The 144,179-nt window shown below is 43.6% G+C and overlaps 2 protein-coding genes across 2 annotated transcripts in view; both read right to left on the bottom strand.

The window, feature by feature from the left end:
• Positions 1-65,336: 65,336 nt before the first annotated feature.
• On the bottom strand, positions 65,337-108,499 carry LOC306785380 (zinc finger matrin-type protein 4). The gene is made up of 7 exons (XM_079279738.1): positions 108,050-108,499; positions 95,297-95,413; positions 92,674-92,766; positions 87,512-87,689; positions 83,801-84,022; positions 77,651-77,747; positions 65,337-67,757 (listed from the first exon to the last, which is right to left on the bottom strand). Exons 1-7 carry the CDS (start codon positions 108,083-108,085, stop codon positions 67,736-67,738), a joined length of 765 nt encoding a protein of 254 aa, XP_079135864.1. The 5' UTR covers positions 108,086-108,499; the 3' UTR covers positions 65,337-67,735.
• Positions 108,500-136,086: 27,587 nt separating this feature from the next.
• sfrp5 (secreted frizzled-related protein 5) overlaps positions 136,087-144,179 on the bottom strand; it is a 12,559-nt gene continuing 4,466 nt past the window's right edge. The window contains exons 2-3 of the mRNA XM_079279782.1: positions 141,045-141,122; positions 136,087-137,655 (exon numbers count right to left, since the gene is read on the bottom strand). Coding sequence (XP_079135908.1) covers positions 137,327-137,655; positions 141,045-141,122 — 407 coding nt within the window. The 3' untranslated portion in view covers positions 136,087-137,326. The remainder of the gene's footprint in view (positions 137,656-141,044; positions 141,123-144,179) is intronic.

A 144,179-nucleotide genomic window follows, 5' to 3' on the forward strand; every position in this document is an offset into this window, starting at 1 on the left:
GTTTCCGAAAGAGACAGCCTACTCAATGCTGTACTCTTCCAGAAAAAGGGGGGTGAGAGACAGGTACTGATGTATCACACATCAAAACTTGACACTGTGGAAAATCTCATATTGTCATGGGCCATCCACTGGAAGCCAACATCCGCCCTGAGCTCACAATCGAGCACATCAAAGAACATCAAAAGAAAGCAGGACCTTAGGAATGGTCCGAATGGACACGAAAAGGAGCCTCAAAAGACAAAGAAGGTCTGTGGAGAGCCCACGACGGCAGAGTGGTTGCCTCAGCAGAACTGTGTGCAGCACTCCTACCAGGGGCCCACGGACCTACACACGAGGGAAAGAAACGGACATTGGACAATTTAAAACAACTATGGTGGCATCCGCACATGGAAGCGATATCTTTCCTCTTCTGCGATGAATGTCAAATTTGTGGAAATCACAACCCAAGAAAACCATTCAAGACACCGATGGGATCTTATCCCGTGCCCTCTGCCTGTTTCCAAGACATCAGCATAGATTATACAGATATGGGACTAGAGAACAGAGTGCAGGGAAAGAGGTACATCTTGGTAATGGTAGACAGATTTTCAAGATGGGTGGAAGCAATTCCCACCAAGAGAGAAGACGCGCAGACAGTTGTAAGGTGGCTGCAGACAGAACTGATTCCCCGTTACGGAGTGCCGAGATGCATCCGCTCTGATAACGGATCACACTTTAGCAACACCATGCTCGCACAGGTAGAGCAGTCTCTGGGAATCACACACCGATTCGGGTCAGTCTATCACCCGCAATCTCAGGGCCTGGTGGAACGAGCGAATCAGACCCTTAAGGCCAAAATTGCCAAAGTTTGCGCGGGCTCCAAATTAACATGGGTTGAGGCCCTGCCCATGGCCCTTATGGCCATGAGGTCCGGAAAAGGGGGAGAAACACATCTCTCCCCACACGAGATCATGACTGGCCGGCCGATGCCAGGTCCACCCAGAGATGGAGGTCATATGCCACCTCTGGATGTACAGCAGATTGAAATGTCTGACTATATGAGTGCCCTAACTTCTCTTGCTGAAGCTCTCTCCAAGCAGATCGAGAGGACTCGAGCAGTACCTGAAGCAGCGGCAGCTGGAAAGCAGATACAAGTAGATGATTGGGTCAGGGTCAAGGTTCACAAGCGCAAGTGGACTGACCCCAGGTGGACTGGGCCGTACGAGGTGAAGGAGGTTACTTCACACTCGGTCCAGGTCAAGGGCAAATCAGGCGCCCCTTGGCACCACCTGACACATTGTGTCCCAGCACCGGTACCAACCAGAACACTAGGAGAAATTCGCACTAATTTGGAAAATGCATCAGGAACTTAGACGCTGTCTAGGGGACCCTTATGCAAACCCCGCCGACCGAGGTCGGCAGCGCTTCACCTGGGAAGGGGTGGGATGTGGGAAGAAAACTATAATGGGGGTGGGAATGGGCATACTAGTTGCCTTACTGATCTGGGGATTAGAAACCAAGTATCAGACACACCAGCACCCATCTAATTCAACTGCCCCTCTTCCCTCTCCATCCCCGAATCAGACACACACCCGAACTAGACATAGCACCCCACCAGTTTCCGATCCAGACGATTCAGATGATAGGGACCTAAACCTTGAGTTACAGCCATTGAATGAGTAGTTCCAAAACATAGAAGTTCACACCTAGCAGGTGTGAAAAGGGGGATTTGTAAATAAAAATATACATTCATTCAATGTTAAACACAGCTTATACGCGGATATGTGAGTTCTAGTACAAGAAGGTCAAAAACGCCAGGTGGGGCACTCCCGCACTCGCCTGAACAACGTGGAAATTACTAGAACTCTGAAGGATAGCTTTTGACCCAGTTAAATGTCACATAGTCTTACAGAGAACCAGTCTCAACTGCCTGCTCCATCTTAGAGATAGAAAGAGGCGCCCTTGCATATCTAGCGCCTAGCTTATCTAGTTGGCCGAACATAACAATATGCGGCTGAATCAACATCTCACACACACTGACGTTCCAGAGAAGGCGGATCCCGGACGTGAGCCAGTGTGGGCGGAGATGCTCAGTGCTCCATCAGGCCATTTGAATGCTAGAAACAAATCCGCCTCCTACTATTGCTTTGACCAATAGGCTCCAAAAGGAGGACCTAATATATGAACGCATGCGCACTCTGTCTAAGCGCCTTTTAGCTTTTCATTCACTCCTACAGAGTGAACTTTTTAGGTCCGTGCACGTTTAACTGCTGGACATAATACTTCTGTCACAAATAAACCTTATTGCTTGAATTGAGCTAAACGCCTCGACCTAAGTCTGTTCACCTGAGTTTTCTCCTCAACATGAGATTTATTCTCAACATTAAGCAGGGCCGAATCAGCAGGTTGAAGTTTAAATCAAAAGGAACTTAATATACTAACAAAAGAAAATGCAGTTACAAACTGAATTACACTATCAGCAGTAATATTTCATGAAATAGAGGCCCCATCCACACCACACGACAGACTGGTGTGTCCACCTCATGGTCCAGATGAGGTCTGATTATCTCCGGGGATTCACAGTTTCTTTGTCCCTCCAAAGTCTCTGAAATGTCTCATATTACACATTCCTTAGCCCATAGATCAGCTCAGTGATTGGCTGAACCCGTCGGACTTCAGTCGGCCACTTCCTTCACCAATTCACCCCCCTTCTTGAAGGCTGTGCTCAGAAACTCTTCAGCAACATCCCCCTCTCTCTGACTTCATGGCGGTGTCATAAATTCTCTGGTTTCTCTCACAGTGCTCAACAAATTCAGTAACTCTCCCTTTAATTTAAACCTTCTACAAGTAAACATATTGTAACACATTATATCCATCGCTAGGAGCGCTTTAAAACTTAAATTCCTCACAATATGTATACATTTAATGCCTGTAAATACAGCAAGCATATTTCTACAGTAGCGAGAACCATCGCCTATACAAAATGAAGTGATTCGTTTTCATTTAACCCTGTTACTGTATGGCTTAATATTAACTTCCACTGTTACTGTAAAGCCGTTAGAATTGTTGCCTATCTTCTATTTACAATTAATATGCATTCAATCCGGTTCGATGATTGAAATCATGAAGGTTCAGGCTCCTTAACGCTCTCTCTCATTACTTCAGGGCCTTTGGGAGCAACTGCACGTGGGACAGTTGGGACCGGAAGTACACTGGCTGTGGTCATTACAGTGAACAGTGTGATGAGAGGGCACGTGAGCCCTTGTTGCTGTACTTCGTCTCATTGGAGCAGAGGCTGCAGTTAGCATACCCTGCCTTATCAATGCATTTAAAACACTGACAGCGGGAAGCTGTACTGCTCTCTCTTCACGTCTGTTTAGACCTCCACCTTTATCCAGGCCCAGCTCCACTCACATCTCAGCCCTGCGTCAAGCTGCGCTACACACACAACATCCTCTTCCTGAAGCTCTCTGACCTCATCATCTCATCAGTATCTGGGCCTCATGTTTCAAGTTATTATCACCACGAAATCGCCTCATTCTACTTTGAGTTAAACAAAAAAAACTGCAACCAGAACCGCCGTTGTTCCGGTTTAACGTTAACGAGTGACCGCGTGGACTGAACAGGAAGACGGAGGGTGATTCATGTTTCATCACGTTACGCTTTTTCCTCCTAAATCTTGATAATGATGAGCGTTAGCCGTTGACAAAGTTCCGCATGCAGTGGACGTTAACTTAACCCAACAAGTCTGAACGGTAACGGAACTTAAACTTTAACGGAGGGAAATGAAGACGGTGTAGACATCTTAACGCTGATTGGCCAGGACTCGACACGTGTCGCATCAAATATGTCTTATTGCGAAGATCACGACATCACATGTTCTCCTTGTCTCACTCAAATCTGAGAAACGCTGGCTGGCCAGTTGACCACCCCCCCCTCCAAATAAAAACTCTACGGATCTAACGTTACACTCACGTGGATGATATATTTTGAGTCAAAACTGCTTATTTCGCCGAAAAGCGACACGTTTGCAGGTATTCAATCAGGAGAAGAAGAAAACGACGAATTGCAACAGTGTCTCACTCCAAACTACATTACAAGTTATCAGCCGGAGCATGAACAGTGTTAAATAAAGTGAACCTACGTGCTCTTTGTATCCGGATTTCCGGGTTGAGAACAGCGTCCAGAAGTTCCCGTTGTCGCTTATTCGCCTCTTTTGAACGAGAGAGTTCCTCCTCGTACTCTGCTATCGTTCTTTCAAACAGACCAAATATCTCTTCATCAGCCGCAGTTAGTCGCTGGTTGATTAAAGATCTCAACATTTCTACTTTAGACATTTTCACTAAACCACAGAAAGTTGTCCTCCAGACGAACTCCGTTAAAAACACCGTTTACTCTCATTAAACTCTGACTAGCGCTGTGTTGGTCACTTCCGTCCCCGTCCGTCTGTTTCCAGGTAGCATGCTAAGCTAACTTCAATAGCTTTATAGGCTACCAGGAGATTAGTCCTCGTCCTCTTCTTCTTCCTCTCCTCCTTCTTCTTCTTCTTCTTCTCATTCTTCTTCTTTCACTTTAATGGCGGACTACAAACCAATGTTTAAGGCGCCACCTACTGGACCGGAGTGTGTAACATCATGCCTTTATGACAGTTATCATTTAAACACAATAATAATGTTATTTATAAATATAATGAAACAATTAGAAATAAACTTCATATTGCAGACATATTCTGGCCTTTTAACCCGTTCCATTCAAAATATTAAATAAAGCCCTTTTAAGCTGAACTTGTTTGTCCCCTGTCTCTAACAGTCCTTTGATGCTCCACTCCCTTCCTGTATCTACCACTCTGTTCTTCAGTCTTTCTCTTTCCACCCTGAACTTCCTCCACTCTATCAGCTCATGTTCTACAGTTTCTTTACAGTTGCATATCTCACATTTATCCCACTCTGTCTTTTTCATGATGTGTATAATGTGTCATTGAGTCCTGTATGTCCGAACCTGAATCTGAAAGTAACATCTTCTTTTCTACTATTACTTCCATCACTTCTCACTCTGACTGATGTCTGAATTGTGTTGTAATTTCTACCCTTATTGTCATTATTCCAAATTTCCTGCCAAGATGTCCCATCCAAAGCTTTTACCAGAGAATGTCGAGTACTCCCAACCATTGTACAGGACAGTCGATGCTGTGTTTCCGTTAAGTCCACCCTGAATTCTAATCCAGTGTGATAGTGCTGACTCAGTTCTCCTCACATGTAATGGCAGTTGCCTGGATTTCACCAGCAATGCATTAATGGGTGTGGTTTTGACTCTGGAGATGAGTCAGAGGAGAACCATCCAGAAGAAAAGGTGAACAGATAAAAGTCCATTCAGACAGGTTCTACGAGGAACATCCAGTTCCGCTGCAACTTGGTGGGTAACAAAAGCCCCTTAAACTAATAAAATAGTATATCATTACTCCTATCTTCAGTGACCTTCCATCTGGTACATATGTAACAGTTGTGGGTCATGGAACGAGACGACTCAAGTGATTGTTTTCCAACATTTATTTATTGAAGACAAAATATCACCAATGAATTGCCTTCAGACCGTTTTCTGCCTCTCTGCTCCCTCAGCAACGTGTGATTTAATTCATTTTCTTCAAATACACACTGACCAATCAGAGCTCGGTACGTGGACCGTTAATGAATATTACATCATCACAGTTTAAACTGACAAATGCAAAAAAAGACAGCTGGCAATAAATCTCAGACTGTGTGAATTAGTAAATTAACAGATTTATGACATCACTGCTTCATTTAGAGCACGATAGATCTGACTATAAGTACATGTGTGTATTATGGTAAATTAATGTGTTGCAGATGTGTTTTCATGGCGTGTATGACAATATTTTAGCCTTATTCTTTCAGCTGTAGCCTTAGTGGTGCCAAACAGACTTGGGAGTAAATAGAAAATAAATGTGTAAATATTCTCTCATCACACATTCACTGACGTGTGTCGGCTTCTTGAGTCGTGTCTTACAGTCTCCGGCTACTTTAATGTTTGGTGTGGGTGATTTTAAGTTATGGAAGGAAACTTCCTTACTGCTTCGAATTATATTTATATATATTTTGATTGATTTGCCCAAAAGTCAGTTTCACATCGCTGGGGTCTCGGCTGAAAGAATAAGAATACATCAAAGTAAAACATTAACGTGAATACACGTGTTATTATCGTCAGATCTATCGCGTTATAGATGAAGCAGTGATATTATAAATCGGTTAATTTACAGAATGACAGTTAGTGATTTCTTGCCAGCTGTCCTTCCTGCATTTGTCAGTTTAAACTGCGTTACTTTCAGCATGAATTATGTTCATGTTCTATGTTGGTCTCAGAGTGCACCAGACTGATGCATTTAACTTTAAAATGTACAACATTTTCTTCCAGGTGAGCGTGTCCCCGGCCCCCTCTAGAAAACCAACACGAACTAGAAAATAAAAACTCAATTAGTGGATCAAGCTAAAGACAGTACCAAATCTGAGCATGGACTCAATGAGCCATGCTCTCAAATTGAAAGAACACGCTCTTGGATAAAGATAGGATGAAAGCTCCATCGTTCCTCCCCTGTGTGATGGTTCATGTGGTGTGTCAAATGTATTTTATACATTTTGTATAAAACCGTAATCACAAACAGAACCACTTTGTCTCTTATATGATTAACAGTGCCATTGATGAATAAATAATTCCTTCATCTGATGAGTGTACTTCCAATAATAAATTAATCCAGGTATTCAGCTGTTTTCACTGTAACCTGTAACCAAGACTGTGATGGCGTCTGTGCAAATTTACAAAATGTGATTTCATATTTGACAAAGAGTCTCTCCATCGTCATACAAACAGTTCACATTCTTTTCAAAAGACCTTCTGAGCATGTGGGCCCCTGAGTCAGAGTATCCCAGTTCTTCAACAGACACTAATCCACGTCGTGCACCTGCGCCTGGAGATCCTTGGAGATGTACCCGAGAAGGGTCGCCGTCAGATGCTGCTTCAGGGTGGCGTTGCCCATCACTAGAGCAGTTAGCTGAGCCAAATCTGTCCACTGAATGACTCCCAGCACGGCCAGAAGATACCATCAAGCTTCTGCTGCTGCTGAGGACTGAGCTCCATTATGATCTGAGGCAGCGGTTTGAACTGTCCACTGGTCAGCCAGCAGCCCAGAAGGCCTCCGACAGCACCGCCTACAGGGGAAAAGGGTTTCAAACATGTGGAATTATGATTGCACACACAAACACACACAGCATGACAAGGATAGAGTGATTAACCCCCGCTGGATCATCGTCCTCGGTGTGTGCACCCATCTGGGTTGTGTGCCCATCGCCAACGCCGGAGACTTCGGAGGCTACTACTGTCCGTGCCATGGCTCCCACTACGATGCTTCAGGAAGGATAAGAAAGGGACCTGCTCCTCTAAAGCTGGAGGTTCCCTTCTATGAGTTCACTGAGGAGGACGTAGTCATAGTGGGATAAATACTGGAGCTCTGTCTCAGTTCCTCCCTGTAATATGTATTTTTAGATGGCTCCGTGTGAGAGTGACATAAAACGTGTGTATTTACTGTTAAAGACATATTTCCAACTCTATGATTGAGCTATTGTCTTTTCCCTCGTAAAAAAGTGAGTTGTTTTTCTTTGATTGATCTGCATCACTTAGCTTGATGTCTTTTGATTCACTGACATTTTATTTATTGTTTTAATCTCTAGAGTTCTTTCATTCCGCACTATTTTTAGCATTTAGTATTTTCCAAACAGTATTATGGAACACAACGTATGAGGGCCGGGTGTGATCAGGTCCAACCCCTTTGCTGCCGCACCAATCCTGATATATTGTGTTGGAGCTGTGTGATAAAGTCAAAGCTGGGGCCTGTTTCATGGTTACCTAAAGTTGAGCTGGTAAAAGTGCTCATACACATGAACAAGAGGCCTGGGGAGCACAATGATTAGGATAAGATGATGGTACGATCAAGAAAAGCCACCGGCAATCTAAAAAAGTATCGACAAGTTGTGAACACATTCAGGAATGTGTCGGCCTGTTGATCAACTGGAAGGAACTATAGATCCAGATAAGGATGTTGTTGGTTTGTGACTCCAAAGAATGTGTAGATTGCTTTATCTCAGGACCTTTTTCATCCTTTTTGAGTTTGTGTCAGACAAGATGACAATTTTATACCAGTAATGGCAGCAGCAAAGAGTGCAAACTGCCAAGTAAGATAAAGAACTATTGAGTCACACTCCAGTCACTGATGGATTTAATCCTGACGAACAAATGGATGTGGCACATCCCTACCTAGAACATTTTCTACCAGCCACCACTATAACCATCTGATACTAGCCCAGAGTTCAGCATATTCATCCAGCAAACTAAACCTACCTTGGAGTGTTACAATAGCGAGTATTATTTTCTTCAATGTGTCCATCAGCCAAATTGGTGGATCCAAATGTTGTAAAAAAAAAACATGTATGATATAATTTCTTTGTAATCATCCAAAATAATGTTCAGTGTATGGGTATTTTTCCAAGTAGGCCACTGACTGGTCGATACGTGCGATGCATTGAGTGGGCAACGCGCCGTGTATTGAGTGGGCAACGCGTACGGGCCGGTCTGACAGTCCCGGGCCACTTTTTCCCCCCAGTCCGCCCCTGCGCGGAGACAGCACAATAAGTAGAACACTCTCCTTTCTGAAGCATTTTATGACCCAGTAGAGACATTTGGAGTCCAGTACCGCCATTATAAGGACAGTCATTAGTGCGCTACTTAATTAACTCTTTTTATCGACCTGGGTACATGTTCGTGGTTTCTGCCATTTTAATGCACCTTTCCTAAACCTTTGTTTTATCGATTGAGTTTCATAATTTTTTTAAATGGCTGTCTTTTATTTTAGCTTTGGACCATTGTTTAAAAAAAAAAAAAAAATGTAATTACTTTTAATAAATTATTTAAAGTCCTCCTGTGGTGCTTCATTTTCTTAACAGTTGAATTACCTTTTACTGCTGGTATAAAACAAGAACCTCACACTCTTGTGTGACATCATTTAAAGGGCACAGATTATTGCGATGCACTGTGCGTGTTGGTGCTTCCTTACCCTCTGGCTGTAGCCCATAAACAAAGGGCTCTGGGGTCCATCTCGGGGTCAACTGTCCTTTGGCCCTCCTGCAGAAGATACGAATGAGCACCCGCTCGCCTGGAAGCAGTGGTGCCAACTCGTCGGTTGTAACGGGCCTGATCCCGCTCTTGTCTGTGCGTGACTCAACGCTTTCTGGTGCTGCTTTACCCAGACTTATAGAGTGTGAGATATGCAGATGATTCAACACTCTATACATCTACACCAATAGTAAAGGAAATCACTGCAACCCTGAATAAAGAGCTCAAAACAGAATGATTCACGAATAACAGACTTGTCTCGAACACTAAGATCAAAAGCATTGTATTTGAACAAATCACACCTCAAGCCCCAGATGTCGGCTGAATCTGTTCCTTTACAATGTTGCTGTTGAGCAAGTAGAGGAAATAAGCCTTCTTGGTGTAACTTAAGATAGTAAACTGTCATGGTCAAGACACATTGACTCACTGGTGGTAAAGACGGTGAGAGACATATCTGTTGTGAAGAGATGCTCTGCTTTTTTGACACCACATCTGACCAAACAAGTCCTGTAAACCTTAGTGTGCACACCAAGAGCCAATATAAGTGACATGCCTGACATGGCTGAAAGTTATATATTTAGTAAGAAACATTAATGTATTGAAAAACCCAGACTGTTTGTATAGTAAGCTCAAACATAGCTCCGGCACACACTCATCCCACCTGACATGCCACCAGTGGTCACAACACACTTTCAAAAACCAGAACAGGTGTTTGAGCGGCACCGTTGTCCGCTGGAATACCTTTCCTATTGCGTCCATTTTTTAACATGTCGGGCAGCTTGGGCTCCACATGAATCATGTGACTCAGTTAGCATCATCTCCAGTCTTAATTAGGCACACCTTTGGCTCTAGGACTCCTTTGCCACAGAGCCCGATGCTGCTGAGGTCACGGAGAATACCTCCCAAGCCACTTTCTTTTGCATTTGAGCTGATCAGCCTCCCCAGCTTGTACACTTTCAAGATTAGAGCTTCATTTTCACAAAGCACAGACAGTCGAAAAATGTATTGCACACCCGTAGTAGCACTGTTTATATTTGTAATCATTATATATATTATTGAAATAAATCCTTCTATTACAAAAGTAACAGATGAAATTATATAACAGGAGCACAAAAAAGGCAGGGTTTTAATATATATGATTCATGGATGGGACGGCTCAAGCTGGCTCATGGCAGAACAAACCCTCAATCACAATCCCACAACCACTGAGCCTGAGCACCTTTAGCTCAAGCTAGATTTAAAAAGAGGCACTCGGTCAGCTTGTCAGTGTGCATACAGTACTTGACTTTTTTTTAAACAGAAGAGAATTGGTCATAGTAAAATAACAGAGTGCATGATCCCTGTGTTATTTTAGTTTCATGCACACTACATTTCATGGTGTTTGTTTTTGTGGTAATTTCAAACACGGAGGAGTGAATAGTTAACGTACTTAACTGCGAGCCGGCACTAATAGTTTCTCACCACATCAGCAGAAAACTGCCTCGTATCCCATCAACTCACCCAACTTGCGATGATGCGACCTTGATTTATTCAGAGATCTGGTTGCAGGGGCTGGTTTATTGTGATATGCAACAACAGCATGTGCACATAAAGATCAGCAGGGTAAAGTGGGACTAATTTCACATTAACATGTACCACTGGGTTGGAACTAAGAGGGAAAGCACATCTGAATAATTCAAAACAGACCTCAGAGCTAGTGACACAGTATACACACAGAGTAACCTGGAGTTAATGAAGAAAGTGGCATGCAGGCTCGGTGCCTTTGCTAGCACGCATGCAGTAACATGCGTGGGTGCACAGATTTAAAATCATGCAGCTCACACCCTTGTGCTATATAAGACAGTTCAGCCTTCCTTCAGCCTTGTTTTCTCCTGCGGAGAGGGATGATACCTGTTAAACATGTGACAGAGCACCGCATAACACAGGACGGCAGTTTGCTCAGTGACCTTTTTGAGTTTCACAGAGTCTGTCGCAGCAACAAATCCTCAGCGATGGGGACACTTTGCAACACACACACAGTGCGGGGATGCTTGCATGCACCAAGTGACACAAATTCATCCAAACATAAACATGAACTCGTGTGAGTACAAAATAGCTCTGCAGTGGTTCAGTTGGTATGATGATTTAGGTATTTAGGGGAAAGTGGAGCTGAATAGTTGAAACTGAAAGTGCGAACTGGCAGACTCAAGTGAGAGGGGTGGCTCATTTTCATTGCTTCTTTTTTCCTTTTATGCGATATATTTTTATGGTAAAATAATAAAGTAGCTACCATATAAAGCAGTTTCTCTGAGAATTTTGTTTTTCATTTATCTCCCTTCTCCTCTCACAGTATTTCTGTACACCATCAGACAGAGCACGGGACCAATGCATCAGATATTTCTTTTGTCTAGCCCACATTTTTTAAACATCCCCCACCCTGGTATTTACATCAAAGTCACTGACGCATTAGACAGAGACAAACATTAAAGAAAGAACAAATAGAAAAAGAACAAAGAAAAAACATTAACGGCATCATTGTCATCTTATAATCTCATATACTCCAGAGATACAGCTCTTAGATGTGCCACTGAAATAACATATTTACATGGGCAAAACTAACACGTTGGCAAGTCTGGACGTTTAAACATGTAGTGGGAGTACAGCCACATGCAGCTGCTAATAGCTCTCACGATTGTTGTGTCCTAAGAAGTAAATTCAATCCATGCAGGTAGCTACCTAACAGTGAACCTTCTGCTTGTCATGTTCAGACTTCTTACTAATTACAGAAATAAGAACAAGAGCAAATATTTGAGTGCGAGTGTGTTTTCTATGACAAGCTAAGCCAGCACGTAGAGGCCCAAGAATAAGAACCCAGTTAAGACGGTTTCCACCAGCAGCTTTGAAGTCGGCCTGTAGCTCCTAAGGAGGACGTCATGGAGGGCTAAAACGAATGAGAGCCTTAATGGAAAAAGACCCCTGAAGGCCGGCAACCCTCCGCGATCCGATGTGAGGCCACATAGAACATGTGTGGCAGATGAAAGCCTGCACCTTTGCCAACTTCTCCCTCGCCATCACTTTGCATTCACATTGCTCTCTTCAAAGGGGCTAATTCAAATGCTCCAAATGCAAATATGTCTGAGCACGGTTCCCTGCAGGTATTGTCACTTTGAGAGAGAGAGAACTTATTTGAGATGCAGTGTAGAAGACAAGTGGGTGTTTGGTGCTAAAAATGGCTTTTAAACAACAGTAAATGGCCCAGGTTGGCAGAACGTCACATGCGATACATATACTTGTTTGTGAGCGGTCTGATCTGTTCAGAAGAGAAAAAAGTGTCCAGTGTAATAAATGACTGACAGACAAGGGCTGGAACTGAAGTCCGCAGCATTGTTAGAAAGTCTGCTGTTGTTTGTTTTTTTTATCAGTAATTTAGAGAATCATTTGGAACGAGAGAAGGCCATATTCAAGTGTGATACTTAAAGATGACTCTAATGTATCCTCGCATTAAGTATGACAACTACTTTATTATTCTGTAGCTCTTAGTGAGCTGCATCAATCATTATTAGAGTCAGATATCATATCGGCCTATAGGACATTAGCAGGAGATGTTCAGGGAGATGAGGACTGACGGGATTGGAAGAGGCTGTCATTTCAAGGGATTTTCACCATAAGCAGTTATCAGCTTCTCTACACAAGGAGGTTTGCAGCGTTTATTTGGCTTTATTATGAAAATATCTTTTTATTGTGTTCAGACCAACTCAAGTAATAACTACGGCCTCATTTCAAACAGCGCTTGAATTACTTTGTCTTCTGAAACGTAATCACATTACCCAATCGCAGAGACGTGCAAAAAAAATTCAATTACATTTAATTCAGCCTGTCAACACAGACAAAGAGACTATTTTGTGATGGTTATTGAATGGTTTTGAATTGCCCTGAAACACAATAGTGTGCGAATGCTGGCAGTAACAAGTAGGCGGCTGATGAGCAGAGCACAGTTACAGAAATGTTGCATCGATTCGTCAAAACGGGAAGTTTACTCAGGACTTCAGAATTGTTGATTTTCACACATTGCTTCACAAAAAAAGAAAGAAAATGGAATGAAGTGAGAGGAGTTTGTGCTCTTTAACAATAATATAACGTGACAATGAACTATAATTCAGTGCCAGTCAACAGTTTAGCTGAAGAAGTGTCCTTGAGCATGAGCATCAGGGAACATGCTCACTCAGCGATGGTAGGTCTTCAAATTAGGAAAATTAAAAACACATAAGATTTGTATGCTCTGTGAATAAATCATTTAAAGCGGCGCTGTTTTTGTCAGGTGCGTACCCACAGTGCTGTCAGACGAGTTCAAGTCGCCCTTTATAGAAACAAGCCATCATGTGACGGATGTGTTCATTTGAACAGCTAATATCATAATGTTGTTTTCTTTGTGTGGACTTGGTCTCTTTTTTTCCAGTACATTTTCTTCAGTTTAAATTTGTACTGACTGTCACTCAAAAGTCCTCAGTCCCTCCTCTTCCCCAGCCGCCTGCATGGCCATTCTCTGTCAGTCCACCAGATGCCCTCAGACTTTCTCACCTGTCCCAGTCCTCTGTCACTTCACATCCACTCCCTCCTGCCCTGCAGAAACCCCTTTTCCGCATTTTTAATCACCTGAATTTCCACCAAAATACACACCTGCTGCTTATTTCCCTAATCAGCCTGAACTAGTCCACACTTTGACAGATTGTCAATGATGCTTACAACTTTTGTTTCCGACCTCCTGAACCCAAACATACACATATTCAGTTTTCTTTTTTTTTAATTAATATTTTATTGAATTTATAAAGAAACATTATATTAATAATAAGTTCCCACATGAATCTACACCACTAACTCCGTTTTCATCAACATCTGTCCACATTAACACTGTAATTGAAGGACTTCCCATTGTCTCAGTTCTGTCCTTCGAGCTAGAAGTTATTTCATCTGGATTCCTCCAGTTTCTCATTATAATTTGCCATCCGACCATTATACTGGTCTGAATAAAGTCTGTGGCTGATTCTGTTCCTTCTTATATTTCTGCGTAGGAACACAGAAGTGTGACCTATTTAAAGACGTTTTACAATGTCACAAACTGAGAAACATACACACACACACACACACACACACACACACACACACACGCACACGTGTCATAAGCTTTACACTTTGGCAGTAACTCTGTCTGACTGACTTCACATTCTCAGATGCAAAGTCAAAGTATCAAATGACGGTGTCAATGCTCCCACTTCTCTCTCTCTCTCTCTCTCTCGCTCTCTCTCTCTCTCTCTCTGTCCATATGTCCCTCTTAAATTTCTGTCATGACACCTTTCCATTACTGTGGCATTTCACACCAGATCTGCTCCAAATATACTGAAAGTGTATGTGTGTGAATGATTTCATTATCTGACTGTGGTTCATTACACTCTATGAATCTTTAGAAGAAACATGCTGAACCTCAGTGCTTTTAAAATGTGCTTTCCACACATCTTTTCACGCTGTTTGCGGATTAGACTCAGGGGGCTACCCTTTGATCATGGGGTATAAACAGAGGGGAGGAGAGAGAGGGGCGGAAGGAGGGGAACAAAAATATCAGCAAATGGGTGGTAAGATGTTTGCCCCCTCTCTACATGCTGTCCCTTCTTCTTTCCTCACAATTTTCTTTTAATCCCTCTCTCATAATCACGGCTTTCTGAAGTCCACACCTGTTTTGGTGGGATCTCCGGCTGTATGTCCTTGACCTGTGAATGTAACTTTAGCAGGAGAGCTAACGTGGCGTATTATATAAATTCGGATCACCTGTACCATCATACATTGAAGCACACAGCCCTCTCCCTCCCCGAGCGTACAGCGATGCGATGAGACAGTAAATATGGATGAGTTTGTTGCTTTCACTCACCGTTTCTGGAGATATCTGTTGAGCATCGGGCCCCCGGAGCGCGCTCTGGCAGCCAATCTTTTCATGAATCTTCTGCTCACTGTTCAATTATTCAGTCTGGTTCCGCAGTGGAGACGGAAACCACAGGCCGAGAGGGCAGAGCGATGGATGCAGGGGAGCACCCTGAGGATGTGAATCACATGTGATGGATATTTTACTTTCTCATGGTGGTGAGAAAAGCGCGGGTAAAGGTCAGGTGACAAGAACTGGGGAGACCTTTGCATTTGGTTCTCTTGCTGCTTGTCCTCATAGTTAATGCAGTGGGAAGAACAAAGCCGCTGACACTTAAATGCATATTGATGTTGTGACTAAACCCTTGCGCTCAGATGACAGGTGCTATTTATGTTTAGCAAGGACTAATAACTTCCTCCCATGTTTAGCTTCTCTCCTGTTCTGAGCACTCAAAGTCCTCCTTTTCTTGAATTGGATGCAGGTTTCTGCCTGAGAAGTGTGTTTAAGTGACTGCTCATGACACTCATGGCTCATAATTCACAGCCTCGGTGATGTGAAGCCACCGGTTTGCTCATGCGTGATTGTGCGCAGGCTGGTTCTTTTTTTACACCAACGTGCACAGCGTGTCAACCTCACTCTGCGGGAAGTTTTTCCACGAGAGGTTTCATTTCAGAGATGGAGAGAGGTGATGCTGCAGCGAGAAAGAGAGATGGGGAAATGGCACAAACCAGCAGGTGGGAAATGAAGATTAACTAGAAAATGCATTTCCTGATGAAAATGCGTTGGAATGCTGAAAGCTGAAATTAATTGTGAAAAAATTGCTGAAAATTAAGAAACGGGAGACTATCTGTCTGAAGCCCAAAAGCATTTAAACTGCACTGCTGAAAAACCTTCTCGTTGAAATGTCTAACTATGGTGTCTGTAGCTGAAAGTATGAGGAAGAAGAAGGCTTTGAAAGTTGAAGAAGTATAACAGGATTTGAAGATTTTCTCCATAGAGATCCCATTCAAAAGAAAATTGCAAATTCAAAAAGGTTAAAGATTACAAATACGAAAAGTCAAAGCACCCCTCTCCTGAAAGAGCTGAACATTTTGATATTTGAACAATTTCTGTAGCTTAAACAAATTTCAGAATTAGTGACATTTGTAGTAATAGGAGTAGAAGTTGTCGTTGAAGTAGAAGTATTATTAGTCGTAGAAGTATTAGTAGCATTAGAATAAGTAGTAGTAGTAGCAGCAGTGATATTTGTAATAGTAGTAGTAGAAGTCGTAGTTATAGTAGAAGTATCATTAGTAGTAAAAGTATTAGTATTTAGAAGAAGTATTAGTATTTAGAAGAAGTAGTAGCCGCGTATCAGTAGTAGTAGTAATAGCTGTAGTGGTGGTCGTAGTATTTAATATAACAGTAGTAGTAGTAGTAGTAAAAGTAATGGCAGTATTTGAAGTAGCAGTAGTACTAGTACTAGTAGCAGTCGTACTAATAGCTGTAGTAGTATTAGTACTGGTAGTAGCATGAATAGTAGTAGTAGCAGTTGTAGTATAAGTAATAGTAGTAGTGGTAGTAATAGCAGTAGTGGTAGTAATAATATTGATGGTAGCAGTAATAGCACTAGTAATAGTAGCAACAGCAAAAGTTGTAGTAGAAGTAGTAGCAGCAGTAGTAGTAGTAATACTCGAAATATTAGCAGCAGTAGTAGTTGTCGCAGTATTAGTAAGAGCATTCATTATTTCAACAAAAAAGCCTCATTTTGAGCTTAATGTTTACATACAGTTAATCCATGACGCTTTTATTTTGAAAGGGTGGGGCTGGGTGGGGGAGGGAGGGGGAGAGGAGACATAATCATCATGTTTGACACATAAACAGAGGTTATTAAATGACAGGCTTCATCACAAGCAGTTCAGTTAGAATTCACTCTCTGGGGCTTTTATTTTGAAATGGGGTGTGGGGTGTGGGGGAGAAGGGGAGAGGAGACAGAATCATGATGTTCGATAAACACAAACCGGTTATTAAATGACAGGCTCATCACAAGCATTTCAGTTAGGATTCTTTCTGTGGGGCTTTTATTTTAAAATGGCATGTGTGTGTGTGTGTGTGGGGGGGGGGGAGGAGGGGGAAATACCTCTAAAGATCCCTAAGACCTGAATGACTGTATGAGACACACAGAGAGATAGAGGGAGAGGAGTGTATGTGCGCTTGTGTCTGTGAGTCTGTGTGTTTAGCAACATCACTAATTGGCTCAATTGCAAACACCTGTGTGCCTGAAGCCATTTCATGGAGATAAAACAGGGAAACACCTCTCAAACAAATCATCAAAACTCCCATAACCGTAGCTCCCATTGCTCCAATATTAATAATTGAGAGGAAGGATGACTTGAGAAACAGATCTTGTAAAAAATGTGGCTTAACTGGCGATCTAGAAATTGGGTACCGTGTTCTGTGGAAAATGTTTTTGAAGCAAAATTTAACATTGGTCTCTATGGAGCAGCTCTGTAGTGGCCACGATATCGTCAAATGATGGACGAGGGCACGCATCACCACGGGTCTTCAAACTAACATGAATACTCAACTTTCTTTCATCATTAGCTCCCTGGCAGGAGCTGGAGCCATTTATTCACAACTTTAATCACAGAGAGGGTTGCAGCCAGCAGCAATCAAGAGGACACAACAAACACAACAAGTTTGAGGGCAGAATAGGAACAGTTGAGATGTGAAGGACATTTATAAAACAAAGTTTAGGGACAATGCATTTGCAGCTCATGTCAGTTCGTGTTTATACTATCAGAGTGATCTTGAGTCTGATCAATGACACCAGCAGGGCAGAGCGGGTGGTTTCTTTTCACCAGCATGCGATTGCGTTGCAGCAGGGGCCATTGCCTCATTTCAGACCTTCACATTCTGTTACTTTCCACTGTACATATCTGAATAGTAGACACAACAACTGATGCTCTCTGCGATCCTCCTCCATTTTGCGTCTTTGATCAGTCTCTCCATCTTTTCATCTCTCCCTCTGACTCCAACTCAATCTCGTTTTCTCTCTGCCAGAGGTGTGATTGACAGCTGTGAGATTTCACATAATTGCATCATAATTCCCCAGCTTTGCACTTTTGACAGTTGAGCCGAATAGATACTAGATATATACATGTATCTCTCCACTGATTTATTTTAACCTGAAATTAAAAACGGATACCAAATCACATGCTCTGGGAAGAGGGAGAAGGAGTATAGTTCTTTGAATTCTTCAGCGGAAAAACCCATTCGACCAGTTAATTTTCAAAGCAGAATTTCGTTGGATGTATGGAGGCGATCTGTATGTGAAAGTACAAAAATATTATCATATTTGGTTTAGGAGGAGCGAATTGTAACTACTTCATATTCTTCATCGTGTTTAAGAGACTGCAACATCTGCAAAGTAATTATTTCTATGGAAGTATGAAGTAAAATCAAAAGGAAGTACTCAAGCAAAGTACCAGCACCTCAAAGCGTGCTTCAGTACATTACTTGAGTAACTGTACTTAGTTACTTTCCACCACTGCTCACAACAGCTTTATTTTGTACGACTTTGGTCTCTTTCACCTTGTGTGCAGAGGTCCATACCTTGTCCTAGTGGACAGAGTGTGTATTCTGCTGGACTCATCCCTCCATCGTCATCAGCAGAACAGAGGGGGCTATTAAATGTGACGGCCCCGCTGTTTCCTCTTTTACTCAGTGCCGTCACATCCAATGTGACATGCACAGTGCTGCCACGCAGATCCGAACTGGCTTCTCACTTCACACCAATCTGCACGGCCTCGTCACAGGGCAAACGCTGCTGTCTCCTCCAGCGCTGGCATGACACACACAATCACACGTAAATACACAAACAACATACTCAACACACAGCACGCATGGAGCTAAATGGCCAATTCATTCTCGGCGCAAAGATGATTCATCTTTGGGTCTGTCAATTTCCCCTGTGGACCCATCCCATGTCTCTCCGTCTCCTCTCCCGCCTTTGACACTCTGTCTGCCCGACTCTCTCTGGCGACTGATTTTAAATTGAGAAAGTGGAATTCAACAGAGAGCCTCCAAATCTGTCAGAAGTTGAATGAATACTAATAATGTGTTTGTGTTATTCCTGGGATGGAGATTGGAGTTTTTTCTTTCTTTATAAACGAGCTGAGGTTACTATTGATGAGCCCAGGAGGGGTTATACATTACATTTAAATTGAAATTGGAATTTGTGTTCACAAACTGAATATATTATTTTAACATTAACATGTGATTCAGATTGTCCAGACTGGAACACCTTTTCCTTTCAAACTTCATGCATGTGCCCTACTTTATGTTTATTTGATTATGATTGCTTGCACCTGATTCTGCTCACTAGTTTAACGAGGTTGGACTGTAAAAAATAATTCAGCCTGCTCATAGAGGAAGGCCTCAGTTTTTGTACTTATTACTTATTATTACTTACTTATATTACTCATATTCATTATTCTGCATTGTTGATGAACAAAAACAAAAACAAAAACAGTTGAGAGCAAATCAGTTTGCTTCCACAGAACAGCCACCCCCGGTAACCTCAAGCTATCTGAATGACAAGACATCCAGCAGAGGGTCAATAATATTAAGGGGCAACGTTTATTTTGAAAGGCAATTATAACGATAGAAGCACCTCCTGAAAAATGAGAGTGATTTCTGTAAGCACTGGTAAAGATTAATTGCCATGCGTTTTGGATGGCTTCATAATGACCTTCAAATGTATTAGCATTAATGTCGGCCTATTGGCTGAGTGAACGATGCAGTGAGGGGGGGGGGGGGGGGGGGGGGGGGTTGAAAACACTTTTGTTTCAGTTTTATTGTGGTAGTTTTACCTATTTAGTGGTAGTTTACATAGTTTAACTTGTTCATTTCGAATTCTTTTACTGTTTAGACTTTTTTTCACAGCAGACATTTTCACTTGTCATAGCAAGGAAAGCACAGGTGTTGGGCAACTATAATGACAATAATCCATTACATTTAAGTGCCTGCGTAAAAGCCCAGAAATCATGTAACTCACTAATTACACCTGAGGTTGCTATGATAGTCACGTGCATTAAGATGTCTGCTGGTAAAAAGGTTTAGACAGGTGCTGTGTTACAAATAACAATTGACTGCCTAATGTAGTATATGCTTCATTATAACTCACAAGCTGCTGCACATCCCAGAATGCATATTCTGGCAGATAATAAAGCACAAAATACATGCTGTGTCTGTTCAAACCTCTCTTAGCTTGTTTCACAGCAGACTCTTTGACTGACATAGTAGGAAAAGCACAGGTGTTCCACATTAACGAACAGCAACTCTGTTCTATAAAAATGTCCCAGTTCTGTAACTTACAAGCTGTAAGCCATTTAACCAACGCAGCTAAATGGAAATCAGCCATTATTAATTTGATTGTTAACGCCTGCGTAACCTAGTATGTTACTCTGACCACCAGGGTGCACACACAGATTAACGAGCACGTAAATTGTCCTGGTTGATTTCAGATTTCAGGTCAACCAAATCAAAGTTGGTGGAAACACGCCAGCTACAGAACTGAAAGAAGTAAACGAGGAAACAACCAAGAACAGCTGAGGAGGATGGTGACGGCGAGGCAACCCGCCACTGTCGAGCTGATGATGACGCTTGCGAACGTTAACAGTAGCACTGTGAATGACGTCAACCCGTGACGACAGTTTCAACTGAACCAAGGTGAGCCAGCTCAATTTGTTACAGCGTGTCAATGTGTGTTGCTAGTTTTCATGAGCTTTGCAAAAGTTTGTTTGTCTCTGTGATTAATGCTGAATGCTAATTGGCTGCCTGTGCACACTGTCAGTGTAATTCAGGTTTGAGGTGTCTCCAACAGATGCACGGTGACTGACTCACTGGTGTGCATAGATGAAGTTTCATTTGATGGTCCGCTGCTGCTGAATTAATTCTTCAAATGAAAACCTTAATCAAAGCATCGCTAGTGTTTGCACTGTCTGGTAGTGTGGCGGTAAACAGCATGGATTTCATAACGTTATCAGTGTCGGGTAAACGTTACACGTGTGTGTGTGTGTGTGTGTGTGTGTGTGTGTGTGTGTGTGTGTGTGTGTGTGTGTGTGTGTGTGTGTGTGTGTGTGTGGGCTTTATGTTTTTGATCTGTGGTTGGCAACCTCATCCCCTATATTTAGGTCTGAAACATGGACCCTGCAGAGATGAAGTGGACATCAGGGCAGCTCTAGTTTTATGTTTCTGTGGGTGTGTGTATTTTGTTGTAGTTTCAAGGATAGCTAATGGATACTTATGGTGTGTGGGCACTTTCAGTAATTTCATTGTATTGCAATATCTTTCTCAGGGATGGCCTCATGAGATTAAATATGCTTTCATCTTGTTGCGTTTGAGTATTTAGTTGGATAATTTGAGTGTTCATTTGAGAGCTACTTTGCATAAACTAGTAATCAATATAATATCAGAAAAGCTCTGTGTGAACAGCGTGCGACGAAAGATTGTGGATTAGTTTGTCGTTTTAATCATGCAATAAAAAGTAAAGCAGTGAGAAAGTGCAAGTCATTTTCTGTTCATGTGGGAATAGGTGTTTTGAACGTTGGAATCGATGTTAATTGAATGACGTATTGATGCTTTGCAACTGATAAGGATATTACGACATGTTACCTCCAGAAGGTAAATGTATTTGATGTAAAGTGTGCGGTAGATCTATTATGTGCGTCTCCTGTGGGTGGATTAAGGAGTGTGCTCTGAATAAAACTGTCTCCTATGCGTTGTGGCCATATGTATTCCTGCAGTAATGATTTACCTAAATGGCAACATTAGCTTTCAGAGCAGGAAGTAGGGTGGCATTCATCAATTAATGTGAGAGATAGGAGCTGTGGATAAGCTTTTGCCTTTGGTATCCTGGTTTGTCACTGTGCCTCTTACTAGACGTGAACGTAGATATTTGTATTCTTTAACCGTGATGACAATCCTTCATTCACCTAAACCAGTGTAGTGTTCAGTGGACATGATATGTTGAGGAAATGCATCTAGACAGCATTGACTTTCTCCATAATCATATTTTGCAATTCTCTACAAGTTAAGGTTGTTGCATAATGTGTCTCCGTTCTTTTTCTTGCTTTGTACAAAGCACAAATTCCGTTAATACTGTAAACTCCACCCAGTAACTATCGTGCAGAATCTTTTTTTGTATTGTGAGCAAATGTTAAATGAGTCCAGGAAATAATTTATTTCTCTGCAAGTGGGTCACTAAGCAGCAGCGGAAGGTGAAATATTGAGATGCATTAAATCATTCGTAGCTTAAAGGTTGGCTGATGTGAGCTTAAAGGAAGTGTGTGAGTACGTCGGCCTGGCTGTGTGTGTTTGTGCGTGTGCTAGATGTGTGCGTGTGGGTGTTACATACTCTGGGTCTTTAATAAGTTAGGGCCACTGGAGCCCAGGCTTTAATTAAGAGTAAGAGACAGATTTCGGCCTCAGCAGCACCATGCTGGTTTACTCCTTCCACACACACACACACACACACACACACACACACACACACACACTTGGGGGGGGGGATGTTTTAATAAGATGAGCGCTTTGCAAGAAAACTGTACAGGGAAAAGAGGCCGATCCTAGAGATAAAAGGACGAAGAGCAAATTTAAAAAGGACATCATTTAGAGGGAAAAAATATCTTACATGATCGTGAATAGTAGAAATATTGGGAACAATTTAACAATGAATTGCATTGGGGTCAAATGCTAATGTGAAATCCCATCAGCAATCTCCTACATTCAAAGATTTGTACATAGCGGCCTGTTCAGTTTGTGAAGGTATGACTTTGACCAAGAGAAGCAGGTTGCTACCGAGTTGTAAGTGCATTGATGTAAGAAAGGATTTACTTAATATTAACGCCACATTCATCTTGACACGTGATTGATGCACTGCGGACTCCGCACAAAAGTTAGTTTTTTGAAGTTAAATCTCTCCCTGAATGTTAGTGAAGCGAAAAGAGATAGCTCGGCGTCCTTGTGCATGACACAGACGGGGCACGATCCCAATCAAAGCCGAGACTGTTGAAACTAGCCTTGGAGATTTACGACGTGTGAGTTTTCATCTGAAACTCCCCATCCCTCCTGGGCAGGGGAAGGCTTTCACTCAGGGCAACCTTTACAATAAAGTGAGATCAATGCTGCAAAGTTGTTCAATCAGTGGTACAGAGCGCAAATTTGATTCCAGTGATGAGGCTCCCCTGCCTTCTCTCCCCTACTCCATTCCTCATGCGCATTCCTCATCACATCCATTTACTTCACGAGATTCTTTCTTTTCACAAAAAAGGGAAGAGCTTCTCGTTAGTATGCAGAGCAGCGGAAGCACAAACGGCACACTTCTCTTTTGCAGAAGTATGAAAATGAAATATTCATGACTATAAAGAGCTTTCTTTGAGCGAGCGAGAGGGAGATGGAGGGGGGGGGGAGGGAGGGAGCGATGAGAATGGAGAAGAGAACAGTTGTCATTTTGACACAAGCCTCCATTTCCTCGGTGTCCGTACCCGTCTTCTGGGACAGCCGCACTGTTGCACCTGTTGGCCATTCGAAGCAAGAGAACAGACAGTGAGAAATCCCGTCACCTCTTTCCAAAGTGTCTGTCTTTTACCACATCTCTCCTCTTCCTCCTCCTCCTCCCCTCTTCATCTCTTTCCATTGTTTCCCCGGCGGCTGTCACTTACGCACTATTGGCGATATCACTATGGCAGTGGCTAAAAAAGACTTTGCACCATCCCAGCTGACAAACTGAAGGTGAATGAAATGCAAAAACACTTGAAAGTCATGGAGCTGCTGCACTATGAGGAGATACACGAAGGACTAGAAGTGCTTTTTCAGGGGTTCAACCATGTGGATCAGTTGTGTGCAGTTTCATGGGCGCTTAACACTGGAAAAAACATCCAAACACCAAGAGGGGAATATTAATTCTCCACAGTGACAGTTTTTTTTTTGTGTGTGTGTGTGTATGTATATATATATATATGTATGTGTATATGTGTATATATATATATATATATATATCACTGTGATTTAAAAACCCCAATTTAGATATAAAATATTTGTCGACTATGGAGGGGGAAATTCTTAAATATGTTTTTCTGTTGTCATAGTAGTTGTTAAAAACAATTGTGGTGAATATAAGTGAAGGTCAGCTCTGGTTCAAATAGTACATGCATTTTAATGATTTAACACAAACTCGACGCTTCATTTGCCGTCATTTAAACAACCATTTTTAAAAAAAACTAGAAATAATCGAGAAATATAAAAAAACCGACCAACCACAACTATATTTAGAACAAAGCTGGATCACTTCTACGTCTTTTTAATAATTCTTGACATGTTTACACCTTGTGGTTTATTTTGGTGTTAGTTTGTATATCCTGCCTGTGGCAATTGTCAGTCAAACAGACCTTTTCCACAGAAGACACAATGTCAAAGTAGAAAAAGCACAGGTGTTACTAATAAAAATGAATAATGGCTGAATTCCATTCAGCTGCTTCAGTTTCAGGTTCCTGGTAATGTACGAGCCTGTTGATGGCCCCATTCGGGACCATCAGGTTGAGCCCTTACATGTGTTGGAAGAGGGCACTTCATTAAAGGGGCATACTTGCTTTATTATGTGTAGTTCCCCATCCCAAATAAGTTTACTATTAAAAGGTACCGTTTGTATTTGAAACTTTGTGAAATTCCCAAGCTTAACTTGGAAAATGTCCCTTTGCAACCCAGGTTTCAGTAATTATGATTTTGTGATGTGCAGTTGAAAACGTGTCTTGGTTAAAACTGAGTATTAATTTTTAGACTTTTACATTTAACAAGCTCAACAATATGCAAAGACTGCATTTCATCATGTAGTACTTAACCATATAGTTGTTGTAGTGTTGTAGTCATGTAGTATTTAAACATGATAGTAACAGCTGTTGTACACATTGGGACTATATGCATCCTCTGTTAAAGAAACACTTCTAAACTATGTTTGTTCGTTGATTATTCATTATGTCTTTATATTCTTATATACAGAGACTACGACAGTAAAGTTTCTGTTTTGACAACCTGACAGCTACCTTATCAATGAGTGCCTAACCCTATTTTCCGGCAATCCACACGGCTTGATTTCAAATGAAAATGATTCAATGAAAATGATTCCCAGTGAGAAACTACCTCCATACACTCTGTGTAACATCATGGATAAGGTCTTGCTTTATCTTGGGGGGACTTTGACATGATAGAAACAGTTGTCTCCGATTTTGGCAGTCTGCATTTCTCCAACGACTGTGAAACGTCTTTATATGCAAGCATGCATAGATGGGATGTGTATTTATCTTGGATGATTGTAGCCTCAGTATACTCTTCACAGAGGGTAGATGACTTATTGATTAAAAGGACTCATTTATTCAAATGAGGCATCTGGAGAGGCCTGGGGGCTTGTTTTAGTCATGAAACCCCCCCCCCCCCCCCCCCCCCCGGTGTGACATTTGCTGTAGCTCATAAACTGGATAAAACAGACGCTCTGCTAATTCTACTTTACTTTGTCGTTTGCTTCTTTGAGATTCTGTATAATGTCGCAGTTTGACAGCCTCATAACCTCGATTTCAATATTTTGTGTAATGTGACCGTTCTGTTTATTACCCTCAGCATGCAAAATGAATAGCACTTTTGGGTTTTTACAAATAATAAACGAGTTTTCCTCTCACATCTCTGATTGTCTGTTGGCTTTTAATTTCCTACGGCAATAAGTGTAAAAATAAATCTCTGCATCTACGCTTTTGATCCATAAGAAGGTTCCCTTCAGTTACATTATGGTGCGTTCAGGTTCTGTTCAGTGAAAATGAGTATTGGGCGACGGTAACTTAAAACGTTATCATGATGTCTTCACATGTGATCTCGTAAAATGTAGTTTTGGTTCGAAACTTGAATAAATTCAGTTGTTTGAAGATGTTTTCACATTAATATAAAATAGATATTTGAGATGAATTATAACCTGTTTACAAAACCAGCAGCTCATAATACATCATTAAAACTACTGATGACAAGATTTGTTTTGATCCATAAAAATACAATATTTTACTTCCTTATCATTTGAATTGTGTGTTTTTATGAAGAAAAAAAGACACAATACGTTTCAATTGTTTTTGTTTGACTTCAGAGCAGTTGAAATGATTTTTTGGGACGGTTGTAATAAATAAATAGTCTGACAACTGCTGGATCTGCCCATAGGGATCATCAATGATCGGCAGTTAGTAGCGGGAAAAATACAACAAAGCACACTAGTCCCCGTCACTATTGCTTGTTGAGATGCCAGACCATGATTCACCCACACAACCAAATGTTGTGCTAGGCCCGTTCTGATCAAGACCGTGTGCCAGCTGGGTTGTGAATGCTTCAGATTTACTGTGCCTTTCCAACAAGGAGCCAACGTAACCTGCCACTAATCTGCCTGATTTACCCCGTGCTTACACAGGGTTCTGCACACACAACCTCCTGAGGTCAGTTAATGAGACGTGGACTAGTGGAAGTAAAAGTGTCGATACTTATTCATGAAGTGAGAGTGCCCTGGAGGTTTTAAAGAAGTGAAAGTGATGCCACAGGTTCAAAGGGTCAGCTACTTTTGACATCTGGGCGGTGGCCCCAAGATGTGAATCCATGTCATCTCCTCTGTACAAAGCCTTTAATCTTAGGCCCATGTCTTTTGGTATATTGCTTGAGCCAGTATGCTGTGGCCTTCATGCACCTCCTCTGTGTGTGTGTGTGTGTGTGTGTGTGTGAGAGAGGGACATAAGTGGAGGTTTTCTCAAGTGCATGTGAAATGTCCTGTTTTGACAGGTGCTTGAATCAGGGATTAGAGTAGGGATGAAAGTTGCATTAATCAGAGGAGTCCTCCTCTGTTGCTTCTCTCATCCCTCTGCCTAAAATGTACTGCATCGAGCTCTGCCAGCCGGGGAGGGATGGAGAGAGACTGCGATGGTGTAAATGTGGTTCCTGAGCTGTCAAATAGAGGCGTGTTAATGGAGGGCTGGACATGCTTTCACGGGTCTCTCTCAACGTGAGTGAGTGTGTGTGTGTGTGTGTGTGTGTGTGTGTGTGTGTTCATGCATGCGCTAGTGTGTGGGGCTCAGTTGAGAGAGATGAGTTTTTTTTATTTTTTTTTTATCTTCAAGTACTGCTCTCTTGAAACCAGTCTGCAGTTGCTAATGCACTAATGCAAGAGGCAGATGGCTCTCTCAGTCTCTTTCTCTTTTCATGTTGTCATCCATCCCTTCGACTCAGGTCACCTCTATTTCCCACACCATACTACTCTGTGTGTGTGTGTGTGTGTGTGTACGGGTATGCGTGTGAGGTGCTGAGTTCCTCTCACGGTCTAATTGAGATGACATTTCTGTTCTCCAAATGAAATTATTCAGCTCCTCTATTCATTTGTTCTCTGGCTTCTTTTGTACAAAGGTACACCACCTACCTCTCTTTCTCCCCAGGGCAAAAACCTGCTCTCATAATAGCACTGACCCCCCCCCCCCTCAGTGAAATAGAGAAACCTTAACTTGTGACTTTATTTGTGGGCTCTGTGAGGTGGCTGGAACTGATTCTGAGCAGTGTGACCTTCAATGAAAGTCAGGGATTAATGGCAGACGTATTTTGCTGGAAGGTATCCTCCAATTCCATCAGGAGAGACGCGTTTGATGAAGAAAAGATAATTGTTTATTATTGACAGAAGATATGCGATGATACAGTCTTGACTCTGGGAGATTTGTAACAGAGGGGCGACTGCCCCGAGCAGGAGCGAGATGAATCCCCCGGGGAGTCCAGACACTGGTGGTGGCTGATGATGAAGCTGATAGAATGATGAGTTGATGAAGATGATGGAGATGGGGAGGGGGAGGGGCGCGTAACAGCAGCATGAACGTACTGAAGGTAGAGAGACAATCCCATTTAAAAGAGACGGCAGCAAGATGATAGGCTAGCGATGTCATTGTTTCGTTTGGATAGAGGAGACCAGCTGATCTAAACGGCTGATATCATGATTGACAACCTCCAGCGACGACCGCAAGGAAATAAGGAGTGAGCATGCGTGAGGGTTGAACGGCAGATGTACCAGAAATAAACTAGGGGCCTAAGCATGCAAGAGTATGGTCTCCCTGACTGAACTTCTGCTAGAGCTTCATTTGTGACCAGCTAGTTGTAAACAGTTTGGCAAGCTTCGTTCACTACAATACTATCTTTTATAAAAGTGCTGAATCAAAGGCACGGGACAACCTTAACAAAGAAAGTGCACAGGTTGTTGTCCTGCTCTCTAATCAAATATTATGCTTGTGTGTCTCATGCAAAACGAGGCTTCCTCACCTTTTTATATTGTGCTTGTGCTGTTCTTCAAAAAACTACCAAATCTATCATCAAGCTGCAGTTACATTGAACTTTAGGATGAAGCAAAACTGTATTTGTACTGCGTGATTCTAACATTGGCATAAGTCGCAGAAAGAGGTTAAGCTATCCATCATAGAAAAAGCGTTGCATCTGTTTTTCTTCTTGGAGCTTTGCTCTCATCCCTATCATCCCATGCGTCTGTTCTTCTTGGCTCGCCTTTGATGCAGAAAGGTGTTGGACAAGAAGCCAGCATGCCACTCTGAGTTCAAGGAAACTTTGGTTACACCCTGCTTGCATCACATACGCGCTCTCATGCGCACGTTTAACTTGCTCACACAGTGAACGGGCCCGAGCCCTTGGTGCGTACCTTTTCCCTCAGTTGAGTTCCTATTTGTGCTCACAAACATAATGCGTACATCCTTCATCCTTTAATGTTGGCCCAAAAGAACAACTGATTGGATTTCTGCTGACATGGTTACCGCTCTCGTACCCGTTACTATCATGCTGCGTGTGTTTGGGGGGAAAAGTTTGACATCAGAGAATTTTTAGTCTGCCGCCGAGGAGCGTTTCAGTGTAATTTGTATTTGAATACGTGGGCTGAGTGTTCAACATGTGGGCGTTGATATTTGCATGTGTGAGGAGTACAATGAAGATGAGACTCGGATCCTATAGGACTGTGGTACTGCACCAACTGGACCAGCATTTTGCACATATTTTATGTAAATACACTCAATTATTCTTAATTTGTGAGTCAGGTCAGATGGCAGCTGAAGGATATATCTGTGAAAACAATCCACCTCTTTAGACGATGCAAGACTGATTTTCATTTTCATTTGTTTTACACGGCACAACAATGCCTCGCAGAGGAAGCATTGTCCCGAAATGGCAGCAGTGAAGAAAGTACAACTCTCTTTTACTCTTGTGTATTTCTAAATGAAATGAATCTGTTAGTAATAGCTAATATAAGGAAGGATTTTACAAACGGCGATGTTTCTCCACGAGGTAGAATAGAGGCTCAGTCTGTTTGGATTCTGAGGTGAAGGAGCTGCTGCATTGCCAAATTGTGTGTGTATGTATATATATATATACACATACATACATACATACATACATACATACATACATACATACATACATACATACATACATACATATGTGTCACAGACAGGAGTTTGTGCGTGTCTGACTGACAAATCTCCTGCGCTGTGAAGTGATTGCAGTAAACAAACATCGCACAGGGAAGGCATGCAGCAGCCTTGCAGTGAATCTGTTGGAAGCCTCTGAAATTGGTTTCTGATTATTGAAATGAAAACAATTACCTCTGATCAAATCAGCGACGGCACAGTTGACTGATGCTGTCTACTTGGCCAAAAGAAAATAATGAACAAGAAGAGATGGAATTTTGAATTATGCAAATAAATAAGTTGAACTAATAAAGTAACCAATAACACAAGTGTTTAAATGCTTGAGCAGTTTCACGTGGAGCCTGGTACACATTGATTAGATGGTATTTATTGGAATTCTGTATCAGTTGATGTCACTGCATACTTTTTTTAGTATTCCATTCAAGTACAGACTTCAAACCTAATGGAACCAGCTTCCCTCTGGAACCACTTTTGCAGCAGCTTGTCTTATCAACAGAGCAGTGTGTGGCTTTGACATCTGAAGTTCAAGACTCTGATGCGACACACACAAAACCAGCCTGCATGTTGTTGATGCGGATTGTTGTCTTTCTTATTCTTTCATAGTTGGTGAAGCTGCATACTGACAACATCAAAGATCAAATGTTGCAGTGAAAGCTCAATAAAACGGCTCCCACGGCTGTGGAATAACAAGTAAGGCTGCAACTGACGATTAGTCCAAGTTAGTGGCAATCTTGAAGATTTTCATTTTCATAAATGTCTGTTAAGTTACTATCTATCGCCGGAGAAGGCAACACAGTGGCGAATGAGCCTATGGCTCACTGATGAAAGTATTGCAGTGTTAAGAAATAGGTGTCTGAGGCGACATTGCCGGAAAAAAGGCTGTTTTACAGTTTTTCTTCATTTTATACACACAAAAAAATTTAACTATGCACACTATTCTGAAAAATAACACATTATTATGGAATGTCGGACGCAACCCAACTCTCCAGACTCCTAAACTCTGAGCATGTTTCCTTTGTAGAAATTAAAATCAGCCAGGACTGAAATCTCAAGGATTGCCACTTTTAGTTCAGGCAATAAGATGTAAAAGAGTCTTCAACCTTTATATCATTATGTCCGTTACAATAATATAGAATGGAGAAAAACAGCAACTCCTTTATATTTTAACAACTTGAACTAGAAATGTTGCCATCTTTTCTTGATAAACAATTATCAAAATGGTTGTTGTCATTGATTTCGTTTTAAATGTGAAAATGTAACGCTACAGCTGATTGTTTTAGTATTGAATAATTTGCTGATTATTCTCTCGATGAATCAATTAGTTGATCTAAAAAAAGTCAGAAAATGGTGATTAAGGCCCATCATTTCATAACCATGTTTAATCAGACAATAATCCATCATCAATAGTAATAAATAGTTACAGATTGTTTTCTTCAGAAAACAATGATTTCAAGAAAGCAAATTTAGATACAATTTCACCCACTTTATCTCCAAGATGATGCAGAAAGTAATTACTGAAAAATCTTTCCGATATCTACCTGTCCTCCCCCCAACAAAAATCCAATCCTGGTGCTTTTATCTCTCGTAGTGGCAGTTGTATGTGCTTCTGTGCTTGGTGCTGAGTGGGTCATTTCAGGGGTCAGCGTTCTTTAATTGGATAATCCAGTCCCGAGCCAGTTGAGATTAGCAGCTACTCAGACCCAGGGAATTGGTGTGATAGTGTTTGACCTGTGACCATACTGGGTTAAGCTTCCTCATGCAGGAGCACACAGCGCTGCCTCAGGGAAGCACAGAATCAGCTGATAGGAGAAACGTTGCTCAATGGCCCTCGAATTTCAAAAATGGAGATACAAAATTTCCGCAGGACACCAATGCAAATCACATCGCTACGCTGGAGAAGTGTCAACCGCATGTCTCGGCCTTCAAAGCGTCCCACTCTGTGTATTAAACTGTCTTTGTCTTCACTTCTGATCCTGTGGTGGAGCCTTCAACAAGAATTGTTGAATGTGCTCATCATTTTTGCAGCCGTGTGCCTGTGTGTGTCTGTCTGTGTGTGAGTGTGTGTGTGTGTGCCTGTGTGTGTGTGTGTGTCTGTCTGTGTGTGAGTGGGAGACTGTGCATGTGTTGGAGCTGTCCTCTTAATCCTTGCAGCAAATAAAGGGAGGCTTACTCAGTCTGGTGCACACACACACACACACACACACACACACACACACACACACACACACACACACACACACACACACACTAGAGCAGGCAAGCAAGCACAGATGCACACACTTCACATGCACTGGCACGTGCATGTATGGCACATGCTCTCTCTTCCTGTTCATATCTTTCTTTCTTCTTTCTCCCATCCATCTGGTGGATGGCTCATCCTCTCATTATTCCACCGCTCTCTCTCTCTCTCTCGCTCTCTCTCTCTCCTCGCTCTCTTTATTCTGCAGCCCATGTTTCATCTTTTTTCCTTCCCTGTGTCTCTTCCTCCCCGTCTTCTCCTTCACGCCTTTTCTTACAGACTTACAGACTCGCTCTACACTCGGGGCTTAAATATGCTCTCTTTGTATTAGTCTTTGTATTCCTGTGAAGTCTGTCATCAACCACATTCATTTCCATGACACCCCTCAGGATTTGACAGGTTTTTTTTTCACATTGTCCCATTGTCATTGTTTGATGTGTTTGGAGACTGATCACAATGCACATGACAGAGTAGACGTGAGTAGTTCTTTATTTTTTTAGAGTTAGAAAGCATTCCAATGTCTGCACTGGAAAGCCTTTCACGTTCCTCCCAAAGTCCAAAAACGTGCAAATTGGGTAAACTTAGATCAAAATTGTAAGCGTGTGAATGCATCATCATGTGTCTGTTACCCCTACCATATACTGGTGATCTGCTCAGGGTGTACTCTGTTGCCTGTCCCCCAGCTGCATGCTGGGATTGATCCAGCCCCCGAAACCCTGATCATCAATTTAAAGAATAGATGCTTTCAAGTCAGCTTTGAAAATAGTTTAAATTGGTAGTTTTAGGAAGGATAAAACAGCCATCACTAATCAGCACAGTGTACTTTGTATGTGCTTGCCCTCTTGCAAAAGCTGTCATCCGTCATTGGTTTCCATAAAACATGACGCTGATCTGATCCTTCTGAACTTAAACAAGTGTTAAAATCTATTCAACAGGCAGGGAATCAGAACAAAGTCATGTAAATGCACAAACAAATGACCTATTTCCTTGTTAAGGTATTAAGACTTGTTAAAATAAAGGAGTAATACATGCATGACACTGTCTGGCTGGGTGTTATTTTCCACATAACCAAAAAATTGGCTAAATATAGTTAACTGAATTTGATTTTCAAACTGTCCTGCTTGCCATTTTTTGAGCTGACTTTGCACTTGAAATGATGGCTCTGCAAAAACTTGCAGAAACTTGTGCTAACTTGCGTCAGGTTAAAAGGAGAAAGTGGTGAGGTGTGCTATGAAATGACATTGTGCTCGCAAAATATCCTAATTTCCTTTCGTGTATTCAGAGTTTTATGAATTTAGATTTTATGTTTGAAGGCACACGAGTCTGCGACGGTCATGAACCACCGTCCCAACACTCAGAGATCTTAATAACCCTCGACATAACAAGCCAACCTTAATGAACCTCTAAACCAGTGGTTCTCAACTGGTCTGGCTGCGGGACCCACCATCACCCCTTAATGACAAGCCGGGACCCACGACCCAAATTATATATATAATTTGGGTATATCTATATTCAAGAAGTCTAGTAGTAGTAACGTCTCTGTGTAATAAACAACTGCAAATCAAATAAAGAAAGTACGGTACACATCAATTATATTTTAACAAATATTATTCTCATTTTTCTAATTTAACTGGATGGATTATAAATAATACATAGAAATACATGAATAAATGTTCTTCTCATTTCAAGTTAAATAATGGCTGGATTAAAAAATAAATTACTTAACGAAATTCATTTTAGCAAAAATAATTTTCACTGAATTGCCCTTCAGCTTCAGATTCAGTTCATTCAGGGTGAAGTGAAAAAGCCATAATATTATATTTTTCTCATCTTCTAAAAAGAGAAATTAGTGTTTGACTGGACAGACTCATGTAGGTGAATTCTTCAGTCTAATGACTCTGGTCTCTCTCGCATTGGTCGGTGTTTTTCCTGCACCGCTGAACAAGTGCCGTAAAAGATGGAATAATTCTGCTGCATAAAAAATGCCCTTCAAAATAAAATATTTTTTAAATTCTTTTATTTCTTTTTTGGTCAGGCAAAGGCCCGCGACCCACTGAAAACTGGTCCGCGACCCACTTTTGGGTCGCGACCCACCAGTTCAGAATCACTGCTCTAAACCACAAACCTTACCCTAAATCTTCTACACCACCTAAAGGTGAGAGCACTGGGCTCAACGTCCTTGAGATTAGACGCACGCTTCATGCACACAGAGGAAGCGAGGGGTTAAAGTGTGTGTATGATGTGTGTGTGTGTGTGTGTGTGTGTGTGTGTGTGGTAAGGTGCCTGCAGTTAATGAAGCATAAGGCATCGACATGTCGAAAAGTCGTGTGAGTCAGTGCTCCGGACTTGTCCCTCTAATTTGAGTCTGTCACATTTTTGAGAAGCACGATTAAGCTGTCAGAAGGTTGCTGCTGATGTCTTTGCCTGCAGGGATATGCACACAAAGTAAGAGAGTGTGTCCATGTGAGAAAAGGAGGACAAAGTGAGTGTGTAGCCACTCTTTCCTCTCAGCACGCTGGTGAATACACCGATAACGAAACAATACATCTCTCTCACTCAATTCTATAGCTGCATTGTGTTTGAAACAGTGTGATTTGTTCTTGTTAGTGGGTGTGTGAATTCCCTCTGAATGCTAATGCGTTATGTCTTGACAATCACACCGCTTCAGAATGTGTTGTATTTGAGCACCTGCCTTCAGCATTTGTGTGTGCAGCAGTGTGTGTGTGTGTGTGTGTGTGTTTTTTCTGCCACAATAGGAGTGTTTGAGTAATGCCACTTGAATGAACAAAACCTGGAAGATGAAGTTGTACTTGACAGTAATCTTCAGCCTTGCTATCCCACAGAACCTCTTCTCCAGAGTCAGGTGGCATGATATCCGTCTGTCTTCTCATGTCTCATGTAGTTTCTCCCTTTTAATTAAATATCTGAGTCATCATGCTTAGTTGACTACATAGACAGTACCAAACACCTCAGCAGATTACCACTGCTTTTTACCTCTGAGTCCAGGCTCCCATGTACAATATGCAAAGAGAGAATTTCAAAAAGAAATGAACATGAAAAATACAAATCTTCTTAGTCTCTCACTATCTATCCACTATCTATTCTTAACTTTGAATGTATGAGACAAACAAACAAATAAAATAAAAGATTGAACCCCTGAACTGGAACTAGTTCCATCACAAGAGGGGCCTTCTGATGCTGCTCCACTAAAGGCCAAATAACTGTTATCACACGAGCGCTGTTCAGTCTGATTGAATCAGACTCTGGTGTGTTTTCCACTTTTCTCTTTTGGGCAGATCTGAACAGAATACAATATAGATTCTGAGCGGTTTATTTGTGGTAAGAGTGTGATCGTATACTGTTCTAACCCAACTACAAGGCGTACTCTTCAGGCTTGCGCTAAATGACTTCCATATCCAGGTGGGCTTTCTATACTGGGATGCAGATGAGCGAAATCAACAGTTGCCAGCAGCTAACCAGAGACTGAATCCTTGTTTGAGCTGGACAAGCAATGAAGTACATTGCCTTCTTGATATTTGGGCAGATCCAATGATATTTGGGCATTTAACATTCTCACATGGCTGTCATGTATTTTGGCTTGATGTCATCAAGTAAATTAATGACTGGGGCCAGAGCGAATGAACTACAGGTTTGAAACGCCCTCAGACTGCATTAAAAGTCAGTAGAAGACCTCAAAAGCCTCTTGATATTCATCCATTTCAATCCCTGAGTCCAGGTCCTGGTGGTAGCAGGCTATGGGTAGGGTAGCCCAGACTTCCCTCTCACCAGCCCACAACTCTTTCTGGAGGATCCGGAGGTGTTCCCATAGCTAAATGACATTTGAAATCCCTCCAATGGTTCCTTGTTGTCCACTCCAGTGTGAGGAAACCTCCGGATGAAGCCATCTGGTACCTTATCAGATTCCCAAACGACCTCAACTGGCACCTTTCAGTGCAAAGGAGCAGCTTTTGTACTCTCTAGTTCCTTTTAGGCCACCCTTGCCCTGTCCATATAAGTGGGATATCTGAAGAAGACTTTTACATGCACAAACCTAAACTCCAGACTTCAAAATGTCCCTCTCACATTCTACAGTAGGTCACTTTCCATGTTCTCTACCTTCTCAGGTGTCATTTTAGCCTTTTTTTAATGATAAAAAACGGTTCATTACTTTTCTTTAAACATCTCATATTCTGTAACTTAAACAAATCTAATTATTTCTGCTGTTTCCTCATTGTTTCATTAGTTTGCGACACTGTGATCGAATGAATTGGTTCAAGCACTTTATTTCGCGTTGAGCAGATGACTGCATTTTATTTTTAGAGGATGCTGTGTGTACACAGCATCTGCGCTCTGGGTTACTGTCACAACATATTCAAATGAAAGTGAAAGCTTTCTCCTCTACGTCTTTCCTAATTTTGCTCCCTGTTTATTTTGTCCTTGTGCTCAGCTGCCTTGCTGCCCCATTCGATTATGTGTAAAAGGAACATGCATGGCCCCTGAAAGTAAATGCATATTCATTGTAATTACATCAAGAACAACGTTGTTGTGTTGCTCCCATTTTCAGCACTAGAGTGAAAACTGCACACGCTGCATAGTAAAGAGCAGTTTCTAAGTGTAAGAAAAAAAGAAATGCTCATTATTTTTTTCCAAAAGTCGTAAGTGACACATCTCAGTGTGGTCATTGCTCTGAAGCACAGAAGGAGCAAAGATCAAGTCTGAAATGCAACGCTCTGTTTCTTTGTATCTAAATCCCAGCTTGACATTTTACATCTACAGACTGAAAGCGTTGATCAGACTTTGGTCATCTGTCTGGAACACTGAAAGATCAAGAGGCTTTAAAGAGGCCGCAGCTTCACAACGATTCGGCGATCTGTGCTTCTCCAAATGCTCACATCTATTCTCTATCACCAGCCTCAAGGCTTACTGCTTTTCTAATACATAGTTAGCTTTTTATTTTGAGTCTCGATGTTTCATTTAGATGAATGCTTTTTAGCCAAGGCTTTTTTAATGTGTGCACATTTTTCACATGTATTTATTGAAGACCTTGGGTACTTTGCCTCCTCAATTTGTGTGGTCGGCCCTGAGTTTTTCTGTCTCTTTTGCTGAAACATTTCGTTTTGTTTTAGTAATTGATTTGATTGGATAAAAAAAAGCACAATGGAGCATGAACATTGAATCTGCTACACTGTCGAACCATAAATGTTTTGGCTTTGCCCACATGAGTTTGAAATGATGCTGTTGATTCAGCTGCTTTAGTTTCAGAGTCGTGGTGTTGTGCATGCTGCCTCACTGTTGCACTGCTGAGGCTCACTGAACAGATGGGAGCTCCTCTCAAGTTATCAGTACCGCTTGTGTCAAAATGTCTGCTGTTCATGAAACATAGATCACAATACTAGAACCCTGATTCAAAATCAAATTAAGGCAACGTAATGACAGTGGATGATATTCCAAATATTAAGAAACTTGTGTTGCATATTTTTTTATTTGTTTTTTTAATCTTTGTTTGTTATTTGGTTTTGTGACCCCAATTATCCATAACTGTCTGTATTAACGAATGCTGTGCTAACTTCTGTAGATACATACAATCCTAAGTGAGTGAGAACCAGCCCTTAAAGTAACTCTTAAGTTAAAAAAGCTTTAAATTCAAACGAGTAAATAAAGAAATAGTACGGATGCACCGATTTTTCAGACCAAGTGCAAGTAAATACATTTGAGTACTTTCCAATACCGAGGAACATTAGAAGTACTTAATAATACCACTACAGTTCTACGAATAACTTTGAAATCATGTTTTATTTTCATCAGATGTTGCTCACTTTCTGACTGTTGAACTGATCAAAAATCGGAGGAGCGGCTTGCCACTTAAAGGAGAATAGCTGGTCCACCTTAAGGTTCAGCCCACCTTAAGTGTGCCTGAGCCGGGCTGCTGACTTAATACCTTCATACTCATCTTCATACTCATCTTCACTCACACGCGCTCTCTCTTTCAACAGATTTGATTCAAATGGAAATAAAATGAAAAGAATAAGAAAAACACAAGAGAACATTACTCATAGAATTCATGGCACATTGACATTCATTATTGGACCCAATTGTGGTTTTAGCCACATTCGATGCTAGCCAGCTAACATAAAGGTTTATTGTGGTAAGGTACAATAGTGTCCATCCCTCACAAATGTTCTGGTTGATTTTTTTTTTGCTTTTTCTCACCAACTTCATTTTTAACAGAGTTGTTTTATATATTGATTTTCCACTGGTTATTAATGATTCACATGATAATCTGTTCCATGAGTTTACTGACTGGAATTTCCCCTCAGTATGAATGAGGTTTTATCTTATCTGAAATGAATCTAGGTGAAAATCAGAATCTCTGTATTTTCATGTGAATCCAGACACAACTTAATTTACATTTAGAGAGCACATTTTACGGAATACAATGTATCTCAACTTTCTCTGAAACGCCAATGCATGGAGCTTGATTCAAAGTTTGTCTGACTCACTCTCTCATTCCAAATCTTTCAGATTAATCTTGGTCCGTTTGAGCAGTGTAGCATCATTGACGATAGGTATTATGAGAGCGGCTCAGAGATGAATGTGGGTGTTATCCTTGGCTATTACTGCCTCTGTTAGAGCGAAGCAGTACCAGTACCTCACAGCTCATCTAGATCAGTCTAAATTTGCCTCGGGCAGGCAGGACCAAGGTCACTGAAGCCTTGCTATCACTTTCGCATACCGCTTACTATATATAAGAGCGAAGGCCATATATGGCATATATGTTATGGTTTTGGGCTGCTGTATAAACATGACTTTGTGGGAGAATAAAATTCATCCTCCACTAATGTGTCAATAACGGAGTAATCTGTTTGTTTTTGCATGCATGTGTGATGAGCAAAGACTTGTCCATGTATTTAGGAGTTGCTCAGTGTCTCTGACATCTGAGCCTGGTGTCGGTGCCTATTTATTGATCTTCTCCTGGTCCCTTCTCTCTCTCACGACACATTTCCCTCAGGAGGTTTACTGCTCCTTCCCCGACCTTCATAGAGTTCCCCAGTCTCTCCTCCTTACTCTCTCACTGTGTGTGTATGTGTGTGTGTGTGTGTGTGTGTGTGTGTGTGTGTGTGCTGGCGTGGGGCTGAGGGAGCAGTCCACTAATAGAACGTCTATTGACTGGTCCAGTCACTCATTGCTGCTATAATAGCTGTTGAGGCCCTCTGGACGCCAGTCGATAAAAACGGCTTGTCTCTGTTCACTGGTGAGAGGCCTTTGTCAGCACTGAAGGAAAATTAAATGTTTGATCGACCACCTTTTAAGATGCAGTTTATGGTGCGTGTGTGTCTGTCTTTGTGTGTGTGTGTGTGTGTGTGTGTGTGTGCGTGTGAGAGTGAGCATGCATGTGAGCCATGCGTGGAGAGATCAGAAAAAAGAGAAATGGGAAGCAGTCCAACGGTAAATCGTCTCTGATTCCGTGTCTTAGAGTTTGGTGTGTGTGTGTGTGTGTGTTCGAGAACACTAACCACTAATTCCCAGGAAGCTTGTTCCTCTGTATGCCTGGACTGCAAAACAGCTGGCACCACTGCTTCACCGTTTGTTGATGTGGATCCACTAACACAGTAATGCATGCCAAGTCTCCCCAAACAGTGTTTGGCACCAGAAATCGAGTCTTAGAGGAGACAAAGCGACAACAAATTGAACTTTGGATAGTTATGGACGGATGAAATGACTGCACACTGCAGGTAAATATTTACCTGCACACCAATTTGGATTTTTCGAGATCAAATCCCTGAGTTTCAATCAATACTTTATTATAAGAAATATGAACGTAAACATGTTTTTAAAGAAAATTAGCCCAATTCTCCATTGTTTAGCTCAAACACAGAAAGCTGTACAAAACGATGCCATAGGCCCTCTGATTATGTACGGTTTACACTACTTAAAAAAAATGAATAAAATGCTAACTGCTGAACTAAAGTTGCCATCACTGTCTTGTTTTTTCTCTCCACATACATCGTAATGACTTCCCTTGTACGAAACAGCCTCATAGGCAGCCTTTTGTCCCTTAATGCCAACATGCACCTCATTAGAATAGCCCCTACGGTAGCGCTGGGGGGGAAGTGAGGAGGCTGTTTGATTGACAGCGCTGGCATTCAGACTTGGGGGGGGGGGGGGGGGGCGGACAGTGTGGAGACAGCGCAGCAAGGTCACTGTCAGGGGAGAATAAACATGTAGAGACCTGTCAGTCCTTCTAAAATCTGTGGCACATAGTGAACCTCAGTCATGCCCACACACACACACTGACACAGTCGGGACCAAGGTGAAGGACCACGTTGAGACAATGTTGTGTGGATGTGTTGGTGACGAGTGAGCGAGTGAAATATGTGACACCCTTCTCTCCCAAGCATGGCAGCACGGTGGTGCTAATGCCGCTGTCTGGCCAGTAACCTCTGACACCTGGTCCATGTTGTTACTGAGTGGCCGCGGTGACAAGCCGAGACGAGGTCATCACATTTGAGATTTCCAAATGTCTTGAGGGGCAATATACAGTGTCAGTTTCAGAGTGTCTTCATCAGCACTGTTAGATCCTGGGTACTTCTGGCCCGATACGGGGCTAATTACTGACTCAGCTCTCTATTAAAAGATTCTCGAGCTGGTGTTCTGGCGAGGGAACTCGCCTGGCTCCGCTAACTGCCGTTACTCCCGACGTCTACCCTGCTTCCTCCGGTCAGAGCGCACTCGGCCGAGAGACCAGTCCTGGCCCCGGACGCTCACACCAGTCGCGTCGGTTATGGCAGCTTCCCTCTTATGGATCCGTGCTCTTGGTAAATGCCAGGTTAGGTTTTAACGGCTAGGATTAATTCTTGCTAAAACCGTAAGGGGTTGTTAAGTGGATTCGGTCTCTAGGATAACCTTTCAGAACTCAGTTGTTAGACATACAATAGCTTTAACTTTTTACTGTCACGAGGAACTCTTTACTACCTCAGCAAATTAATGCACTTGAGAATTTCACTTTAAATGCAGATTAGATATTTATTGCAGGTTATATTAGTTAGTTTTGCAAGGGTTACAGCTACAGCTCACATAAAATGTCACTACACATGATTAGTCAATTTAATTATCTTCTTTGATTATACTCATTAGTTTTAGTCGCCGAGACGGCTCGGTTGGAGCTGGATCCCCAATGGTGCGATGAAAAAGGTTCTTTTGGAGTTGTTAGGAGCGAAGGTCAGGCCTGACCCTCGATCCTCCCGCTCCGCAACGGAGCCCGTTCAGCTGTTCTCAAAACTCAGTACAAAGTCTTTCTCAGGCAGCTGCGGCTTTCTCCGTTTTCCAGATGTTTAGAGGTGAGCGGTGGGGAGAGTTTAGAAACTTCGTCTTTTAATCTCAATGTCCACGAACAGAGGTCTCTTTTCCGTGAACAGAGACGAAGTCCTCAATACATCAGCTGCAGGCTGTAGTATCTTCCTCGGATGCGCTTGGTACGGCATCCGCGATGAAATCCCAGCTTGCTCTTTGCAAGCATGTCCTTATATTCCTCATATGGGCTGTGATCAGCCCCCACCTGTTTGGTTCATGACTCATCCCCCCTCCCTCTGGAAAGGGCGTTAAGCCGAACATTGCCTGTATGACTCAACTATTACATCAGTTTCTAGATTCTTCTCTTGACTACACCCAACATCTGGTCTTGATTACAGCAATGTCATTCTTGCCTAATACATCTCTTTCCGCTCCAGTCTCACACAGAACACACAGAAACATTCATTACATTTGTTTAAATCACTTCTATGCAGTTAAACATTTGTTACACAATTGATTAGAACATTTCGTTATATTTATTCATACATTTTATCTGTTTGATTACACTTTAACGTTGAATATATGCTTTGTGCGTTTATAGCCTGACTCTCCTCTACCTTGAATGTGTCGACTTGTTACCGAGGCAGCTCTGAGAGGTCAACTCTTCTTGACACCCCCTTCTTGAGGTCTCAAGCTGCCACATTGTGCCCCAGGTAATCCTCTAGGAACTCGTCGTCGTCCTCAGCGGTGATGATGAGAACGTCATCCTCCGGCTCGGATTCGTGTTGCCAGCTGTCGAGCACCATCAGGCCTTCCAGGCCTGGTGGCTGGAGATCCAGGAGGGCGTTGTCATCCTCATTGTCATCTTGGGCATCCTTCATCTGCTCGTCCAGGCTCAGCACCAGGGCCAACACATTCTGGTTCAGAATGCTGTCAGGGGAGAGGGAGGCCGGAGTAGGGACGGGGCTGGTTGATGCTTTGTCCTCATCCTCGCGAGGAACTGTTAATCCTTCAGGGAGAACCTCCACCAGCTCGCCACAGTCCTCGTCGTATCCCCACATTCCCATTAGGTTTGGTACTATCCCTGCGACCATCGTCTGGCTGCCCACGTCTCGGTGTTCCACACCCGTGATGCTTGCCGTGTCGTTGTCGTCTTCTGGAGTTGGTACTGGATACTGCAGGGCGGGCAGGCGTGGTCCAATGACGACAAAGCGGCCATCGGTGAGGTGGGTGCTGGACACCCGGATGCCATCAGGATATGCCCATATTTTTGTGTATACTGGGCAGTATACACCATCAGCATAGAGCAGGACCTCTGGTGGGGTTCTTCCAGCGGAAGTCCACACCGGTTTTGCTTTAGCCTCTAATTCCATACAGTCGACTACATTCATCGCAGGCATATAAGGGGTACTTCCTTTGCAGAAGAGGCCGCTGGCTGCTCCTATCGGGAATTGCCCCAGGTAGCATTGGGTGCACCATAGGGCTTGGTTTACCTCCCACAGGTGCAACATTAGCTCCGGAGGAATCCCACAGCGGACACAGCAGACCTCCTCCTGAATATTGTTGAACACAAAGACTTCATTAATCATTACATTTTTCAGCGCATTTTTACAAGCCAAGCTTTAGCAAGCAGGGGGTGGTCTTATTTTCATTCTTTTTTAAGGCCCCCTCTAAGTATTGGAGCGCTTTGCAGAGCGCCGTTGAGCCAGAGAATGCAGCCATGGAGATGCCAACACCATTGGAGGAGGTGTTAGGCCTGGGCTTGTAGGCCCAACCCTTCTTGGAAACAAAGGCTCATACAGCATGAGCCAGGCAGCTATCCCGATTGATGATTCAGAACCCAACCAGTAGATGGCGACAGTTATGCCCCAGCCTATGCCCCAAAGAGCCATGGCGCCGATCTTGTGGAGCCAACGCCCTCTTCCTCTTTCTTTTATAGCCATGGTCATGACCACGAGATACGTCAGGGCTGCAACCGCCAGAAAGGCCTCGACGATTGCCGAGACCATCTTCAGGGGGTTGTAGAAAACTGCAGCGACGTCGATTCCCAGCCAGATGATCACCATTCCACCTTTTACTAGACCACAGCGAGTAGAGTCGATGTGGATTCTCCCCAGGAGGTATGTAGCGAACCATGTCAGGGTAAGCCACAGCGATCCTCGATAGATGTTTTCAACCGCTGTTTTCAGACACCCTACAGCCAGGGCCAGTATTCTTAGCGGCTGATTCATGGACCATTCGCCCATGCAACAGTAGAAGAACCATATGATCTCAAGGACCCAAAAGTCCAGGTCGGTTAAGCGAAGAAATGGCCTGCATCTGCGTGCTGTGTCGGAGGAGTTCTGTAATGCTTCAGTAATACTCATACCGAAGGTGGTCATGCCTGGAGTTACAATAGTTGTGGTGTTGGTCATACTCACTCCGAAAGTGGTCATGCCTGGGGGAGAAGTGGTGTTCATGCCTGGAGGTGCAATGGTTGTGGTGTTGGTCATGTTGGTCATCTTGGCTTTCTTAGGTTTATTCGTTCTTATTTCAGTATGAGGCTCTTGGTTGAGGTTCCGGGTCTGCAATGGCTATGGCGCTCCTGTTGTTCACCCTTTATAGGTGGGTGGACTCCTCCTTCCTTCGTGGGAGGAGTCCCTTCTTCACTTCTCCTTTTTCCTTCAACTTCCCCTTAAAGCACGAGGCAACAGTGGCTGCTACCCCGCCCTTAATGGCGGCACAGATTATCAGGCCCAAGATCACAATTCCAACTATCATCAACAAATAAGGCCAAAGCCAGGAGAACAAACTCCCCATCCATCCCTTTATGACCGTGAATCCTTCTCCAATCTTTCCTGCCACTTCTTCCACTACGATGGTTGCGGTCCCGACTATGGAGGCTCCTGTTAGTTCGATCCAACTGCACTCGTGTTCTCGTCGGCCGCTCCCGCAACTCAGCCAGTGTTCTTCTGGCTCGTAGCATGTTCCGTTCCCGTAGAGGCGGTTAGCTCCTACCCATTCAAATCCTTTGTCTTCTTTACCCTCGCAGAGGCTTTTCCTGAAGGCGTGGCCCTCAGCTAAAAAGACTGTAGGGTCGGTTACTGGGGGAATGATTTGGCCGTTCACGTTCACTCTGTCTTTCATGCGATGGCCCAGGATTAAGTTGGTACAGCTGCTGGTCAGAGGCCCTGACCGTCTCCATTTCTTGTCTTTATCCTTCACCCAGGTTACTTCTTGCACGTGGGTTTCATATTCGGTTCCATAGTGGGTCTGGCAATGGTCTTCCCATCCTGGCACAGTCTCACAATGTCCCCCGGCCAGGCTGATGTTGCAGGTCGTGTTTCCTCGATTGCATTCCATCTTCCAGGGCCGCGGGCCCACATATGGTTCTGGTCGGCTCCAAACACCAGGCCAGATGTCTCTTTCTTTCGAGTACACTGTGGCCAGGTACTGATACTTCACCCAGTAGTTGTCGGTTTGAGTTAGACATGGCACCACCCATTCTAACACTTCATCCTTCTGTAGGCCCCACCAGGTTGAACTGTCGTCCCGGGTGTGGGCCTCTTTCCATGCCTGCAGGGTTCCTTTGATCGTCTTGTTCGTCTTCAGGCCTGTGCAGTCATATAGCCACGTTCCCCAAGCCCGGTACCATTCTTGCCAGAGTGTACATCTCGGGGAGGCGCCGTCGGCTAGATACTCTGTTCCATTCAGAGCGATGAACATTTTGTTGGTCACACAAGTGTCAATCTTTTGGAAATCCCCTCTTGGGGCTGTCATTAAATCCTCGGGTTTCGGCAGCTTTTGTACATACATGTCGGTCGTCCTTGGTCCCAAAAGGCCGAAGCTGGCTCTGGAGTAACCCTCCGTGAAGGCTCCTTTGAAATGCGTTAGCTCGGTTATCCATATCCACGGCAGGGTGTTGTTGAGCCAGGCCTCGTGCCGGGCATTAGGTTCGGGTAGATAGATGAACTTATGAGCCTGATACTGTGGTTTGTTTACCGGAGTTATTACGAAGTAATTCTGACCTTCGCAATAAAAGAACACATTCCAGAAGCACTTATCCAGGAGAGGGAGCTTGTTGGTTTTACAGTGCTGCGTCCATTTCCTGCTCCGATTTCTCCGAAGACTGTCACTTGACTTGAATAGTGGCAGCTGCGGCTGCCCGTCTTTTTCCTCTGGAGCCGTCTCTGAAGCCGTAGGTTGTACTTCCTCTTCTTCTTCTTCCTTCTCCTGCGTGTCATTCACGGCTCGGCTGGTGAGGTTGTTCCGCTGGCAGTCGGTGGAGTTTCCTAGTGTGGTGTTACCTGTGGCACTTAGCGGCCTCACTTTAGCTTTAAACCGTCGTGGTTTTCGCCGCGGTTGTGTGGCCTCACAGGTGAGATTGTAGTGTCCCCAGAACATTCCGTCTGCCGGTAAAATCATCAAACACGTATCATTGCGATGGCTCGCTGCATAGGTTACCTCGGGTTTCCAGTATCCCTCGTTCCCTTGCTCTGCCCATGAGACACATGCCCATGAACAGTACCAGCCTGGGACACCGTTTTCGGGGTAGATCCAATTACACTGTGCCCGTTTTTCTTCTTGTGCTTTCTTCATCATTACCGTAATCTTTATCTCCGCTCCCAGCGTAGATACTTCATCTATCCTCCATGTCGAATTCTCTATTATCTTCTGGAATTCGCCTGCCCAGTCTGTTTCTTCACCCGTGTCGTTGATTTTCGAATCGTTGATTTTCTGTTCCCAGATAGTCATCCACGCGATGATAGTAGCTGTCAGGTTCGGTGCCGTCCCACCCCCTTCTTGGACTTGACCGGTTGCATTAGACCCAACGTCAAGGTCCAATTGGGGCGAGGGGCTCTTCTGTCCAGCGAGTAGGGAGAGAACGATTGTTCCAGAGTCGACCGTCCAGCATGTCTGGTCGAACTTCTTTGTGGTAGTGTAGGACACCCTCACATGAGTGAGGGCCCATGGGATACTACCATAGTAGTACAGTATAGCCAGGACAGCGCACAGTCCTGCAAGTCCTGCTACTACTTTAGCCATTAAGCAAAGCCATAGTCGTTTTCCATTCCGAGGTCGTTCACTTGATTGGTCCAGTCGCTTGCCAGGGCGTCTTAATGAGACGGGGGTAAAGGTTGAGGATCGCCTAAATTCATGAACTCTCCCGTGAAGTAGCGGGAGATCCATGGTCTCGGATTCTGCAGTGCTCTGGTCGGTAGCACTTCTGGTAGAGGTGCTAGGCATCCGGAGCTGAGGCACGGGGGAGAGTCAGGATCGCACTGACTAATCCTGCCCTTCAGGAGCTGGTGATATAGCACCGATGGGTATCTGCCAATGGCTAAGTCCAGCCCCCGCCACACCCATTGGTAGTAGGTGACGATTAACGAGGGGGAGCAGGGGGGGGGTTCAAAGCAACCCTCGTTCCCAGCAATTTTTTTGCGCCGCAGCCAGGCGTACACCTGCCTGTCCACAGGGTCGATAAGGTTCCGGACTTTGGCAAGAGATGCGTATAACGGCTGGCCGTCGTCCGTCTGGAGCTCCGTTACTTTAGCCCACGCTGCAGCGGGTTCGTGAAGGGCAAGCCTCCAAGTCCGCCATATGGAAGGAGGCAACGCCCTCATGCTCAGGCATGGGTCCGGGTTCGGTGGGCCAAGGCCTGGCAGGCGGTAATGCACCGTACGCAATTGCATGTCCTGGTTCTCAATTACACAGCGCGCGCTGTTTTTCACGTGGAGCGCTATGAGACGCTGCATGACCGGGCTGGTGGTCCAGATCAAATTTTCACCCAGCCAAAGATCAATATAGTCTTCTTGCAAATAATCAGCATAGTTAGGGCCCCATCGCAACTTCAGCTGTAGACCCATAACTGTGATGAAAACGGTATTCAGGATCCAGGGGGATTGGTCAGGACAAGGGAGGACTGGCTGCAGCAGCCACGGATTGGTCCAACAGACCATGGCTCTGTCATATTGGAGTTGCCATCCTGTGCGAAAAGCAGTCAGCAATTCCGCTTTCCCGGGTAGTGACAAGTCCAACGAGCGCCTGTATTCGCCATTGCTGCAGAAATAGGCGCCGGATCCACAGAGGCCTTTTCGGTATGCAAAATCGCGCTGGGGTCTGTCCAAATAGACACTTTCGTTTGGCAATTGCAGATATGGCCTTCTTTGTGCGAGGAGAGACAGGGAGACTATTGGTAGGTCCCTGCAATCTTTGTTTGGTGGGTGTGGCAGCGACATGTTGACAATCAAGTTCCGTTTTTTCCAGCAGCTATACTTTTCTAAGTGCTGCTACTGCGAGGCTTTCCACCCCGCTGCAGTTTGCGAAATGACTTCCGTGCCCAAGCGGTCAAACCTTTTGCGTCTGCGCGTGGGTTTGGAGGAGGCTCCGCCTCATCCGCTCTGGTCAGCTCCACCCCGACGGAGTACACACCGTCGAATGGAACCATCACGGTTTTCAGCGTCACCATGACGCGCATTGTGCTGGCCTCCCATGTAGGCGTTGCTGCTCTGGCAGCCCAAGAGCCCGGTAGTTGCATAACACCGTCTCTCCGCCACCCCTCTGGGGTGACCGTGAAAATCTTACTCTTTTCCTTGGTCCTGGCACCGGTGTGGTGGAAGGCGTCCAGATCCGTGGTGTTATACTGGAGATTCGTGCCGCGAGCACCAGCCTCTGTTGGCACCGGGGCAAGCTCACGTATTGGCACATCAGGATCACAAAACACATCTTCGATTAACTCGCGCCAGGTTGTTAATTCCCAGGGCCCCATCCACCCTTCTCGTGTTACCATTTCCAAGCGGCAATCGGGTAAGTTAGCAGCGGTGGCTGCGTAGCCTGGGTCATCAGGGCTGCGATAGACCCTGAAGGCCGCTGGGATTTGTACGGAAGCCAGTGGTGGGTTGGTAACTTCAGCCTGGCCTGGGCTGTATGGCCAGTTCCAGTGCATCGACTCCCTCCAAGATCCCGTGGGGCCACCAATCCGGTTTACACTTGCTTCTTGTGGGTCGCCGTTAAGTAGGCCCATAGAGGGTGCCGAGGGTCCCCCAGTCGCCGCGTGTGATAGATCAACAGGAGCGGCAGCACCCTCACCTTCCCACGAGGCGGGTGCCAGGGTTTGTATCGGCTGAAGAAACTTTCTCACCTGCCATCCGTCGGCTGCTCCAGCTTGCACCAGCAGTCCATTCAGCTGGAGTACGGAGCAAGACGCACAGAGGAGCAGCCTGTGTCCATCCCATTGGCAGACACAGTCCTTAAGGTTCAGCTTCGTCCCACGTAGATCCCACTGGACGACGAAGTGCAACCTTGGTAAAAGCGATATACGACAAAAACCGCACACATATGCATCCAAAACCTTCACTGGTTTATGGGTCATACGATCAAATTCCTTTCTTCGTCCAGAGACCCGGTGTGGTTTCTTGTTTCCGGGTCCCTGCCATGTGAGGTTAAGGGTGGTCGGCAGCAGGCAGACCACACAATCATTCTTGATTTCTTTCCATGTTAAGACTTCATTCTCTTCTGAGAGAAAGCCTTTCTTTGCATACTCCAACTTTTTCATGGCTCTTCCTGCCCAGAGCCCCGTAGTACTCCTTCTCATGTTAACCACCCCTTTGACATTGGCCACTCTGACAAAGGGTGGTAAAGCTTGTATGTTGGTGGCCATTTTTGAGTTCCTGGTTGCTCCTAGTACGGAACTGGCTTCAGCTGCCCTACTCCTTGGATTCCTTTCTTCTTGAGTTGAACAGTATTACTGTCCAATATCTTGACAACTATGTCTGATTTATCGTACTTGGCTTTGACTGCAGAGTTAGAAGCACCGACCTGAGCCTTGATCCAGACGCGCTGTCCTACTCGAAGTGGCACTTTTTGCTCAAGCTTGGGCTCTTTGTCTTCTGAGCCCCGCCCCACTTCCTGTGATGTAAAGGGGCGGCGCATCAGCTCCTCCGCAGGGGAGGGCCTGTCACTTCGGTAGCGGTCGTTCAGGGTTTTGGCGATTTCCAGGGTCTTAGTGCTCCATTCTCTCGAGTTGGCATTTTTCCCAATCCAACTTTTCACCAAGCCAATGGTCCTTTCCACCACCCCGTTAGCTTGGGGGGTGTATGGGGGAGAGTAGATCCTCATTACCCCATGCTGTTGGCACCACTGGTCCACTTTTGCGTTGCGAAAATGCGTTCCGTTGTCAGTCCTAAGCTCTTTAGGCAACCCTAAATAGCCACAGACTTGGTCCAGCATGCTAACAACACTGTTGCCATTAGCTTTTCTTACTGCTTTTGTGGTTACATACCCTGACATGGAGTCCACAAGCACCAACAGGTACTTTTCTCCACATTTACCCGGTACCCCTAAGGGTCCTGCCACATCCATGCAGATAGAACCCCAGGGTACGGTACTTTTAATGGTGAGTCCTCCCACTCTTTGTCCTCTCCTTCCTGCGTTGTATCGACCACACAACTCACAGTCTTGAAGGATTCTGCGGACTTCTTTTTCAGGAATCCAGAGTCGCTGCTTTTCCAGTTCCCTTCGTGTTGGAACGGTGCCTGCATGTCCAAGTGCTCCATGCACTGCTTGCACCACTTCCTTCACGTTCTCTTCTGGGACTACCCGTCCTTTGGGCAAATCTTCCCATTTCTCGATCCCAACAAAGACAATTTGTCTCATCTGGACGAAACGATCCACTTCTTCGTTTCCTTGCCAATGAGTTCCTGCTCGCGTGTGGGCCCTCTGGTGCACCACTTCGAGCTCCATTGTTAGCCGCAATTCGGCTATTTTTCTCCATAGGTTTTCGTGAGCTACTTTCTTGTTTTTAGCACTCTCAAAACCATTTTCTTCCCATATGGACAGGTCTTCATTAAGGGCCTGAGCACAGTAATAACTATCAGTTATGACTCTAGCTCGTTTCACCTTTCTTCGCTCCAACTCGAGCAAACCTTCCAGTATTGCTGTCACCTCCCCGGTCTGGGCACTGCCGGGGATTTGGCCTCGTTGTCTGAAGCGCTCCTTCTCATTGTGCTTGAGAATGAAGCCCCAGTAGGCTTTGTCATCTTGTCCTTTTCGCGAGCCGTCGGTGTATAGAGTCCACTCTATCGGTTCGGCTGGCTTCTCGTCCTGAGTCGTCTTTTTCTTACTCACGGGTTGTGCAGGGCCGATTTCGAGGTCTGGGTCCAGCAGGATGTCTTCCCAACGTCCCCACCTCGCGTTCGTCGCCTTCGTGCTCTCTACCGTGGCTTTTCTTAGGAATCGATGGACCTGGCTTTGCGTGAGGACCCTGATGCCCTGCCCTTGAGCAAGGTCTTTCAGGGTGCTCCAATACCTTGCCAGAACTGCCAACTCCTTCTCTTCTGCTGGATATTTCTTTTCCACGGAGGACAGGGTGTAGCTCCACAAAGTGACTATTCCCCCGCCCTCGTTGCACACTTTTACCATTGCATCGTCGTCGTTGCAACTGACCTCTGCCACCAGCTTTGTTGTAAGGCTTCGTGGCTCCAGCCGCAAAGCGTCTTTAATGGCTGTCTGGAGGTTTTCCAAATTGTTTTGATCCGTTGCGGTCCATTCCCACTTCTTGTGGGCGTCTTCTGGTTTTTCTTTTCGTAGTTTTACATACAGTGGTTTTGCATGCTTCTGGTAGCTAGGGACATGGTCCCTAACGTAGTTGCAGAGTCCCAGCACTCTCTGTAGTTCGTTCAGCGAGGTTGGCGGGTCGATCTGCTCCACTTTATCCCGGAATCCGTCCGAGAGTCCCAGGTCGTTGGAGACCTGGAACCCCAGGTAGTTCACTTGGAATCGTCCAAATTGGCATTTTTTCAGATTCAATTTCAAGCCTGCTGCTGTTAGTCGTTCTACGACTTTTCTCAATTTTTGCAGATGTTCTTCTTCGGTGTCATCTGCAATGAATACATCATCGATGTAGATTGTTGTCTCTAGGCCGTCGAGTATGTCCATTACGGCCGACTGGAAAACATTCGGAGAGTTTTTGTAGCCTTGCGGTAGCCGTTCCCAGACGTACGCTTTACCTTTGTGGGTGAACGCTGTCTTGCCTTGGGAGGCTTTGGCTAGCCTCAACGAGAAAAATCCGTTTGCCAGATCTATGCAGGATTTGTACCTTTTCAGTCTTAGTGTCTTCAGCGTCCCTTGGGGGTTGATCAGGCTGGCTCGGTTGGCGACAGTCCTGCGGTTGAGGGCCTTGAAGTTAATAACAGGTCTCCATCCACCTCCCGATGACTCAGGCTTCTTGACTGCCTGTATTGGGCTGTTTGTGATGGGATTTGGCTCCTCGCGCACCACTCCTAGTTCGCTGAGCTCCGTGACTATCAGGTCCATTTCTGCAACAGCCCCCGGATTCAGGGGGTATTGGCGGACTGGCGGGTGTACACCTCCTTCTATGGTGTGGGTGTATTTCGCACCCATGTCTCCACAGTCATTTTTGAACCTAGCCACTCCGGCTTTGGAAAGTATGTCTTCTAGCGTTTCTTTTCCCTCCGGAGAAAGGTCGCTGTCTTCGATTTGTTGCTTGGTCACTTCTGGAATGTTCACTGGTTTGTACCACTCCGGTGATAACGATCCCATCTGGATTAGTTTTGCCCCGAGGACTCTGAGTCGCTGTTGTATTGGGGTGCGATTTCCTGGGCTGCTATGCAGCTCTTTTAAGTCTGTTATTGTCATTAAATTGTAGGGTCCTAGAGCCCATACAACTCCTTTCCAGACGCCAAACGGAATCTTTTTGATGGTTCCGTCGGCTAGTTGAACAGTCAGGTGTCCTTTTGTTTCAAGGCATTTGCGGGTCATCGACACTTCTGCACCAGTATCTACCTGATAGGGGATTCCATCCACGTCGGTGTATATGTCGTCCCCCACCCAATAGGCATGATCCACTGTGACCCGCGCCCGCTTAGCCATTACTTTCTCTGCCCTTCGCTCCCAGCTTCCAGGCGGGAGGCACGAAGGGCCTGTTTCTGTTCTGTCGTCAGCTTGTTGTAATCCTCGGAAGAGAGAAAACCGCTCTTGTTGGCTTGCGGGGGCCGTGGCCCCTCCTGTTGTTGATCCGGCTGGGCCCTGTGGTAAACGCCCTGCCTCTGGAAGCCTTCTTGCCTTGGAGCTTCCTGCTCCCTCTGGCTTCCTTGTGGACCCCTCTGAGGTCCTTGCTCTCGCGGGTAGCCTTGGTAGCCTTGAGAACCCCTCCGGAATCCTGGCTCACGTTGGTAGTTTTGTGGACTCCTCTGGAATCCTCCCGCTTGCCTTCTCTGTGTCTGTGAAGGACTGGGTCCCTCGGCGGGCCTTGCGTTGTCATACGAGGGCCTGGGAGCCGGCGGCTTCGGCTGGTTTCCTTTTTCTCTTTTCTCTTCCAAGTGTTTTTTCTTCAAATCCCACTTTCTTACTGTTTCTTGGATTTGTTCGGTGGTACTTTTGCTGATGTTTAGGGTCACAAAATCGATGTCATTCATTAGGCCCTTTGTTAGCTTCCTAAGGACTTGCACACTTCTTTCCGGCGGAATCGCCTGTCGCAAGGCGTACCATGCCTGGGTGAGAGTTTGCCCTTTGTCTAAGCTTTTTCTTGCCTTGTCGATGTGTGACTCCTCGTCTTCGCAGTCCTCCAACACTAATCTTCGGTAGTGCTGTTCCGCGGTTTCTTCGGGACCCATCGGTTGGTCCGTCACATGAGCCAGCCACAATCTTTTCGCCTCATCGTTTGTGGAGCTAGCTTTTACCATAAGCCATTTCTGCGTCAGATATTCTTGCACCGATTCTTTTGGGTCTCGGTTTGTCACCATCGCCTTGATCTTTTTGAACTCACCAAAGCTCTGGGTGGAAGCCTGCATCTTTGTTATGCAGTCATTTTCTTCAGCGGTGGCGAGGCAGCTGCTTCGTGCGAGGCTCTGCCCTGGAGGTGGTTGTTCGTCCTCGCTGCCCGAGATGTCTTGCCTCCGCGCTTTGTCTTCCTCCGCTGCCAGCTTGTAGGCTGCTTTCTTCAGGCGTCGCAACATGACGTCGTACACGATTGTCACAAAGCCTGTGCGAAAGTTACCCGTCAGCTCCGTGGCTGTTGCGAGGGAGCCGTAGGTCGGGGTCATTAGAAAATTCGCCCATTCTCTTTTTGTCGCGTAGACCATTGTTCCTTTCATTCCTTCGAGGTCGTGCAGCCATATTTCTGGAACATCATAACTTGTTTGACCGACCTCTGGAGCATAGGCTTTTCTTCCGTCTTTGGTGGTCATGGGCCCGTAACGATCGTCTCGGGGGAATTTCAGCGAAGCCGTGCACACTGAAACTAGGGGCAGCGCGTTCTTCTTGCCTTTTCTGCTTCCTATCCTCAGGTCGGTCATTCCTCCTGGAGCATCGTATTCGATGGAGGTCAGGCTTGGCGCTGTTTCTTCTTCATCTGAACTTACATCTGCGGCTTCTTCCTGCGCCTCTTGTTCTGGTTCTGCTGACGGCGAGGCCGGCTGAACTGGTCCTGGCGTTCTTTGTGGAGCCCTGGGACTTTCCCTGCTCCCGCCAGGACTTGCGAACCTTATCATGTGCGCTTCTCCGCCTCCGGAGTAGCTCATTGTCTGCACGCCGACGGACTCTGCTGGGCTGGGGATCCCCCGTGGAGGTTTGGTTGGCACGGGGGTTTCCACGTCGGTCTGTACTGCTACTGTCCGGGGAGAGGGGATAGGAGTTCTTCTTTCCTTTTGTGGTTTTTCCTGGCTTGAGCTGACCTGTGGACGTCGCTCCTCCCGTCCTGAGGGACCGGGTGTTGATTCCTGGTAGCTCCTCTGCTCCGGCTTGGTTTCTTTCTTCAGTCTTGCTGATTGCGGGAGCCGTGGCAGAACTGCTTTCGCAACTGGGGCGTTCTCGTCCTCGTATTCCGGCGGTCCTGCCCTCCAGTTGTTTGGCCCCTCCGTTTTGAAGAGGGGTCTCAGTATTCTCTCTTTTCTCTCTTGGTATTGGGCCACCGAGGTGACTATCACCAACTCGCGGATTTTGTTCCACCCGTGGGGGGCGTTCATCAGGAGGTGCAGAATCCTCATTGCCGCTTCTTCTGCTACCTCCCAGGGTAGGTTGCCGGACCTGGCGCCGTCGTTACATATAACGACTCTTTTGAAGGACAATTCGCTTGCTCGGGTGACACCTTTTTCTAATGCCTCCTCTATGCTGTCCCGATAGGCGTCTTGATCTTCGCCATCTTCATATCTTTCGATCGGTACGTGTAGCACCGCATAATGGCTTGATTCTCCTCCGCTCGTAACCACCACCTCCTCCTGTCTTTGTCTGCATCCCGGGAGGCGCCCCTCAAGTTCTTCTTTGTAGAGGCTGCCTGCCTCTCTTACCAGACTCTTTCTGAACCGGGAGATATGAGGCTTTAGATGTGAGTTGGTTAAGACAACCAGTCCATGGCTGTCTATGTCCCAAAAATCTCCGAAGTGGTTATATGCGGTTAACCCTGTCTGGTTCGCATATTTTTTGGTCCCCTCGGGCATCTTTCTCAATTTTTGAAGATGCTCTTCTGGGTTCGGGGAGTGAACGTGTTTGGTCTTACCCCTAGCTTTCTTGGGCCTCCCCGTCACCGGGCCGTTGTAGTCCTGCAGGACCTTTTTTACTGCAGCGGCAGCGGGAGTCCCGGATTGCATGAAGGGCGGGAGCGGTTGGTACGCATCGCTTCTGTCCAGCGTCGAGTTGAACAGTACCTCGTCCTCCTCTGAGATCTCCTCGTCTTTGCCACTGTCCTGTTCGTCTCCACTGTCGGACCCCGAGGACGCCCCCGCGGAGGAGTCCGTGTGCACCGAGGTCCCTTGGTTGCTGATCCGATCTTCGGGGGGAACCGCGTGGTAACTTGGTTGTTCGGCTATCCATGCCGCTATGGCGTCTCGCGCTTTTGTACTTTCGTTGTAGCGGGGGGTGGCTTTTACCTTCTTCTGTATAGTCACTGCCCCCGCTTCTATTTCTGCGGCCAGCATCTTCACGACTGGGTCGTAGTCTTTTGACGGGCTGATTACGGTGGTTATTCTTCCTTTAATGACCTTCATTACTTCCAGCCACCAAAGTAGCCATTCTGTCACCTGCAGTTTGTTTTTCGGGGGTCCTCCACACAGTACTACTGCCGCCACCAGTCCTGACTCAAGGGCAAGGGGAGCAAGATAACCCCCCTTATCTTCGCAAACTGCTTTTACTTTTTCTCCCACCTTCGCCTTATCTGCTTCTTCATGCAGCAGGATTAGGTGTTGTTGAATGGATTTGTCCCAGGTGTCCCATCCTTTGCCATTCAGGATGATCTGATGTTGGACTTCGCTTCTGCGTTGTGCCCCCGGATACGGTGTCGGTGTCTGTACTACCGATGTCGCTCCTTGTGGTCCAGCGTTGTCCGTCTGCTGGTCCAGGGGCGATGTCACTGGCTCGTTCTGGGGCGATGGCGCTGGCACGTCCCGCTGAGTCGTCGCCGTCTGCGGGCTGCCTCCGTCGTCATCGGGTCCTCTCTGCTGTCCGGTGGCGATTCCTCCATCAGGGTCGTTGGCTCGTCCCGCTGGGTCGCCTCCGCCGCTTTCGGATCCGCCGGGCGATGCTTCCATCTTGGACTTTGTCTTTGTCTTTGTTGTCTCGAGTCGCCTTCCTCCCAAAGCCTCTCGTCGCGCGTTGAGGAAGGGATGGGATCAGGCTCTGGTCCCTCTACAGGTCGGGCGAGTCTGGTCGATGCTCCCCGTCGCCTGCGGATTCTCCTGTGTTGGCCTGTAAATACCACACACAGCTTCGATTCGTGGATGTCTTCGCAATCGGACTTCTTCGAGGCTTGGGCAGCTTTGCTTTCTACCCCAACGCCTCACCTCAGGTCTTTTCGTACACGAACGACAGCCTCTCTTGGCTGCCGGGGTTCTTCTTTTGGACTCAACGTACTCCTTTTCCGTCGAGCCCCACGTTGGGCGCCACGTGTTAGATCCTGGGTACTTCTGGCCCGATACGGGGCTAATTACTGACTCAGCTCTCTATTAAAAGATTCTCGAGCTGGTGTTCTGGCGAGGGAACTCGCCTGGCTCCGCTAACTGCCGTTACTCCCGACGTCTACCCTGCTTCCTCCGGTCAGAGCGCACTCGGCCGAGAGACCAGTCCTGGCCCCGGACGCTCACACCAGTCGCGTCGGTTATGGCAGCTTCCCTCTTATGGATCCGTGCTCTTGGTAAATGCCAGGTTAGGTTTTAACGGCTAGGATTAATTCTTGCTAAAACCGTAAGGGGTTGTTAAGTGGATTCGGTCTCTAGGATAACCTTTCAGAACTCAGTTGTTAGACATACAATAGCTTTAACTTTTTACTGTCACGAGGAACTCTTTACTACCTCAGCAAATTAATGCACTTGAGAATTTCACTTTAAATGCAGATTAGATATTTATTGCAGGTTATATTAGTTAGTTTTGCAAGGGTTACAGCTACAGCTCACATAAAATGTCACTACACATGATTAGTCAATTTAATTATCTTCTTTGATTATACTCATTAGTTTTAGTCGCCGAGACGGCTCGGTTGGAGCTGGATCCCCAATGGTGCGATGAAAAAGGTTCTTTTGGAGTTGTTAGGAGCGAAGGTCAGGCCTGACCCTCGATCCTCCCGCTCCGCAACGGAGCCCGTTCAGCTGTTCTCAAAACTCAGTACAAAGTCTTTCTCAGGCAGCTGCGGCTTTCTCCGTTTTCCAGATGTTTAGAGGTGAGCGGTGGGGAGAGTTTAGAAACTTCGTCTTTTAATCTCAATGTCCACGAACAGAGGTCTCTTTTCCGTGAACAGAGACGAAGTCCTCAATACATCAGCTGCAGGCTGTAGTATCTTCCTCGGATGCGCTTGGTACGGCATCCGCGATGAAATCCCAGCTTGCTCTTTGCAAGCATGTCCTTATATTCCTCATATGGGCTGTGATCAGCCCCCACCTGTTTGGTTCATGACTCATCCCCCCTCCCTCTGGAAAGGGCGTTAAGCCGAACATTGCCTGTATGACTCAACTATTACATCAGTTTCTAGATTCTTCTCTTGACTACACCCAACATCTGGTCTTGATTACAGCAATGTCATTCTTGCCTAATACATCTCTTTCCGCTCCAGTCTCACACAGAACACACAGAAACATTCATTACATTTGTTTAAATCACTTCTATGCAGTTAAACATTTGTTACACAATTGATTAGAACATTTCGTTATATTTATTCATACATTTTATCTGTTTGATTACACTTTAACGTTGAATATATGCTTTGTGCGTTTATAGCCTGACTCTCCTCTACCTTGAATGTGTCGACTTGTTACCGAGGCAGCTCTGAGAGGTCAACTCTTCTTGACAGCACTTACACATCCCTTCAGAGTGGTCTTTGTCAACACTTAAGCTGCCTTCTTCGTCAGGAGAGTTGAGCACAGCCGTGAGATTACTGGGAAGGAAACCTGCTGCTAAGTCTGTCCCACGTTTATGCTCGCGGCAGACGAAGAGGGAGAGCGGCAAATATGATTGTCGATGATTTCAGCCACACTGCTGGTAATGCGGCTCAGGGAGAAAAAACGTGTCCAAAGGCATAGACACAAACACACAGACTCACACACCCCATGTCCCTACGTACATATACTCACACAGACACACACAAAATAAAGGAAGACAGGCAACTGCTGATTAAATTGAGGTACAATTAACTGGGAACTTTGTGAAAGTTGCGCCGCTTCCCCGCAGGCGACTATCTGATTTAACCTAATTAACATACCTGGCTAGAGCTTCAGTGCAGGAAAGGAAGACACGCTGATAGAGAAATAGACAACGTATGAATGTATATGGGACGGTGGATGGCAGGGGGTAAAATTAGGTAGCGAATGAGGCAGTAGCCAGATGGAGGGGTGAGGTAGAGGAGGGAGAAGCGAGGGAGGAGGAGGTAAGGGCTGTGCTGAGTGATATCTGCAATGTGCAGCATGTGAAGCGTGTCATCTGTCATCTAATAGAAAACCTGTGTGTGTCCAGAACTGTAATTCTAGAACATACTCTCCTTTCCCTTCTCATGCTCGCTCTGTGCTGCTATTTGTACCCACGGGGTAAACGGTCCAATCAGTAACGGGTCCTCTGCTGCCGCTCCGTCACCTGTCCCATATAATGATGCAATTTCCCTCAATTCCGTGCTCAGCATTTTTAAGCAAGCTGTTACTGAGAACGATGTAGGACGCAGTGCTTCTCTAATGCAAATTTTCAGATGGAGATGCATTTGCAGAGCCAGAGTAACGAGCCTCTCATTTACTTTTCAGATGACTGCATCTGCTTACTGCTTGTTGGCAAACGGTTGTCTTTAAATGAAAGGCCTGATTGGCAGAAGATGCTTGCAAGTATCAGTTTGTTTTCGGGGAAAGAAGATGTAATCACACAAACATGCTGTCACCGATGAGCTGTTTTACTATTGTTGTGGTACACATGATGGTAAGAATTTGCAGAATTTGAGAGCGAGACACTACTGGGGTACAAGGCAAACAATACGATAATTAATAGACATCACTGGGATACTTCCCCAGCTGATTACTTTATAGCAAGTTTTCTGAAATGTTATGTTTAGATATGTAAAGTAGGCAAATGTGCTAATTCACATACATTTCCAGATCAGACGTAGGATAAAGTCAGGTTCAACATTGTTGTTTAATTTTGTTGACATGTAAGTCAAATGTTTTTACAGAGGGGCTTCGGGTATCCCTTCTTATCACACATCAGAAAATACTGTAACATGCCATTAAAAAGGAACGAAATGTTCTGTAATCAGGCTCTGACTCATATATGTACAACCCTCTCTGTCAGGAGTGAAACGAGAGAGTTCGGTGTATGTAAGTGAAGTGGAGTTTTCAGTATGAGTCTGAGAAAAACCTCATTTTGAGAAAACGGGCTTTAAAGATATTTTGCAAGACACTACAGGTGAATAGGATTAAAATGTTTTACTTTAATCTTGAAACTTAGATAAAGACAATTAGCCTCTAGTTTTCTGAAATGTTCTGTTTAAATATGCACATGAGCCTTTGTCTAATGCTACCTTTTGGTGAATTTAGGAGAACTCTACAGATGCAAATAGACGATGTGGTAAAATAAGAACCTAAATCTGTATGTTGGCTGTTTTCTTTCCACTAGTCTGAAAGAAGATAATAATAATAAGCAAAAATCACAAAATTGATCAGTGCATGAAAAACACCTTAATTAATTGATTGTCGAACAAGATTATTGTTAAGATTATTTAAAATGAGTCACACGTGAGATTCAGTTCAACTTCAATGTTGCTGCAGCTGTTGTTTAAGGTCGGGGGACCTTGTTACCGCTTTGAACAGTGAGGTAGCCGCGATGCCTGTAAGCTGACGCGTTCACATTTAGTCTCTGAGATTCTTTTGACTCAGAAAGATGGCACCTGTCATGGTGGGTGTGTGTGTGTGTGTGTGTACTTTCTGATGACGGGAGCGTGAATAAGATGTTTACCATACTGCAGGTTTTCAATCAAAGCAGTTGTCACTGTTTTGAAACTCGACAATCTTTTCCAAACTTTTCAAGGCGATCGTGCTCAATAGTTTCATTTTAATTTGGATTAACACGAGAAACCAAATCAGCATCCTTGTTTTGGTTTGACGCTTGTGATTCACATGAATTGTCAACTTCCTTCGACGTCAAATCAGCTGCAGATTTGGGCATAACATTTCCACCCTTGGGATCTGAGATGCATTACCATTAGCAGTGTATTCAAACGCTTGCAGCTTTTTAATTTGTTTTTTATCCCGCAGTGATTGTGATGACAGCCGCCCTCTGGTTTGTGACCTAAAAGATTATATATCGCTCCTCACGGGGAGCTCAGCCGTTAACTCTCAGGCCCATCTCCAGCACAAAAGAGTCTGCTAGCCATGCACTCATTTCCCACTTTTTCCTCTAATGAAGGCTAAGTGCATGTTGGTGTTGTAATGGCTTCTACATTATACTCCGTCTCATCCGGTTCACTTTTACAACAGTGGCTGATTGAGGCCAAGACTCATTAATATTCTGCTTTAAAGAGCAGAGGGGTTATATCTCTTTAGATACATAGGGTTCATCCGTTTCAGAGTTTAATTATTCATTTCATGCTACTTTTAAGGCCTTAAACACATGAATCATATAGCAAAGTGCTTCACACTGAGCCAATGTAATGACTTAATAATATGCTCCAGAGAACAGTTTCATTGTTGCTGCTCAGTAACAGTAGTGGACACACTGGCACATTTTTGTTGTGTGATGTACTCATAGTCTGTTGAATTTAAGGGAGATTATGTTCACTTCAGATGAGTAGAATAAACAAAAAAAAAGTAATCACAATTTTGGTTGTGCAGCCTTTGTAGTGAATGATTAAGTCTACAACACATGGACATCAGCACAAGCACTTTACCTAAAACTTCAAATGTAATGTGCTGGTGTACAAAATCCCCCCCCCCCCCCCCCCCCCAAGAATAGAAGATGTGTGACTGTCCTAGTTGCTGATGGCACTGTATTGGTTGGTCAGAAGTGTTTTACACATTATTCCAATACAACGAGGCCTTCTCTTTCTCTGCCGGACCATTTTCTCTCATGTTGCTGACTTATTAAAAAACCTGGTGCGTTGTTCTGTTACTGTGCACACCTTTTGATTTGGCTGTGTTCATGATGATAATGTCATTTTCTGCTTTGCTGAAACTCTTGATTAAAACGGTGGATTTTGTTGTTGTTTGCAAAGTCATCAAACCAAGACAGGTGTGCGTTGATATAATCTTCATTCGGTACATTAACCAGATGTAGCATGTGTATTCTATGCACCGCGTATATTTAAACATGGACGTGGTATGTTTGACATCACCCATATGTTTCTGAAGGATGTTTTAAAGTTGAATATGTGTCCCAATTTGACGGAATAATCTCATTCAGGTTTTTTATTTTTATTTTCAGTGTGTTGACACTGAAACTGACACAATTAAGTGTATTTGAAGATGTCCGTAAACATACTAAATTTTGACTCGAGAGTGTTGTTGATTAAATTAGGAAAATGGAGCAGCTGCTTTTGGATAAAAGATTAATGGTGGTGAGACAGCTCCAGAAAGATCAGAACAAATTTGTCTCAAACATTATGTCTTTGGAAAAACATTTGCCTTCAGTCTAAAACGGAGCATGTTTACAAAGCTGCAGTCTGCTGATGCACATCTTATTTGTTTAAATGTATGAATTGACGAGACATATTCATTTCCCCCATACTAAACTAAATGCAGCCGAAGAGCGGTGACCAAACAAGCGCCAGTCAGTCGAAACGAAAACGTCCCCGAACAGAGTTCCCTTTAATTAAGCCTTATTCTCAGTGGAGAAAATATAAATGAATTACAGAAACCCTTAAAAAGATGTAGCCGTCAGCTGACAGACCGACTTATTACGCTGCCTGTCCCCCTCTGGAGTCGAGGCCCAGATACATACGGTATGAGGCCAAATCCTGCCTCACTGGCCCAGTTTATGCAAGCCTAGTTTGGAAGAGTGTAGGTGTTGTGGGACATCCCTTTCGACACTCACACTCTTTTTGTTTAATCTAAGACACAATCTGGCAACTACATCATCAAGCAAAGGAACAACTAGGTAAATTGGTTTTCGGTCGACAGTAAATTTGTACTTTGTAACAAATGTTAACTTGTCTAGGAAGATTGCACGTTTTATTGAAATTGAATGACTTTTTCGTTGAACGAACAAGATTGATTTATCATGAAAGATGGTGAAATAGATTTTAGATGGAGTGTGCAGCTTGTAATGAGTTTTTTTTTTTTAGGGTGCACGACATGCACATTGGAAGAGCTAGTTTCCCAAACACTAATCAACATCAATCTCAAAACAAAAATCTCAACACAAACACAAATGTACACACGGACATACACATTTACATGTACATAAATGCGCAAAAACATCTGTATTTGCACACACGTTCACAGACATCTGCTTGGAATCCTGGTGCGCACACACACACACACACACACACGCACACACACTCCTCTAAATGTGCATTGTTGCAGTCAAGGGGTGAAACAGTCAGATCAGAGTTTTAATTAAAGCTTCTCTGTCCAGCCATGGAGAAGGAACAGCAAAAAGCTTTTTACTGGAGGAGTGTTTGGCGATTGGCAAAGCATTCTCATTTCAAAAACCGCAAGAGACAGATTTGGATTATAGCAGAAGCCAAAACAATGTCTCTGCTTGACTGGAGCAACAGCCTTGTTGTCTTCAGCTTCAAACAAGGTTAAACATACTGGAGTACTCTGTCAGGGTTACTCATGATATCATTTCATTATGATGGAACGGTTGTGGCCGTGGCCACAAAAGCAGAAAGGACATACATTTACAACAGGGACTTTCATGTAAACACAGTATTTGACATTACCGTAGTATTGATATTTTACCGAGCTTTAATATTTCAGTCGACCTTGTACACGGCTGGACTGTAAAACTGTTCTATGAGTCACTCCAACCTTTCGGTCCACTGCGGAGTCTTTAATCTCGTTTTCCTTACAAGGGAAAACAAATCTGCCGCTGGGATTTAGCTTTGTCAATTTGTCAATGCGAGTTATGGCCCAGAACGAAACACACGAGCATCGTAGCTTCAGCGAGAAATGTAACACACGCAGATTTTCTTGTCTTGACGTGTGAAATTATCTTCTTGACACACATCATGTTTACAGTATTATGGTACAATTTAAACAGTATCATAAAATGATGTGTCTCTCACCATCAACTAACGTACATATTTGTTCCGAAATAAGATCCAATGGTGGTCCGCCGTAAAGGGTGGGACTTCTTATTATTGGCGAACCGTAAACCAATTTTAACGGTGCATCCCACAAACTACTTATTTTTTTAGGGCATTTAGATGATGCGCTTGTTAAGTCAATTAAAACAATTCGGCTTCATATTATCAGCCGACTATGGGCACTGGCCACAACGATTTTTCAGCAAAAATGTTTGCGCAAAAGTTAATTCATTTCCGTTTTTTTTTTTTGCAGTTAAAGTATTTTTTTAATGTCGGAAATAACCAACTTAAGTTTCAGAAATGTATTATCAGAATTTAAAGTGACTAATACAAAAAAGTTTCGTGACAAATTTTTAACCCATTTATTTCTAAACTATGAGAGGTTTTGGATCAAAAAACAAGCTCACGCTTTACCCATTATTAATATCAGATATTCAGTTTAATTGTGTCCCATCTGCGACAACAGTGATCCAGAACGGAACATTTTATTCTCCCGGTCTCACTTCTCACCGGGTTCAGCTGCCTTGACATTTGAAAGGATAGTTAAAGTGTGCCAGCCAGGTCTAAGGTCAGCCTGAAGTCCTTCATGAATGAATCAACCCAAACAGGTCAGGGACTTCAGCAGAGATGTTAGATTGCTGCTCTAACAGCCCATCTCTGCCTTAAACAATTAGCACACCAGCAAAGTACTTTGGTGTGAATGCAGATGCGTTCGGTGCTGTATATGCTGCATATGCGTCTGGCTGCTTGTGTCACCCGCCAGCCTGTGATCCTCTGTCTGAAATGCCAGCCGGGGCTGTGGGGCTGAATATTGTGATGGCGACAATGGTTTTTGACAGGGAGGCTCTGACGGGCTCTGACAATCAGCAGCCTGCTGCATAGAGCAGAGCACCAGAGTGGAAATGTGTCGCCACTGGGGTCACATCACCGCTGCTGATGGCAACTGCCAGTTAGGGGCCTGCAGACACAACATGTGACGGGCGAAGACGCTGAAACTAATAAGTCTTGTTGTCTTAGATTTGTGGAAGGGAGTTTTAAATGTGCAGGTTAAATGTATCTGGTAACAATGGGACGAAACGAAAAAACTTTCCTGTGCTAGTTGTCCCAGTGCCTATGATTATTGAAAGCGATTTTTGTGAATTAATATCAGTCTCTCTACACCGACATCATCAGGGCAACGTTTATATCTGGCAGTCATTGTTATTACTCCATTAAATGAAAGTATAATTGAATGGAATCAGCGTTTACTGTTGCTTCCCCTTAATAAAGAGACAGTGCTGTAATGAGATCATCAGTCCGCTGTCTTTTCTGCTTTGTGTGAACCCCGTGGCCCTTGTGTTCTTTTCAAATGTCAAGCGAAGACGTATCTCCATCTTGACATTTTCAACAAATGATGCATCTGTACAGGGTCACATAGAGGAAATTGTAACATCCAATACGTTGGTTCTCTGGGTACCATTACTGTGACTCACTGATACTCCTTCACGTTGTGTGAAACGGTTACACAATCAAACCACTGCTAATTCAGTATAAGCTCCACAGTGAGGCAGAGCCACGCCAATGTTTTCAAATGGAGTTCAAGAGGCCAAGCTGTGAACTGTACAGTAGAGAGATTACCTTTGCAGAGGCACATCCCAGCAGAACATGTGGTTACAGTGATAGGGTCATGAATATGGATGGGCTCAGATAACATAACCTACTGTGGGCTAAGTGGAGTGCTGGCCTAGTATTCTCACACCCACTGACTTATGATACACAGAGGTTGGATGGCGCAGTGGAAAAGACATCATACCAGCTTTTAATGTTTTATTTATCTCATCTCCTGTTGACTACAGTGGGCCATTAAGAGTGCACAGCATCTCCTGTTGGTACTGATTTCCTCTCTCTCTCTGCCGTGCAATTGTTTTTTTTTCATGCATTTACTGAGCTGCTCTGTTTAAACAAGTTTGGTTTTCATTCAAGGACATTAAAATTAAAACGATTAACATTGTGCTCCATTGTGGATATATCTTGCCACTCGGTGTAAGTGCACTCATGTTGAAAGTTGGTGGTTTATTATGCTCATTCATTCCAACATGCTCTTAGCGTACCTCAAACTGTCCGCCTCTCTTTCTTCACCTAGCAGAAATAGCATGTGTTACTATGGAAACTTTGTGTAGGCTTTCCAGCTAATTGCGTGATCAGAACAAATGGCATGTTTTCTGCTTTTCTTCTTTACTCTTCCACCATTTTCCGCTGCTTTTTTTTAAATTCAACAAGTCAAATCCGCACACGCAGTTCGGATCATACATTCGAACGCTTTTCATGTGCTTCCTGCTTTTCTGTATGAATTAATGAGTTGTCACCAAGATGAAAGTCTAATGTTATGTATGTGTTTAAGACACTCCAGCGTTATGACAGGAAGAAGAACATCTCCTGCTATAGGATGTTTGAATCCATGCTGTAGCTTTGTGAAGGTGGCTTGGAGTGCCTACACAGTGGTGCGAACACAGAAAAAGAAAAACACAGCTCTGGATTTTGCAAGAGAAAATAGATATCGTTGTCATCTTCATTGTAGTCATTATCAGGTATGTTTACAAATGTGCTCATGGTACACAGCTCACGAGTCTCCCACTGCCAGTGCAGTTGACAGCTTCACATACAAAGACACAAGCATCATATCACAAAATCCCTACTCGGAGATACATCTCCGTCATATATATATAATGGAACATCAGGTGAAATATGAGACTTATGGCACAGTCATCTTCTGCACCGACTGTTATCAGAACACACACACACAGACGCTGTCTATTGTGAATACACTAGTGCTGGAGAGAAAAGGAGTCAGCGTGAAGTCATCAAACAAGCTAAAAGACTTCTTGTTTTGTTTTTCATACGGCATTAGCAACAACAGAGGGGTTGGTTATTTTAAACGCATGTTAAAATCCAACAGTCTGTAGTCCTGCATCCTCATTTTCTGCTGTTTTTTACGAATCCACTGGCAAAACAGTCACATATCAGATGTTTCTCCGAGGGACGATCTTTGTGGTGAATGTGGTCGTCCTCCTTTTCTCTAGATCCCTCTGTGATCACTCACTGTAACTCCACACGCTGGATTTTGGTCCGTCATCACTGATTCTTCGGCTCATGATGAGTTCATTTTTTTACTGATGGTTATCAATTCAGAAACATGACATGACCCACCAAAAGACAGTTCATTCTTATTTAAGTGCCAGCATATTTCATATGTTTTTCAATAACATCCATAAGAAACCCATTTCCCTTATCGTCCAGTAACTCAGTGCAGGTGAACACTATGAATACAAAACTCTTAAAACACAAACTTCACCTGCAGCTGCTGCTTATTTACACAAACTTGTATTTATTTGCTTGCTTCATTAAACTATTGCACTTTAAACCCTCATTGCATGGTTGTTAATATTACCGTGTGATTGCATAAACCATTACTCATACATACGTCTGCAGAAGAAAAACACTTTTTTTAATCAGGTCACTCATATTTAACTCCCCTCACCATGAAATGAACAAAGCACAAAATTAAAAAAATAACATTTTAATGTGTTTACAGAGAAGAAAAACAAAACCGCTGACGGCTTAGCATTGACTGCTGTGTTTTCCAGTCCTCTCCTCAGCTTATAGAGGAATGCTGCTCAGTGCCAGCACAGGAAAGTGGAGCGTGTCATCTGTTTGCTCATTTTATGATGCTACACACCGGTGTTGGATCTCACTGTAGACACACAAAATGAGGGGTGTCGTAACAGTAGTGGCTGGTCTAATTGCTAGGTATCAAAAGGTTCTCAATTTTCGATGGTGAAAAGGTGACCTTTTTTGCTCAGGTGCAAGCATGTGCAGTAATGCAGACGTATACTATCACTAGAAAGCAGCGCTATTGCCAAAAACGCGCAAGCAACAGGTTTTTAAAAAGGCAAGTGAATGCAACGTTTTACATTTTGCATGCATTGAATTACATCCCAGTTGTATTGCACATTGGCTGCTACATGGTTTGGGAGTGATTTTTTTTCTTTTCTTTTTTTCTTCTCTGGCCATAGAATAAAAAAAAATATGATCTACACATCGCCCAACTCAACAGAGAAGATCATTTCAGTCACCTCCTGACTGCGTCTGACATCAGTATTCAGTGCTGTGGGAATGTTTTCAACGGTAGATGATTCACAAAGTTGCGCAGACCCTCACCTCAGAGAAGGAGTTTGAAAGTCTTTGTGCTGCTTTTCTTTTTCGCCGCTGCCTTCTGTACTGTAACTGTATCCACGCCACAGCTCAAGGCTTTGATCGTATATGGAATACATGAAAAGATGGGTTTCAAAAGGACACATCCACCAGCTGGGGAAAAAAGAAGGGATGCCAATCCACTGCGTTTATAGATGACGCAAGATACAAACCGAAAATACTTTTTTAAAGTTGGAAATTCATGCAATGGCTGAGGTCGTTGGGAGTTTTCTTGTCCTTGGATATTCTGGGCCTGAGTAAGTCTCAGGTGGTCTGAAAGTGATCCATTCATGTGCCACTATCACTGTACATGAAAACCATGTAGAAACACAAGATGTGCATCGCTGCCAGAGCACATGGACGACGGCTAGTAACAAAGTTACTGCTGCTCTTTGACGATCATTATCATGATTATTACCACTCTGGGCAACACACTGACATCAGTTCAGTTTTCGGATTGTGGTTCACACTGGAGTTATATGGCAATATGCAGCCGCTTTTGGACGGCTGTTGAGAACTCGTACTTAACACTTAGGTGCTGAATAAATCTCAGAGATATATTTTTTAGATCAAAGATAGACACACACACACACTGAAGGTACTCTGCAATACTTTCTCGTACTCTTCGGTTTCGGACACAAGTCCTTTTTTTCTGAAGTTGTTTATTCCAACAATCATCTTATCTTCTTTCCGGTGTGGCCTGTCTCCGTGGCTTACTGCTGGTGTTGCTTCAGGCTGAAAACAAAACACAGGAAATAATTTGTTAGTCTTGTTTTGCCTCTGACGCAAGCAGATCCAACAAGACGGGGCTCTTTAACCAGAGGGAACATCATGCCCATGGGGGAAAGAAATAATGTTTCTGCCATGTTTTCTCCTTGGGAAGTAATCTCCTTTACCTGTAAATCTCTGCACATTTATCTTGATACATTAGCAATGAGGACATTGTCTCATGTCATTTCTGATATAGCAGGAAATCCCCCAGAGATGTAGCACTGCAACCCTGCTTTGCTTTATTTCCTCTGCTGCACTGAAACGAATTTCCTTTCACCGGGAATGACTGCTCCACTGTAATGTATGTGAGGCATTAACCAATAATCCTGTTTCACAATCTTCTCATAATTACAGCCGTCTATTATGCCTTCTAACTGGCTGCTCCCCAAATTAAAACAAAGGAGAAAGATATAAACATAAACCCTTGTGTTTAAGGTGCAATAATTACTGTGGATTTGGCCTTTATCTTCAGCAGCGGATTGTTTTTCATGATGACAGGCGCTGTGGCTGCATTCTGTCGCTTTATCGCTATGGAACAAAGCAACTCCAGAGGCAAAGATGCCACATTTAATTAAAACGCAGAGAAAAGATGGATTGCCAAGCAACACCCACCTATTGAGTATGTATTCTTTATTGGGACTTCCTCATAGGACAGGATTTAAAGGCCGTAAAGCTGATCTGCAAAGTACAACTGAAACGACAATATCAAGTTGGTCTCATTTATTCAATTGCCTGAACGTTACAACAGAAATTCCAACAATAATGAGCATGTAAGATGGTACCTCTTTCATCTCGGCCTAACCCTTTTGTGTAATTGTTCCTTTTGTTAGACTGAGAACCTTGTTGTCTTTGTTTCAAGATGCAGTTTTGAATGTTTTCTCTTCAGCATGAGCTTAGCGCTGTCTGGTTTTACGTTTTACAATAAGATGTTTGTCTCCTTATGTGGCCGTCGCTGCGGTCCTGAAATGAAAACCCATCTCCCAAATAGCCCAACAAATTCTGCCGTTTTAATCACAGTCCTCCTTCACTCCTTCACTGTGTCCTATTTGGAGCGTTGCCCCGCACACTCGCTTCCAACGCTGAGAAGGCGAGAGAGAGGGAGGGATGCGCAGGCATAGCTGTCAGCAGCTATCCCGGTAATGGCTGTTAAAACAGTGGCCTCTACACCCTGTCCGCTCTGTCGGGACTCATCGAGCACTTTGGACTCTGTGAGGGTTTGGGATGGCGTGACTCTGGTAGCCTGTATTGTTCTCTGGGAGGGGACAGGTAGCAGCGAGGAGCGAGTGAAGGACAACATGAGGAGAGGGGTCAAAGAGAGGGGGAACCGGGCAAGTCCATTCACGTACGGAGTCAGTCCAGCCTTGTATCTGAATTATCATCTTATTCTACATACTCCAAATGCGTATATTATACATGATATTGTTGTCGGGTGCGTTATGTGTTCCTGTACTTTCACACAGGAGTAAGGCCGCAGCTGACTGTTATTTATTTATGAATTGTTTAGTCTAGAGATTTCCATCCATTTGGGCTTGTGAACTCCTAAATTTACGACTTGCAACGTTTCATGGGCGGTGATGGCTTTAGTGTCGGCAGATGAGCTGCATCAGAGGATGATTGGCATTTTCAAAAAAGAAAAGAAAAGTAAATTTTCTGTCTATTAAGTGACAGACTGATTGAGTTCTTGTTTCGGCCCTCAAAACAGACTTTTTCCTTGTGAAGTTTAGGATTTTGTTTTCATAGAGGTACAAGAAAGAAGAAAAAGTTGTCGAAAGTACAAAAAATACACAACAAATAAACATCTATTTAATCTTTTAAATCCTCTCGGAACTCCGCAGATTTATCTTTGGACCACCATTTCCTCGAGCCCAAGGTCGAACAGTCGAAGATATTAAATTTACAACGATATAAAACAGTCAGAAACATTTTCACGAGCTTAATCCAACAAATGTGAGGCATTCTTGCTTGACAAATGACGAAGTAGATTCATAGACTGTCCGTTGACTCATCAATTAATGACTTATTGTTTCAGAACTTTGTAGAACTTAGCAGGCAGCCTTCATGATAGCGGAAGAAGAAATCTGTTGCCTTTAGATTCAGCTCTATACGTTTATCACGAAGTAATTCAACAACCTAAAATGTCTCCTGATATTATTGTTTTTATGGGTACAACATGGCCCAAAGAATCATGTGAGGATTGTGATTGTATAGTGAACGTCATCTATATGCATAACCAGTACTTTCTTGTATTTTGCATGCACACCGATACCTTTCACAGACAGCACTTAGCACATAAATCTTCATCCACACTCTTGTGTGGTTTGTTAAATTAACAATTTGGATGCAGTCAGCGCCTGAGCAAGGAGGTGCAAGGGGAGAAATCATAGGAGGAGGGCAGGAAAGGGGACAGGACAGGACAGTGCAATGCAGGGAAGCAGGAGGCGAGACAGGAGATGGGCGTAAAATAAGGGTTATGGTCTGAGTTTTAATAAATTAATCCAATAATCTGTCCCGGGGCCACACTTGTGGGAGGTGAGATATACAAGGATGTGTGAGAGAGGGAGAGAGAGAGCAAAGAGCCTCTGTGCCTCTGTGTCCAATGGAAGTGTTTGAGAGGATGTGAAGGTCACTTTGGCACGCTGTGTGTGTGTGTGTGTGTGTGTGTGTATGCGCACACCAGGTAAATGAAGTTCGGCAGTGGCGGTTGCTAAGGGAGCTGAGCTGTGAGTCATGATTCAGGCATGACCCTGCCCCCCCCCCCCCCTCACCTTATTAATATCACAGACAGTGATGCTCAGGGCAGTGTGTCTGTGTAAACAAAAACTGTGTTCAAGTGCCTTTGGGCCAGATGAGGAGATCCAAGGGCGTGAGCGTGTGTGTGTGTGTGTTCAGGTGTGACAGAGGAGGTGTGTGAGAGGAGAGCTGACCTGCGGCAGTCCTGAATTAACCTTTCACCATGGAGAGGACAGACGCCATGCAAACACACACACACACGCATACAGCAGCAAGCCAGGTCGATAGCTCAACCATTTGCATTCACAGTTACTTTACACTCAGCACTGTAATCTCTCACACTCGTGGCCACCCTCTCCCTCTTAAATGTGCATGTGTGTATGTGTACTCTGTGATACTGATGCTGAGTAATTACCAGGGTGAGTAGGCTAAATGGATTGTCCCCGACCTCACCATCATACCCTTGGGGCCCGCGTCAACATCACAGGAACACACTCACACTCGTACACGCTATACACATGAAGGCAGACCAGAGGTCGGAAATTGTACAATGAAAAAGCATCCAGAGAGCAAAGGCCTCACAATCCTGGTGAGCGATGTGAGCATGAATAATATTATTCGGGGAGTTAAAGCCGCGCAGTGTCATTGGTCAGAGATGCAACCCTGCTGACAGTTCCCATCAAGTGAACTGTGCGTTACTCGTTCCTTTGTTTTCTCTTGTGGACTCCGAGGAGCTAATTAGCTCCTCGTTCTTGTTTTGTTCTGTTTTTAGAAATGTACTTGAATGCATGTATACTTGATCCAAAACTTTTCAGGCCTGCAATCATTGCATGAAAGCCACCATAGCCTTGAGGATATTCAATGAGCTCTCCGACAACACCGGCTCAGACGGCTGGATATTATTGACAGAAACAATGTTGAGTCACTCAAAGAAGGATCTATATAATGAAACCTGACTGATGAATCAGCATACCGATGAGCAGATATTGGCATTGATGTTGTGGCAGATATATAGTGTGTACACACACACACACACCCCCACACACACACACACACACACACACACACTTATGCATACAGGCACCGTTGGGATCAGCCTGCCACCATCAGAACATCAGATTTTTAGACCGCTGTAGGGCTGGAAAATAATTCAACTCCTCTCTGACGGCCTTATGTTTATTCTTTAATCGTCACTTTTTTCAAACGAGCAATTTGTTTTTACTCGAAGAACTTGAGTCAGGATCCAACATGGGGATTTAATATTCATCTAATTCTGCCTGCCTCCCACGTGTCCCTGTCCGCATGCCAGCTAAGTGCATTGGCTACATTGCAACACACTGTAAACTGTGAAAATGTTCCGCCAAGTTTAGCGAGTGAAGGCTCTCCTGTCATCATCCGGTACAGGTTCAAGTACAACAGCCAGTCTGTAGCGACTGTGTGGAGTCTAGAGCGTTTCCAATGACCTGCAGCCGACTGTGTATGAAGCAGATGCACCATACAGATAAGAAGAGCTGGCAGATCGATGCATCCAGCTGTTTAAAGAAGAGAGAAATCTGTTATTTTACAATGACACATTCCTAATACCAGAGGACGAAGGAGGTCTGCACAGGGTTAGGCTCCACACGAATATTGTATTTCTCTTTTTCCCTGTTTCGTGGGAACGTTTCACCCCAATGTTAATAAATAAAAAAAGATTTTTTTTTAAAGGTTTTTTTTGGAAAAATAATTAAAAGTTAGACTTGAAAATAAAAGTAATGAAATTATGAGATAGCATGTTGTCTGTGTACCGACATTAAAACTATCACAACAGGTGGACAGGAGAGGCAACAGCCCGAAAAGAGGTTTTCCAACAATTGAAAAAGATCGACAAATAATCCCAAAATGTCCACGAAGAGAAAAATTGATGCAGAGGGAAGAAAATGTAATGAAAGATGGGAAAGCGAATACATGTTTGTGCTTCAAGGAGAAAAACGGGTCTGTCTTCTGTGTTATGAGGCGTGTCGGTGATGAAGGATACAATTCACATCGGCATTTTGACACCAAACACGGAGCTAAATTTAGCCTCCAAGAAAAACATCAAACTGTCCAAGAATTAAAAGGCAGACTGCAATCACAGCAGAATATATTTACACAGCTACAGCCCAGTGCATGCTGAAGGATGTGAGCAGAGCTCCGACCAGATACAGACTTTTACAAATGTCAGTTTGTGAAGAAACACCATCGCAGACCGAGTTCATGAACTAGCAGCAATCTAACAACACAGCAGCTAAGAGACGAGCAGGTACTCGTCTTCTTCATTATCTGTTGATGAAAGCAGACAACACGGATACATCATCTATCCATGTTCATCAGACCTGACTCTCAGTGAGCAGCTCTTGGATGTAGCTGCCATGCACAGGACGACGACAGGGAGGAACATTAGTGATGCAGAGAGGTGACACAAACAGCTTTGAACAAAGTTAATGTAATAACTTGTGTTTGATATTTGTCTTTGTTATTTTCTTTAACAGTTTGATCTTTGATAGAGTCATGTGGGTTTCTTAACCCTCAATTAAAATGATTTATGTTATAATAACAGAAATGTGTTTAAATATAATTTTTCATTTATATAACTGCATGTACAATATGTTTACACTTGAATAAACAATAATCAAATGCAGAGACAGTTATTTAACAATATGTTTGGGAGAAGTTAGTGATACAGTCTTACATTTACAACCGGCCCTTTGAGGGTGACCGTGATGCTGATGTGGCCCAGAGTGGAGATGAGTTTGACACCCCTGCCTTAGAGGTAGTCATTTATGCTGCAGCCAGAGTGTTTGTGCGTGTGCATGCATGAGAGTATTTACACTCAAAGGGGCTTTATTTGCTGTCATATCATGCCCACATACTATAGTGTTGCAAAGGCTCAAATGTAATGCACATTGATGTAGAGAGGGTGAGGGTATGTGAGTAAGAGAGACTGAGCCCGCAGCGGTTTCTAACACACATTACCCGTATTGTGTTTCATCTGAGCGACTGGGTGAAGGCAGAGGAAGTGAGGTCGATGAGGTGGAACCTTTGGTCTTGTTCTGTTTTTCCCCAGAGGATTGATCCGGCGGTCCGACAGAGCTGGCAAGACTTATTTCCAGTGCCAGTGTGTTCACCCTCGCGGCGTCAACTGAATTCAGCGTGCGTTCGCAAAATAAGTCTGCGAGGACTGTTGCGCTGTAGAATCGCCCGTGCTTTGAGGGATCTCTCATGGACCTTCTTCACACTCTATGCACACTGTAAGTCAGCAATACTGCAGACGCTGCTCAAGAGAATTTAGCACAATCCATACATTGGAAATAGAGAGGCAACCTCTAAACATTGCTTCCGACAAAATTGCTCTTGAAATTACACTCGCATCGTGACCCACATAAATGTTTGATGTCCCAGACAGAACAGATATCACAAATTGATATGCGATTGGATGGAAATCAATATGCAGGGAGTTGTCTGTTTCCACTTCTTGTGGTGGACACTGAGCTGGGGCTGTTAAGGTCTTTCCAAACTTGCCGTGCAGTGTTTTGAAATCCTGCTCTCCTCTTCTTTCAGTAAACCATTTGATAATAACCACAAAGACATCATGAGACTGCTTCCTTAACGTACCTGAACTTGTTTTACTTGAAGATGTCAGAATTACATCCTCTCCTTCTGAAATAAGACTGAAGCTCTGCACATTTCTCCACCAAACTTCCTCCACTTCAGAATACTTCCCATACGCCTTGATAAGGTGGATGAGGTACCCTTCATACCGATGACCTATCATCATCTACCCTGTAAATCTCCCTGGTACCTCTCTGTCTGTCCGTCTCTCGCTGCCCTCTGTCCGCCGATGTCCTGTCAATCCGTCTTCTCCATCCTAAGCAGCAAAGCTCTGCAGCAGTCAACAACACTGGGTTGGGTTCACCTCAATTTACACACTAAATCTGCTCCGTATCTGTCTGGCTCCACTTTTCAGTTCAATTTTAGGAGATTATGTCTCAGCCACAAGTTTAGTTTAACGTTCTCCTGCACTTTCCAGCTCTCTGCTTTTTTTTCATTTGCTTCGCCTCTGTCTCGAACACGATGTGTCTTTCTGTCTCTGCTGCATACTTCTCCTTTGTATCCATCAGTCTTACGCTCTCCTCGCCCTCTTTTCTGCTTTACGACAGTATAACTGACGGAAGGAGAGAGTTATGAGGCACTTTCCCGTGATTTACAGCCTCTGTGCAGAGATATTATACATCCTGACAATCAGGCTTTTTAGGAGTTGAGCTGACACCCTTATCCAGGCTGACTTAGAGTGAGTGAAGAGCCGCATTAGGCATTCGGTACCCTGCTTCGTGGTATGGGTTAGTTGATGAGACGTGCCTTCTGTAAATATGAATTCTTTACATGCGGAGCATCCCGTTGTATCCATCAGGCTTGAGTCCCGGAATAAGCACGTTCAATAAAACGGCAGTGTGGGAGGGGCGATGACGACAACACAAGCTGTCTAACTTTCCTCAAACTTGCGGTCATGATTTACTGTTATTGTACTTCAGTTATTATTGACGAATAAGAGATGAGGGCAAAAAAAATCAGACTTCAAGGATTTTCCTTTTTAATGAAACGAAAACGGCAAACATCTTCTCTCTCGATATTGGTCATTTTATATCTCGAAAAATATTTATCATGATATAAAAATGTTTTCTGCAAATTCAATAAATTGTCTGTATGAAATAACCACATGGTAAAGTCTATTTTTCTATACTCTTGTGTGAATTAAATACTTTACAAATAAGAAATACTGAGTACTTTTGTGCAAAATGAGCGGCATCCTGACGGAGATGTTCTACCAGTCTGTTGTGGTCAGTGCACTGTACTGCCGTAGTCTGCTGGGGGAGCAGCAGCCGGAGACACCAACCGACTTAACAAACTGGTTAAGAAGGCCGGCTCCATCATTGGCTGCAAACTGGATAGTCTGGAAGAGGTGTTGGAGAGGAGGACACTGAAGAAACTATCATCCATATTGGATAACCCGGACCACCCTCTCCACCACCTCCTGCAGGGACAGCGGAGCACTTTATCCAACAGACTGATCCAGCTCCGCTGTCACAAGGACGGATACAGGAGAACATTCCCACTGCAATAAGACTTTATCATGAAGCACCTCTGGCCAGATCATTCACACGACTATAACTCTGTTACACGGTTGTTTGTTGTTGGATAAAAAAACTCTGTCTGCACTACTGTTTAGTTAGTTAATTTAATATTCTATGTCATTGTATACATTGTGCATTCTTTACATACAAATACCGAGTAATCAGACTAAGATCAGTCAAATCTAGCTAAGTTTGATCACATTTTCTGTGGTTATTATCAATTGACATGATGTAATTGTGTATCTCGATATGTGATTTCATTACGATACGATTCCATTTAAAGATGATCAACGATCATATTGAATTATCAGCCCTGTCTGTCTGTCTGTCTGTCTGTCTGTCTGTCTGTCTGTCTGTCTGTCTGTCTGTCTGTCTGTCTGTCTGTCTGTCTGTCTGTCTGTCTGTCTGTCTGTCTGTCTGTCTGTCTGTCTGTCTGTCTGTCTGTCTGTCTGTCTGTCTGTCTGTCTGTCTGTCTATAAATCTCCTCCGCTGTGTTTCAGCACCCAGGACAGCGTCGCCACAATACATGCTCCCTCTACACACAACAAACAGCGTTATCTGTCTGAGAATAACTCATAATAATTTATATTGATGCATAATTATTGTTTGGGGTAATGCATATACCAAAACTAAAACAGACAGAAGAAAACACATGGTAATTATAACTAGTTTCCATATTTAGCACACACTGTATAATCTATAGCTAACAGAGAATACATGATGATTACCATCTCAATAATGCATGCTCATGCTCTTTCTTGTGACTACTGGATTTCTAGCATTTGGAATGTACCCTTTGCTAAAAGAAAACATATATACTATTTACTTTCTTTTCAACCTTTCATCGCTGCCTTTCTCATCCTTGTTACTGCTGTTGTTGTTCTCACCACACCCACCACTTGCTAACGGTTAAAGAGACACTTACATGCACACACGACACAACAGCACCTATAACCATGCCCACAGCCATCTCATGGTAAATGCATGACATGTAACCGTTCCATACATATTCCACACATATTGACATTGGCTGTGAATACTTTTTTCAAAAATCCGAAATAAAAAATGACCCAATCTCATGGTGCGACTGACTTTCTTTATAATAAATAACACTGTTCCCATCACGCTGCCTGAGTCTGCTCCACATGCTTGTATGTGCATTATAAATGAATGTCTGAAATGTAGCCCTACACACAACATCCAATGATCGAAATCACAAACTATGCCAACCATGCCTCGTGTCTTTAGCCCTCCACAGTTTGTACGGAACTTATTCTTCCTCAACCTGGTTTTGCAATTGATTGCATGGCGGGTTTTTTTTAACCATTGCAGCTGCAACTAACAATTAATCTGCTGATTATTTTCTAGATTCATCGAATATTTGTTTGGTCTGTAAAATGTAAGGAAAACAGTGAAGCTGATGTCTTTAAATGTCTTGTTCTGTCAGTCCTAAACCCACAGATAGATAGTTTGATGTGATATAAAGAAAGAAAAGCAGACAATCTCCATATTTGCGAGGCTGGAACTGAAACATAACGAACACTTAATTAAGTAACATAATATGACAGACAATGACCGTAGCGCGACATCATATCCATCACCTCTATCGGACATGAAAAGGATTGTGTGTTCACTTCCAAAGTGTTCATGCGTTTCAAACGGCCGCACTCGCAGGCGATAAAAGCCCGTCATCATAGCCTCTTCCTGGATGCACTGCACGGCCTCGCTTATGTCTCACTGAGAGTGCTTGTGTCTTTGCGTGTCTCCATGGCTTCGGGGCAATCGTACAAATGTAGAAAAATGAAAGACCTTAAGAGTGAAGTTCAAACCCGCCTACTTTCACACCTCCGCATACCTCGCCAATCGCTGCATGAAGTGGACGCGATCGTCAGATCGTCTGTTCCAGAAAGTCTCTCTTTCTTAGCGTTTTGGGCGAATGGATGGCTAGTCAGTCGAGTCATTAGTTGTCATACTCACTTGTTCTGGTGCTTGGAGCCCTGGAGGTGTGCATGGTACTGCTCGATGGAGTTGAGGACCACACTGCAGACACTGCAAGAGTAACTACTACGCAGCCCTGGAGAGACACAAACACACAAGCACCGTGGTTACTACCGGTGCACTTTCAATAAGTATAGCTCAAAGGAATCTTTAAAAACAGTCGCCATCTTCATCTGGCTCATCCACAGCAGAAGCGGTGAGGCCAACGTGAGCAACAACACCAAAAAAAGACCTGTCAAGTCTTATTAAGACATTCCACATTGTCGCGTAATTTTCCGAATTAAAGTGCATCTGGAAAAAAACGTGATTGATTAGAATAACAGCTGCAGAAAGCCAGTTACATTTTTAGATCCTTAGATCAACTTATTCTTAGTGTGTGTGTGTGTTATGAAGGTGCCTTTAAAAAAAATTAACTTCAACAGAGGGAGAAGAATTTGGACACCAGGGCTAAGAAAATAACTGTGCAGTCGGTTGTGCACATGTGTAGTGCTGTGTACGGCTGTGAATGCGCTGCACATTTGTATTGTATCAGTGAATGTGTGCTTGAGATGGTGCGGCTCAGACACAGATGTGAACTAATTGGAGGGTTTGCAGGTGGTTGAGATGAACACCCAAAAATAGCTGGATGGAGATACTGACAGAGCGGAGTGGGGTGAAGAGAGATGAAGAGGGGCCGGCGTTAGGTAGAGAGAACGAGTGAAAAGAGGGAAATCTCCGGAGAAAAATGAGAAGGATGTGTAAAAAAAGACAGGGGAGGAGACTGAGACGTGGTAATGATAATGACTTGTCACACTGCAGCGGTGATATAAAATGCATGCTGGGCTTTAATGATGAGGAGAAAACATGACCTTTAGACCCAGACCCCAAAAAAAAGATCCTCTCACATTTTCTGTCCTTCATGAGGACAGAGGAAGTGCTCTCTGTGATGACGAAGATAGGCCAATCAGCAACATGACATAATGGCTGTCAGATGTGAAATGAAGTGCTATTTTTGTTTTCTCACATTTTGCACACTGCAGAATCAGAGATGAACAACCTTGACACTTCAGGGTTGTATGAGAAAACAGTCAAAAGGTAATTGCTTGAAGCCCCCCCCCCCCCCGCCTGTTTTTTTTTTTTTTCATTGTTATTTTTTGATGATGAATGTGTCATTTTGGGTGAGGCAACTGAAGTCGGTGTGATTGCTGGTGTGTGGGTGCCCTTTTCTCTGCTGTCATCACTGTCTAAGATTTATGAGTTGTCTGTGTATTCCATCACCTTTTTGACCTTCTGTGGCGGTAATTGGTGAAGCATGTTGGGAGATGAAGTTGTGATATGGTTAGGAGTGTTGGGTCATTTAGACTGGGCTAGAGCTGCATAATGTGGCATCTCTATACTCCCCGTCGTCCGAGTCGCTCCGTCTGTTTCAGCGGTGATTAAGGACAAACAGCCATTTAGCCTACAAGAAAGTCACGACTGAATTAGTAGCCGGGAGTAAGTCTTGGTTTAAATGTTGACATTTTGCATCTATTATGAGCTGATAACTAAGTCTGTGTGTGTGTGAGAGGGAGCGATTCCACCCTTTTCTGCCAAAATGCTGTTATTTCTGTTCTCTCTAATGAAAATGCTATTAATTGGAGAAGCGATAATTTAGTAAAGAAAGGAATGATAATTCTCTCTCTCGTGCTCCTTCCCTTTCTCTTCCTCATAATTCTATACCGCTGCAAGGATTACACAAAGAGGTCCTTTTTTGTATACATGATTAAGTGTGTGTGTGTGTGTGTGTGTGTGTGTGTGTGCGCACACACACACAAAGGCAGCTTCCCTGCTTTTAGTCTGATTGATGTCACCTCCCCACTACCCGGCCGAGCACTGATGTACAATATGCTGCAGTTTGTGTGTGTGTGTGCCAGAAAATGTGGGCATGTGCCAGTCTTTTGAACGAACACACACACACACACACACACACACACACACACACACACACACACACACACACACACACACACACACACACACACACGCACACACACAGTCACTGTGCTTCCGGTTAATAAAGCAGTTCTGGCATAAGGAAACACTGTGTCCTAATCCATGTTACATGGATGGAAAGTGTGTATGCAAGGAAACTGACAGCATGCAGCGCAGGGTTGTGAATATGTGGTGTTTTTTTTGTGAGCATGGGCAGTATTTGTGAGGCTGTTCTAAGCCTTGTTAATTACACAAGAAGATATGCCAGGGAGAGAGAGAGGAGGGGGTGAGATGAGCTGAGGCAGTGGGTGTGGAGCTGTTTGTGACTGTTCCTCAATGCACAGAGTGCTCTGGCATTGCTGGCACCTCTGGTGTGGAGACGCTTAAATGCTTGTCAAAAAAGTGATGAGCTACATTTTGTGGACAACATTTTTTTAGAAAATGTTCTTCTCAAGAGCCTTGTTGCAAAGAAATGCAAGAAGAAACATCGTCATGCAGTTTCTGAGCCTGATATATTGTAACAAAGTCTCAGCTCGGGCAACATTAATGAGCCGAGCGTGATGTTCATGGCTCGTTCTAGCAGGATGCACTGCCAAGCTCTAACTGCAGCCTTTTTATTTGTAAGACTCAAGGGTTTGCAGGTTGCGGTCAGCGCTGCTGATTGTAAAAACTAGTGTCATTGTTGGTTAAACAGTCGGATGGTTTTAAGACTCAGAGGGAGCACTGTACTTAACATCAAGTTCGTTCATAGTAGAGTTTACTCCATTTTCCACTTGTGATCCACGACTGCAACTGAGAATCTCACTATATGGTATTCATCTGTAGTTTTATCCACAGCGGAGGCCGGCATAATAGTTTTCAGAGCTCTACAGAGCCTTTGTGCTGTGGTACACAATTAGCTTACCATGCGCTTTGCAAGATTAAAAAGGAACTGGATCCAAAAAGAAGCCCATTGAGATGCAATCAAAACCAACAGACTGCAGCAAAGGCTTGACGGTACGTCTCATAGGAATATATCGCAAACACCACAGCGCAGAGGGGTTGAGCATAGGGGGAGAGTCGGATTGAATCCAAGTGGAATTTTACAAAGCAGCAAACTTTGCATCACCATTAAAGCAGTAAATAATAGTTTTTTTGCCAATTTTTAATGCTGGACACTTTTCAATACTTACTTGTCAAGGACACATTTCGTTAAGTACTCCAAAAATGATTTAACTTCGGTACCCAGGCTCAGTTCATATGTGCGATCTACAATGACTACAGTATATACCGTTTATATATCTGTCTCCCAATTTAGGCACAGTCATCAATTACACACAATTTTCTCTGCTTTGGTACCCTCTCTCGGGCACTCTCTCTCACACACACACATACACATACATAGGCCGACACACTCTCCAGTCCTAGACGCTTATCTCACTGCTTCTAATTAACTACTCAGTCTCCAGAGAGAGGAGACAATGCACCGGCTGTGTCTTAAGGGGTTTCTACCCCAGTCGTGATTTATGTAAAAACACAGCCGAGTCAGCCGGGCTCCATCCCTCGTCAGTAGCCACTCCCACTGCAACTCCCTCGTCCACCTCTGTAATCCATCTCCAAGGGTTTTGTCTGGCACCTCGTTGTGGAAAATAACGACGACGTCGTACTCCCCTGTGCCCTGTCTACGCAATTACACCAGAAAAATCCAAGAGTAAGGAAAAAGTGTTGATATGTGTGATTTTGTGATATGTTTCGGTCGTGAGAGTGTGAAAGCGGGAGCAGGAAGTAAGGGGGGGGAGACGAAGAGGGAATATGCAAGGACAAGTAAAGGTCAGTATCATCAATAGGACACAACCAGACAATATGCCCGGCAGATTCTGGAGCCATAGTTTGGGAAGAAAGGAAATCTTGCTGTGTAAATAATTCACCTTCGTGGGGAGCTAATAAGGATGACAGATGAGACATGACGAGGGATTGGAGCCCCTAGTGGTGTACACGCACATGCACGCACACACGCACACACACACACACACACATTTTCACACAATACAACCACAGCAACAGCAGACACAAGAGAGTACTAAATGCAGACTAAATGCACCAGGACAAACACTTGATTGATGGCACATATAATAGAGCACGTCAGCGGCGAGCTCACTGAGAAATCTTAAGCCAGTTCATTGCCCTTGAAAAGAAGACCGGATCGATTTTGCAGTAGAGACGTCACCGAGTGCAAATATATTTGATTGAACAAACGGAATATCTGACTTTTATGTGTCTGTTATTATTTTAGATGTCTTCTGTCGTTAAATGCTGAGATTTAGATTTAAAACCTCCCAAAAAAGGATGTGGGTCACAGCGTGAGGATGGAGGATGATATACAACGTGACACCACTTAAAAGCCTTTGAGCCAGTGTAGGCGGCAACGTGACTCATGCTTTTAATATGATTGGCTTTTTGAGACGATGGTTTGTGTCATGGCACCCGGAGCACAAAGCCAACGGCGCGGCTTCGGCTCACAGAGGATTTCCATATTTGTTTGTAGCTGTGTACGAGTGTGTTGAACTTGAATGCGTGCGCTGTGGAGGTGCTGTGTCGCACCGATGTTGCATGTTGGGCTGCGTGACGCAACAGGATGACGTTGGCCGATATCACTTATAGGAACCAGAGAAGGAAAAGCGCTTTCTGTGCCAGAGACTATTAATATTTCCATTAGAATACCCTTTTGGCAGAAATGTGTGTATGAAATGTGAATCGGTGTTCTCTTACTGCTACATTTGTGGTTTGAAGTGTTTGTGTGGGAGAGGAAAGGACTTAAGGGGCAGAGAAAGACATAGAATAGTAATTAAAACCCAGGACTCGCTATGATAACTGTAATTTGATCTAAATTCTACCATTTAATAATGTATATTAAGACATCATTTCAGTTTAATCCTTTACTTAAGTTCCTGATGTTGTCAGGCTGTGTGGGACTCATGTGCTCTTCAGCATTAATGTGTAATATTTAGTTTTTTAGCTGCACTAAGCATGCTACATGCAGCATGCTAACAGAGGCCCCGTTTCGTTCTTTGTCAGTTTAACACATTGCTGTGCTGGCACTAAGAAGCACGGCGATGCTAACGGAACTGTGACCCCAGACAACTCGCATGGAAAGGTTAGGCTGTTGCAAACCGATACGAAAACCAAGATGTGTCAAAATTCCAGTTGGGCTGAGATACACAGTTAATTAGGGAGCGACAACTATTTGCCTGGGGTGATAGATTACTTAAATCTTCCCCTTAGGGTCCAACCCTTGAGATGATTTACCCAGTAAATACCTTTCGAAGAGCACTCTAATGATTTAGTATTACATTTCCATAAAGTTGGGCTCTGATTGGGAAAAAGCAATTGTCCGAGTTGATTCAGCAGATGCCGAGTCACTGACTTAGTCCGTCCCTACTGTCCCTTGTAAAAGGCCAAGCACCAAACACGCTAACTCCTACAATCACAATAATGCAACTCGACAGCATCTTCTTCTTTGACCCAAACCGGCTAATCTCCCACGCTTTTCAAAGGACATGCCCCCATCTGTTACATATACGCTTTCTAATAACAATCTGTAGCCTTCAAACCAAAGCCGATCTATCTGGATAATGTCACTCGAGCTTCTTCTGGGCCACACATGACTTCATAGACTTCACACAGAAAGACTTTGACATTTAAAAATTGGTGGAGTCCCGATTCAATTCAGTTTATATTATGACTTCGACAGAACTATAAAACTTTACAATTCTACATCTGAATTTAAAGAATGCATTCCAACCATCTGTGGAACATTAATTCTTTACAGTGTATATAAACCGTAGAGGGGGTTGATCCGGACTGATTTCATGGAAACTTATGGGCTTTAAAAACAGAAGTCAGCCACGTAGAACCCATGTTTTTGAACAAATGTAGGGTGAATGTGAATAAGCTGATCGTTACAGTAACTGGCTGAGAGTGCTCATTTTCTCTGTGAATAAGTGGTGTGGCTTACCTCAGTATAATATCTGTGAAATGTACACCACATTGAAAGGCATATGAACATTTCAGAGGTCCACCCTCACTGCCACAGATCTTGAATGTGATCTCCCCCTTATCGTCTTTCCTGGTACAAAGTCGTAACACTCCCTCCTGCCCTTCACTTGTCACTTGTGTCGGGCTCGGGGCCAAGAGGCTGACCTGTGCTCTCCGTGGCATCCAGACTGCCCGCTAGCTGCTCCAGGAGGCGTGCTCTGGCTGCGTTCCTGCGGTGCTTCTTGCCCTCGTAGTGCTGCTGGGCCATCAGCGGGTTGTTGAACCAGGCTCCGCACAGACAGCAGTACTTCCCGGCCTCTCTTCCGCCGTTTCCGCCGACCACTGCCACAGCGGGGTCTGTGGGCAGCGGGGTGGAAGGGGAGGAATCTGGGGGGGGAGTTAACAGATAGGAGGTAGAGAAGAGGGGTGAGGGATTGCAGAAGGAGGAAGGGAAGGAGAGAAGTAAGTGATCATTTTAACATGAAATCAAATGCAATTGGAGTTTTAAGGGAAAAATGACATAAATTAAAGGAAAAACAATTTACAATATTTTCACTAACATGACAATGTCATACATCCATCTTCACATGGATCCACACACTGTCTTTCTTACAGACACAGATAAAATACCCGTTGAAAGCTCCGGGTTTAGGAAGTACCAATGGAGACCGAGCAAAGAGCAATAGACAGCTGCAGGCCACATCTGTGGAACATAGACGAGGGTCAGGAGGAAGCCATCAGCACTCCAGGGACGCGTCTGCAAGCGCTTTCCACTCACATCTACTGTACCTCTCAACCGCTTTTTTTTTGTTTTTTTTACAAAACCCTCTCTCTTATCTCCTCTCCTCACCTACTCCCCTTTCCTCTCTGTTGGGGAATGGGAAAAAAAGGCAGACTTCCAGGTGACCTGCCGTTCGTGACACGACGCTGGTTACCATGGTGATTGCCCATTAATAGCCAACAGGCACTGCCTTGTCCACCGGACACGGTTGTGGCTCACGCGGCGAAGACTGTGAACGTGCGTGTGGCTGCACACGTGTCTGTGTGTGTGCATGCGGGTGTTTGTGTGGCGGATTGAATGCATAATCTACACTTGAGAAAATGTGTGAAGACCTGTGTGTGTGTGTGTGTGTGTGTGTGCATGAAGCTCCAGAATGGGTTGCTTGTGTGTGTAAGGTACAGTACATGTACCAAAGAAATCATCTCTGCCCAAACTGTTTATTTGATCACAGTGGGGGGGGGGGGGGGGGGGGGTGTTAAGTCCACAGCCAAATGGTGTGAGAAAGCTCATAATGCCAGATGGCGCATCCAAATGTGCCGATTTGCCATGTACAACGTGTCAATGGCTCCAGAGCTACAGCGACTATGACAACACACAGCCGCAATACAGCAAGTTTAAACATTTCACACACACGAGCCCACTCACACGTGCTTTAAAGCCCAAATGAGTCATGCCACTTCTTTCACAACAACCATAAGCTCACTGATGGCGAATGAATAGCAAGCATGGAGTGTTGACCCGTGACTATGAGTGCGAGGTGTGTGAGTTTCTGTATTTGTTGGGGGTGTATGTGTCTGTCTTGACTAGGCTCCAGCCCTGCGCGCTGATTGGCCGTTCATACCTTGATGTGTCTTCGGGCTCTGTTCACATAGTTACTGTATCTATGGCTGTGTCTCCGCTCATCTGCGCAACCACACCCACGCACACTCGCCTTGGCCACACTATCATTTCACTTCCAGAACTCAACCCTGTGACTCTTCTGCTGTCGTTTCGTTTTCCCTGTTATTGATCTCAGAGACGAGGCCGTCCTGAAATCTCTGGTACATCATTCCTGCGTGCTCGTGTGTGCCCGTGCATGAGTGAAGCTCCTGAGCCCTGACAGCTCTGTGGAGCAGCACGTGCTGAGCAGCAACAAGAAGAGATCCTCGGGTGTATTTTTCCCCTCCATCCCTTGTGTCACCGCCATGAGTGTGATCTCTGCACGCTGGAGCAGAAGTAAGTGTTTTTTATGGAGCCGGGGCACAGGGAGTGTGCGTGATAGTGTGTGTGCAAGAAGAAGAGGAGGAGGAGGTGGTTTGGAGTGTGTGATGTGTGAAAGGGGAGGGAACACAGGTACAGTGTCTGCATTCCACCTCTCAAGGGCTTCTTCAGACCTCACTGTGGTTTGTTTGTGCATATCTTTGAGTGTGTTTCTTATGCATGTTAGTACCCATGTGTCCTTACAAGTAAGGGCATGTCCAATATGAATGTGCATGCATCAGTCATCTTGCTAATGCATGTTTCTGACGAGTGTGTGCGTGTGCATGTGCGCACAAGACTGTCAGCTTAGCTGTGCATCTTCTGTAGAGCGCTCATCTCGGAGTGATCGTGACGGTTCCTTTTGACTTTAATGTTTCCTGAAACCCTCTTCTTCTCTCCCAGGTCACTCGTCCTCTCTTCTTGCTCTCGCTCCCTCCTTTCTTTTTCCTCCATGTTCCACTGTCACGAAACCACAGAACTCCACGGCAACGGCTCTACTGCAGTGACACTTTTCCAAAGTAGGCCAAAGTTTAACAAAGTTACTCAGGGGCAAGATTATTTAAAACACTCCATTTTGTAGCGATTGTGTGTCTATAGCTCTGTGAATTTTTTACTTTGAATCCAATTTGAATCACATTATGTAAAGCTCCCCTGGAGACGAGTCACCAGCACTGACACTTAAAAAAAGAAAACGCTAATCTTTAACAATCATGAGCATGAAAAAAGAAAATGAATATACAGATGTCTTGATTTGCTCATGCAATTTATTTTCCTGCGTATGTGCTTCACCTTCAAAATTGTACTTCTTGGGCCTCTGGCATGTTATATTACCAGACTTTTCCTCCTGATATCCAGGCTAGACGTTTTGACTGAAGCATGACTAAAGCTTTCCAAATCCACTCCTGATAAAAATGTATGCTTTGAACTTAAAAAAAAACATTCTCAGTCCAGTGTCACATGGTGCAAATACTGGATCTCTGGATTACATGAGCATGTGCAAGTAGAGGTGAGGGTGTGTTTTTCCAACCAAGTTGATTACCATGGTCTTGAGGGAGGACAGGCTCTGTGTGCAAACACCATGATTGGAATCCAATGGATGTATTGATCGGCCGGGGCTGAAAGGGTTGGTCGATCACCAAAGCACCAGTTCATAGTCAGATGTTTTATGGATTATAAATGTCGTGTTTCCCTTTCAAGACTGACCGGAAGAAAGACAAACTAGCGCGATGAATCAGATTGATACTCAACTGGCACTCGGTCACTCCCTCGACTTCTTTTGCCTCTATTTCTTTTTACCGCCGATACTAATTGCAGCTCATTGATTATCCACATTGGTAGATACAGATCCCTTTTTTTGTGTTGTTTGGTGACAGCAGCTTGTCTATAAGGTCACCAAGATCCTTTCAACCGCTCTGGAGTCAGTGTTTTTCTTTTACTTTGATATTGTAATTTATCGTGATTTTTTTCTTCACGATTCAAATGATTAGGAAATGAAAGGTTGTATTTTTAGTGATTGAATCAAATCTTGTGATCTGTAGTTTTAATGATGAATTATAAGCTGCTTAGAGCTCGTGTTTGGAAGCTAAACAGATCATAATTCACTCTCCAATATATATTTATGTTGCTGTGAAAACACCGCCCTCAAACAACTGTTTGTTCAAGCTTCTTCAATATTCAAGTGAACACATCGTGATACTGTTATAATTGTCCTTTGCCCAATAAAAATTTTCACTGAACAGAGCCTTAACGCATCATAACAGTCATGTTATGGCAACAGTGCATGTTTGGATGTGTGAGTTTGGTCTTGTTGCAATGATCAAGCCCAGACAGCGAGACAGGCAGAAGGTGTGAGATACCTGTGTTTGTAGGGCTGGTCATGGCTGCAGGAAGACTGGGCGGCTCCCCCAGCACCAGGCGGACTCTCTTGGCGTGGGTTTTGCCCTGGTAGTGCGACTGGGCCACAATCGCGGAGGTGAAGAACATATTACACAAGGTACAGCACTTGTTCCTGTCCACCTCTGTCTCTGCACAGTCCTGCAGTAGGAGAGTAGGGGAGAAATGGTAAAAGCGAGTGGTGGAGAGGCAGAGGTGTTACGAGACAAAAATGGACCACAGCGGAGGAGAGTGGTTGAGGAGAAAGGAATGATGTGAAAAGAGAGGTAGAGAGAGGTGAAGGTGAGAAAAGGAGAGAAGAGGCAGGGGGGAGATGAGAAAAGGAGAGGTGTACACTCTGCACTGACCTCCTGGGCTTTGTCAGTTTCTCTCAAACACACACACACACACACACACACACACACACACACACACACACACACACACACACACACACACACACACACACACACACACACACACACACACACACACACACACACACAAGCAAAGGGAAGGCTGATCAAATATTCATCTGTCTCTCTGGGCTGAGACTGTGGTTTGGCCCTTTCACCGATGCTGGTTCATGACTAATGATGAGGAAGAGTTGCTCCCCAGGGAGGGAACACAAACAAAAAGACCAACCGCCTGATTGACACAAATGTACAAATACTCACACATACAAATTCAAAAGAACACACACACACACACACACACACACACACACACACACACACACACACACACACACACACACACACACACACACACACACACACACAGAATTCTCTATCTTTTTCTGTTTGTTTCTGCCCACCAGTATGGGAAAACCAACTCATCTCAAGGAAAAAACAAGAAAAGACTGTAGGCTGCATGTCACACCAATGCAGTCATTTTTAGAAATCATCCGAAATTGCCAGTCATGACCGATGGAAACATAACACTTGCCGGTCAAGCCTTGCCCTTACCGCACACAAAACGTTTAAAAAATAACCCGAAAATCAGATAAATAATAAACGTAGCAGGAGAATAACAGAGATCCGCATGTGAGACAGACACTGTGTGTCACATATTTAAGCTTTTTCCGTGGTTTTTACTAAACTCCATGCAGCTCCGGTTGAAAGAAATCGAAATGCAACAGCATATACTGTGCTTTTAACTTCATGGTAACAGTTTGGGGAAGGCTCTTTGCTGTGGGGGATAAAGAAAGGCTTGTTTTTCTAAGGTTGGTGAGAATGACCTGACCACAACCCCATCGAACACATTTGGGATACGGACAGGCCTTGCTGTACCATCTAAAATCAGTCCCTGACCTGACTAATGCTCTTGTGGCTAAATCGAAGAAAATCCTGGCAGACAGGCTCCAACATCTTGTGGACAGACTTGTCAGAGGAGTGGAGGCTGTTATAGCAGCATATAAATAACCACGGTTTTGGAATGACATGTTGCTGAAAAACAATCGCATGTGGTTGTGATGTTAGGCAGCCCACATACTTCAAATATATAAACTAAAACAATGACAAAAATCAAATATGTCTTCAAAGACGAGCAATATTTCACACTCTCAGTGCAACCTTTTGTGTTCTACACTTTCACAACCCTTTCCCCCGTTTCTTTTATTCTTCTCTCGGCTCATGTTGAATCATGGTGTGTTCATCCAGGCTTTAATTCTTTTTTAGTCTCTTGCTGCCTCTCCTGAATTAGTTTGCGCATCTTTCTTTCTGTCTTTTTCACACCAGCGCTTTCTAGTCCAGGTCCACAGTCGGAGGAGAGGAACCTCGGCCTCTGTGAAATAGAGGACAATAATCGAACTATTGTCCATATCTAAGTATGTAGGAGCGTGTGTTAATGTGTGTGTGTGTGTCTGTTTTAATGTGCGTGTGTGTGTGTGTCTTGTGTCAGCACTGCTTAGCATCACGGACAGTGGATGTGAGAGTTAAGGACACCTTTACCTCAGGCCTGGCTTTGTCTCTCAGCTGTCCCATCTCTCTCTTTCTGTTTTCTTCTCTCTATTTTTTTTCCTCTCTCACTCGCCTTCACTCTCAGACTTTCTCTCTCTCTCTCTCCCTCCCTCCCATTCCTGCCTCCTCCCTCCCCCTCTGTGCACTAGTCTCAGTGACTCTCTCTGTTGTGGGATGAAATATGTATCCGTATTGGCAGGCCCTCACCACCCCCTCTCCTCCTCCTCCTCTCCTCCCCCGTGTCTGTCCCTCCTCTATCTCCCCCAGTAACTCAATTTCCTTCTACTTTTTGGTTTGGTACAAATTCATTGTTGTACCTTATTAGCCATTGAAGCATGTGTGTTTGTAAAGTAAAATATGTTTTGTTTTTTTCACCCTCACTCCATCCATTCCTCTCACCTATACATCTTCCCTGCTTCCTCATTACCACGCATGTTTTAGTTGTTTTTGACTCGGAACAAAGAGGATCAGTCAACAGCGATGGGGCTGAAACATAAAGAAGCATCTTCTTGAAAGAAGGCTGCAACACAAACCCTGCCGCTCAATGACAGACGCTACACGAGCGACAGTGCGGGGAACGTTTTAATCAATCTCAAGTGTGTGTGAACATATGAAGAATTGTCAGCTCGTTACAGCTGCCACTCCACTTTAAACAATAAACAGCATCTCTGACTCACTGTTTTCCTCCATCGTCTGTCTCCGCTGGAAGTCATCAACCTTTCTGTTTCTTAATTTTTGATTTAGAGATCCCTACCCTCGCTCATTTCAACAATCCCTCTCTGTACTTTTGTCCTCACTCTCTCTACCTGTCGCATCTCACACATGTGCTGAGACTGATTTGCATGCGACCTAATTGTTGAGTGCGGTTCTGTTTGTGCACATGATGCACGTATGCCTGTTTATCCGCTGCCTCATAGTGTGCCTGTATCGCGGAATATTTAGTTTTTGGGTGGCTTCATGCACCTAACAATAGACTCATAATTAGATGTGTTAATCTTCCTCTCCTTCTGTTTTTCTTTCTCTCTGCTCCTCCTTACTTCTCCCCCTGCTCTGTGTCGAGGCGCTGTGGGAAACATTGCTAAATATACACATGGAGCAGCACAGGGAAACAGACGCTCTCATTTGGAGTTTGAAGAAGCGCTGAAAGTGTAAATTGAAAGGGCCGACAGTGCAAATTTAGCATTGGAGGAGAATAAAAGTCAAGGGGGAAAAAAATAAGTATTTTGTCATCTCTAGCCCTATCTGCAGGTAGAAAACGGCACAGACGGAGAGATAGCAGGTTGGAGAATTGGGTAGAAAAATGGATACATTTCACTCCCCTTTCATCTGGGAGCACCTTCACGACCTACTTTCTCTGTTTGTTCTGTGACAAACACGTTCACCTACACGCACATCTCAAGGCATGGCATTTTACACTGGGCAGACTTCATTCACTCTGCAAAAATCCTTTTTCTGCTGTTCCCATTGGACTGCGCCGTGTCAATCAGTATGAGAACAGAAGGGCAAAAACACGGAGATGAAGTGCAGAGAAAAGACGTGCGAATCTTCCCCCGGGGAAAAAATGAATGAAAAAAGATGAAAGAGCTGAGAGAAGAAAATCGTATGATGAGTATTTCATCGCTGGAGAACCGTTCGTCTTATATCAGTTTTTCCAGCATTGTCAGATAATCAATGTCACATCCCTGCATGAGAGGTTATGAACAAATTACGAGCTGTGGCGCTCACAGTATGGCAGATGACCGTACGTGTGTGCGCATGTGTGTGTGCACACACGGCCTGTTTGTGTGTAGTGTCCCATATGAGGTGAAAGCCAGCAGGGGCTGAGTCATGTCTTATTCACTTAGAGAGACAGATGGAGACGCAGGTGTGAATATTTCCACACTGAGTGTGTTTGTATACCCATGTGCCCTTGACATGCCTATGTCCTGATTGTCTGCAGTCTGGTGCATGTGTATCACCTCTTTACATCTTAGTGCACAGCTTGAGTCCAGAACAAGGATCCAACCGGTGAGAAATATAAAAGCAAATGTTCATTTCAGTTTTGCAGCATGACATGACTGCGAACAGCTTGCGTGCATGTGTTTAGGTCTGCAAAGATGTGACCACAACAAATAACTCTTTCCCCACCTGGTTGTTCTGGCTCCCCCCTGGGGGGTGTGACTCCTCTGGTTGCAAAAAATCACTTACATTGGGGAGGTTTACAAACATTTTAGTTTCTTATTTTTGCCACGACTTTCATCTTTTGCCATCAGTGGAGGACGAAGGGTCGTTGCTGTACAGAGATAATGGGCCGTGCACTCCGGCTCAGGTTCTTGGCTGTGGCGCGACACTGTGTTTGGAGACGCTCCACCTCTTCCCTCTTTCTGGCACAGATTTGTCAGTTAGCTTTATTTTTCCACCAGCTGTGTCCTCAAAGTGTGTATGTAGGGAGAGTGTATGTAGTCTGTCTGTGTGTGTGTGTGTGTGTGTGTGTACTATGGCATACCCCAGACAAATGGGGCACACAACGGACTATTGTAAAAATCCCTCTTCACAATAGTCTATTACAGTCGCATTTCTTTTTCATACATACACAAAGACCCGTGAATAAAAAAATCTAAATTGAATCAACCCCTAAATATCAGCTGTGCTTCATGTTAGAATCCCATCAATTCACTGTGGACACAAATGCAAGCTCAGTATTTGCTAAAATTGCAGGACAGGGTTTTAGAAATATACAGACACAATCGCCCACCTACAGCACACACTCACAGACAGACACACGGGCATTGGTAATGTTGACGGACGTCCCTAGCCACAGCCTGCAATAGCCTGATATAGAGCTGCTCGGTGGCGTCTGCCTCCACTAAATCTGGCTACAAACACCACAGCTAAGGCAGAAGCTCTTTTGGGAGAACCATAGCGCACAACTGCACACAACAGATCAAACGAATATTCCCATGAGCATTTGAGCTGCAACGGCAAAGCCTGCGAGTAGACGGGCCCAGGAAAGGATTCGACCGAGGCAGGTTTTTGTCATCTATATACATTTCCGCATGCAAATAATTGTCTTGCCTCGAACATCATCAGATACTTCAGTTTGTGATTATACTGCAAAACGGTGTCATTTAGTTCATGAATGAATCTTAAACGCTTCACACTGTATGTTATGCAACACAGACACAGAGACACACATGGGAGCATACTGGGTTATCTGGCCGCAGTCTCTTAGAAGGTGGTCCTCCATCTTCAGGGTGAAGCATGTAGAACAGACGCACCTTGTTGGCGTGTTTCTTACTCTGAAAGGGAGACAGAAACAGAGAGAGAGAAAAGCTGTCAGCCAATGAACTGAGTTTTATTTCATCAAGTGAGCCAAGTGGGGGGGAAAAAAATCAATAACTGTCACTCCACCTTGGCTACTCCCTCCAAGCTTTTTATCTCTGTTTCAGCTGATGATGTCAGCAGACAGTTTGCTCCTGGCTAGTTGACTAATGGCCAGGACCAGCCTCAGCTTTCTGGGAGCCCTGAGTAAGATGTTGGGATCGGGGGAAGTGGTTGGGAGTTAAATATAATGAGGGCCTGCACACTGGGGCCCGTAAAGTGCCAAAGGAAGTGAGACAATCATTTGGAAAGCTCAAATTACATTGAAAGGGAAACGATAATATCCTGGTGCCCTAAAAAATAAATAAAGATATAAATATATTGGTAAAGAAACAATGAGTCTGCATGATATTAAAAGTCCTTGGTGAGAAGATTAAGTATGTATCTGACGGGTGTTTGTGCTGCTCACTAGAGCTGTGTCGATACCAGTACATCAAAAACACCTCCAGTGCATCCTAAAATGCACCTATCACATCACATCACCATATCATTTATCATTGAGTATCATTGAGTAACAGCGTTTTTGTTTGCCTCTGTTACAATCTCTATTATCTGTAACAATTAGAAACGTACAGTAGTGTGTTATAAGAAAGGACACTGAGCTGTCCTTGAAACTGCTGGCTGTCACTTTAATGGCCAACAATGGAAGTCACTGGACAGACTGGAGGGTAAAGATTAGTGCACGTGTATGTGTTGCGACAGCTCTGTGTGTTTGACTGCAAGGTTGACACAGCTATCTTGCTCTATACATATCCTTTTTTTTATTGGCATGCTGGGTGACCTTCACTCCTTTCTACCACATAACAACTATTATTATCTGTACATTCCACTGCTGGTGCAGTTTTCCAGAAGCAAGTGTTGACGCTGTCAGAGCGATCGTATCTTTAATGCCACATATACGGTCAAATTCACGACAGAGTGCAGGGATACAAGTCAAGATTGTGCTTACCAAAAGCATCACTGGTGAAAAATGTTTGGAATGACGTGATTAAATGGGTGAAATGTCTTCAGGTGACTGTTTCCAGAACTGGATCCCTGTGAGGGAATCACTCCACTGTGGGTCACATGATCAGTGGAATTGTGTTTTGTTGTTAAGTGAAGTCAAGTTCAGTTGTTTAGTTTCAATATATATCATGGCTGAACAGGACACAAAGAAAGCGAATGGGAGACTCTGACAAGTCACTGTACTTGCTGCTCCAGTGCTTAGATTGGATCCTCTGCCCCCGGGACTAGAAGCCCCCCCCCCCCCCCACACACACACACACACACACACACACACACACACACACTCCCTCTACCTCACATGCCCCCTCACTTGTCAGACTACTTTAATTCAGTTTGTCGGCGCTTGTGTGAGTGCGTGCTTGTGTTCGTAGGTGTATAAATGGTCATGTGTAGTCGATGGATCTGGGGTATGGGCGAAAAGCGGGACCTTGTGTCACCATGGTTACCCTGGAGTGACCCTCACCGGGCACCCTAAACTAATGGACTGTGTCTCGTCCTCTGTTTCTAGGATCAAATCAAGTTGGAGGAGTTACAGCTATAGCGAGCAACTACCACCCGTTGTAACCTATAGTAAGTATTTCCACTGGTGTGTTCGGCAGTTATGAAAGATGTGCGTTGCTGCCAGTGGAGAGGGGAAGGACTCCAGAACCCGGAGCTCCTCAATAATTCATCCCCCATGATAGCTCTCCTTTCTTTAGCCTGTTGTTGTTGTTGTTGTCTCTGGGTCTCTATTGAAACTAAGACACAAAAACTCCTTTGCATTTCAATTATTTCTTGCCATGTCTCCTTGATCTACCGACCTCTACAGAGACCTGTTATAGAGGGTGACAGTGAAGAAATGCAATGACGCAACTTGCCCATTCCTCTGCACAACTCAAGGCGGTGTGTTTCTGTCAGACGGACGTCGGTTGGTAGACAAGCATCTGACAAACGCACGCGGCCGTTGTCGTTGCTTAATTCTCCCCAGATAAGGGTCTTGTCCTCATTAGTCTGCTTGTTAATCCCAATTGGGTCTTGTAATCAAGGAGGACCTCACTGCAGTACATGCACGCAAGCGCACGTGCACGTGCACGTACACACACACACACCACCACCACACAGGGACACATTCTAGTTAAATAATGCACAGGGCTGATTATTGAATGGCCTAATTAAATTACTCTTAGGGAGTCTGCTGAGAGGTAGAATATATTTAAACAAAAATTGTGCGTGTGTGTGTGTGTGTTTGTTTGCAAGTGACGAGCATTATGCTGCATTAAGTCTATGTATAATGGATGAGCGCTGCTTGGAACGGCACAAGCCCTAAATTGGTACAAATAAGGCTGAGATGCCTTAAGAAGTGTACAGTGCAGGAATCTGCTTGTCCAAGCAGTAATGGTGGCAACATTTCGTTTGTTTGTTTGTTTTGTGGGAACATTGCTGTACAAGCAGAGACGGACTCACCTCATAGTGAGCGGTGCGCTGGGACTCGGAGATGAGCTGGGCATTGCAGATGTTACAATAGCTCTCTGTGAACAAGCCTCCATCCACGACGCCTGCAGACTTCATCTTCATCTGAGACTACACACAAACACACACATGCCCAGACATACACAAATATGAATACAATTCAAATGCAGAACAAATGTCAGTGAACCTTACAGTGTGTGTTCGAGGTGCACGAGCATGCATATATCTCAATTTAGAAAGTTTTCCTTCAGAATGACAGATTCGTCATGACAGTTCAGCCCAAATATATGTTGATCCTCTCTGTCAGAACATCCTCTCATGGATGATTTTGGCTCTAGTCTTAGAAACATTGCCCCGAGGCTCTGGCTTGAGTTCCTGCATTTTACACAGCAATAAAGTTTTCTCTCTCTCTCTCTATATATATATATATATATATATATATATATATATATATATATATTTATAGGGGTGTAACAATACGCGTATTCGTATTGAACCGTTCGGTACGAGGCTCACGGTTCGGTACGCATGACGAACCGAACAATGCGTTTGAATAAAAAATTTAAAAAAACAAAGAATTTCTTTTTTTAAAAACCTTTATTGAACCAGGTAGTCCCATTGAGATTAAAAATCTCTTTTGCAAGATGTAAGTAACAATACAAGATGTAAGCAAGATGTAAGTAACAACACTACATAACATTAAGGAGCAGTTTTTGTTTTTTATGCTTATGTGTTGCTAAGAAGACACCCCAGAAGACGGGTCACTCAGGTATAGTTCCATCATTGTTCAAAGTCAAAGAATAACTTCATGATGTTAGTTGTAATGAATAAATATATTTTAAAATCAAGTACATTTCTCTGATGTTTATAGTTTTCTACTGTACCGAAACGTACCGAACCGTGGCTCCACTGTATCGTACCGAACCGTGAATTTTCTGAACCGTTACACCCCTAATATCTATATATATATAATATAGATATCTATATAGATATATATAGATATCTATATAGAAAAGTTTATGAATTGTTTGTTGTAAATATGTTCCATTACAAAGTAATAATTAATTAGTAAAAGTATATGTAATTAATTAAGAATGGGCCTTATATTTTGTAATTGGGCAAGGCGGTCCTAATATTAATTACACAATGCATTGCTGGGAGTTTTATTCATCAGTGTATGTGTTTGGTATTTCAAATAATAATCTGCCATATAACTATTAATTACAATGAACACATAAATGTAGTCAAGTAAGAACTACAACATGACCCTGTGAACTGAACAGAGGTGAAGCAGGATGTTTGACACTTTTCACCGCAGCCTTCGGGAATGCAAATGAAACAAAGAAGTGCAGGAACATTGTTCGGGAGTTCATGAAAGTTTCAAAAACTTGGGTTTTCTCTTTCTGGCCATTTTATTAGGCCAAATATTCCGTCATCTTTTCAACTCCACACTGAGTTAGTGTGCATTCTTCCCTAAAGCCCTACTCTGCAGCTCCACTCACAACTTTCACAACCAAAATTTGAATTTGGTTTTATTCAATTTTGCAAGTTCATCCTTAAGAGAGATACACCTTTTTCACCCTTTGCAAAAAATTCTGAGCTCTGGCAAGAAATATAAATGCTGTAGAGCGGTACAGTGTAGCCATTAGCAACTTCCGGCGAGTATTACAGCCTCTGAAGTCAATTGTTAGAAGGTCTCCGGCAACATTTTCCGCTGAGAAAGGGTGTCTTAAAACCTTGTCGGGGATAGAATTGCCGAACCAGTAAAACCATAGAGACCTGAGCATCCCACCGGGAGCCGTGGCTCTGGAAGCAGTGTTTTCTTTCCTGCCTGCAGGGAATGGTCCAGGAACATCCACCATTAAACTGGATGAGCCCCTTGCCCCAAGGAGGCGAAGGACAGGGTGCAAATGTTTTATAGAGCAAGATACATGAATGTTGCAGAGGTCAGCTCCAGTAACTTTGAAAGGAGGTGGTCTTTTGTCCGGCATGGTATCCCGAAAATGGCAACATTAGGGATGAGATCACACAAAAGCAGGGAAACGCAGTGACGGAAATTGGTGTTATTGATTTCAAGTGTAGTGTGTAATTACCTTTTTGGCTCAGCACTCACTCACACACTCACACACACACACACACACACTCACACACACACTTTAACACACTGCTGGTAATTATCCCTGTCTGTTCTCCTTGTCTGTTTAGTGCACCCTGGACCCTCCAATTAACTACAGACATGCTGTATAGACAATTCCTCAATTATCTCGTTAAAACCGACAGCACAGTACGACCCCATGCTTTCAAATAAAATGGCAATGCAGATACATTTGAAGTAGAGCAACACACTTTAACATTACCTTAATGTGTGCTGTAGGCAAGTTACAAGCGTCTGAGAAGGATTTCATTCTGAAATGTCAGCTGGAAACTTGTTTTGTCTGGAGGCATGGATGCATTATCACCTTCAGTTTGCAAAGCGTCTCATAAGACACGAAGGAACAGATCTATTTTGCAAACTGAGATATTAGACTTGCTGCAGAATTTGTGTCCTCCAGCTTTTTGTGACAAGTAAAAAAAAAAAACCTTGTCTGTCTGGACGTCAGCCAGGCAGAAGCTAATCCATCTTCTAATCTGCAGGCTAATTAAAAGTGATCGACTGCAGAAACGTCCTTATCTTCCTAATATCTCCATAACCTTTTGATCATTACACGCAGTATGGAAGACGTGGACTAATTAATAGACTGAATCTGTTGGTGTGATTAATAGCATGGCAGGCCCAACGAAGCAAAAAGATGGAGAGAGTGGGGGGAAATAATGAAAGAGGTATGGAGAGAGGAAATAAGAGAGGGGGGGTTATAATGGTGCACTGAACGTGATGTCTTCATGCTACATGGGTTTAGAGGTCTTAATGGAAAAGGGGGTTCATTGCCACCATACTGTGTCAGATCATGTGATGTTTTGAAATCGAATTATTGCAACTTTAGCAACATTTTCCGAAGGGGCATGAACCAAAAAAAAGCCATGTGTTATAATTAGCATTGGTGGACATTTCAATTTAAGTTAATTTTTCGATTCCTTCTTCATCATCTCATTTTTTGCTTGGATGCACACAAAGGTCACCATGCAATCAATGATGATGGAATTAATTGACCATTAGTGGGGAAAAGGCTCTTCTCTTCGGGGGGATTCTTATAACCTGCACAACTTCACGATCAAAAATGCCATTTTTTTCCAAACCTCTTGCGTCCAAAATATATACTTATCAGTCGGCTTTGCTGTTGGCCGTGTTATACATCTTCATGAATGTAATTGGACATTACGAGCCGTAGTTGATTCTAATCAGCCAGCGCAGTTTCTCAACTAATGCTGTGCTTTATTTTGAGTTTGTTTCACATGAGAGACTTTTGTCTTTGCTGTAAGGTCTGTGTGGCTGCTGCTCAGTTGTCCTGCTCACAGTCCTGATGAGGCAGATAAATATAGCATTCAAATGTGTGTGTGTGTGTGTGTGTGTGTGTGTGTGTATACTCACAGATGTTTTTCTGAACTTTGATGGACAGAGGACAGAGATATGAAAAGTATACACATCTACTCAAATTAAAAATAAAAACTCAATCAGAAAAAGGATTGCAAAACCTAGACGAGACTTAACGAACGCATCAAAGCCAGAGGCATGTGAAGACAGAATGACCTTTAAGGGGTTCTCCTTTAAGACCCCTTTAAGTATAACATGGTGAACTCTGAGCCCTCCCTCAAATCTCCGCCTCTGGTCCATAATTCGTAATAAAGCCGGCATCGAGTCGGACGTGGCTTTTTGTTCTTGTCTAGTAAATTCTACCACTTAGAGTGTTTTCTGTCGCCTGGGCTTAGAATATGAATTACTTTGTAGTATTACTTGCAACTAGATAGCGTTGTACTAAATGAGAGCCCTATTGCACTGACAGAGATATAGTGTAATGTCTTATACCAACGGGGAGCTGCAGAGACAATGTTCCGAACACTCTCAGTTATGTCCCCTTTGAAAATCATTCCGTTGTAACTTGGGGTTCGGTGCCTTGCTCAAGGGCACCTTGGCAGCGCCCAGGAGGTAAACTGGCACCTCTTCAGCTGCCAGTCCAAAATCCCTACCTGGTCTGTCTGTGACCCGAGCCAAGTCCCTACAGACTGAGCTTCTGCTGCCCCTGGTATACCGGTATAACGTTAGAGATGAACCAGTGGAAGATAAATGGGCCACACTTTACAGAGCACAGAACAGCAGAACAGCAGGACTTCTTATGAAGAGTAACGTCGGTATTTTCTAACCGTGACCCTATTTTCCCATGTGACTAATGGAGACCACTATTTTTTGAATTGGTCCACTAGCCTATTGAGCTAGAACAAATGTTATCATATTGGGCAATACTGCATCGATGCGTCCACTCAAAGTGCTTGTTTTTGCCACATAAATGCTCAGATTGTTATTATAAGTGTCTGCCAACATGATGGAAAAGACCCTACAGAGAAATAGAAAATATTTTTTTCCCTTTCGATTGATCCGGTCTGTTTGTAATTGTGTCGTGTGTGACTTGTTGCCGGAGGACGCTGTAAGCATGGGTGACAAATTGAGAGAAGGGCTGCGACAACAAGTCATGCATGACACAATAACAAACAGACCGGATCAAGTGAAAGGGTAACAACAATGTTTTACACTTCTTCAGGGTCCTTTCCTACAATTAAAAATACTGAAACTCTTTTAGTGGACATACATTGATGGTGCGGAATCGCCCGGCATGATACCATTGCAGCCGTTTTTGCGGCTGCTGGCTGCAGAGTTGTCGCTCAATACGGAAACAATTTCAAAAAATTGTTGTCCCCATTCGTCAAAAACATGGAAAATAGAATATAGGTTAAGTTCCCCTTGAGGTAAGTATTTGATCTTTCCATTTCTGCTGCATCAGAAGTGTCGCTGTGAACTGTCTGTTCCCCTCTCCCTCTTTCTGAGGTCACATCTTACATATATAACAGTTCCTTTCTCATTTCAAAGTGCTGCTCTGATTTAACCGTCAAATTATGCATGCAGTCGATGAAATATTGACATCAGCCTGTGAGCCAATGACCTGTCTAATGAGTCACTGGTGGGTATAACAAAAGGAAAGGTTGCAGGGTTAATAATACGGAACCCACTCTGCCGTGTCACTTTGATGTTCCACATTACAATTTGCTTCCCTGTTTCACTCTTTGTAATGTAATCTTTCCGACACTCTCTCTTCGTCTGCCCCCACCACACACACACACACACACTCGCGCCAAACCTCCCCTTTGTACAGCAGCAATCAAAGGTACTAGACTGAGGGAATAACGTCTTCAAAGGAGCAGGAGCCCGAGTCTGAACCTAAATCCTCATTTATTCAGTTTGTACCGCAGGAGTTCGCTTTGTACTGTTCTTGCTCAATGCTGCAAACTGCAAACATACACACACACACACACAGACTCAAATACAGCCAGGGTACAAACACACAAGTCTCGCCTCACAAAGTAAAACTAAGAGCTAAAAGCTAAAGATCCAAAATGGCTGACAAAAATGTGATGAGGGTTCCTGCCTGTTCCCTCATTGTTCATTTCAGCATAAACCACGAGGGTAGATTGTCTTCAGCAGAGACAGAGTGTGGTACAGAAACGAAACACACACTTAATGCCAAGGTCAGTTCACACACTTCTCCCCCTGAGTCAGTGTGTGTCTGTTCTTTATGACTGTCCCTCCCTGCACTGCTTGTTGTGCCCCATATTCTATTTTAGAGCATTATGGAGCACCTTCCTATTGACAGTCACACATAGTCACACGATGTTCTTCATCTTTCCCCCCCAGCCCTTCTACCTCGTTTCTCTCCCAGTGTTGGAAATGTGGCCTTGAGGGCAGGGATTATTCATAAGGGATGGTGTAGACGTATCTACTCTTGCCAAAGAAAAGCAGATAAGCTCCTGTATTATGCACCTTACTGCTGCAGTTCATTTGCAATGCAACTTGAAGTTAGACACGTTCCTTCTTCTTAGGGATGCTTACAGAAATGTTCTATCTTATTTGAGATAGCGGCACGTGTACAATCTCGGCTCACCCTCGCAAAAGGGATCAGGATCCCAAAAAGACTTCCTGAATAAATACAGCTTAAAAACAAGAAAAGGCATTCTCACTATTTATTTTGCGTGAATAGTCTGAGGCCTGGACTATTGAACATCAGAACATATATGGAACTGACAGAGGTGTGTCTATTGCACGGAGCATCACAGCTTACGGAGGAACCAAGTGGATGTCAGTTCTGAGTCGTTTTAGCCACGCTAGCGGCGTGCCTCCATTGACGGCAATCTCGGCCGGCCAGATCTCAACTAGAGGATGGATTGTGAGGACATTCTTGTCCCCCTCAGGATGAATCGTAATAGCTTTCGTGACCCCCAGACTTTTTCACGTCAACTATCTACTATGAAGTGTTTGGACTCACATTCATGTCGTCATTTGACCTTTGATCCAGCCAGCACCAGGTGAAAATGACAATTGTTCCGCCTCAGCTATACTTTGTGCTTCGTGCTAATCAGCAAAGGTCATCATGCTAACATGCTAAGCTAAGATGGTGAACATCACACATATTGCACCTGTTTAATTAAGATCAGCATGTTAACAGCGCATGGCTGTAGACTCTTAGTCCTTTTGTTCCATACTCGTCATATTCATAGGAGATATTGCAGTGGAAGAGCACAGCCAATACAAAACTTGACACAAGTGAGACTTTTCCTCGGTTCTTTGCTGCGTTTGTTCATCAGTAGATTAATAAGATTGAACAGAAGGTCCCCACGAGTGCTGTCTCAGGGCGAGGCAATTTGTGGAGCAAACTACAAGTCAACTCTATTCATCTCATTTATTTATTTACTTCATAGACTTGGTAACCTCTCGGCCTCTCTCAGACCTTTTATTCGGTGCGGCTGTGGTACTTTTATCTCTGAAAGTCTCTCTCTGGGCCATTACTTGTTAATGGTATTAATAGCAGAGCCACCGCTTTAGGCCACAATATGGATTCATTAGAGGGTGAATGAAGACCATTATCCCGGGCAAAGTAAAGCTTTCCCAATTTAAGAGAGCACATCTCTGCCTCCCTTTTATCTATGAGTGTGTGTGTGTGTGTGTGTGTGTTCAGTAACCAAGTTAATGGGGGGAGACGGAGGCGGCCTGAAGTTTCAATTGGGGTCGTTATGTTACTGTAACATATGGGGAGTGCTATGCTGAATGGCAACAAAACTGTTGGGGTCCATCTGTTCCATTAGCAACTAATTGCACTGTTTTTATACTTTGGCACATTCTGTCCAAATGTTCTTATTATGTTTCTTTTGACTTTCCTGGCACAATTCTCATCTCCATATTTCCCCCTTAGCATTAAACATTGTCTTGGTTTTTGCACTGAACACCCAGATGCAATAGCAAGTGCATTAGACCTGAGACTGCACTGATGTCAAAGCGGGGTTTGAGGATCCAACAACACCAGGAAAATGGTGTGATTGATCAAAAGAGGGTAAACATGGTATTTGCACTAAGCAGAAATATACTCGCTTCAAGGATTTGGGCTGTAGGCAGGGTGTGGTCCTCTCAGTATAATACACACTTATATGCACATTGCTTTTGGTATGCAGAGAGTGAAAATGGGATCAGCACACCCAAGGATAATATTATAATTCAATATTTTCCATAAGCAATCTTACAATGTATTTCCATGTACAATATGTTTTTTACTAGCGGGCAGATTGGGGTGAAATGCAGAAGGGCGCAAGCGGATTTCCCATGAGGCAACATGCGCCTCAGCACCACAGACATGCTTTACCTCAGAGATTATGAATATATACAATTGCGTTAAGTGGAACAACTGAAGTGACACAAGCCAAATAATGCTTTGTAATGACTTTCTTCTCTCCAAGTCTCTCAGTCCTCTCTCCCTCTCTTTCTCTTTGTCTCCCTTACGGAACTGATACGACTGCAAACACCTAATTAGAAATATGACTCTTTCTCTTTTACTAATTAGTTCAATAAGCTCATTGTTCTGTTGCACAAAAAGCTTGACTAATAAGAATATTACCGCAAGGTTCAGGTGGCTTGACTGTAAAGCGGGAATATAAATAGTTTTAGTACAACACGGCTGAGAGGTGACCATGTGTTTTGGTCCTAAGGGGACATGTACACAAATATCCTTGTAGGATCAACTGTCAATCACAGGGCTCCGATTTTATATATGCTTTAAGTGTCTGTCACAGTGTGTGTGTGTGTGTGTGTGTGTGTGTTGCTTGAGTAAATGTAAGTTGCCATGCCTGCAGGAATCCCCACAACAAGCAAAAGGTAAAAAAAAACTGCCCATTAATGCACCTTTTGTAAGAGGTGTGTGTCTCTGCATTTGTGTGACTTTGTTTTCTCTTTCACAGCGTTTCTATGAAAACGTACAAATGCACTATTGGTTTCTGATGTATACATGGCAGCCTGCGTGACCCACGGTGGAATTGTGCTGGAATAATTACACAGGTCAAGGTCAGGGTAAAGTAAGTCCAGATTAATAGTGTCAATCGACTCTTTCTGTTGTTTTCATGCAAGGCTGACTATAGGAACCATGGGATTGATTGACTGAACTTTCACACTGTAGACATTTTTGTTTATTCAGTTTGCCGGTAGCTGTGTTCCCTAAGACGGTGCGAGTGGTATTACATTGAAATGATTGATTTTATCTTTGGGGCTTAACTGTTAAGCACAGAGCTTGTTTGGTCCATGAGTGCTTCCAGCAAACTGGAGCTACCCGAACAGAGAAGCATTGATCACGCAATCATCCGATCGTACAAAAGAAATAAAGTCCATGTTGAAAACAAGCCGACAAGAAAATCAACTAAAACTTTAAGCTGTATTCTAGATTTAGTTTTGAGTCAATCAAATAAGATCAAATGAAAAAGAGTAATAAGAATAGTAGTATTAACCACTGTCGGCTTCAGTTACATGAACTCTGCCTCCTTTGCCATTTGATTTAAAGAAAACAAATATGTTTTCTGAAAATGCGTGTGGGTTTGATCCGGGAATAGAAAATGAGAAGGCACCATTTGTTTATTTTCTGTTGCAGAAACATTTCCAAGAAAATCGAGAGAGGACAACAGCCTTTACACAACAACACCACACAGATTCTACAGGAGAGAAATGAGTTGCGTGGTCCCCACATGCACACGATACCCCCATCTACAACGATAGCATACATATAAACATCACACTGTGCAGTCTAAATCATCACCAAATATACATGCACACAAAGGACTATGCTGTTGGTATATATGTATGAGCTTGCAGTGCATGCTGTGCGTCTCTCTCACACTCACACTCACACACACACACACACACACACACACACACACACACACACACACACACACACACACACACACACATGCACATAAAGGAATATGCTATTGATATGTACTGCATAAGCTTGGACTGCATGCTGTGTAACACACACACACACAGCATGACCTTGCAGCACCCGAGCCCACATGAATAGGAAGAAAGGACCTATGATCAAGTGCATGTGCTTCTTCAACTCCTCAGTGTGTTTGTGAGAATGTCTCTGAAGTTTTGAGAAAGCAGCTAACTTATTTCGACAGAATCAAAGACGAAAAAGAATGAATTCTACATCTGATAAACATATTTGTCTTTCCTCATTCAGTAATGCACCCACAAATATCCCCCCCTCCTTCCCTCGTCCCCTCCCTGTCTGGCAGCAGGCCAGTTTCCGATCATGGTGATGGAGCAAAAGAAAATTGATTTCTAAAGAGCTCTGTCTGCTATATCCGGATATGAAATATGCAACCAGTTATTACTCTAACACGGATATTAACGTAACACAACAACCGTGTCAAGATATATATTAAAGATGTCTTGTTCCGGCTGAGAGACTCAAGAAATAATCTAAGATTGATAAGCCGCCACTTGTTGAAAGAACGCCGAATCCTTATCGATACTGCACAATGTTGACGATATCTGCTTTGGAACAGAAGCACAAAAGCTGTTTGGGAAGGTTGGCACTGCCCCGATGCTGCCGGATTCAATATCGTGATCGTGTAGACGGGCACAACGTTTAGGTCCCATGTTAGCTATTATGCAGCTATTCATGAATGTACACTAGGAAAGGTCAAATGACCCACACGTTGATGTACATGGACACACGCACACATTAACTCAGATGCACCCATGCAAATACTGCACACAGTTAGCAGAAAGGTCACAGCATGCGCTGTCTGAGAAGAAGATATTTGAAGAAGATATGCTGCCTGTTGCTATGGAGCACTCCAGCAGGAAAGCATACAGACACAAAAGACACACACCTACACATGAGATGCTATCGGTCTTAGACAAACTAGGAGCACTTACACATCTGTACACAAACACACACGCGCGTTCCATCAATCCATGTCCTCATAAAAAAGCGAAGAAGCAGCAGTCACTTTTCACGAGCATCACTGCCTCAATTATTTCTCCCGGACTTTGTGTGTGTGTGTCTTTCTTTGTGTGTGTGTGTGTGTCTTTCTTTGTGTGTGTGTGTCTTTCGTTGTGTGTGTGCGCGAGTGTGCATATGCTTTATTTGTATGTATTCAAGGGAAGCGGGTACTTTGCAAGAACATCGCTTTTCCGTTTATTCCTTCAGGACTGGGTAATTTATGCCAGTCGGTTAATCAGATTCTCCCCCAGATGCCGTTCAGCACCTCGTGAGAGACAGAAAGTGGGAGAATGAAATAGGCTTCTGTACTTCTTGATGGCTCGGAGCTGGCAACAGCTACACTGCACATTCTCCACATTATCAACATGCTAATTAAATGGCTTTATTTTCTTTCACGTTTTTTCCTCCTTCACTTTGGCTCTGAGGTTATGTGCAGTGCAGTACATGGCAAGTGACATGAATACAAACTGTTTATAGATATTCCAACAACATTATCTATACTTTGTAAACACATATTCTACGACACACACAATGAAACATACAAAAACTCCCTTTAACTCAATTGTAACCGAATGGAATATGGCGAAACAAACAGTCGATCGTCAGAAACGTATTCAGCAACAACTGATATTAATTGTTAAGTCATTTTCGAAGAAAAATCGCTGGTTCCAGCCTTCTAAATGTTATTTGCTGCTTCCATTGTAAATAAACTCAACATTTTGGGTTTTAAAACAGAGCTGCAAACAATGCTTATTTTCATTATCGATCAATGTGCTGATTATTTTCTTGATTAATTGGTTAATTGGTTGGTCTAAATAAAGTCAGAAAATTCTGAAAAATGTCCATCACAATTTCCGGAAACCCAAGATGCAAATGTCTTGTTGTGTTCGACTAAAGCTCAAAAGCCAGTGACCTGATGTACAGTAGAAGTCAGCACATGCTGATCAATAACTGCATGTAAACAGAGCATGAAGCCTCAGCTCTGCTCAGTCGCTTTGGCTACATGTGGAAAAATAGACTCGGACATAGACTGCAGAGAGGGAAGCTCGTAGTCAATAAAAAGTCCTTTTCTGAGGACTGAAATAATAATTGCGAGTGATGACACAAATTAATTGAACTGTCGACTTCATGACACTCATTGTGTCTGACTGACTGATATTTGGGGATATTTGTGTGTGTGTGTGTGTGTGTGTTAGGGGTTCAGTCCTGGTGACAGGCAGGCAAGTGCTGTGTAAAGGCCATAAGCTGGTATCATCCTGCCACAGATGCCCTGTGTGAGACTGACGCATTCTTCTCAAAGTGACAAATACTTGCATGGAGTGCGCTCTCAATGAGAGGGATTGGAAGTGAAACCAGATGCAGCAAGTATGAGACCTAATCCATAATGCATCTGACACGTGTCTTCATATTTCACATGCAGTCATTATTGTAGGTGTGCCAGAGCCTGGACTGGCACTGCAATGAAAAGTTTCTGAATCACGAGGAAAATCCCTGCATCTAATTCAAATGACAGCGGGCGGCCAAGTTTCCTAAATTAATTCAAACTGCTCTGGAGCTGAAATGAAATGAGCTGAGTTATTTGAATAGCCAGTGGCCAGAAGATCCAGGTGTCACTATAATGATAATCAATTCATATTTTAAGTTATGTTTCAGGCGGGAAACACCACCCTCTCTGGTTTCACCTTTTCCAACATCAGGATGAGCTGCCTTCCTCTGTCTTTGTCACTGTGAACTGAGTTTGCACTGTTGCAAAACAACACATTTGGGGACCTGACCTTGGACATTAGTCACTGTTTGCCAACATTTTATTGACCAAACAATCAATTAGCCATATCCATAACTAAAATCATAAGTTACATGCAGCCCTTACACTATCATCTACATCTTGAGATGCATGCATTGACCTCATAGATAACTCAAAGTGCTACTTGAATGCGATATTGTTCAATCAAATACCCAGGAAGCATTAGAGGCTAAGCAAGATTGGATAATATATAATCACGCAACAGTAGTTCTTAGAACATGTAAATCAATACCTTGCCTCTGATTTATCTGTAGATTAAATACCAGAAAGTTTGCAGAGGTTACTCTACTGACACCCCTCTCAGCAGGACTTTCATGGAGATATTGAGTGATTCAAGGTGCCAAAACCTTCAGTATTCTGCTGGCAACAGCCAGAAAAAAATGATCCAGGCGTCAAATAAGGATGTCAATAACGCATCTGTTGAACAAACTCTGTCAGCATTGCCCATTCAGTTGGCTGTCCATCACTCACCTTGCGCAGAGGCAGCGACTCCTCTACGACAACCATCCGCCAAACGTCTGTAATCCTTCCACGCACCTGTGCCGTAAAATCCGCCAAAACTTAACGCGAGTCCTGCCAGCTGGAGCGTCCTTGGTAACGCTGCGCTGCGCAACACGGATCTCTTCTTTGTGTCTTGATTTTAAATCGCGTGGTACCCTCCAAAAAAAAAAAAAAATCTTAAAAAACTCACTCGCGCTGCTCTCTGTCGTGATGCGCGTGTCCTCCAGCCCTCCGCTCTAGTCCATAGTATCGCGGAGGTAAGAAGAAGAGACGTACCGCTGTTGATATCATCCGCTACTACTCCGACCGAAAGGCGCCGCGGAGGGGGAAACAAAAACAAAGTGAGCTATCCCCGCGTGAGGGAAGGGCCGAGGAGAGGAGAAGAAGAGGAAAGTGTGAGCAGCCTTCAACCGGGATGAATGAAAGACAGGAAGCGCTCTTCGGCTCACACAGGGTGCGCGATAGTGTACCCTGTGCGCCGGATTAGCAGAGTGAGTGAGTGAGTGGGAGCACTGGTCGAGTGAGGAGGTTTCCGCACTGTGCACCCACATGCATATCACCTTACATAAAAAAAATGAATAGAGAGAGAATACAATGATTGTTGTATTGACATGCTGTTTCCATAGCGTGATGGTAAGCCTAATGAAGTGTGCTACAGTCCGCTTGTCACATTATACTGAACAGGCTCTACAAATTATTATCTCAGCAAAACCAAATTTCTGCAAATGAACCCATTTTTCAGTAGTAAGTATTTCTTTGGCATTTGAATAAACAAACAGTTGCTTTTGAATAACAATCAAACCAAGACAACATTCCACTCACAGTAAAAATTCAGAGAAACCTCGTTGTTGTTGCTTTGCACTGCCAACAGCAACCTTCATCTGTGGAAAATGGCATTAATACACTGTGGACCACAAACACTTCCAAAATCAATTGCATGCACCAAATTTAGAGCTTAGTTGAAAAAAAAAAGACATTTCTTGACTTTATTTTCATTTTTTTCTCTTCGATTATCCTGGGTCTTTTTGAAATGCCACATTTTCTCACTAGTGTATTAATGTGCATTTATTCCGGGAGAATGGGCGCCTATTACACGCTTTCTGAGGCTGTGACAGCAGCTCGCATGAGGAAGCCAAGCACGTCACAGCTCAGACAATGTACCCAGGCAGACACACACACGCACACACATACGCACACAAGCATACACTCGCAGATCTAAATACGCACGAACCCACTGACACAATGCACATCGACGAGATGCCAATTTATCAAACCACCAGCCAAGGCAGGCCCGAGGACGTACAGTGCCAGCATTGGTCTGGAGAAAGAGGACAGGATGTGAGTGTGTGTTTAACTTTTCTTTTTTCGCCCTTTGGGTAATTTTCCCCAGAAAATGGCTGCACCTTTAACCCTGATGCCAGCTGACGTGGCTGCATGACAAGAGAATTTATAGTTATTGTGATTGTCAGCATGCTTTGGAGTACAGAAGAGGACGTGTGTTAGTTTGTTCAAAAGAGATCGTGAGCAAAGGGCAAGGAGGGACGCTGCTAGTGTCTGTCCCTCGTGCTTTCTCATTAAACCGTCAAGATCATTGTTCCTCTCAGAGCTTTACAGCATTAACAAGCCCAAACTAATCCACTATTAGAGAGCTGACAGAGAAGGCACAGAGCAGTGCTTGGAAAGTGGTTGGGTTCAAATGAAACAAGAACAGTACCAAAATGTGTCTGACGTCTGAATATATTCTCTCTGAACATCTCAGTGGATTGACGAAGCACAGTGTTGCGTTAGGACATCCTCACTGCATGGCATTGATCAGTTAGGAGACAATCTTGAAAGTGTCTTTCTAAGGAGAGACTGATGCCGACAGACACAAAGAAAAAAAAATCGAATATGAGTTAGAACTTGATATTTGACTGCGACAGATGATATCAGCCGATATTGAAATAGTAGATAGTGATGGAGGCTCTTCCTGGACGACAGCTATACAGCAAAACTGTGTGCAATGAGATTTTACTCTCTTTTGATATTTCATTTATTCATTCTCTTAACCATTGATTTGTTTTTGTAAATTAATAATTTATTTTTTACAAATGAAGATGTCCAGATTTTATATGCCGCATAATCGGTCCGTTGGATCTGGATCGCAATGATTTGAAGTGCAGCTCGTCCATCCGAACACAATATTGAGTTTATGAATTATTAATAACAAGCAAAGCCTATTGTAACTCCTCTCTACTAGCATCAAATGTTATCTTTTGACAAATGCAGTCTTAAAGTACAACTGATAATATGAGTGATTCATGATAATATATACGAGCATTAGCTTTCCAAAACTCATGCAGTCTGGACCCTCGTCTACTCCATTACAAATGAAACTTTCGGTTGGAAAAGTAAAGCCATGTAGGAACAGATACTACAAAGGCAAAAAGAAATCAGCAGAGATTAAATTGATGCGCCAGATTTTATTTCCACTCATCCACTAACTCCCTAGCTGAGGGAGTGTTTATATTTAGACGTGAATAAGTGTGTGTTTATGTGTGCGGGAGAGCATTTCAAATGTTAGTCCCCAGATTTTGTGATGTCGGCTTCAGTGCGGTGCATCTGTTGGGTTTCGGCTGCTGGGATACTGGCCCGGTCTGCTTGATGCTGCTCCAGGGTTCGGGGGCAGCCTGCCGGCACTGCCAGTTGGTAGCAAGCCCGAGCGTGTCGGGTTGCTCATTGTAGTTGGAAAAGTATTTACAAAACTGATATGCCTTTGTTTGTCCACCACAGGTCGGAGACACAGAAATGGGCACCGACTACTGAGACGGTGCATGAATGTGGAGTGCATGTGTGTCTGCAGTAAGTTCGTGGAACATAGAAATATGAGGTTACGGACAATGGGTCCATGTTCTCTCTCCAATAAAGTGTTTATTGGCAACAGGTGAGGGATCCAGAGATCGAGGTTTTATTTCAGGAGCATCAGCATGTCTTACGCTTACAGCGCAGATCACTTACAAACAGCCATATATAGAGCACAGCTGACACTGAGAACGCCCAGAAGGAGCTAAGTCAAAATGAATGTGATCTTGTCGCCACCCTGAACACCAGACGAGGAAAAGAGAGCGAGGACAGACGAGTAATTGATATCTATGGTGTCAACTCCAACACAAGTTCACCCTTGTGATTCATGTATTTTTCCTTCATTATCCACAACTTATGATAGCAACTCAAACATAAAGCCCTGCTCTTATTTTTATTGCAAAGATTGCAAAACATGTCTGTGCCTTGTGCCGTATGTAAGCACAATGATGGAACATTTCTATTCATTAACAGCTCTCCTTAAACACAAACAATGACGCTTCATTTATTTCTACCCTGCCAGTCTTAAATCCATTCATTTTTGAAGTCATTAGCATTTTAACCTTCCCATTTTCTCACAACTCAAATGACTTCACATTATTGACAGCGAGGTGGCAGACGGATCTATGTCAGCCCCACTGTACAAACACGATACTTGTCATCAGATGTCTGGAGCTGTATTTTTACACTAACAACTCCTGCAGAATTGGACGATGCATGAGAGTCTGACATTTGGTTGATGTGTGACGACCAAATTATTTAGAAAGTTCTGAAGGAATGTCTAGCTCATTCATTTTGTACCAAAACTTGATTATAAGTCAAACATTTCATGCCAACACTTGTCGCTGCAACATGAAGTTTATCTTCTTTTCTTCTTTTTCTTTTCCTTCATGCACAAGTTTGCAGTTAGCCATTGCAATTCTGTACTTCCTTCTGGATATTATCAACAGGATGCTGCTTTTGGAGAGCGAGGACTCTTCTGTTGATGCACATTAATGCGTCCTGCTGTGCTGCAAATACTGTCCTCCTTTCTCTGACCCTCTGGTCTGCACATGGTAGCTATGGCCATCTAGAGGACAAATCAGCACAGTGCACTTTCTGTCAACGTGCCTTCGTCCCAATGGTTCCCACACTTTATTAGCTTCAAAGACAGCTAAATCTACTTGTTAGTCCTTGTTACAGGTTACGTATAAGTTGTTTTACACATGTGACACTTCCCTCTCAAATTGTACTATTTGAATACTTTTTAGAGGCCCGGAGAGGTGGAATTATCCAGTAAATTACATTAAAAGAAAAAAGAAACATACTTTTGAGTAACAAAAAGAGGTCTTGTCCTCTATATGATCTTGTTAATCATCTTACAACCCCTTGAATTGATCTCATGACGACCCCTTGGAGGGGCCCTGACCTCCAGGTTGGGAACCTCTGCCTTCTAGTTTCTACTCAAGCCCCAGCTCCGAAGTTGAAAAAAATCTTTTGGATCTTAGTAACACAGAAACACAAGTTGGTATATTTGAATTAGCATCTTCATTTTCTGTTAAAAACAAAAGGGTAGAGGACCGTCTCTTCTGTTGTAGGATGCATAGAAAGACACAAGATGGCACTGGAGCGCTGCTCTTTAGCTCGACACTGGTTTGAGAGAAGAGAAGGGACAAATGAGAGCGCCAGATAGAGACGCAGAGAGTGCAGCCAAAACCTCAGCAATGGTTTATGACGCACAATCATCTGAGTGCCTCCATTTAAACTAACATTAATTAAATTGATGGCGAATCGGGTTTACACTCTGGAATTGAGTTTTCTTTACTGAAATCACTTTGAGTTGATTTACTCCCAACTTTTCCACTTGGTTGCCTCTAATTAAATCCAAATTACTCAGTCCTCATTACAGATGTCTCCCTGGAATTTAAACACTGTGTTGACTTGCTATTCATCAGCCTGTGGCAGTGTGTGTATGTGTGTGTATGTGTGCGTGTGTGCGTGTGTGTGTCTATGCATGCCTGGAGGAATTTAATTATGTTACAGTACATGTATTCATTTACATTCTGTGTGGTTTGTCTTCTTCTCCGTGCTGGTTGCTGAGCATGCTTTTGCAGTGTGTCACTCATGTTTTTGGGCATGTGCAGTACTTTGGTTCCTTTATGATTGAGCTTCTCTCAGGCTCTTATTAGGAGCTGTCATTTTTACCCCTTAATCCCCAGTTTTCAACATCCCAGCGGTGCACTCCCAGAGTCCCATATTTTCCCTTTGCTCCTGGGGATCTTATCTAGATGTCTGGTATATTTGAGCAGGAGTACTGTATTGAGACAATACTTTTTCCCACAAGCATCAGATTGTAAAAATGCCCATGCATGCACACACACACACACGGATTGAAATGAATGTCTTTGCATGGTACAATAGGCATGCATTCAGTTGACTTTGACTTCACGTTAATCTCTCCATCACCATTTCCAAACATGTTGATCTGCAAGCTCTACCTAAGTTCTGTGAATTTCCATTCCCTGTGTATCCATGCCACTCCGAACAATGACATGACCCTCACATGGCTTTATTCTAAATCCCCCAGAAATCCGTAACAACCACCGGCATGAAAGTAAAGCAGGGTAACCCTTTCCAACAAGCGATTATTCTCTTTCTTCTAAACAAAAGGGACTCAGCTTTCTGTCTAACGAGACTGAACTCAAGGTCTTGTGGTTGGAACAGAACAGAAACATTTACAGGGACCGTATGCTGCGCAGTCTCTGCATAGTCACGGCCGCGTATGCGATCATGTGTGTGGCCATGGCTCTCTGTGTGTTTTGTTCAGGTTTTGACCTGTGGTCAACGTTTCTTCTCCGGTAGTCCCTTGGTCCAGTAGATGATGAGATTACAGCAGTGGTTTTAGGTTCTATCTGGGACCCTCACCAAGGATCCCAGGGGCCGCCGAGAGTGTATGTGCACAGTGTGTGTGGGTGGGTGAGTGTTTGTCAGAAGGCAAAACTTGTGTAATCTAAATCACAACAATACAGTGGAAGTCAATCAACTCATGTTGCAAAGCCACCCTCCCACTTACCACACACATAACCAACAACAACAACAACAACAGCATACTGAGAAATAAATGCATTCACCGTTGCAGAGTAATTCACTTCCCGGTTCAACACTCAACGCGATGTTGGTTGGCCACGATAATAGTCCTCTAACATGCTAGCATACGTCTAACGCTGTTAGTAATTACTCATGTACAGCAGTCCTAACTCCAGCAGGAAAGATGTCTGGTCTCCTTAAAATAATGCAGATGAGAGTATTTGGCAATTCTTAGGGATTAAACCAAACTAAAAAAGAGAGCCAGAGAATGTGTATGAAGTGATTTGTAAGCTGTGCTATAAACAAGTCGGGACTAAAGATGGAAACACCACAAATCTCTCACCTATCCTCAAACTCAGCATCCAACCGAATATGCAAGCCCACCACTGACTCCACCCACAAATCACGCTGATCAATCGGTTTATTAGTTTTACCGAATTGTTATAAGAGCTTCGAAGCTCTGAAGCTTCATTCATAACGTTGACATTTGAATTATTATTATTAACTGAAAGAAAGTGTAAGGTTTTGACACAACAAATCTTTTATCTCTGTAACCTGCACGGAACATTTGGCCTCCTCCTGCAGGGACTACAGATGGAAATGTGTCTGGTACAATATTGTACATTGTCCCTGCTAAATATACATGAACTCCAAATGGTTCACATATATTAAAACCCAAGGAACTAAAGCCGAAACAAATATTTTGTAAACACGTTCAAGAGTAACAGTCAAAAATGTGAGTTGTACTTTTAAATGATGGCGTTACAGGGACAACATGTGTCAGTGGAATTGTGAATAATACTTTTGGAGAAATCTTTTGTGCATCTTCTAGCAATGCTCAGCTGGATCAAGTGCTTTTCAGACCAGATATAGCAAACTTCAAACGGAAACAAAACTGAAGCACACTGATTGAGTTGACTTTGTTTTTATGTATTTGTTTGCCTCATGTCTTTGTCCATCTAGACTCTGATGAAGGCATAGTAGTGTATGTGCTATTGGCTGCAAATTAATCTCTGTGCTCCATTATTGAGTGTTGCAAAGCAGCACAAAGAAATTGCCTTTTTTTCCTGGTATTGCAAATTTGTTGCATTCAAATATTTGGCTGCACATCTGAAGAAATGTCTGCGGGTAGGCCAAGTAAAACCACTTACCGGTAATATCCTTATTTTCCCCCAATTTTGATGACTTGGTCAAATTGAAGGAATTGAAGACGTGGAAATGTGTTAGACGCAGGCCAACTGACATGAACTCTCGATTAATAGTGCTAAAAGAACGTTTGACTCCCTCGTCAAAGATGAATACTGTAAATGCGACAGTATCACTTCTGAGGAGTACTGCACAGACAGTCTCAGGGAAATGGAAGTGGTAGCTCGTTAAAGCAACAACAGAATTACCTGTGAGGGCCATGCTTACCTCACTGTGTGTGGACTTTGTTTATGACTATGTGTCTGTGTTATTCCATCATTTCCTAAAGTTTTCTCCACCAGCTCTGTTTTTTTCTGCCATGACATGATTGACAGCTGTGCCAAGGGATCTTTCTGATGTGTGTTTTGTGTTTGGCCCTCTATCAGTAGGTCTGGTGTCAGTGATGTATGTCTCTCAAGTAGATGCACATTTAAAGCATCCTGGAGAAAAAATGTGAGATGATACAGAGATCAGCAATGTCATTTCTCTGTGTGAGTTGCGCTTCACTTTTTCCTCTTAGGTTAGTGTGGATTCAAGGCGTCCAGGGGAAAGGCCTGTTTTCATGCAACTGTACTGTACATCCATCGTAGCTGCTGATAACGGGCTGTTTGCTTAATTGCACCTGGAGAGCCGTCATGCAGCAGAGTGCTGACCACAACGTCACACAAGCGCTCTCTGTTTGTCTGCTGCTGTGCATCCTGTTGCTTCACATCTGCCCTTCTGAGGCTCTTCTCAATATGTTTTTTATAACCTGTAGCTGAAAGCCTCATTTGCTTGTCCACTCTAACGTTTGCTCTGACTGTGGGACTACTGTGTAGCAACTTCTGTAAAAAGTATAAAAAAATCCCGACATAAAGAAGGGATTTTTGGATTGTGCCCATTATGCTTTGTGTGTGTGTGTGTGTGTGTGTGTGTTCTCTCAGCACATGGACCTGCTCTCTGTGTGGATTCACTGTATATATAAGCGAAGTGCTTTGTGTGTGTTCTGGTCTGTTAATGAAAATGTGTTCCTTACTGACGTGGCATTTGGAACAAGTAATGTTTAGGAACAAGATGTTTAGTGAGACAGAGACATCTGTCATCACCAGGGACAGGGTGGGGAGGAGATTTATAGGGTGCTGAGACTGACACAGTCCTGACTCATGTTGCTGATGCTCTTGTAGGCTTGGAGATAAAGAATAATCATGAACACTTATGGCCAAAGCCTCCCAACAAACAAACACACAAACACAATACTGTATGTATGTGCATACAATAGAAACACATTTTTCCCAAACACTTAAAAAAGACAGCCTTGCCATTCTTCCGTCTGCACAACACGAACACGTTCTAAATGAACAGACAGGGAGGGTTGAATTATATTTGATATTTAAAAAATGTAGTAGCTGCCGATGGCCAATTTGAATTGTTACCAATCTGAGAAGCAGATGGAAACGTCACTCTGAGCTTGTCTTACTCCTGCTTTAGCTGTCCTGCCGCAGAATTTGTTGACCATGACGGGCTGCACTCTGGCTCGCCTCAGGCCTTGAGGTCTTGGTTAACTCCAGATGTGGTCTTTGGACCCTGAATGATTAGGTATGTAATTGAGGGCTGGGCATATAAGATTTAGACAGACCACGGTGTCATTGCTTTTTGATGATGCAATGGGTAGTTCTGCCATGCAAGTGAATTGGTCCGATGGGTGTTCCAGCCATGCTCTGTGTGTCTGTTAAGTGCACTGAGGTGTGTTTTATGGATTGTTTTTAAGTTACCTAGTGGTAACCGAGGAACTAGTTAATAATAATAATAATGCATTTTATTTGTAACGCACTTTTCATTTTAAAAAAATCTCAGAGTGCCACAGAGCCAGTACATAGTAAAAACATAGCACAAAGCAAAGTTAAAACACAGTTAACTTCCTTCGTAGCCTTTTTCTTTCTGTTGTCATATATATATATATATATATATATATATATATATACATATATATACATATATATATATATATATATGTATATATATATATATATATGTATATATATATGTATATATATGTATATATATATATATATATATATATATATATATATATATATATATATATATATATATATATATATATACACAGCTCAGATGAGTTGCTCTTCAATCTGTTTAAGATTTTCTATATCATGACTAGCTTACTTTAAATGACATGATATTCATGTAATTTAAAGATAGCTGGCATAAGAACTGGGACATTAAAAAAATGTATGGGATTAAGAGACCTAAAATAAAGAGTTTGAAAAGTAGGTCAAACTGAATCAAGGATGATTTCAGCTGAACCTAAGTATTCGGCACAGTGCTTTTATACTACAACATCCCAAATTAACTTCTCCCGAAAAGACCAAAGACATTTTTAGCCATTAACCATTCGTTTATTTCAGCAATAAAGCCTTGAGTGCACATACACACACACACACACACACACACACACACACACAGTACCATACTGCACCCACACATGCACACATAAATATAAGTGCATGTGCATGCAGAGACAGTATATACACATAGAGCAGTGCTGACTAAAACAGGGGCGCATCAAGAAATCCCACCCAGAAAGATGTTGGGCTGTTGGTTGAGGTGTAGCAGCAGGCTCCGCATGTTGTCCAAGTCTGAGAATAAAAAAACTCAACTTTCTCCTCATCTTACATTCATGCCTCTCAGCGGTGTCTGTCTGGCATTTAGCTGCTTCATTGTGCGTGTGTGATCTTTAACGTCTATCTTTGTGAGGTCTAGTTTGAGTGCTTTGGCCAATCCTAACTAGAGGTACAAATGTGTGTGTTTGTGTAAACATCAGACTCTGTGTGCACACTGCTGCACTCTTTCACACTCATAATTATTGCACAACAAATGTGCTCACCTGAAATTTCAATATCGTTGCCTCAGACTAGCAGTGTGTTAATGTCCGTGTGTCTGTGTGTGTCTTGCTTCGTATGCATTGTAATTAGTCTTTACCTGACGCTGACTCATAACCTGTTTTTGGGCAACTGGATGCTCCAAGCTCCCTTTATTTTAAGTGACGTAGTATTTTGAGGAAATTAGAGAGGAAATAAGGAACCAGACATGCTTTACCTCTGTGTGTTTCAGACTAAACAAGATAAAGAGTCCGAGACGGCAGATATGGTTTATTTCAGATCTACAAGTCGCCATTCTGTAAACAAACATGAGGAAATGTGCAATTAGAATAATGAGCACATGTGGCTCAGTTACAGTGGCCAGGAGTGAGCATCTGCATAACACTGACACCAATTAACTATGGTGGACACTTCCAAAATGTGTATGTTCATAGAGTGTGTTTGCAGAGTGTGTGTGCATGTTCGTGTGCGGCAGGGCTGACTTAAGTCGAGACATCAGTATGTGTTTGCACAGGCCGCAATGATTCGGCCAGGCAGCTCTCCCATGAAGGCAGTACAGTGACAGAGACACACACACACACACAACTGCCCCACTACATTCAACACTCCCTTCCTCTAAGGACATCATTCCCCCTTATTTACTCAGGCCAGTAGCACTGCCATGGCAACGAGCAGTGTTTTGGAGAGTGCTTGTTTAGGGAATGTGTGTCGAGGGACAGATGAGCGAACGCATGGGACCCTTTTTACCTCTGCCGGCACCTGAGAGAGGGAAGGGGGGGGGGGGTAACCAAAGCCCAATATGTCCACAAGCAGAAGAGCACTTTTTCATAGCACCTGATCTTTCTGTACACCTGAAATGTTGGTGACGTATGACATACACAGGTTTCCAGCATTATCCCAAAAACGTATCTGTGAACTGTGCAATGCAGCTGCACTGGCTTCTCCTTACTCAAGTCTTCCAAAGCACTGTAGCGTACAGCTGCGTTGCGTTAGCTCTGTGCCCTCTGATGAAAAAAACAAAACATTTCCTGTTGGGAGTTGAGCAACAGCACAGATTTGCAGAGCACCACTACGTTGTTTCAAGCAACGGCTAGTGGGGAAAACAGTCGGATTTGTAGCATGCCCACATCTGTATGAGCTGGTGTTGCCAGTGAATGCCTGACCTGGTCCCTGCAGTCAGAGCAGTAGTTGTTGTCCTCTGTTTGAGGATAAAGAGCTGAGAGCTTTTTGGAGCCACCACAGTTTTAGGCCTGACCAAGAACCTCAGTTCACGTCTTCCCTCTAATAAAACCCAAATCGTCATGACGCCTTGGTAACAAACAGAGAAATGACCAGATCATGATTGGACCAACAACCTTTGCAACTATCCCTGTAAACTGTAAAGCAATTCTAATCCAAAACGTACAAAAATACTGGAAACACATTGAACCATACACTTCAGAATTCACTTAAAAGGACAAATACCAGAAGAGGGCAGTCATGTGCAGGATAAATACATGCTGACTGACATCCATGTATCTCTTTAGATAAAGGTTTTAAATTTAGTGTCTTATTTTGTCATATGTGTCTCTTTTTGTGAACAGTACTTGCACATTATGTCTGCTGTGGGAGGGCTTCATGCAGTGGGTTTTCCCTCATCCAGCCAGGAATCTGAAGATCACGAATGTCCCGATGAGTGAACTGTTCCAGAGGTAAGGGTGCAGTTCCTTCTGTCGGATGCTTAGCAGATACACAGTGGCTCTCTCGCTCTCAAACGACATTATTCGACTACTTTTGCTCGTCCTTGTTTGCGGTGCTCGATATGAAACACGTGCGGCTACATTAGGCTGTGACGGAGTTCTCATTAGATTAGCGGTAGCTGGACGTCCCGCAGATACACGTGCAGTTAGCACGAGAGCCGACTATAACGCGACTTCAAAGGGAGAGGCTGCCCCGTGTTGTTGGAGTGATAAAACTGCCCTTCAATGTAAGAATGTTAATGATCAAGGCTGCACTGCTTTTGATGGAAGAATATGTGAAGAGCCAAGTGAGAGCGTGTGAAAGAGCCTAAGTGAGTGCATGGGTGTCTGTGGTATTTCACAATAAGGGCCCCATAAACCAGTACTTGAACCAAATACTCATCATAGTAATACATGACAGACTCACAGAGATGAATGGCACTGTTAGAGCCTAATGAAGTATCAGTGGAGACGGTCCAGTGTGTCTGCTCTGGGTGCTGGACGGGCTTGGAGGTTACTGCAGGTTTAGAGTGTGTGACCACAGCCGCTGATGAATAGAGACCGTGTGAAAGTGAGGCCCGCTAAGCTGTATGATGGACTAAATCACAGAGCCACTCGGGGGAAAGTAAGAATCGGATTGTGTTCGACACCATAATTTGGGCTCAGAGAGAGAGAGAGAGAGAGAGAGAGAGAGAGAGAGAGAGAGAGAGAGAGAGAGAGAGAGAGAGAGAGAGAGAGAGAGAGAGAGAGAGAGAGAGAGAGAGAGAGAGAGAGAGAGAGAGAGGCATGGAAAGAATCACAGAGGATTTATGATGTCTGAGCCCTCCTGTGAGAGGGCCTTTCCTCTGACAGGCAAGGAAATACTTCTCCAATCTGTCTCTCTGCTGACACCAGAGCATAACGGACACAAACATGCCCCCCTTAACCCACCCCGTGCCCCCTCACTTTCCCCCGTGTTGCTCTTCATCTGCCCCTTGGTCAAATCTGCTGGTAATGATGCAGCTCATTGAAAGTGGTGAGAGCAGTGAGAAAGAGAGACTGGGAGGAAAGAAATGAAGAGAACGAGAGGGATACGTCCAGTTCCCAGAGCCTCAGGGATTCCCGAGCTGTGGAAAATGTGCGCTCGTCGTCTCTTCATCCTCCTCCAGAGAGCACAGTTTCCAGGAAGCGTAGGGGTTAAGCACACACAGTTTGGCACTGACCTCTCACCTCTGATTAGCCTAGCGTAGCCGCTAAGTGGTTCTCTGTGACTCCTCCACTCAGCCTGCCAGCTTCTCCGGCAGTTTTCACACAGTAGCAGCAGGCATGATGTATTTCACATGATGTCACGTGGCCTATTGTGGTGGACGGATAACCAGGACAGCATGTTACAGTTCAATGTTAATTGGTTTCATTTAGGGTGCAGATATACGCGTCCCCTTTAGCGCTGATGTACACTCAGCCCGGCGTAGACATGAGACATGCTAACTAACAACAGGCCTTGGTTCTGTTGCTGTACACGAATGCAGTCACGCCGACTTGTTTGTGGCTTTGCATTGTGTGATTTTAAAGCCGTGCTGCTGTGACGCGTAACCACTTTGGTCTTGTTCTTTCCTCCTCTCCCACAGCTGACCCATATATGACCTGTTTTTTCTTGTCATGCCTGATATTAGAAAAGTTGAATTATTGCTGGGAGACATACAAAGAGGATTAACATTCCTGCGTCTCCTACACTCAGACGTTGCCCTTCTCCCTCCCGTTTCTCCTCTGTTTGGTCTCTCACACCCCCTCTCTAACCTCACTTCTCTCCTGTTTTTCTGCACTTTTCTTGTTACTTCTGTCTATTGTTCCTTTCATAATTCAGTCCAGTCCGCAATCAAATATGTTAATGACTGCACTTCTTTCCGCGGTCTTATTTATTCTACTGTAAAAATATGTTACGTACTTGTGGACTGGTGTAATTCTATCACTAGAAAGTCGTAGTTGTAATGACAGCATTGGATATTTAGTGTTTGCTGTTGTATTCCTCTTCCCCTTCCCTTGTTTGTTTGCATCTGTGCAGGATATAGACCAAATTGTTTGTGTTTGTCTCGGACAGTTAGGCTGCAATTACAGCATTTGACCATGGAGGCTTCTTCTGCTTTCAGCCTGAAGGCTGAAGACTCTGTGTGTGTGGTGTGCGGGCTCACTGGTGCCATGTCCTCCATAAAACATACAGGATGCGTCTGCTGTCTGTGTATACTGTATCAACAGAGTATCCATATACTGTCACCTACTGTACACAGAGCTCTCTGTGCGGAGAGTATTAACGGGGCTGCATTTCACTTAGTAATGAGTTTGAAGAGAGATTAGTGTGGTTAGAGTGGCTCTGTGTCTCCAATCAACTCCACGTCTCTTCTATCTATAACTGATCATGTGTCGTACTTATCTCTGGGCCCCACTACCCCACACACACACACACACACACACACACACACACACACACACACACACACACACACACACACACACACACACACACACACACACACTGCAGAAGTTTATGTTTTTTATAACATCAGATAAGTTCTGATGGATCAGCTCCAAACAGCTCTTATCAGGTGTAACTGAGTAAGAGAATGACCACCACGACTCTCACCCACTCTTTGGGTGTAGCACCTACTCCCTTCCAACACGCTGTCCAACGATTCAGCAATGGAATGAGTGAATACAAACCTATCAAGAAAAGGGAGTATTGAATGTTTCACATATTATTCACAGTCCAGCAGCACCGGGTGCATAGTTGACCCTTGAATTAAAAAAAAGATCAACTGTCAGTATGAGTCTAAAACCAATGTGTAGGTTCAGTGTGTTGATTGTGAAGTGAGAGTGAAGATTTGGAAATAAAAAAAAAATCCACAGTTAGATAACACACCAACTTGTTAGTGTATTTAAGCATTCCACACGTATGTTTTCCACGTGAGACTGTGTGTGGGCTAAAACCAGATCGCTTTTTGTAGCAGCCAAAAGAGCAGGGTAGTATTTCCACAGCTTGTTTGATGTATGATGCTATCTATTGGATGTGTAGCACCACCTCAGTGCTGTCTCCAGATTGATGAGTAATATGCCTGAGGCTATACAGTAGAGACTCAGCTGGCCTTTGAAGTTCTTTGTTGATGGAGTCGGCCATCATCGGTCACAGCCTCGTTTCAGCTGTCCTACAACATGCTTCAAGAGTATAAGTATGCTCTGCTAGTAGATCCAACTAATTTGGGACCTCAAATAAGTATTTTATAAGCTACGCTATAAAAACCAAGTGCTCTACAGGTAGCCAAAATACAAAAAAAAGAATGATATTAAGCTTTATTACTGTGTTGGACCTCTCCTGAGCCATCTGAAGAGTTTGAACTCTGGCATCTGTTTCTTCTTTCACTCTGCTTGAAGGATATAACCGCGTCCATCCAGGCAATCATACATTATTGGAGTTTTCAATTGCTGTTGGTAGTTGGTGGAAAGCACTGCTGTGGACGCCAATCCAAAATGTCCCATTTAATAAGATGTGACTGACATGGCCTTGGAATACAGTTCACATCATTTCTATGCTCATCAAACTGCTTTAGTGGCCACCGGGGCCCAATGGATACGGCTAATGTCATCCTGCAGGCAACCACTCCCATCAACTCACGGAATGAATAGGATCACCCAGATTGGCATTGCATTTCATGTTATTTCCCACGACCTGTAGCAACTCAATGGATGTAAAATATGTCAGACCTATGCACCCTACGCTGAAAGAGAGCTGCCTTGAAAAGCCCCTGTTTTTTGAACAACATGAATTATTCATAATTAAATAAACTACAAACTTAGGTTTTATTTATAAGGAGCGTAAAAGTCCAAACTCAGCTGGGTCCTATCAGGTCGGATCCCAGCACTCCCAGTAAGAAGCAGACTTAGAAATGAGGTCTTCGGGGGTTTTTCTTTCATTTTAGCAGCCACGCTCATTGTCAGCGTGCTGGCCAAGCAAGTGTTAAATGGTGAAACAGCTTTTGTCATTAGCGTTATCTTTTGTGCGCTGTGGTCCACCCCACAACAATCTGACCCCTGTCTCTGCCTCAGTGCCGCAGCAGCTTTCATCAGTCATAGAGCTGTTCTTCTCAGCCTATCATCAGCTGTCATCAGTGCTCTGAGAGGCCCCTGCTCTTACTCACACACACATACACACACTAAGGTGACACAGCACAGGCTATTCTTCAAGGTTAGGCCGAAATGCTTCACCACATGGGAGGCTTTGATATTATTTCAGCCAGAACTTTCAGACAATGAGAGGCATTTCATCCTTTACTCATTTATTTTTCGGAAAGATCTTATTCTGATTATTGCTGACACCTGCCTTATGTTTTTCTTGGGTTTGTGACCTTGTCCAAGAGAAAGAACCTTTACCCAGTACACACCCTAATTGATTGCTATTTGCCATTGACCTTGACCGGTCATAACACACAAACACATATACATGCACATACTGATACGGTATCTTTTCCAAATGCATTGCTTGTTGACAGCTAGCCAATAAAGCCATCATTTTGTGGAGGGCCCGGGATGAATAATTGCAACCCTTCTGTCTCCGTCTCGCTGAACACACACATCCATCTTCATTGTAGTTTCTTTGACAAAGACATGACCCAGATTTTACCCTCAAGGTCTGCAACAGACCTTTATTATGGTACATGCATACTTTTCCTTTTCAAAATACTCCTATGTAAGTATTTTTCATCCTTGGATAAAAATGCAATCTTTAAACATGTGGCTTGGCCAATAAAACGTGAGCGGTGCTGCCCTCTGATTGAATAGATCAAACATTTACATGCCACTTTATAGAGAGGTTACTTTGTGGGAGTAGGCTGTTGCTCTTCCTCGAACTGGAGGGTTTTTTTCACGCTGTACTACAGTTCACATTTCAGAAAGCAAGCGGTTAGAGAAACAGATGATGGTGGTGTATTTAATTTGTCTTGAAGAATCTCCCTGCTTGCTGCTGGAAACTGATGTAGCTTGCTTTTAGGGCGCCGTCTCCGGCTAATCGGACGGACTCTCAGAGCCCCTGTTGTTGTGAAATTGTGTTGGTGTTTGCTTTGGTGTGGGGGAAACCTGCAAAAGTCTATTCTTAGCCTTTGAAAAATCAAATCAGGCAGCCGCCAAGCTGCTGGCTGTGAACTGAGTGACTGTCTCATGTTAGCGCTTGGTAAACATAAACACACACACACACCATGAGGTTAATCACAGGCATGTACCAGTGCTGCAGGTATGTACATGTATGTGAGTAAACTCCTGTCTATGTCTGTCTCTGTGTGGATGAGCCAGTGCAGCACAGTTCGGACGTTGTGTGATGAGCTTGGCGTAGGAAGCCGTTGATTTGTTGACTCGTCCCTCTGGATCAACAGAGCTGCCAGCAGTAGAGCTACAGTCAGTGAAATGGCAGCTAGAGAGGAGAAGAGGAGGCGCGTTGAGGCTGGACTCTTAACTGATCATACTGCAAACATGGACCTGAGGACACATGAACCCATTGGCCCCAATTAGGATACGTGCGCATACTATCAACTAGGGATGTCATGATATTGTAAATTTAGGAGTTGATACCAGTGGCACTGAAAGGGCATTTATGGATATTTAAGACACATTCCAGATGTATTTGCTTACATGTAGAAAGAAGTACTTCATATCTTGCACCACTGTGCCGTTTAGTACACTGTTTAATCTTATTTGAATATCTCATTAAACTGTAAAGTGTGATTCACAAAAACTATTTTTGAATACAAAGGACAAAGACACACGATGAAGCATCTCATGGCAGTGACATTTTCAAATATCAGGTTACAGCATCTGAATATTTGGGCGGCGAGTGTTGGCGTGGATCAAAACCTGACGCCATGCCTTCCAGGCAAGGGTTGGTCCCCTGGCTAGCGCCAATGACACATTCACCAAGGACAGCTCATCAAAGGCACAGGGGGGAGAGTAAGCAAGGACTTACTGGTCAATGCCCGGAGGTCAGAGTGAGGGATGAACGGTGGATGGATGGGGCTAGTTTATCAGTGTCTCTTTGGAGGAGAGTATGCTTCCAGGAAAAGGGTTTAAGCGACAATACAGGACAAGAAGAGATGAGGTGTCGGGGTGGTAGTGTGAGTTCAGTCCTCTTTTACCAGCATCACACATTCATCGCGCAAGAATCTCCCTTTTGTTTCTGCCAGCCACTAGCTTACTCTAGCCCGGTAAGGTATTTCCGTGCGTGTCTGCAAATGTGTGTATGTTTGTGTGTGTGTGCTGTCGAACAGTGACATCTCTTTCTTTATAAGCTGGTGCCGACAGGCAGAGACAGAGGTTGTGTAGAGTGTGATGAAGGGGCTCGGGGAGCTCTTTCAGATAGCTGAAGGTCAAAACTAGCAAGGGTTTCGTCATCACTCTCTCATATATCCACTGCACTGACTGTGCTCCTCCCTACGATGTAGCTCTGTATTATACACTCAGGCAAAGACACAACATCTCAACATTATTATTCATATTTAAAAAACAGACTAGCACAGATTTCTATCAAATCAGGAGTATGATTCCAGGCAAGCTTTAAGAGTTGTGTCTTATCACGCTTCCATGTACAACATTTCCCTTTGCTTTTGTGTCCTCAGACTCCTGGTGGCTGAGAGGCTTTCACTGTGGAATAGCTGCAAGCATGCAGGCAACACACGTGAAAGTGTGTGAGCTACTGAAGATTGGAATGCTAACTCATTGCTCCTAATCTGGATTTGTAAACTTTTCTTTGTCAAAGGATCAGTTTAAAGAATTGCACAGGAGGACCGCTTTACAGTTCCAATGAAGGGGGAGCAGAAGGTAGCTTCATACATTATACATTATGCAAGAGGAAGGATTATATAATCTTTCGTATGGCTTTTGATAAGATCCCTTGATCATGTTTATCCCATGCTCTCTTGGGCTCATAACACTCTTCAAGACCTTTAGAAAACCACGAAGATGCATGGTGGTCCATCTGAAAGCGAGGCTGTTTTTCTTACTTAAAGAACAATATAAACCAACATATGACTTAAGATTAGGGGTGTAACGGTACGCGTATTCGTATTGAACCGTTCGGTACGAGGCGCACGGTTCGGTACGCATGACGAACCGAATACATTTGGAAAAAATAAAAATAATATTTTTTATTTATTTATTTATTTTTAAAACCTTTATTTAACCAGGTAGTCCCATTGAGATTAAACATCTCTTTTGCAAGATGTGAGTAACAATACTACATAACATTAAGGAGCATGGCACTCTCACTAACACACCAATTGGATTCCACTTAGTGGAAAGTTTCCCATTCTTTATGTAAGAAGTTGTTTGCCCTTTGAGCTCTCTGTCATATTTATATGACTATTTTTCTACATGATGAATTAACCTGCCCCCTGTTATGCACAACCCCTGCAGCCATAGCACAATGTGATGCAGCTATGGGACGATCCAACGCAATGCACATTGTGTGGTGCAGTGTAATTAAAAAGCAGCGAAAAGTTCCACTATGCAGATATCTGCACCCACTACCTCTCAGCGACTGTGATCTCTCTGAGTCTGTGAAAACAAATACTTCATCCCTCTGAGGGGGGGGGGGGGGGGCACTGCGAGAGAGGGAGAGAAATCTGTACCATGAAGCATAATGAAATCTGTATTAGGGGAGGAAAAGGAGACACTGTCATCAAAAAAAGACACATCCATATAGAGTACCAGGGCTTCATCTTTTCATTGCATTTGAGCTACAGAATCCTTGCTGCCCATTAAGCTTCATCCCGACCCACCTGAAGACACAATACTATGATATGACACCAGAAGACTCCGGAATATGGTGTTAGTTGAAATGCTGCATGGTGATTTAAGTGTCCCATGACTTACTATGGGAGATTGCAACATGTTGAAGTACCTCCGATGAAACTTTTCTTCATCCAGACATGCAGTCCAAACTAACTCTGTCATTTAAGTAATTTAAGAAATCCACAGAGCAATGACTTCATCAGTATATGATTGATTTGCGTGCTTTCAGATGCACTTGCCTTCTCTGTATCTACACATGAAGCGCGTGGACATGCTGAGGGTCTGTTCCACCATGTTAGTTTCCCCTGGTGTGTTTGTACCACACACGAGTGGGGTTTTCTGTTTCAAATAAAATCTGTCTTTCACACCATTTCTCAATGAAATGAACATTTTTGGCGATTAAGGTGGCACTCTGGTGACATCACTGAAACAATGTTGGACATAAGAAACCACAAACCCAGAAGTCACGGTGTCACCTCTCAGCCCGCTCCCAGTTTGTGTATTTTATGTTCTTTTTCTCAGTCTTTCATGCCCAATTGTGGTTATATTCATGCTGCATCCTTCACAAATTTGCTTGACTTTCGCATGTTTGAAATACAAGCTCTAGCGCTCACATAGTTTCAGTGTGGTCTCATGGAGGCTGACTGACATGCGGTGAAAGTATATGTTCCTGTGTCTGTCCTAAAGGTCTCCAAAAAAACTCTGCTCTGTGTCTGTCATCCCTTAAACTCTGATCTCTGAAACAGAGACACAGATGCAGACACAGGGATGCCTAGATAAACAGATTGCAGTTGAGATTTTAGATGAGTCAAGAAGAGAGTGACTGAGAGAGAGAAAATAAATAAAGATCTGGGCAGAAGCAGCCACAGTGTAAAATGATGTTTGACGGATAGAGAGTTGGCCCGCTGAACTGACTGACCTTGTGCTTGTCTTGGCCAGCGAGAAACACTTATGGCAGATAGTGAGCAGAGATTCATTTCCTCCATTCAGTACATGTTCGAGTCGATTGCAAATTTTCCAAAACCATGTTAGCTGAGCAGAGAACAAAAAAAAGCAGCATAAATCATTTACATCTGGCTCGGTCCTCGGACAGCAACAATAGATCTGTGGTGCAATACAGAGCTCTGTGTTCCCCGTGCACTCTGCTGTTTGGATCTGTTTACCCATCTGCTTACATTTTAGCGGTTCTGTCTATCTCTAGAAATTATGATTTTCATCAGCGAATAATCCGGTATGTTTTTAATAATTTGATTTAAAAACATCATAAAACAATGACAAAGTGCGCCTCACAATTTCCAAGTTGACATCTTTTGAACTTTTAAATTTTTTCCAACGATTCCAAACATATTAAACTCATAATGACGAAGAGATGATGAAACATTTTGGGCATTTTTGCTGGATGAATGAGTTATAGGGGCCATATCTTGCTAATTTTCAGGTTCATACTTGTATTTTGGGTTTCTACAAAAACATGTTTACATGCTTTGAAGTTACGGTGAGGAACTTTTGACTGGTTATTGAAATAGTCTCACTTTAGTACTGATGCGCCTTTCTGACTTACATAATCAAAGAAGACCATCAGCGAGAAGATTGACTTGTTCTATATTGTTGCTCTTAATGCTCACTGTGTAATGTCATCGGCTGCACCGCGTCACATTCTGCGCAAAGTCAGATGATATCATTCAGCTCAGACTCCATACGGGCTGCGCCCATTTTCAGTGTTTTACTGTTGACTGCAGTCGAAGCATTGAGGACAGTTTCTCTGAGGCTGCTGCTTCAGGGTGCGCACACACCTGCATGGCGGCTCCCCTAAAGGGAAGCCAAAATATCTTGTTATCCGACTGGTGTCTGGCTGTTAGTTTGAACAGAGCTCTATTTGATATGCAGCAGAGTTTTCTATGAGCTGAGCACAAATTATAGATATTATCAATCATGTTCATTTAATTGTTCCCTTAATAATATTAGATAAATCGTGCAGCCCTACTGCTGCAGTAAAATTAGAGGTTTTCTAAAGAGACTCCGACCGCTTTTGTCCACATTTACTAGTACGTAGTAGCTTTAATGTTCAAAAAACACATTGTTTTTCTGATACTGTCTGTCTGTATTCACCCTCTTTCTGATTGGCTCTGTTTTACCGCCTCTCTCTTTAAGGCCCCCTCCCAAAGAAACTCAGTCTTCTCTGATTGGCAATGCGAGAAAATGATTGTACACCTTTGCAGATGTAGCTCTCATGCTGTGGTAGGAGATACTCAGATGGGCGGCGGTTTATTCTAATGAACCTGCAAGTGACGTAGAAAAAGGGAATGGCTTGTTGAATCAAAAGTGTTCAAAAGTCAACAAAAGATCGAACTGGGTTGTCTTATTTCATCGTTTGTAGGTTGGTAGACATCCAACGGACTGTGCACAATCAATGAAAAAGAGAGTTTTCTACATTATGGCCCCTTTATCTATTATCCAAATTCAAGATTAATTTTCTGTCAACCGACTAATGTTGTGATATTATGATTCAGTAGCCCGACACCATCAATCATCTGGAGGAGCAGATGTGTGTTTAGCAGAAGTATGACTGGAGCATGGCATGAACTGTACACCTGACATCTGTATTTGCGGCTAAGATGCTGTTACCTCTACTTAAACACCTGCTTTTCTTTGAATGTCTTAGATGTCTCTGTGGCTGGACAGTTGACATGTTCACATCCCAGAAGTACTCACCCGACCCATACCACGCAACCGTAACATCCCAAACTTCTTACTAAATATTTTCTCTTAAAACAAGCTTTCTCCTCTTGCCCAAGTGCTCCGCTATGCCAAACATGTGCTGCTCTTTTGAAATGTTGGATCATTAATGTCCATAAACACTTCAAACGCCAAAGAACGATGACTCTGATGCTGGCTCGTTGGAGTTGCATTTGGTGGGGTTATTGTTCTCGGCACTGGGGGAAAGAACAGACCGCTTTTTGGACGAGCAATCTGCTCATGGAAAGGAATCAGATGATTAAGCGTATGCAGTCTGTATTCACACCAAGGACAAATACCAGCGGGGGGCATTTAAGGACTTGGTTATTGCAGATTTGTGTGAATATGGTTTGCTGTATTGGCTTTATTGTAAAACTGTACTGTAATCGCATCATTTCAGCTTCTGTGCCAAAAATGCACATTCTTTTTCAACTGACAAAACAAGGTCCTATAAGCCCTATCGTTACGTGTATTGTCATCTCGGTGGCCATGTGAAGATATCCTTGGATCTACTATAAGCAAAGCCAGGAAGAAGAGACGTGGTGAGGTGCAGAATAGGGTCAGTGATAATGAAACAATGAGATAAGTTATTGTCTGAGAGTGAGTAAAGCCCAAACTACAGATGTCATCAGGGCATGGAGAAAAGAAAAAGATGTGGCGAGTGAGAGGTCGGTTGGCCTGAGGCTAAAGAAGTGCAGAGCAGAAGGCAAAAGTAGGCTTAAGTACAGCTTCAAGACAGCTTAAATAACGCCCAACAAGGCCGATTAAAATGAGAACTGTTGTGTAAGTAAATCCAGCTTTTCTGTCATAATGGTGTTAAGTGCTGAAACAAATAGATCTATCGAGTACCTACAAGCAGAACTAATTTAAATGACCCAACTGCAAAGTTCCCAGCAACTTAACAGCGCGTTGTCCGCCCACGAATCAACCTTCCTTCGCTTGCTTTCTTTTTTATTTTCTATTACTTGCAATTTTAAAGTTACTGCTCTTTTCCAGCTCATCCTCTTCCTTCCCCTTTGAATTAAGCCCACAGTTTGATTGACCAGATCAAAAAAAATGTGTTCCTAACCAACAGATTCACTTCTATAAAGCTCAGAGTAAATATAATTGAACACTCTAAACAATGGATATGTGTGTCTTGAAAAACCCCATTGTGTTAAATTCTCTCGGGCAGAAGGAGGAGAAAGAGGAGAAAGAGGACACTTGATAGCAGAGCTAACAAGGGCACAGGGACTATTTCCACCTCACAATAGCAGAATGCCACCCAAACACAGCCTCCCTGAGACACACTCATGGTCCTGATCTGTTTGAAATGACACTGACCAGCAGGAGATGGGAGATGATGTCCAATTAGTGGCCACTGTCCCAACTGACGAGACCGCCTTGTCTGTCGGGAGGTCTGATGGGGTCAGAGTTCATGACCTGACCAAAACATGGTGGCTGCTGACCCCCCCCCCCCCCCCCCCCCCCCCCAGCCACACAGGAGGGCTTTGACTCTACTCACAGTTTCATCAGCCAGCTTGCCCACACACACCATCACACCCTCACTTCCCTCGGACCCTCCGCTCATCCCTGCCTGACCTTGGCCTCTGCCGATGTGTGTGTGTGAGACAAAAAGCGAGCGAGGGAGGTCAACAGGTCTCTGGGGAAACTGATTCATTTATTGGCTGATGCGTGTAAATCTGCTCGCCAGCTAAGTGTGTGTCTGTGCATGTGGGGTGTGTTAAGGGTATGAACTTTTGTTTCCGTTTATGTGTTTGTGCCAATACTTGTTTTTCCGTGCCTTTTGCATCCTGGCTCTCTCTCTGAATTAATAATAATAATAATAATAATAATAATAATAACTTTAATTTATATAGCGCCTTTCAGGGGACCCAAGGCCGCTTAATACACGTGGTTGTGTGTTTGGCTGCACCTATGACTACATCCTCTTTGATGTTCATGTGTGTGTGTGTGTGTGTGAGGGTGTCGGTGCGTGTGTGATGGCGTCGGTGCATGTATGTGCGCGTGCTTTCCGGGCGGCTGTAAATCTCCAGACTGACATGTTGCTTCAGTAGGGAAACAGCAGGTTTGGGACACACTGATGGCCTTCACAGATGGCTTCAGGACCCTGTCCATGGGAGACCTTCTACTCTACCTATTAATTTATTCATTTTCCACTGCCGAGGAGACACTGAGGCAATTGTGATTGTTTCCAAGAGCCAAAGTCCCTTGAGAGCAGCTTGGGTGTTTTCTTATCTCCCCCCTCATTCTTTCCTTCCAGCCTCTTCTGTCCCCCCTGCCTTCTTTTCTCCTGCTTGGTGTGTTTTCTTCTGTGCATCTAACCTTATCCCCCTAGTGCAGCAGGCCAGCTGACAGGCTTTGAATGTCATTGTCACAGTGTCATTGTGTCACTGAGTCAGTGTGGGACACTGATCAGCACCAAGAAGAGAAAAGGCTACAATGTGACTGTCACTTGTTACTCCTTTCACACTTCATGCATCTCTGATGGATGGGACAGAAAAGTGTCGCTGCAGCAAAGAGGGATTTGAGAGGGATTGCAATTCCATTCCTCCAAACAACTTGAGAGGTGGTTAAAAATCAAATTACTCAGTTGGTTTAAAGCAGTTTCATTTTTAAAACGTCCATATGGGATAACTATGGCTCCTGTGTTAAAGCTCCATTGGAGCATCCTCGTTGATGGCGCTGCGTTCCCTGTCAGGGGCTGGAAACCGGAGGAGCGAGGAAGCATAACAAGCACGATGGAAAGCACTCACTCACTGACTCATTCCGCAGTATCAACTAACAAGATGTAATGAATACACGTATGGGCGTGTTACAGAAAGCAGCAAATTATAGCTCTGACTCTGAAAAGCAGTGATTTCATACTCCACATGCATTGTCAAATGGTCAAAGCTCTGGTTTCAAAATGACATTATTATCGTTCATATTCATCATGACTGAGAAATGATTTAAAGATTTCTCAGATAGCTGAAACTGGCTTTTTTATTTTGTTTTTAGCTCGGCCAAGAATGCAAATGAGAGCAGTGTTCTGGAAAGTGGCCTTCTCACTATTTGTACCACAAGCGGAACGTTTCTCTGACTTTATTATGGGGAGAAAATGTTTCCTTGGCATGCTCGAGGCCTTTTAAAGGGATTCTACACGGCATACTTATGCACATCAGCAAACACACACACAACGAAACACTCCATCTTTAATGCATTTTACTGAGCAAGGCAGGCCAAGGCTGTGTGCCAGTACAGTCCTTCTGTCCACGTCTGGCTGTTTCCACCCTCTCCCACTCTCTGCTTCTAATGTACAACTGTCTCCGTCCACTCTTCCTGTAGACAGGTGGTCTGGTGGTTCAGACCAGGATGTTGGCTTTCTGTCTAATGCTGTTTTAATGGTAGCTTGTGTGGTGGGTATGAGAGAGGCATGCTGCAGCTAATAGACCCCCCTGGAAGTTATATAATAGTCTCTTTCTGTTGTGGTAAACTTGTCAAATCGGATTTGCCGGTGTATGAGCATGTGGTTGCGTGTTCACGTTCTCACTGGTGTGAGTGCGTGTTCAGGTCTGCATTATTTTCCAAATTAGTTTGTCATAATTTGAGTATCTTTTAGTCTTTTTACTTGTTTTTAGAAAAATGTAATGTGTTGCCAATGGACAACGCCTTGTCCAAAGACAATGACGTTGAAAACATCAGCAGTTGTCGGGCTTTTTGTTGTCTCTTGCCCAGAAACAAAAAGTGAGGGCTTTCTTCCAGACTCTCTCCACCCACAGGGAAGTTACAAAATCAAATATGGAATATTATATTGCTGGATATTTGTTGTTCTTTCATTGACTTGAGATCTGAGATTACTGGCAGAGATCAGCGTTTTGTCAGGCACTGGTTTCAGTCTTGGTATGTGTAAAAATATAGCGTAAATGTGATTTTACACTACACACACTCAGGCTTCAACAGCTCATTTACCAAATGAACTTCTTCACACTCGAAAAATTTAAAGAATTTAAAAAAAAGTCTCTCTGGGTTCAAACAGAAGAAGTTATGGAAAGATGTTGAAATTCACCGACCTAAGTACAACAAGTGGGTGGATGCAGGAAAGTTAAATGAAAAACATGAACTCCTGGAATGAACGGTATATGATATTGTGTTAAGATGAATATTTTCAACAGTGTGTGAGTGTGCAGGGGAAAGCCAGACAGACGGCCACTATTCAGCTGTGAAAAGGTGCTGCTTATCAGCGCACTGCAATTAAAACGGACAATGTGGCCATTATTCTACAGTTTGTGTGTGCGCGAGCGTCAGAAGGATATGTATGTGTGTGTGTGTGTGTGTGTGTGTGTGTTTGTGTGTCGGGTAATGCCCTTTCTGCACTACTTTTCTGGACCAAGCAGTGTCATATAATACATGTATGTTTGTTGGATCTGATGCTTGTTTAAATGGAGTTCTTATTGGAGGAAAGTGAGACAATGGGAGCTTGTAGTCATATTTTTGTGTGTGTGTGTGTGTGTGTCGCTGGTCCCTCATCAGGCCCTCATTAACTTTACTAAGTGACCTTTGAGGAGGTGCTGATGGGTGTCTGTGGTACGCAGCCAAGTTTCTCCCTCATCTCCATTTTCACCTTAACTTCTTTTTTTTTTGTCTTCTACCACCTTGAGGTCATTGATTTACCAGGTCTTGTTTTATGAAATCTGCTCATCGTTTTCCTCTAAAGCTGCATGTAATCTGCTACACGAGAGCCTCTAGTCAACACTTTCCAACAAAGGCATCTCCACCTGTATAGAATGTGAATTTCTAGCTCGTCCACAGAGAGTTTGTAGGTTTTGTGGTCTCCAATAAAGGCAGTGGACCCGTTGTCCCTCTTGTTTCTGTCATTCCACAGTCTGGAGGCAGAGTGTGCACTATCTCCACAATCACCTGGAAATAGGTCATCACTCGACTGGCGTTCAGAATCAGAATCAGCTTTATTGGCCATGTATGCGTGCGCATACATGGAATTTGCGCATCCATGGAATTTGACTCCGGTTCATGCTTCAAGCACTCTCCAAAAGTCTCTGCATTTTGGGAAATATGGGAGGAAGACAATAAATATTTTACTGTGTCACGGTTGATCCGTCTTGTGTTTTGAAGAACAAACAAGCCAAATGGTTTTATTGCAGTGAATTAGTTGTGTGAACTGAATCTGAGTGGTTTTGATGAAGTTGGTCGGATACATTGCAGCCTGCTGTCTGTCTGCGTCACCCCTTCACTCTTGAACAATAAATACTGGTACTTTAGTCGTCCAGCCTTTGTGTAAAGCTGTGCCCAGTGAGGATCTTGAAGATGTTGGCATCGCGCAGAGTGTAACTGAGGTTTCACCTCACCTGTAATTGTCAAAAAATGTATTTAATGTTCTTTAGATCGATGTAAATTTTGAAAAAAAGAAGAAGAAGCTTTTGTATTGTATAAATTTGGACTGTTGAATTGATGAAAGTAAGATAAAAAAAATGAAAACTAGGGAGTTTCCTTTCCTCGACTACATCTGATTGGCTGGTGGGAACAATTTAATCGGTCAAATGTGAACATTTTTTTAATTACTTTTCTATTGTTTTTTAATGGAAAATGAAAGCGCAACAACACAGACCCAGGAGAGTGTGTAGCTCTATGTGGAATCAAATGAAAACTGAATTCATGACGTCAGTGTGTGTAAGTGTGCACTTATCTGTTCAAACACTTTGTGATGAAAGCAGAAAAAGATTGATGAGTTTGCACTTTGTGGTTTAATCATAATAATAATAAAGAAATGACGCATTTTAAAGAAAGATTCTTTATAAAAATTTCAAATATATTTGATTCATTTTCTTTTTTTGTAAAACAAAGATGCATTTCAGTAACAGAACTACAGTACTTACAGGTTAACTGATTAGAAAATATTGTCAAAGTTAAATCTTCATCTTTTACTGCTACGGCAACAGTGAATTTAGGTGCTATGTCTGTATGTACGATTCCTGCTTTTCATACAATAGAGGTTTAACTGAAGCAAATCAAAAGATTGAAGTACAAAACAAATAAACATTTGAAGAGTGATAGTGAAAAACAGCGAGTACCAGAGACGTATCAACCCAACATCGTTGGTTCTGTCCAGAGTCTCTTTCTCTCTCTTTCTTTCTCCACTTGTTGTCAGGACGATGTCTTCTCTGCCTTTACCTCCTTCGCTCTCCAATTGAAAAAGCAAAAAAATATTCAAGTTTCCCTCTTTCAGGCCACAAACAAATGTTGCTGTACAATGTCAGTTGAAGCATCATCCAGTCCTCCAGTCTGTCTCGGTCCATTGGTCTTCTTTCCCAGCAGGGATAAAATAAAAAAGCCCAGTTTCCTAATCATCTAGCATTCATCTGAATCATCTACTTTTTTGACATTATTAGAACATACATTTAAGTGGATCATCTACATGTCTTTGCTTTGATGTTTTTTTTCTGGGCACACATGAACTGCAGCGTATCATTTCTCTCAAACCCTGCTTTCCCCCTCGGCTCCCTCCCCATGTCTAGAATCAGTACATTAACAAACACGTGTACCTCAAATCTTTAGATTCCCATTTCTTAATGCCACTGTCTTGATAAAGCTTCTGTAAGATATCGTACGAGTGATTAGTTTTACTACATCAGAAGAGAAAAGTACAATTATTAAAGGAAGGTTCCATTAAATTGCGGGGGTAGATCAAAATGTCTTTCAAATTGTTATAAAATCTGTGGTTTCTTTGGGGCTTTTATTGGTAGGAGGGAGCTGCAGGAGTGTTCAGCTTTCCCCCTCGCCAACATTAACATGTCTGATTCATCAAAGCAGATCAGGACGACCCCCTTGACAACTTGATTCATGTTAAAGCTGAGAAAATAAAAGCTTGGCTGTCCTGCTAACCCTTGTAGGACTGTGTTGCGGTGCTGGTAAGAGATTTTGCAGGGATCTGGGGGTTCAGGGACACAGACTTTGGATCCACGCGGAACAGGGTGGAATGTGGGGAGCAATGGTGGATCGTGCAAACAGTGCAGCGAGCCGCGTCACTGGAAGACGGTGTGGTAGGTGGGACACTGATGAGACTTCATGTACTTGATGGCGAACTTGAGCTCCTTGCTCTTCTTGTCCCACTTGTGAATGGACATGAGCAGCAGTTGCTGGTCCACTTTGCGGCCCATGATGAGGAAGTTGGAGCCCAGGCTGTCGAGCTGGGCACACGGGCAGTTGGCGCCATTCTTGATGTACAGGGTCAGTTTCTTCAGGTCCTTCTTCCTCAGCACACCCTGCTTCAACACTTTCTTCTTCTTTTGTGCTGCAATCAGCTTCCTGTCACCCTTCTCCTTCTTCACCTCCTTGATTTTCATCTTGAGAGCTGAGGGGGAAGAGCAGGGAGAGATATTTTTAGGTCTTTATTTTATCCTTTAAAACAGATATTTATACCCAGAAGCTGTTAATGTGTCATTCTGATTTCTACTTTGAGCAGCTGTGACATTTCTCCTTCCTGCAAACCAGCACTGCTGTGCCAAAGGTGCAGCTAAAGTATTTTACACCTCTCCTGAGTGTCATTATTCAAACTCTCCTGCAGCGTATAAAAATTGCATCCTGTGTGTATGCTTGTGTGTCTGACTTGGGGAAGACCCATAAATGAAAAGGAGGACATTTTTTTGGAGTTACAACCTGTTTTTCATGCAAGTTCAAGTCAAGTCTTCAGCCCTTGAGCGTGAGTCCAAGTCACAAGTCCTCATAAGCAAATTTCAAGTCCTTCAGATATCTGAATGCTGATCATTAAATGACATGGCAGCATTCTTCTCTCACAACTGGGCTGAACATGTTTGTTGTACAACTGAGACAAAGTCCTTTCAGAACATATAGGCCTATAATTAAAACTCGCAAAGCCTGTCTGGTGCTGTCTTTTTTTTTTTTTTAAAGGATTTTACACACAATCATGGGGCTTCCATGTTTTTACTTTCAAGTTTCAAGTCAGATTAAGCCTTTAGGGAGTACTGTCAGCTTAGAACTCAAAGTCAAGTCAAAAGTCCTACTTTTATGGGACTTAACACTGAGTGTAAAGCACAATGCTTCTGTCTGTATTGAATTACTTTCGTATCATCCTTTTTGTTCTCATTCTTCATGTATATCATGTTCTACGTAACAATTGGCTGTAATAATTGTTGTACATCTCATGCTCCTCTGTTGAGATACTGTGCTTACTTTGTGCGTATACGTTACAGAACAAAATACAGAGCAGATAACCCTTTGTACACTGTTTTTAGCAAACAAGGGGTTTAGTTACAGCAAACTCCGGTTTATCAACTTCATGAAGTGCTAACTTGCGTCTCCCGCGAGCCTCCTGTTTATGAGTTTAACATGTGAAAGATCAAAAAAATTGAACTGCCAAGCATTTGAGAGAGGAATTCTCCCGGGGAACGTTTTGACGGGTGAAATTAATCATTGGCCGTGCAAAGGCGAGAGGTTGGTATCAAGCATCGCTATGTACCCAAAGCCTGTTGGAAGATCGCCATTTCACTTCTCGCCTGTATCAACATCCCTTGGTACGCTCTGATACGTATACGTGCAGTGCATAGCATGTTCAATAAGGTATGCCTGTGAGTTGCCTCTCATCCCCATCCTGATTCACATCCCGCTCTTTCACTGAGGGTGTGTGTTTGTGTGCCGCCTTTACGTGCCTCAGCGTGTGTGTTTTTGTTGTTGTTGCTGAATGAATGCATTCATGTGTGTGTTCAGGTTAGATAGGAAGGATAAAATAATTTCCCTCCCTGCTTCATGTTGATTGCCCACTCATATTCAGTGGGCCCCACTGTGCAGGCTGGCCAGTATATCCTGGTGACAAGCTGTGCCCACTTCTTTATACAAACTCACTTTCTTTAAAGTGAGCCGAAGGGGAGTCGAGGAAGAGAAGGAGAGAGAAGTGTGCTGTCATTTTGAGAAGAAACAGAATTTCTTCAAGCTAAATCAGGCAACCTCCCCTAGCAACCAGGTGTAGGCGTCATGTTCATGCACTTTCTTTTCTACTCTTGTCATTTGTGTTAGGCTGCAGGATGGTACAGCAAGGAATGTGGAGGGATCAGACATCAAAAGTAAACTGAAATAAAACACGAAGAGCAAAGATTCTCTGAGGGCGAACGGCGTCCGACGATGAATAGGCAACAAGATTCATGAGGCGTAAGCTGTAATCGGCTATCGCCCTGTAGAATAACATTGTCGAGTCATTCTTGCCTTGATCTCCAGGTCCATACGTCACGCTTATCTCGACTTCGATGCTCATCCTCACCCAGCCACGTACATTAATAGTCAATAAAATGTCTGTCTTTGGCTCGCTATCTGCTTTCACGTCAACAATGTTTCTTTCTAATGAAAAGAAAGCATCTGATCGCTAAAACCTCATGTTGGAGGATTGAGATATGTAATCCTGAAATGAATCAGACAAATAGGTAGAGTCAGGATTAATTACGGGTGATGACTCTACGTTTTGGCTGCAGCTCACGGTGTGAGCGATGTGCACGAAGATGTATTTTATCGTTGGTGTTGGATGTGTGGGCCGTATATTAATGTATTATTTATAATGGGTCGTGTTTTGTTTAGTCATGGTTGTGGGTGATGGCCATAAAAAAGTTAAGAAACTTCTAATTCATCTCTTTTAAACTGCAGACATTTCCTCTGTGGGACACTTCAGCACAGAAATATGGTTCTGCAGAACCAGTCTGGCCACATTTCATTTATAGTTACACGATTCTCACTAATCTGTTCAGAAACATAAGCCATGTTCTTCATGAGTCGCACAACGTTATGAGTTTTTTTGTCTCCAGAATTGTATGAGTAGAGAGAAGTATATCATTAACTCTAAAGAATGGGGCAGTCGTCCATGCGAGCAGAAGTTCTGCTGCTGTGGAGTACAATGGGCCAAAAGCCTCGATGAGCAGAAGTAATAGAATAAATATGTTCTGGCTTCGTGTGCGGCTCATTACTGTGGTGAAACTGGACTGCTGGAAAGTAGAAAGTTTAAAAAATGGTGTTGAATGGACATCTGCGACTGGAAGCTATTATATTCATGTATTACTTTATGAGATGGAAAAGGCTTATGCTAGCGGAGGGAATAGTGCAAATGAATGTGTTTTTCTGCTTGTTCATGTTTGTGCTCATTTAGAATATTTTCTACAAACACCTGCAAGCATATGGTGGGTTATCAAAACAGACTGAAATATAAATATGTCATGAAAAAACTCATCAAGCCCAATACTTAGTATGTTTATGTGCACCAGCAAAGTAACCTTTCAGTGTTGTTGGCACTGGTGTGTCATTTTTGTCTTTAAAACTAAGGTGTTTAGAAATCCAAAGGTTTTTACAGTCGCTAACAAAGAACTGTGTGCATAATATTTTAATCTCGATGGATATTTGTATTGCTAAGTGCATGAGTTATTTGACAGAAGTCCTGCTATTTATTTTTCTATCGGACTTTTGCTGTCCTCCACACTGTAATATTATTAGAATACACATATCTCAGCTTTTAAATAGCTTCTCCTCAAACTCTTTCAATTTTGAGTCCCTTCATTTTATTATTGATGTGAAACGGACTTGAATCTTCTAATTAAGGCTGGTGAAAAACATTTGGCATTCTGCAGGCAATGAGTGTTAGAGCTGTAGTTCATTTCTGACTGAAGAAGACAATACCCTGCTGTGCATTAAACTGCCCCTGCTCTCCTGTATGTCACTGTCGAGCTCACACTTAGTGACGTTACTTACCAAAGTCACTGGCGCAGTAATGCTCCATTATGTTGTCTGCTTTCAGCTCATTGTCACACGGAGGGCACACCTTCGACACTGAGGGGACAGAAAAACAACTTGTCATGAGAAACTAAACCGAATCACATTTCATACGGTTCTTTTATGGCCAGATTAGCTAATATCTCACGGCTGAGTCGAGCACTTTTGAGGCACTTATTTGCAGCCCCCCCCCCCCCCCCCCCCCTCTTGTCAGAGGCTATTTGCTGCCGAGCGAATACACAGTCCAGCAGGCTGGCTGATGTTGGCCCTGCAATTACACTGGACGAAATGTTTTTATTCTGGCCCTTGTATATTTTCGTGGTGCAGGCGTGGTCTTGGCTGTACAGGAAGGTAAATGCTGCAGCAGGAGCAGCTGAACATGGTGGAAAGTGATTGAGTGCACAGACGCAGCCAGCACTTAGGCCACACAGCAACCACACACTGTGAAACGGCAAGAGGAAACCGAAGCACCAAATCCAGTTTATTTTGAACTCAAAATGTATGGTCATGCCTGCTTTGCTTTGTTTAGCCTCACTAACTTTGATCTGAAACTTGATTGTTGTTATTGTGCACGCATCCAACATGAGAGAGAAGTACAGGCCCTACATGAAGTCTTTTTTATTTGTTTACTGGAGAACCTTGCTTATTTCTACAGCAGAAAGATATGGAAATATGTTCATTTATCGTGACATTTTGAACTTCAATCTGCCACTTAAAAATCTTGCGTTCAAGCAACCTCAACCTCTTCTTTCTCAGAAACACAAACACACTCAGACATGCTTCTCATACTGCCTTGCAATTCCAAAAGCTCTTCAATATAAAACTTTATTCTGTCAATTACTACATAAACTCCATGTAATCCCTGAAGGGCTGTAGTAGCGATACACATCTAACATCAGTCCACAGCGTTAAGGCAGTCGGCGGAACAAGGTATAATATTAGAAATGGTCAGAGAGAGAAGGATGTGGCATCTACATCTACCCCACACCACACATATATATACACCTACAGGGCAGTTAAATATCAGAAGCAGTCTTTTTTTGGGACGTTTGCTAATGGGGCAGCTAAATATTTCTGTCATTCACCAACCACAATATCCAAAATATGTCCAGATCACTCCCCCCTCTCTTTTTTTTTCTGTGTCTCACACTTACACATGCACACACATATAATTCTAGCACAGTCCAACCCAGGCCCCTGGGTTAAAAGTCAGGGTTCAAAGGTTATCACCCCATTCCAAACCTCAGCGTCTGGGCAGATAATGAGAGGGGTCAAAGTTTAGCATGCTTCGCTGCTCGGGTCGTGGGGAGGTGAACCCCCTTTCCACCACTGAGTGTATGTATGTGTGTATGTGCTCGTATGTGTGTGTGTGTGTGTGTGTCAGAGGGAGTTGAACCATGTTCTTGTGGAGTAACTACCAGTTTTTTCTCCTCTGAGGGTTCCCATGCATTCACAGGCAGGAGACCTGCGAGGCCTACAGGGTCAGGCCTCTTAATTGTCTGGTGCTGACATGAAGACTGGGACAAGAGCTCGGAAACACACACACACACACACACACACACACACGCACATACACACACTCGGAGCAAGAGAAGCCAAAACTCTGGATTTGTCTGTTTTGAATGATTCCCTTGACGCTGTTACGTCTTATTCAGACTCCACGGTAATTCATTCTGGTTTCACAGGGGTGGTATGTTGGCAGGAGGCCCAGTTACATTGATGCCAGAGCATGTGTCAGGAGAAAACAGACCCTCCATGAAACTGCGTTGAGCTTGGACCGAAAAACCACCATTTGGATTTCGCTGAGAAATCAATTAAGCGACGACTGACCACATCACGGTCTGCTCTCCGTCGGGGGAATCAACGGCATGTTCTGATGGGATTCACTGCTGCGAGGCTCGGTGCGTTTTCTTTTTTCCTGGACACATTTCTACCCAGCAAATATTTTGACATTAGGTCATTTATGTAATTTGCCATCATCTCAAGCAGTTTAGGAATTGTTTGCCTTGTGAAACTGATGTTTTGCTTCGGTTGACTTTGGACCCGACTGCCTCCTGGGCGCTGCTTTTCGTCATCTGCGTGCTGGGTTATGGACTTAATCACAGAAACTTCAATGTTTCCATTCACAGTGACCAATGTTATGGTATTGTCTTTTAGAGCTGTTGTTCTGGATGATGAGGAGGTTGGGATTCGATGATTGAGGGTAAGAGGAAAAGGCTGATGGGAGTAGTTTGAGTGGGGAGGTGGTCTGTTGGAGAGGCCTGCTGTTAATCTTCAAACAGCGAGCCAGAGTAGAAATGACGTACGGCAAGAGTCCAGTAATTTAACTGCACAACCTCATTTAGTCATAGCTCTGAGGTTAATATCACTTTCTCCATCCCAGTCTCCCTCTCCTGCTGTATCTTTTTTCTCTCGTCAAACCTCTCACTCTTTTTCTCCTCTTTCACATAACCTGGTTTTCCATCGTATTTTTTAAAATGTAGAAAAGCTGATTGAACACAACAAAAAAACTTTTGATGTTGGTGATAAAGTGTGAAAAGTCATTTGTCAAATGATGACATATCTTTGGAAAAGAAGGCCTCATAAAGAATTGCCATTGTGCATCTATGTGAAATCATTTCTCTCAAATAATTGTCCACTGTCATCTCTAATGTTCAAAGTCGCCTCCATGTAATTAGTTGGTGCAGTAAGAAATTGCTGAGCATTAATGCAATTTTGTAGTTCCAACAGCATCATTTTGGTCACCCCTAAGGGACTAGATGTCACCTTGTCCTTTGTCAATACGTGACTTCCAAGATCACTTTTCATTCCCCTCAAACATTCTGTTGGAACACAAGCGCTGTCAATCACATTTTACATTTGTAACATTTCACAAATTGGCTTAAAATCAATTCCACAGCCTGTCACTTTTACATACATATCTTCACTCAAAAGACAACCAGATCTATTAACATCGTCATCCGAACCCCCGGCCGTGTCTCGTGCCTCGTCCAATGCAGTTGCAGCGTCACATGTGCCTTTATTTGTTTTTTTTGCTGCAAGAACGTTCCATTTAAAGTATGCACGGGTCACTATCTCGTGCATCTTTTGGACCCTTTAAGTTACGAGCAGCAA

The sequence above is a fragment of the Melanostigma gelatinosum genome, assembly GCF_949748355.1.
Source record: "Melanostigma gelatinosum genome assembly, chromosome: 12".
NCBI classification, from domain to species: Eukaryota; Metazoa; Chordata; class Actinopteri; order Perciformes; family Zoarcidae; genus Melanostigma; species Melanostigma gelatinosum.

Bases quoted from the DNA above. Each gene is read 5' to 3' on its own strand.
- LOC306785380 (XM_079279738.1), bottom strand. From the start codon at position 108,085: ATGGTTGTCGTAGAGGAGTCGCTGCCTCTGCGCAAG. The intron at 95,414-108,049 runs GTGAGTGATGGA...GTTTGTGTGTAG, and splicing joins AGTCGCTGCCTCTGCGCAAG to TCTCAGATGAAGATGAAGTC. The intron at 87,690-92,673 runs GTATGCTCCCAT...CTCCTACTGCAG, and splicing joins GACTGCGGCCAGATAACCCA to GACTGTGCAGAGACAGAGGT.